General features: G+C 43.8%; 3 protein-coding genes and 1 pseudogene across 3 annotated transcripts; 2 read left to right on the top strand and 2 right to left on the bottom strand.

Annotated features, from left to right (window-relative positions):
• Nucleotides 1–23,651: 23,651 nt before the first annotated feature.
• On the top strand, nucleotides 23,652–26,185 carry LOC123142689 (heat shock cognate 70 kDa protein-like; annotated as a pseudogene).
• A 4,904-nt stretch (nucleotides 26,186–31,089) lies between these two features.
• LOC123142687 (heat shock cognate 70 kDa protein-like) lies at nucleotides 31,090–66,759 on the bottom strand. The gene is made up of 4 exons (XM_044561486.1): nucleotides 66,534–66,759; nucleotides 60,430–60,714; nucleotides 58,108–58,944; nucleotides 31,090–31,400 (listed from the first exon to the last, which is right to left on the bottom strand). Exons 1-4 carry the CDS (start codon nucleotides 66,757–66,759, stop codon nucleotides 31,090–31,092), a joined length of 1,659 nt encoding a protein of 552 aa, XP_044417421.1.
• A 7,313-nt stretch (nucleotides 66,760–74,072) lies between these two features.
• On the bottom strand, nucleotides 74,073–74,896 carry LOC123141942 (uncharacterized). The gene has a single exon (XM_044560996.1). It carries the CDS (start codon nucleotides 74,693–74,695, stop codon nucleotides 74,402–74,404), a length of 294 nt encoding a protein of 97 aa, XP_044416931.1. The 5' UTR covers nucleotides 74,696–74,896; the 3' UTR covers nucleotides 74,073–74,401.
• Nucleotides 74,897–80,636: 5,740 nt separating this feature from the next.
• LOC123142686 (uncharacterized) lies at nucleotides 80,637–96,916 on the top strand. The gene is made up of 4 exons (XM_044561485.1): nucleotides 80,637–80,851; nucleotides 94,911–95,602; nucleotides 96,105–96,255; nucleotides 96,464–96,916. Exons 1-3 carry the CDS (start codon nucleotides 80,637–80,639, stop codon nucleotides 96,227–96,229), a joined length of 1,032 nt encoding a protein of 343 aa, XP_044417420.1. The 3' UTR covers nucleotides 96,230–96,255; nucleotides 96,464–96,916.
• The last annotated feature ends 25,465 nt before the right edge of the window (nucleotides 96,917–122,381 follow it).

Below are 122,381 nucleotides of genomic sequence, written 5' to 3'. Positions count from 1 at the left end.
GCCACCATACCTCTCACTGCCCACACGACCAAGAGGGAAAGCCACCGTCGTCTCCATGATGCCTGCAGGAGAGCCAACCATGCGGACAGCTGTTCGGGGCCGCCGCCATGGAATCCCTGCCCCTTGAGATCACCACCCATCGACCTCACGGCACACTAACCCCAACAACAAGAGTAGAAGGCACTCTTTCCACTCCTAGCCCGGTATGAGTCCCTGGATCTGGAACCACACTACCTCGGTAGAATGCGTGCATGCATGCATCCCTAACCAGTATCGATGGATGGGGGAGGACAGAATCCCTAGATCATCAATGGCAGCTGCTGACCATGTCCCAGGCAATGCCCATTGACCTGGCCACGACGAGCCCGTATAACGCCAAGTCCATGTCCATCGGCCCTGATCTGTATGACGCCGAAGCTTTGTCGGGACCACTACCACTGCCACATCACCCGCGAAGACAACGCTCATGGGCAGACCCTGGGCCGAGCCCTACCTTACCTACCCGAGGACAACCCCGATCCGCCTTGGGCCTATATCTGGTCCACCCGAGCACAAACCCTAGATCAGAGTCGCCATTGCCGTGCGCGCAACCGTCACCCAGCCGCGCACGCTGCTGGCTTAGACCGAAGAGAAGGGACAACCATGTTTGTTTCGTGGGAATTAAAGATGGGGAATGGGAGTTGAAGGGTAAGGAGAATAAAAGTCCATTGATTGTTTTAGAGGAAATGGGAGTTTAAGTGGGAAGGAGAATGGGATTTGAGGGTGTCAATTCCCACCAATTTCTTCCCATAGGGGCCCCCTGTTAATTCATGGACACACATTCTGTTGGGAACATAGTATTTCAAAATTTTCCTACGATCACGCAAGATCTATCTAGGAGAAGCATAGCAACGAGCGGGGAGAGTGTGTATACGTATCCTCGTAGACCGAAAGCGGAAGCGTTTAGTAACGCGGTTGATGTAGTCGAACGTCTTCGCGATCCAACCGATCCAAGTACCGAACGTACGACACCTCCGCGATCTGCACACGTTCAGCTCGGGGGGCGCGCCAAAGAGGGGAGTCCTACTTGGACTCCCGGTCCAAGTAGGATTCGCCCCCCTTTCCTATTCCAACTAGGAGAAGGAAGGGAAGGAGGAAGAGGGGAGAAGGAAGGAGGGGGGCGCCGCCCCTCCTAGTCCAATTCGGACCAGCCCATGGGGGGGGCGCACGCGGCCACCCCTTGAGGCCCTTCTCTCCTTTCCCGTATGGCCCATTAAGGCCCACTACTTCCCCCCGGCGAATTCCCGTAACTCTCCAGTACTCTGAAAAATACCCGAATCACTCGGAACCTTTCCGATGTCCGAATATTGCCTTCCAATATATCGAACTTTACCTCTTGACCATTTCGAGACTCCTCATCATGTCTGTGATCTCATCCGGGACTCCGAACAAACTTCGGTCATCAAATCACATAACTCATAATACAAATCATCATCGAACGTTAAGCGTGCGGACCCTACGGGTTCGAGAACTATGTAGACATGACCGAGACACATCTTCGGTCAATAACCAATAGCGGAACCTGGATGCTCATATTGGCTCCTACATATTCTACGAAGATCTTTATCGGTCAAACCGCATAACATCATACGTTGTTCCCTTTGTCATCGATATGTTACTTGCCCGAGATTCGATCGTCGGTATCATCATACCTAGTTCAATCTCGTTACCGGCAAGTCTCTTTACTCGTTCCGTAATGCATCATCCCGCAAGTAACTCATTAGTCACATTGCTTGCAAGGCTTATAGTGATGAGCATTACTGAGAGGGCCCGGAGATACCTCTCCGATACACGGAGCGACAAATCCTAATCTTGATCTATGCCAACCCAAAAAACACCTTCGGAGACACCTGTAGAGCATCTTTATAATCACCCAGTTACGTTGTTACGTTTGATAGCACACTAAGTGTTCTTCCGGTATTCGGGAGTTGCATAATCTCATAGTCAGAGGAACATGTATAAGTCATGAAGAAATCAATAGCAATAAAACTTAACGATCATTATGCTAAGCTAACGGATGGGTCTTGTCCATCACATCATTCTCTAATGATGTGACCCCGTTCATCAAATGACAACACATGTCTATGGCTAGGAAACTTAGCCGTCTTTGATTAACGAGTTTGTCAAGTAGAGGCATACTAGGGACACTCTGTTTGTCTATGTATTCACACATGTATTAAGTTTTCGGTTAATACAATTCTAGCATGAATAACAAACATTTATCATGATATAAGGAAATATAAATAACAACTTTATTATTGCCTCTAGGGCATATTTCCTTCAGTCCCCCACTTGCACTAGAGTCAATAATCTAGTTCACATCGCCATGTGATTTAACACCAATACTTCACATCGCCATGTGACCAATATCCAAAGGGTTTACTAGAGTCAATAATCTAGTTCACATCGCCATGTGATTAACATCCAAAGAGTACTATGGTGTGATCATGATTTGCTTGTGAGAGAAGTTTAGTCAACGGGTCTGCCACATTCAGAGCCGTATGTATTTTGCAAATTTTCTATGTCTACAATGCTCTGCATGGAGCTACTCTAGCTAATTGCTCCCACTTTCAATATGTATCAAGATTGAGACTCAGAGTCATCCAAATCGGTGTCAAAGCTCGCATCGACGTAACTCTTTTCTGATGAACTCTTTATCACCTCTATAACCGAGAAATATTTCCTTAGTCCTCTAAGGATAATTTTGACCGATGTCCGGTTATCTACTCCTAGATCACTATTGTACTCCCTTGCCAAACTCAGGGCAGGGTATACAATAGGTCTGGTACACACCATGGCATACTTTATAAAGAACCTATAGCTGAGGCATAGGGAATGACTTTCATTCTCTCTCTATCTTCTGCCGTGGTCGGGATTTGAGTCTTACTCAACTTCACACCTTGCAACATAGGCAAGAACTCCTTCTTTGACTGTTCCATTTTGAACTACTTCAAAAACTTGTCAAGGTATGTACTCATTGAAAAAACTTATCAAGCGTCTTGATCTATCTTTATAGATCATAGATGCTCAATATGTAAGCAGCTTCACCGAGGTCTTTCTTTGAAAAAACTCCTTTCAAAAACTCCTTTATGCTTTCCAAAAAATTCTACATCATTTTCGATCAACAATATGTCATTCACATATACTTATCAGAAAGGCTGTAGTGCTCCCACTCACTTTCTTGTAAATACAGGCTTCACCGCAAGTCTGTATAAAACTATATGCTTTGATCAATTCATCAAAGCGTATATTTCAACTCTGAGATGCTTGCACCAGTCCATAGATGGATCGCTGGAGCTTGCACACTTTGTTAGCACCTTTAGGATTGACAGAACCTTCTGGTTGTATCATATACAACTCTTCTTTAATAAATCCATTAAGGAATGTAGTTTTGATATCCATTTGTCAGATTTCATAAAATGTGGCGATTGCTAACATGATTCAGACAGACTTTAAGCATCGATACGAGTGAGAAAATCTCATCGTAGTCAACATCTTGAATTTGTCAAACACCCTTTTCGACAAGTCGAGCTTTGTAGATAGTAACACTACTATCAGCGTCCGTCTTCCTCTTGAAGATCCATTTATTCTCAATGGCTTGCCGATCATCGGGCAAGTCCACCAAAGTCCACACTTTGTTCTCATACATGGATTCTATCTCAGATTTCATGGCCTCAAGCCATCTGTCGGAATCTGGGCTCATCATCGCTTCCTCATAGTTCGTAGGTTCATCATGGTCTAGCAACATGACTTCCAGAATAGGATTACCGTACCACTCTGGTGTGGATTGTACTCTGGTTGACCTACGAGGTTCGGTAGTAACTTGATCTCAAGTTTCATGATCATCATCATTAACTTCCTCACTAATTGGTGTAGGAATCACTGGAACTGATTTCTGTGATGACCTACTTTCCAATTCGGGAGAAGGTACAATTACCTCATCAAGTTCTACTTTTCCTCCCACTCAATTCTTTCGAGAGAAACTCCTTCTCTAGAAAGGATCCATTCTTAGCAACAAAGATCTTGCCTTCGGATCTGTGATAGAAGGTGTACCCTACAGTTTCTTTTGGGTATCCTATGAAGACACATTTCTCTGATTTGGGTTCGAGCTTATCAGGCTGAAGCTTTTTCACATAAGCATCACAACCCCAAACTTTGAGAAACGACAACTTAGGTTTCATGCCAAACCACATTCATACGGTGTCGTCTCAACGGATTTAGACGGTGCCCTATTTAACGTGAATGCAGCTGTCTCTAATGCATAACCCCAAAACAATAGTGGTAAATCGGTAAGAGACATCATAGATCGCACTATATCTAATAAAGTACGATTACAACGTTCGGACACACCATTATGCTGTGGTGTTCTGATACATCTCCAACGTATCTATAATTTTTGATTGTTCCATGCTATTATATATTCTGTTTTGGATGTTTAATGGGCTTATTTATACACTTTTATATTATTTTTGGGACTAACCTATTAACCGGAGGCCCAGCCCAAATTGCTGTTTGTTTGCCTATTTCAGTGTTTCGCGGAAAAGGAATATCAAACGGAGTCCAAACGGAATGAAACCTTCGGGAACGTGATTTTTGGAACAAACGTGATCCAGAGGACTTGGAGTGGACGTCAAGCAATCGAGGAGGCCACGAGGTAGGGGGGCATGCCTACCCCCCAGGGCGCACCCTCCACTCTCGTGGGCCCCTCGTGGCTCCACCGACCTACTTCTTCCTCCTATACGTATCTCTGTACCCCCAAACCATCAGTGGCATCCACGAAAACCTAATTCCACCGCCGCAACCTTTAGTACCCGTGAGATCCCATCTTGGGGCCTTTTCCGGCGTCCGGCCGGAGGGGGCATTGATCACGGAGGGCTTCTACATCAACACCATAGCCTCTCCGATGATGTGTGAGTAGTTTACCTCAGACCTTCGGGTCCATAGTTATTAGCTAGATGGCTTCTTCTCTCTCTTTGGATCTCAATACAAAGTTCTCCTCGATTTTCTTGGAGATCTATTCGATGTAATCTTCTTTTGCGGTGTGTTTGTCGAGACCGATGAATTGTGGGTTTATCAAGATTATCTATGAACTATATTTGAATCTTCTCTGAATTCTTTTATGTATGATTGGTTATCTTTGCAAGTCTCTTCGAATTATCAGTTTGGTTTGGCCTACTAGACTGATCTTTCTTGCAATGGGAGAAGTGCTTAGCTTTGGGTTCAATCTTGCGGTGTCCTTTCCTAGTGACAGCAGGGGCAGCAAGGCACGTATTATATTGTTGCCATCGAGGATAACAAGATGGGGTTTATATCATATTGCATGAGTTTATCCTTCTACATCATGTCATCTTGCTTAAAGCATTACTCTATTCTTTTGAACTTAATACTCTAGATGCATGCTGGATAACGGTCGATGTGTGGAGTAATAGTAGTAGATGCAGAATCGTTTCGGTCTACTTGTCGCGGATGTGATTCCTATATACATGATCATACCTAGATATTCTCATAACTATGCTCAATTCTATCAATTGCTCGACAGTAATCTGTTCACCCACCGTAATACTTATGCTATCTTGAGAGAAGCCACTAGTGAAACCTATGGCCCCCGGGTCTATTTTCCATCATATTAATCTTCCGTCAATAAGCTATTTCTATCTTTGTTTACTTTGCAATCTTTACTTTTAGTCTTTATCATAAAAATACCAAAAATATTATCTTATCATATCTATCAGATCTCACTCTCGTAAGTGACCGTGAAGGGATTGACAACCCGTTTATCGCGTTGGTTGTGAGGTTCTTATTTGTTTGTGTAGGTGCGTGGGACTCGAGCGTGGCCTCCTACTGGATTGATACCTTGGTTCTAAAAAACGGAGGGAAATACTTACGCTACTTTACTGCATCACCCTTTCCTCTTCAAGGGAAAACCAACGCAGTGCTCAAGAGGTAGCAAGAAGGATTTCTGGCGCCGTTGCCGGGGAGGCTTATGCCAAGTCAAGTCAAGATTTGATCTCCCAGCAACTAGCCATTTCTGGCGCCGTTGCCGGGGAGATGTACGCACAAGTCAACATACCAAGTACCCATCACAAACTCTTATCCCTCGCATTACATTATTTGCCATTTGCCTCTCGTTTTCCTCTCCCCCACTTCACCCCTGCCGTTTTATTCGCCCTTCCTCCGTTTAATCTTGTGTTACCATGTGCCTTCTTTTTGCTTGCATCTTCGCTTGCTAAGTGTTTATGGATCCTCATCCACTTGCTAATCTCTTTAAGAGATCCAATTATGATGAACCTATTGCTAGTGAGTTTAGTGCACTAGATTATCTTTATGAGGTTTTGCTTGAAATTCGTGAATCTAAAAATTGTGATGAAGTACTTTATGAAGCGATTCACGATAGATCTTTGAATAAAAAGTATGATTGCAATGATTTTATTATAAATTCTATTGATGTAAATTATGCTAATAATATGCAAAACCCTAAGCTTGGGGATGCTAGTGTTGCTAAGTCCTCTACTTGTTGCAATGATCATGATTGGGGTGATTCTTCTTACGATCTTGAAAATTTACTTACTCCCCATGATGAATATGAGATTGATAATAATGTTTGCAATAATATTGAAAGTGGGTTTGGAAGAGTGTCAACTTTAGATCCCACATATTTGGAAAATGTTCAATCTTATGAAATTTTTGATAAAAGTGGGTTTGGAGAGGTCATGACTTTAGTTAATGTTGATCCCACTATTTTGGAAGAGTGTCAACTTCGCATGCATGTGGATCGTGTTGAAAATATTTTATGTGATAGCTATTTTGTTAAATTTGCTTATGATCCCACATGTAATTATCATGAGAGAGGAAAATATGGTTGTAGAAATTTTCATGTTGCTAAATTACCTCTCGTTATGTTGAGATTGCTTTTGTTTCTTTCCTCTTCCTTGCATATGCTAGTTTTTGCTTGCTATGATAATTTGTTCGCCTATAAGATGCCTGTGCATAGGAATTATGTTAGACTTAGATGTGTTTTTCATATGCTTTATGATGCTCTCTTTGTGCTTCAATTCTTGTCTTTCATGTGAGCATCATCGAAATTATCAATGCCTAGCTAGGGGCGTTAAACGATAGCGCTTGTTGGGAGGCAACCCAGTTTTTTTTTTTTTTCCTTTCTGGTTCTGTTTAGGAATAAATCTTTGATCTAGCCTCTGGTTAGATTTGTTTTTGTGTTTTAATTAGTGTTTGTGCCAAGTTAAACCTATAGGATCTTCTTGGATGATAGTTATTTGATCATGCTGAAAATTCCAGAAACTTTCTGTTCACGAAAACAAATGTTAAAAATTACCAGAACGTGATATAATACTGATTCCAATTGCAGCAGATCAATAAACAAATTATTTAGGTCGTCCTATTTTGGCAGAATTTTTAGAGTTCCAGAAGATTGCGTTAGTTACAGATTACTACAGACTGTTCTATTTTTGACAGATTCTGTTTTTCGTGTGTTGTTTGCTTATTCTGATGAATCTATGGCTAGTAAAACAGTTTATAAACCATAGAGAAGTTGTAATACAGTAGGTTTAGCACCAATATAAATAAAGAATGAGTTCATTACAGTACCTTGAAGTGGTGTTTTGTTTTCTTTCGCTAACGGAGCTCACGAGATTTTCTGTTAAGTTTTGTGTTGTGAAGTTTTCAAGTTTTGGGTAAGGATTTGATAGATTATGGAACAAGGAGTGGCAAGAGCCTAAGCTTGGGGATGCCCATGGCACCCCAAGATAATCTAAGGACACTGATACATCCATTTTGCATCATGCTTTTATATCGATATCTATTGCATTATGGGCTGTTATTACACATTATGTCACAATACTTATGCCTATTCTCTCTTATTTTACAAGGTTTACATAAGGAGGGAGAATGCCGGTAGCTGGAATTCTGGGCTAGAAAAGGAGCAAATATTAGAGACCTATTCTGCACAACTCCAAAAGTCCTGAAATTCCACGAAAGTTATTTTTGGAAATAATCAAAAATATTGAGCAGAAGAAGTACGTCAGGGGGCCCCACCTGGCCACGAGGGTGGGGGCGCGCCCTACCTCCCTGGGCGCGCCCCCCTGCCTCGTGGGCCCCCTGTTGGCCCTCCGGTGGCCATCTTCTGCTATATGAAGTCTTTCGTCCAAAGAAAAATCATAAGCAAGCTTTCGGGACGAGACTCCGCCGCCACGAGGCGGAACCTTGGCGGAACCAATCTAGGGCTCCGGCAGAGCTGTTCTGCCGGGGACACTTCCCTCCGGGAGGGGGAAATCATCGCCATCGTCATCACCAACACTCCTCTCATCGGGAGAGGGCAATCTCCATCACCATCTTCACCAACACCATCTCCTCTCAAACCCTAGTTGATCTCTTGTATCCAATTCTTGTCTCTAAGTCCGGGATTGGTACTTGTAGGTTGCTTGTAGTGTTGATTACTCCTTGTAGTTGATGCTAGTTGGTTTATTTGGTGGAAGATCATATGTTCAGATCCTATATGCATATTAATACCCCTCTGATTATGAACATGAATATGCTTTGTGAGTAGTTACGTTTGTTCCTGAGGACATGGGAGAAGTCTTGCTATTAGTAGTCATGTGAATTTGGTATTCGTTCGATATTTTGATGAGATGTATGTTGTCTATCCTCTAGTGGTGTTATGTGAACGTCGACTACATAACACTTCACCATTATTTGGGCCTAGAGGAAGGCATTGGGAAGTAATAAGTAGATGATGGGGTGCTAGAGTGACAGAAGCTTAAACCCTAGTTTATGCGTTGCTTTGTAAGGGGCTTGTTTGGATCCATATGTTTCATGCTATGGTTAGGTTTACCTCAATACTTTTGTTGTAGTTGGGGATGCTTGCAATAGAGGTTAATCATAAGTGGGATGCTTGTTCAAGAAAGGACAACACCCAAGCACCGGTCCACCCACATATCAAATTATCAAAGTACCGAACGCGAATCATATGAACGTGATGAAAACTAGCTTGACAATAATTCCCATGTGTCCTCGGGAGCGCTTTTCTCTATATAAGAGTTTGTCCAGGCTTGTCCTTTGCTACAAAAAGGATTGGGCCACCTTGCTACACTTTATTTACTTTTGTTACTTGTTGCTCGTTACCAATTATCTTATCACAAAACTATCTGTTACCTATTATTTCAGTGCTTGCAGAGAATACCTTGTTGAAAACCGCTTATCATTTCCTTCTGCTCCTCGTTGGGTTCGACACTCTTACTTATCGAAAAGGACTATGATAGATCCCCTATACTTGTGGGTCATCAGAAACCAAAAAGCCAAAGCTTGGGGATGCCCCTGAAGGCATCCCCTCTTTCGTCCTCATCCACCGGTAACTTTACTTGGAGCTATATTTTTATTCACCACATGATATGTGTTTTGCTTGGAGCCTCTTGTATGATTTGAGTCTTTGTTTGTTAGTTTGCCACAATCATCCTTGCTGTACACACCCTTTTGAGAGAGACACACATGATTCGGAAATTATTAGAATACTCTATGTGCTTCACTTATATCTTTTGAGCTATATAGTTTTTGCTCTAGTGCTTCACTTTATCTTTTAGAGCACAGCGGTGGTTTTGTTTTATAGAAACTATTGTTCTCTCATGCTTCACTTATATTATTTTGAGAGTCCTACAAAACAGTATGGTAATTTGCTTAAATTGAGAAGGTAGTTCTAATATGATAGGCATCCAAGATTAGTAAAAACTTTCTTATAAGTGCGTTGAATACTAAGAAAAGTTTGATGCTTGATAATTGTTTTGAGATATGAAGATGATGATATTAGAGTCATGCTAGTTGAGTAGTTATGAATTTGAGAAATACTTGTGTTAAAGTTTGTGATTCCCGTAGCATGCACGTATGGTGAACCGTTATGTGATGAAGTCGGAGCATGATTTATTTATTGATTGTCTTCCTTATGAGTGGCGGTCGGGGACGAGCGATGGTCTTTTCCTACCAATCTATCCCCCTAGGAGCATGCGCGTAATACTTTGTTTTGATAACTAATAGATTTTTGCAACAAGTATATGAGTTCTTTATGACTAATGTTGAGTTCATGGATTATACGCACTCTCACCCTTTCACCATTGCTAGCCTCTCTAATACCGCGCACTTTTCGCCGATATCATACACCCACCATATACCTTCCTCAAAACAGCCACCATACCTACCTATTATGGCATTTCCATAGCCATTCCGAGATATATTGCCATGCAACTTACCACCGTTCCGTTTGCTATGACACGCTTCATCATTGTCATATTGCTTTGCATGATCATGTAGTTGACATCGTATTTGTGGTAAAGCCACCATTCATAATTTTTTATACATGTCACTCTTGATTCATTGCATATCCCGGTACTCCGCCGGAGGCATTCACATAGAGTCATATTGTTGTTCTTTGAGTTCTAATTCTTGAGTTGTAAGTAAATAAAAGTGTGATGATCATCATTATTAGAGCATTGTCCCAAGTGAGGAAAGGATGAGACTATGATTCCCCCATAAGTCGGGATGAGACTCCGGATGAAAAAGAAAAAAAAGAAAAAAAGAGGCCATAAAAAAAGAGAAAAGGCCCAAATGAAAAAAAAATGAGAGAAAAAGAGAGAAGGGACAATGTTACTATCCTTTTACCACACTTGTGCTTCGAAAGTAGCACCATGATCTTCATGATAGATAGTCTCCTATGTTGTCATTTTCATATACTAGCGGGAATTTTACATTATAGAACTTGGCTTGTATATTCCAATGATGGGCTTCCTCAAAATGCCCTAGGTCTTCGTGAACAAGCGAGTTGGATGCACATCCACTTAGTTTCTTTTGTTGAGCTTTCGTACACTTATAGCTCTAGTGCATCCGTTGCATGGCAATCCCTACTCACTCACATTGATATCTATTAATGGGCATCTCCATAGCCCATTGACACACCTAGTTGATGTGAGACTATCTTCTCCCTTTTTTGTATTCTCCACAACCACCATTCTATTCCACATATAGTGCTGTGTCCATGGCTCACGCTCATGTATTGCATGAAAATTGAAAAAGTTTGAGAACATCAAAAGTATGAAACAATTGCTTGGCTTTTCATCGGGGTTGTACATGATTAAATACTTTGTGTGATGAAGATAGAGCATAGCAAGACTATATGATTTTGTAGGGATAACTTTCTTTGGCCATGTTATTTTGAGAAGACATGATTGCTTAGTTAGTATGCTTGAAGTATTATTATTTTTATGTCAATATTAAACTCTTATCTTGAATCTTTCGGATCTGAATATTCATAACACAAATAAGAGGATTACATTGAAGATTATGTTAAGTAGCATTCCACATCAAAAATTCTGTTTTTATCATTTACCTACTCGAGGACGAGCAGGAATTAAGCTTGCGGATGCTTGATACGTCTCCAACGTATCTATAATTTTTGATTGTTCCATGCTATTATATATTCTATTTTGGATGTTTAATGGGCTTATTTATACACTTTTATATTATTTTTGGGACTAACCTATTAACCGGAGGCCCAACCCAAATTGCTGTTTTTTTGCCTATTTCAGTGTTTCACAGAAAAGGAATATCAAACGGAGTCCAAACGGAATGAAACCTTCGGGAACGTGATTTTTGGAACAAACGTGATCCAGAGGACTTGAGTGGACGTCAAGAAATCATCGAGGAGACCACGAGGTAGGGGGCGTGCCTACCCCCCCAAGGCGCGCCCTCCACCCTCATGGGCCCCTCATGGCTCCACCGACCTACTTCTTCCTCCTATATATATCTCCGTACCCCCAAACCATCAGTGGCATCCACGAAAACCTAATTCCACCGCCGCAACCTTCTGTACCCGTGAGATCCCATCTTGGGGCCTTTTTCGGCGTCCTGCTGGAGGGGGCATTGATCACGGAGGGCTGCTACATCAACACCATAGCCTCTCCGATGATGTGTGAGTAGTTTACCTCAGACCTTCGGGTCCATAGTAATTAGCTAGATGGCTTCTTCTCTCTCTTTGGATCTCAATACAAAGTTCTCCTCGATTTTCTTGGAGATCTATTCGATGTAATCTTCTTTTGCGGTGTGTTTGTCAAGACCGATGAATTGTGGGTCTATGATCAAGATTATCTATGAACTATACTTGAATCTTCTCTGAATTCTTTTATGTATGATTGGTTATCTTTGCAAGTCTCTTCGAATTACCAGTTTGGTTTGGCCTACTAGATTGATCTTTCTTGCAATGGGAGAAGTGCTTTGCTTTGGGTTCAATCTTGCGGTGTCCTTTCCCAGTGACAGCAGGGGCAGCAAGGCACGTATTGTATTGTTGCCATCGAGGATAACAAGATGGGGTTTATATCATATTGCATGAGTTTATCCCTCTACATCATGTCATCTTGCTTAAAGCATTACTTTGTTCTTTTGAACTTAATACTCTAGATGCATGCTGGATAGCGGTCGATGTGTGGAGTAATAGTAGTAGATGCAGAATCGTTTCGGTCTACTTGTCGCGGACGTGATGCCTATATACATGATCATACCTAGATATTCTCATAACTATGCTCAATTCTATCAATTTCTCGACAGTAATCTGTTCACCCACCGTAATACTTATGCTATCTTGAGAGAAGCCACCAGTGAAACCTATGGCCCCCGGGTCTATTTTCCATCATATTAATCTTCCGTCAATAAGCTATTTCTATCTTTGTTTACTTTGCAATCTTTACTTTTAGTCTTTATCATAAAAATACAAAAATATTATCTTATCATATCTATCAGATCTCACTCTCGTAAGTGACCGTGAAGGGATTGACAACCCCATTATCGCGTTGGTTGCGAGGTTCTTATTTGTTTGTGTAGGTGTGTGGGACTCGAGCGTGGCCTCCTACTGGATTGATACCTTGGTTCTCAAAAACTGAGGGAAATACTTACGCTACTTTACTGCATCACCCTTTGCTCTTCAAGGGAAAACCAACGCAGTGCTCAAGAGGTAGCATGTTCCAATTGGCATGAGTTTGTGAAACTATTCCACATTGTTTTAATTGAAGACCAAACTCTTAACTCAAATATTCGCCTCTGCGATCAGATCGTACAAACTTTATTTTCTTGTCACGATGATTCTCCACTTCACTCTGAAATTCTTTGAACTTTTCAAATGTTTCAGACTTATGTTTCATCAAGTAGATATTCTCATATCTGCTCAAATCATCTGTGAAGGTTAGAGAATAACGATACCCGCCGCGAGCCTCAACACTCATCGGACCGCATACATCGGTATGTATTATTTCCAAAAAATTCAGTGGCTCGCTCCATTGTTCCTAAGAACGGAGTCTTTGTCATCTTGCCCATGAGGCGTGGTTCGCAAGCATCAAATGATTCATAATCAAGTGATTCCAAAAGTCCATCCGCATGGAGTTTCTTCATGCGCTTTACACCAATATGACCTAAACGGCAGTGCCACAAATATGTTGCACTATCATTATCAACTTTGCATCTTTTGGCATCAATATTAATATGTGTATTACTACAATCGGGATTCAATAAACCATTTACATTGGGTGTATGACCATAAAATGTTTTATTCATGTAAACAGAACAACAATTATTCTCTGACTTAAATGAATAACCGTATCACAATAAACATGATCCAATCATATTCATGCTCAACGCAAACACCAAATAACATTTTAGGTCCAACACTAATCCCGAAGATAGAGGGAGTGTGCGATGGTGATCTTATCAACCTTGGAATCACTTCCAACAGACATCGTCACCTCGCCCTTAACTAGTCTCTGTTCATTTTGCAACTCCTGTTTCGAGTTACTAATCATAGCAACTGAACCGGTATCAAATACCCTGGGGTTACTATGAACACTAGTAAAGCACACACACTACAAAAAAAGACACATCCGTGACATTTTGGGCCGAACGATTTTTTTCTGTCATACTTATGACACTTCTATGACGATAATTGTGACAAAACACGGTATCATCATAGATGTGGTGGGGTCCTACTTCTATGACAAAAAATCATGACAGAAAATGGGCTTTTTGTCCTGGGCGGGCCGGAGACGCAGCTACATGACATTCTTTGGGCCGTCCATGACGGAAAAAACCATGGTAGAAGCGAGGGCGCGGAAAATATCGGGGAGTCCCCGGTTACGGTGGGTGGTCGGGGGCTGAGCGATGCGCGTTTCTCTCGTACGTACGCGCGTGCGCGAGGCGTTGGGCTCTAATTGAACCCGAGCGATTGCACTGCAGGCTACGCGTTACTGAACCCGAGCGATCGATCGATGGCTGTTAACTGAACCCGATCGAGCGATTCCTTCGCTACTGCTGCTAACTGAAGCCGATCGATGCTTCCTCTGGATGAACAGTGAGCGTTGCTAGGGGGGTTTGGATGAACAGTTCCCGGTGGGGGTGGATGAATAGGACCCCGTGGCGTTGCCTCTGGATGAACAGTGAGTGTTGCTGGGGGGTTTGGATGAACAGTTCCCGGTGGGGGTGGATGAACAGGACCCCGATCGTTCGAGCCGCTGGGGGCTGGATGAATAGGACCCCATGGAGGGCATGATGAACAGGACCACCCCGTGGAGGGCAGGATGAACAGTAGACGGTGGAGGGCTGGATGAACAGTAGCCCGTGGAGGGGTGGTTGAACAGGAGCCCCGTGGAGAGGGCTGGTTGAACAGTAGCCGGTGGAGTAGCGCGCGGTGGAGGCCGGATGAACAGGAGCCCGTGGATGAACAGTCGCAGGTGGAGGCTGGAGTAGGTCGACGGTGGATGAACAGTAGCCCGTGGAGGCTGGAGGGGGTCGACGGTGGAGATGAACAATATCCCGTGGAGTCCCTTTTTGCGGTACGCCACACCCCTCCCGATGAACAGGACCCCCGTTTCGACCGTAGCACTCCAACACAAGTCCGTTTCCTCCGTTTTGCGGTACGCCACACCCCTCCCGATCAACATGACCCCCGTTTCGACTGTAGGAGGTCCGTTTCCTCCGTTTTGCGGTACGCCAGACCCCTCCCGATGAACAAGATTCCGTTTCGAACGTGGCCGGTCAAACACAAGGCCGTTTCCTCCGTTCTGCGGTACGCCAGGCCTCGTTTCCATCGGCTGTTCCGTCCAAGCCCTCGCGATGAACACGACGATGCATTCTGTTCCGACCCAGCCGGTTGGCTCCCCATGAACACGACGACGACGCTGTTTCTCCGTTCCGACCCAGCCATGTACACGAGCCCTGGCCGTACGTATGCGCGAGTAGGCGTTCGAGAGCCTGCCCGTATGTACGTACGTGGCCATATTTTCTTTCTTGCACACTGGCCGCTGTACGTACGTGCACATGCTACGTGCGCGTCTCTACTACGACACGTGCGCGCCTCTACATCGACCAGTATGTACGTACACGTTCGCGACCAGAATGACAACGCTACGTACGCTTCGACCAGGTGGGTCCCGACTGTCAGGCACTTCCTTGCGTGCGAAGATGTAGCTGGTGGGTCCCAGCAGTCAGGGGGGCGAATCGTTTTTTTTTGCCCGGACGCACTTCCTTGCGTGCGAAGATGTAGCTGGTAGGTCCCAGCAGTCAGGGGGAAACGTTTTTTCGCGAAATATAGTTGCCTGTCCGGTGGGTCCCTGCTGTCAGGTGGAGGAATAATTATTTTGCGCGTAATAAGAAGGCACTTCCTTGCGGCCGTCGTGGACCCAGCTGTCAGCCTCTCCACGTACAGTACTCTTCCGATGGAAGTCCTTCCTTGACCACGTTGACCATGCCGCGCCGAGAGCACCAGGGCGGTGGACGACGGCGAGGCCTAGGAAGGGGACGACGCGGAGCCGGGGAAGACGCGGGAGTGGAAGCCCGTGCGGAGAGGAGTACGAGGGTTCACTGGTTCGGCTGCGGTGTGAGGCTGCCGTCACCGCAGGGCCTGGCCAGCGCTGGGAATAGTAGGGGGCGGTGAGGCCTCCGCGGCAGCATAGCCGGACACGGGAGGCAGGAGCATGCGACACGACCATCGCTGCTTTGGGCGGCTGGAGCAACAAGACCAGAGGTTGAAGAAGCACTACGGCCGTTGGATGGACATCGTACGGTCACTGGAGATAGAATCGTTCATATTGACTAAGTTGACAAAGCACTCCGTCCCCATCAACTTAGTAGGCCCACAGGTCAGCTTCCGAAACAGTGCGCCCCAGATGCCAGGGGGAGGAATCATTTTTGGGCGGGTGAAGCTAGAATATCCGAGATTGAAGAAGAAGCACGGCATCCGTTGGATGGGCATCCAACGGCCACTGCTGCTAGAACCGTGTGTTGACTATAAGTTGACAAAGCCTTGCATACGCGTCAACTCTTTTTTTTGAGGGGACGCGTCAACTTAGTAAGGCCACAAGTGTATGGCAGAGAACTTATAGCCCATTTGTGATTTGTAAGAATGTGCAGCCAATTTTTGAATTCTAATGGAATTTAGTACAACCCATTTACAGTTTGTTAAAAGTACAACCCATTTCAACCAACCGTTCAAAACATAATTCAATAAAATTTCCCACATTTTGATGGGATCCAAAATATTTTTATCCCGAAATTTCTAGTCAGATTAAATACAATTTCAATATAAATCTATATTACGTAAAAATCCAACTAAACATTGTGCACGCAAAAATTAATGAAATTAAAATTTTGAATATCCAAAAATAATATTTTATAAAGTAATTACGTGTTTGGTGCATTTTTTTAGTTACTGCCCAGTTTTTATAATTACATCCCATTTATTATTTCTTAAAGCCCATTTTCTTGTTAAGCCTAATGCATCCCTCCTAGGAAAGATTTGCAGCCCAGCGGGGCGGAGAATAACAACTTGACCTTGCCTGGGTATTCCTAAAAAAAGTATAGCTGGGCTAGCCATTTTCAGCTTGAAAAAAAATAATATCTGGGCTGGATATCTGGCCTGGGCTAGACGGGCCATAGCCCGCCCAGTTAATAGCTGCAGCGATGTTTTCGTTGTTGTTCAGAGGAGAAAAATTAATATCTGGGCTAAACATCGCTCAAGAAAAACTCTGCAGTGCTCACACCTCAAAAACACAAATACTGCTCGAGCTGCTTGGTCCCAGCTGTCGGCCGTTTCTTGTGCAATTCTCTCATTTATTGACTACATAGGTTCACAATGGTGTGGGACCGTGATGTCGGGAAACCAGGAGGAAGCAAAAAAAAATATAGTTTTATATATTAATAAGGAGGCACTTGCTGTCATCCTCTCCAAGTAAAGTCATCTCCTCATCCTCATGTCGGTTGACCATGTTGACAACGCGAGACGGTGGCGCCACGGCGAGCGCAACAACTCGAAGGACGATGGAGAGGGCCTCGCGGGCCCTACAGATGGTCAGATACAACGCCCGCTGCTCATTCGGGAAGCCAGGATCATAGGGCCACATGTCCGTGACGGCATTGTCGTTCGCTTGTTCACTGGTGCTCATTGAGGAGACGGAGGTTGCAGCACAGGTCCTCCTGCGCTGGTAGCTCTTCCGCCATTACGGCATTGTAGTGCGGCCGCACCTGCTCTATGGTGAACACAGCATGAACCGGCTTGGACAGTGGCGTCGGCTCCTGGTCGGAAGCTACGTCCATCGTCTGATTGTCATCGCTCAGCTCGGCGAGGTAGCTGGCGAGCCAGCATGTCCGGCTGCTGGACCGACCCGCTGCCAAGCACGAGTCTGACTGCCCTGGCCCACCCAGACCGCCTCCCTCGCCCGCGCGCGCTTTCCGCCTAAAACGGTCAGCGCCGCCCGCCCCGCTTCCCGGTGCATGCGATTGCTCCGCCTTCAAACGACACAAGTGCCGTCCGTCCGTCCTTCTGCCACCCACATTAATGATACACGGTTGCCGAGGCGGCTACTCCGGCGCCACACGTCCGTCCCTCCGCCGCCCACCATTGCTATATAAACTTCTGCGCCGGCCATAGCTGCAGTCATCCGCATCCGTTCCTATTCTCCTGTCCACACCATTACTGCCCACCATGGCTTCCTCGCGCTCCAGCGCTCTTCGGGACGGGCGGACGATGGACCACAAGGAGATGGCAGCCATTGCTGCCGACTGGCTGGCCGGTAGGTAGCCGGAGGATGATGACGTCCCAATCGAGAACATGGTAGTTGACGATCCGGCGCCAACCCCTCCTCCGCGCCATCCTCGCCGGTGCATTGCACCATGACCATCGGCGAGGCCCGTGCCCAATATATGGACATGTGAGGCAGAAGCGTGAGGAGCAGTTCCGGGAGGCGCAGGCCGATGTCGCCTACAACCACCATCTCCTCCAGGAGCACTGATAACCCACAAGTATAGGGGATCGCAACAGTTTTCGATAAGTAAGAGTGTCGAACCCAACGAGGAGCTAAAGGTAGAACAAATATTCCCTCAAGTTCTATCGACCACCGATACAACTCTGCGCACGCTTGACGTTCACTTTACCTAGAACAAGTATAAAACTAGAAGTACTTTGTAGGTGTTTTTGGATAGGTTTGCAAGATAATAAAGAGCACGTAAATAAAAGCTAAGGGCTGTTTAAGTAAAGACACAACTAAAGTAAATATAGCGAGTGTGGAAAGTGGTGGTAGGAGTTGCGAAATTGTCCCTAAGCAATTGACTACTTTACTAGACCGATAGCAAGTTTTATGTGAGAGAGGCCACTGCTAGCATGTCATCCCTTACTTGGAATTCTATGCACTTATGATTGGAACTATTAGCAAGCATCCGCAACTACTAACGTTCATGAAGGTAAAACCCAACCATAGCATTAAGATATATTGGTCCCCCTTCAATTCCGTATGCATCAATTTCTATGCTAGGCTGAAGCTTCTGTCACTCTTGCCCTCCAATACATAGCCCTATCAACATACAACTAACCCTATGGTGTGATCCACGCACGCGATCATATGATGAGCACCAAAGGACAGCAACATAACCACAAGCAAATTAAATCAATCATAGCAATTCATCAACCACCGATAGGACAACGAAAATCTACTCAGACATCATAGGATGGCAAAACATCATTGGATAATAATATGAAGCATAAAGCACCATGTTCAAGTAGAGGGTACAACGGGTTGCTGGAGAGTGGACCGCTTTAGATAGAGGGGGGAAGGTGATGGAGATGTTGGTGAAGATGGCGGAGGTGTTGGTGAAGATCGCGGTGATGATGATGGTGGCCACGACAGTGTTCCGGCGCCACCGGAGGAGAGGGGGAGAGGGGACACCTTCTTCCTCTTCTTCCTTGACCTCCTCCCTAGATGGGAGAAGGGTTTCCCCTCTGGTCCTTGGCCTCCATGGCATGGGAGGGGCGAGAGCCCCTCCGAGATTGGATCTGTCTCTCTGTCTCTCTCTGTTTCTGCGTTCTCGTCTGCTGCCCTTTCACCGTTTCGTGTATATATGGAGATCCGTAACTCCAATTGGATTGAAACCTTCGCCCAGATCTTTTTCCAAAAATTAGCTTTCTTGCGGCCGAAGAAGGGCATCAACCGCCTTACGGGTGGCCCACGAGGGTCAGGGGCGCGCCTGCCTGGAGTGGGCGTGGGCCCCACCCTCGTGGCCGCCTCGGGCACCGTCTCGCGTTGATTTTACTTCCCAAAAATCACAAATATTCCAAAATAATTCTTCGTCCATTTTTATCCCGTTTGGACTCTGTTTGATATGGGGTTTCTGCGAAACATAAAACATGCAACAAACACGAACTGACACTAGGCACTGGATCAATATGCTAGTCCCAAAAATAGTATAAAAAGTTGCCAAAAGTATATGAAAGTTGCAGAATATTGGCATGGAACAATCAAAAATTATAGATACGACGGAGAAGTATCAGCATCCCCAAGCTTAATTCCTGCTCGTCCTCGAGTAGGTAAATGATAAAAAAGATAATTTTTGATGTGGAATGCTACCTAGCATAATCTTGATCATATGTCTAATCATGGCATGAATATTAAGACACGAGTGATTCAAAGCAATAGTCTATCATTTGACATAAAAACAATAATATTTCAAGCCTACTAATAAAGCAATCATGTCTTTTCAAAATAACATGGCCAAAGAAAGTTATCCCTACAAAATCATATAGTCTGGCTATGCTCCATCTTCACCACACAAAATATTCACATCATGCACAACCCCGATGACAAGCCAAGCAATTGTTTCATACTTTTGACGTTCTCAAACCTTTTCAACTTTCATGCAATACATGAGCGTGAGCCATGGACATAGCACTATAGGTGGAATAGAATATGATGATGGGGGTTATGTGGAGAAGACAAAAAAGGAGAAAGTCTCACATCGACGCGGCTAATCAACGGGCTATGGAGATGCCCATCAATTGATGTCAATGTGAGGAGTAGGGATTGCCATGCAATGGATGCACTAGAGCTATAAGTATATGAAAGCTCAAACTGAAACTAAGTGGGTGTGCATCCAACCTGCTTGCTCATGAAGACCTAGGGCATTTGAGGAAGCCCATAGTTGGAATATACAAGCCAAGTTCTATAATGAAAATTCCCACTAGTATATGAAAGTGATAACTCAAGAGACTCTCTATATGAAGAACATGGTGCTACTTTGAAGCACAAGTGTGGTAAAAGGATAGTAACATTGCCCCTTCTCTCGTTTTCTCTTTTTTTTGTTTTTTTGTTTTTTTTCTTCTTCTTTTTTGGGCCTTCTCTTTTTTTTGCCTTTCTCTTTTTTTATTTATTTTTCGTCCGGAGTCTCATCCCGACTTGTGGGGGAATCATAGTCTCCATCATCCTTTCCTCACTAGGGCAATGCTCTAATAATGATGATCATCACACTTCTATTTACTTACAACTCAATATTACAACTCGATATCTAGAACAAAGATATGACTCTATATGAATGCCTCCGGCTGTGTACCGGGATGTGCAATGATCTAGCGTAGCAATGACATCAAAAAACGGACAAGCCATGAAAACATCATGCTAGCTATCTTACGATCATGCAATGCAATATGACAATAAATGCTCAAGTCATGTATATGATGATGACGGAAGTTGCATGGCAATATATCTCGGAATGGCTATGGAAATGCCATGATAGGTAGATATGGTGGCTGTTTTGTGAAAGATATAATGAGGCTTATGTGTGATAGAACGTATCGTATCACGGGGTTTGGATGCACCGGCGAAGTTTGCACCAACTCTTGAGGTGAGAAAGGGCAATGCGCGGTACCGAAGAGGCCAGCAATGATGGAAGGGTGAGATTGCGTATAATCCATGGACTCAACATTAGTCATAAAGAACTCATTAGAATTTTTTGAATTTTTCTAGTATTTGTTTTGATTTTTTTATGAGCATGGGTGCAAATGAGCTCGGGAGCCAAAACTCCGCATCCTAGAAACAACACCTAATCCCAATCGGTGTGCATGCTAGATCATTTGTTGTACTTCCTCTATAAAGATCTAAACGGTCTTATATTTCTGTACATAGGGAGTATTTTCTAGCATGGAGCTTTGGTAGACCTAAGGTTGCTTACGGGATGAGTGAGGCGACGTTTAGATCACTGCTCTAGTGATCACTAGACTAGACACTAGTGATCAAAACGCTCTTATATTTTTTTACAGAGGGAGTATGTTTTAGCATGGAGCTTTGGTAGTCCTGAGGGTGTTTACGGGATGAGTAAGGTTACGTAGGGATGTGGCGGTTGTTAAGTGGAGATTAGTGGAGGCGCAGGACGAAATTCAGAGGGGAATTAGTGGGGGGAGGAAGGTTATGTAGGAAGTTTTCATGTAGGTGTACCTAACCTGCCAACGACTAAGGAGAACGGTGTTTGACCAGTGACTGCAAAATTTCGTACCATTCAAAAAGAATGTATGTGGCATTAAAAAATGTTGGCACATTTAACCTGTATTTGAAAATGTTTAACACATATTCAATAAAATGTTGAAAACAAGTATTTCAAAAAATATTAACCATGTATTAGCAAATGTCAACTTTATATAAAAAATGTTTACATGTATACGAATATATACAATTTGTATAAAAAAGTGGACATCAAAACATATATTTTAAAAATATTAATAATTATTGAAAAAATCTAGACGTGTATAAAAATTATTATTATTGTATAAAAATAATGTACAATGTGTATGAAAAAATTAGACATGTGTTGAAAAAAGTAAAATAAAAAATAATAGAAGAATAAAAATAAACAAACGAAGAAACTGCAGAAAACAGGTGAAAACCGAAGAAATAAATAAATAAACATGAAGAAAAAGGTAAAAGAAAAACAGTAAAAAAGTATATTGAAATCGATGCAAAACAGATAAAAAAATTTAGGGAAAAAAGGCGTGTGCAGCTATAGTATTGCTCGGCCCAATAACAACTGAATGTAGGCGAGACATATTACATCTTGGTATGGGCCACATATAGCTCCCATCCTTAAAGGAAGCCTAGTCCTAGACGTGCAAGCTCGGTTCTGGCAAGCAAGCCCATCACCAAGCTCTAGCACAATAGAGCTCTTAGGACTCCAGCTCTAACCTAGTATTGCATTTAAATAGGATAAAGGTGGCAGGAACTGATGATAACCGGTTGTTCTTTATGACAAGTGTCCAGGAGGTATATGTGGTGTCCAACCTGTTGAATACGTATCGTTAGTGTAGGAATGAAGTATGTCTACTAAGGGGTGAATGAGAAATTTGAAATTTCTTTCGGGAACTTTGAATCTCTCAGAACCCAGCAGTGGAAAGATAATAAGGAGTGAACATAACACGAAAAACAACTACCGAATGAGAACTAAGGCAAGCATCGAGAGACAATGACATAACCGAAATATAACTCACGATAGATAATCAAAAGTAAATTGAGTATAGAAGTAACCGGTGATGCTCGACGGCGGTAGGATTTAGACCAGGATATAGAATTACGTCCGGCTATAACCGGCTATTTAAAACTTTGCAAGGAAGGGGCCGAAATAACATTTTGAACTTTGTATGGTTGGTGCCTTGGTGGTGGAGTATTAAATGCAAGTAGTACAAAGCGACGAAACTAGTTAACCTGACCCTTGAGTTACCTACCGTAACCTGGGAGGGGAACGTTTGGTTCCTGAATACATATGTACCCTATATGGGAAAAAGATTTAGCAATTCAATAAAAATTCAAAAAATTCTAATTTTTTTTAAAAAATAAACTTGATCTTTCATTGTACTAGTGAGAAATGTTCCACAACAAAAAATCCCTCTTTGATTTTTTTTCAAAAAAGACAAATTTTCGGTCAAAATAGCGTGAATAGTGACCTATAATAGTAAATAAAATTTGTCTTTTTTGCTGTGAAGTCAACATTGATTTTTTCTTTGTGAAAATTTATTTACTAGTGCGCAAGTAAGTCAATTTTAATCTAACAATACCTTTGAACTATTTTGACTTTTTATTTAATTATTTAAAAAATACCCCTTATAGGGTGTATATACATACGGGAGCCAAAGGGTATTTCTCCCGTAACGTAAACTGTATGCTTTCACACTGCAGGCAACGGCACGCCCGCTCGCCTTCCTATGCCTTATAGATGCCCTCCACCTCCTAGGCTTCCCAATCAGATCGCACCCCTCTTTCGCAGTGCTGCTTCTACACGCTTCATTCCACTGCCTCTTCCGCTCTACCCCGTGGAGATGGGTGCCACGGAGTGCGACGACGGGCCGGCGATCAGCATCGACCTCGGGACGACCTACTCCTGCGTGGCCGTGTGGCGGCAGTCGCACAACCGCGTGGAGGTCATCCCTCACGACCAGGGCAACTTCACCACGCCGTCCTGCGTTGCCTTCACCGACGCTTGGAGGCTCATCGGCGACGCGGCTGTGAATCAGGCCGCCATGAACCCCGTCAATACCATCTTCGGTGAGATCAGACATCTTACCCTACCTACTCGGCTACTCCTTGATTTATGCTAAAATCTTATTCTCTTCGGCTACCAAATGATTAGTCCAATGCCAGATCTCCTTCTATTTTTGTGAACCGCTGCCATCCACTTCCAGATCTCTGACTTTTAAGTTTAAGCGACGGTTAGCTAAAATCAGGGAGCAGTCACCAAGCTAGATGAACAGTTCGTACAGATTTTTTTGTGATGGGGGTTCCCATTTTCTGTGCGATTAATTTATTTCTTCTCCCAAGAATTGTCCTGATTCTGGTAGTACTAGTTTTTTAAGAAATACTCCCTCCGTCCCATAATGTAAGACAATTTTTTACATTAGTGTAGTGTCAAAAAACATCTTACATTATGGGACGGAGGGAGTACTTTTCTTCAATTTTGGGTAAGCAAGCCCTTTATTATCATTGATTCATATGCTGGTGTTTCGCAAAAAAAAAAAAAAAAGATTTCATATGCTGGTGCAAGCTAGCATTGCATGGAGGATGCACGGGTGGTATGTGTGTGTGTGTATGCGATTTGTAACTTAATCTGCATAGTGATTTACTCACAATCTAAAATAAAATAAATTCGCATGTATATTCCTTTTTTTTCCTTCGGAATGTTTGCATGTCTACCCTTGCTACAAAAAATACACATGGCTAATACACAACGAAACCATCTTCAATTCAGATGTGAAGCGACTTATCGGCCGGCATTTCAGCGATGCATCAGTGCAAGGAGACCTGAAGACGTGCACGTGGCCATTCAAAGTTGTCTCAGGTCCCAGTGACCGGCCGATGATCGTTGTGCAGTACATGGACGAGGAGAAGCAGTTTGAGGCCGAGGAGATCTCGGCAATGGTTCTTGGCAAGATGCGGGAGACCGCCGAGGCTTACCTTGGCACGGAAGTGAAGAATGCGGTCATTACTGTCCCGGTCTACTTCACTGACTCACAGCGCCAGGCCACCATTGATGCTGGCACCATCGCCGGCCTCAATGTCATGCGCATCATCAACGAGCCCTCTGCCGCAGCCCTTGCCTACGGTTTGGGCAAGATGTCGCCCAGTGATGATGTCAAGACTGTGCTCGTGTTCGAGCTCGGTGGCGGTACCTTGGATGTCTCCATTGTCAAAGTTGATCCGGGTGCCGACATTGACATGGGTGTCTTTGAAGTAATGGCCGCAGCTGGTGACACCCACCTTGGCGGGGAGGATTTCAACACCCTCATGGTGAAACACTTCGTGGGAGAGTTTCTTAAAAAGTACAAGAAGAATGACATCAGGAAAAAACAAAAGGCGCTTCGCCGGCTCAGGACGGCCTGTGAGAAGGCCAAGAGAATGCTCTCCTGTGCATCACTGGCAACCATTGAGATCGGCTCGCTTCATGATGGCATCGACTTCTATGGGGTCATCACCCGCACAAAGTTTGAGGAGCTCAATATGGAACTCTTCCGCAAGTGCATTGTGCATGTGGAGAAGTGCCTCAGCGACGCCAACATGGACAAGTCTATGATCGACGACGTCGTGCTCGTGGGAGGCTCCTCCCGGATCCCAAAAGTCCAAGAGCTGCTCCGAAATTTCTTTGACGGGAAGGAGCTCTTCACGAGTATCAACCCTGACGAGGCCGTCGCCTACGGTGCCGCCGTACAGGCCGCGCTCCTCAACGGCGAGGGCTGCAAGGATGTGCGGGATGTAGTCCTGCTCGAGGTCACACCGCTCTCGCTTGGGGTGGAGACGAAAGGTGGTTTCATGAGCGTGCTGATCCCGAGGACCACTACCATCCCGGTCAAGAAGGAGAGGGTTTATACGACTTGCTATGACAATCAGACCGAAGTGCTCATTCAGGTGTACCAGGGCGAGGGATCGGAAACCAAGTACAATATCCTCCTCGGGAAGTTCACTCTCAGTGGCATCCGCCGAGCACCCAGCGGCGAGCCGAAGATCAATGTCACGTTTGAAATAGATGCTGACAGCATTCTGCAGGTAACGGCGAAGGACATGGTATAGGCAAGAAGTGGAAGATCACTATCACCAGTGACAAGGGGCGGCTGAGCGCGGAGGAGATCAAACGGTTGGTGCGTGATGCCAAGAAGTACAATTCAGAGGACAAGGAGAAAATTAAGCAAACAGGATGCGTATGGCTGGCCCAGGCTCGAGGAGGCCGGGAGGTTGATCCTTCCTTTGCAGAAAAAGAATTCATGCAGGCCCTGTTTCGACGTTGCGCACTTGCGCAGCAGATGGCTTTCCTTGCCTAGTTTAAGTTTGTGATTTCCTGAACCATGGTTTAACCTATTATTGTGGCGCAGTGGTTGTGTTTTAGACCTGATCGACGGCTTGAGTTTTCTTTTGGATTCAACCTTTGGGCCGATCGTAACTTGTTGTTTATCATTTTCATGCCCCGGCAATGAAATTGGGAGCTCCTTAATTCGAAATTGTATCCTATTATTATGGTCATTGCGAATCTGAAAACAAAAAATGGTGCCAGTTAGATGTCTTCTCTCTGCTTGCAGCACTTTCACTCATTTGTACGATTAACTCTAGCTAGTTATTGAAAGCACGCACCTTACCTGAACGAGTCACTTTCGCTCATTATATATCTACAAACAACGTAAAACTCATCATGCAATCGGCACTAGAAATGGATCAAACATCTCATAGATCATCATGTAGTTACCAGGTACAAAACTAGAATTTGTTTAAACATTTCGTTCAATACTTACACAGCCGGTACGTACCACAAAATCAAAATGCCACACTCTAGATGTCCCCAACAAATTATGGTCTGACAATTTGGCATCCCACCCCTAAGCAGTATGTGCAATTTTTGGGTTAAATTTGTATAAACCTGAAGTTACACACAACTTACCTAATTGTTGTTTGATAAAAAAATATTTCATGCTGGGCAACCTGGAAATAGAGTTGCTTGCTCGACATAAGTCATCTCTAACCGATCTCTTGTAAGTATTTTAACTCTTGAAACAGACTCTTGTCCTTAAACATTTCCTAGCCGACCCCTGACCTTAACTCCTAAAAAACATTTTGCCAAATTTGTGTACTTTTGGGCCATCGAGTGAAACTACACTACTGATCAAATATTCATGTTGTCCAGAACCGCCACACCACGATAAATTTAATTGACAAACTTGAAGAAGCTAGGCCCCTTTCCGCTATTGAGCTCCATCTGAGGATCAGGGCAAAACTTTCCCTCCATCGACATAAGACTGACCAGAGTGGGAGTAGCCTCAAAAGAAACATCGGGTCCAATTTAGCAAAATTGCCTATGTCGCAATGAGTTAATGAGAAGAAAGATAAATTGAGTAACTTAGCTAGTTACTTATTCTATGAGAAACATCACACATACCAAGACAAAATGAGTATAACCTAATAAATAAAGTTTTGCGTGACACTACACATATGTTACTACCCACTATGAAGGTAGTAACATAGTCTAGGATAGCGTGTATGTTACTAGTGTAAGTTACTTTTCACTGTGACTAGTCTAAGGCTGGTCATAGTGGGAGTAACTTAGAGAGTAACATAGATGCCACATAAGCAAAAAAGATGACGTGGCAAGTAATTAATGAGGAGAGAGGCTAATAGAGTAACATAATATGTTACCATCACATAGCGCTTTCCAATGCAAAATGGATCTACAAAGCAATAAATGAGGACATCTATGTTATCACACCTATGACACCACCCACTATGAAGGTAGTAACATAGACTAGTACTCCAGGACGAGAATTCTGCTTACCTGCCAGCTTCTCTGGGCGGCGAGGTTAGGGTTTCTTGTCGTGCGTACGCAACGATGATATTTGGTGTCAGGTTCTTCAGATCGACTCACGGATTCAAGGACGACGACTGCGACTCCAGGACGCTCGTTCTTATGGCACGTGCACTAAGACTTTTCAGCTGTCATCGACAAGGTCAGGCCGGCTCCGGTATGGGAGCGGCGACAGCGGCGCGTCAACGGCTTGTTCTGGCAGCGACAATAGTCATTCAGTGGTCCATGGACCTCGATGTAATTTTTATTATGTTTGAGGTGCTTTGTACTTCCGGTGAATGTTTATAACAGATCTGATCCTTTTCACAAAAAAAAGAATATTTGAAAGTATAAAAAAGTAAAAAAAGAAAGAAAAAAAGAAAAACGGGAAAAAAAGACGAGGTTATGGCCTCCCGCGCGCTGGGACAGTCTAACGCTTGCTCAGGCACGGCGTCCTAAGTCTCGCATTAAACGAGCCATAGGTGCTCCCCTTGTTGAAAGCCCCGCCCTAGACGTGGATGCTCAGCCCGGGCATGCAAGCCCAACACCAAGCTCTAGGCCCCGTAGAGCTCTCCACCACGGGTGCTCCTATGTGACGCTCTCTACATCAGAGTTGATGTTTCACACAGGGCGCGACTCACTTGGGCCGGCCCATTTTGCAGAGGCACGTTCGTGAGGTGGAAAAATGCCAAAAATTAGCGCGCTAGAGCAAGGTTTTGAATCCAAGACTCTGTAGTGATGCGCATGTTGCGCTAGCCGGCCTAGGGGAGCTTCTCTGTGACGCTCTTTGCATCAGAGAGTCAACGTTTCACACAGGGCGCAGCTCGGCCGGCTCATTTTGCAGAGGCACGTTCGCTAGGTGGAAAAACGCCAAAAATTAGGGCTCGGGCCGGCTCATTTTGCAGAGGCACGTTCACAAGGTGGAAAAACGCCAAAAATTAGGGCGCTGGAGCAAGGTTTCGAACCAAGACTCTGTAGTGATGTGCGTGCGATACTAGCCGCTCCGACCAGCAAGCTCCTGTGCTAGGTATGCAATGTGGCTGTTAAAGAAACAAACAAAAGCGGCAAATTCTAAACGTTCAAGAAAATTCCCAAAAAAGAACCACTGTAAAATCGGGCATGACGACGGTTGACCGAAGACAAAAAGATGACATCCAGGCTGTAATTTGGGGGCAACTCACTCCAATCACTATGGCTGAGTGAACAAGGAAGGCGCAGCGAAGGTTCTTGACACGGTGGTGTGGCTCAACGTGGCCGGTGGTGGTGGCGGTGACCCTAGCACGGGTGTGTTGGGGCGAGCAATTCCCGCTGTGAGAGAGAAGGGAGAGGGGAAGCGAAGATAGGGGTCTAGGGCAAGCTATATGGCCCCGGGGTGGTGCTGTAGCACCTCGGTGACGAGCATCGGTTTCCATGTCGTCCACGTAGGAGAGAGGGAGAGAGGAGGAAGACGACGTTTACTCCCCAAACCTCCTAAATCAATAAAAACGGCTCAAGGGAAAGATTTAACGGGTTTAAGATATTTCAGGATCAAAATTGTACCAATATTAACTCCATGGGGCATTTGTCCATTGAGGCATATTTGGGGGTGGAAAATAAACATCTTTCACCTCTGCCCAGTGACAGAGCTGGACCCAGCCCATAGCATAATAGATATACTAAATAATTAAAAATAAATTTTACGAATATATGCATTATTGGCCCACCCTGTCCCAGTTGCCTTGTCCGCCACTGCCTCTACCTATATAAATGATCGCTCGCACACACACCCTATCCCTAAAAGAAACCACAACAGGCTGGGCCGGTATACCTTGAGGTCGATGAAGTCACCACATGCGCCACATAGTCAACCAAATGTCATCTCCCACTAAAAGAACATTGCCAGAAATACTTGAAGAAATCCAACGAAATGCGGGCATTTGTGCCAAGTTTAAGACTTGCATGAGGGTGGGTTGGTTCCACCATAAAAAACTTAAGCATACGAGCTAAGCTTAATTCGGCAGTATGGTAAGTGCAGTTGCAACCATCATATTGTAAAACTAGATCGTTGATGGCGCCTGTTGCGGCGCCTATCTATTTTTTGACAGAATGGTAGGATTTTTCATATATTTGTGCATAACTAAGTGTTGAAAGATGAATATAAATATTTTGTTAAAATTTAGATGGTGCAAATAGTTGAGAAGTATTGCACTACTCATACTAATAGAACCGGACAAACAACATTAGAAATCGGCGAGATCTAACACAATGTAGGCTTGCATAGCAGCCCAATGTAGCTATGATGGTTGCAACTGCACTTACCATACTGCCGAATAGCTATGGACATGAGAGAGCTCGGTGTAGGTGCAGTTTTACTGTCCTAAAATTCAGGCATGGCATCCAATATCCCACATAAACTCATTTAGATACATAATGTCTAGAACTATACTGAGTAATTAGGTGTCTTGGCACATGTTTCTAATTAAATTCTTTTCAAAATCTACCCGCAAACATAATTGTTATCAGATTCTACTCAGCATTCCTCTTGCGAGTATTTGTTTTTTCAGTTGTATCCCAAGCACCCTAATAAGAGCATCTTCACCACATGTTTATCCCATACTACCATGAATTGGGGAGGCAGCATACGAAATATCCAAATCTCTTCATCTTTCCTTAATTTATAGAAGAATAGCATAACCAGCATAAACAAAAAACCATTAGTGATGTACAAAAAAGTATTAGCGTGTGTGGACGGACGAGTTGAGGACTAATGAAAAGAATAACAAAAAAAGAAGGGAATTTGCTCACTGTTTGGTTGCTATATACTATCTCAGTTTAGTTTATGTGTACGATTGTGGCGTCACAGGGAAGGATCCTCTGCACATCAGTGCTCTGATTACAAGCTGACTTTCAGATTGCTAACGAACAGTGCTGTTTGTGATACGCACATATACACCAAACCATTTTATAAGCATTTCAGATACACATTTTGTTTGTCGAGTCAAGCAAATACTAGATGGCGGATCAACTTCGGAAATTACTCAATGTCACCAGATGAACTTGGTTTAGAAAACAAACGAAACACAAGCTGACTTTCAGATTGCTGACGAACAGTGCTGTTTGTGATACGCAGATATATACACCAAACCATTTTATAAGCATTTCAGATACACATTTTGTTTGTCGACTCAAGCAAATACTAGATGGCGGATCAACTTCGGAAATTACTCAATGTCACCAGATGAACATGGTTCAGAAAACAAACGAAATACAAGCAAGGCTACTAGGGCCATGCACATGCGCAGTGCCAGAAAGTGCAGAATAATACCGGTACTAAGCATCCATTATAAATTAAAGGCGGAGTTATTTTGTAGGATTGTAAAAAGAGCACGATGCACGCGTTCTTTGAGAGCCTCATGGCTATCCGCGTTCCTCCTTCACGTTCTTCATCTGCTTCTTCTCCTCAGACTTGCACTTGTTAGCATCACGCACCATACGATCTATCTCGTACTTGCTCAGCCCACCCTTGTCGCTGGCGATGGTGATGCTGTTCTTGTTTCCGGTCTCCCTGTCCTTTGCCACGACCTTCAGAACGCCGTTTTCCTCGATTTCGAACGTCACTTTGAAATTTGGCACGCCTCTTGGCGCTGGAGGGATGCCAGTGAGCGTGAACACGCCCAGAAGCCTGTTGTCCTTGGTCAAAGCCCCTTCACCCTCGTACGGGCGAATAGCTCCCATGCGACGTCGTTGGTGTGAATTGTCTCTCATGCGACGTCATTGGTTGTAATAGCTCTCATGCAACATCTGCGTTGAAAAAATAGCTCTCATGCGACACTGCTGCCTAATCCAAAGACACATGTTTAAAACTCGAATCAGGTGAGCGGGACCCACAGCGTGGGACCCACTAACTTATCCAACTCAGCATTGGTCAGGTGAGCAGGATCCATGGCGTGGGACCCACTAACTTATCCAGGTCAGCATTGGTACAAGAGGACACCGAGCCGTGCCCCGAGCCGTGCAGCACCCGAGCCCATCCTCCCCCCCTCCCCGACCGTTGTTCTTCTTCTTCTCCGGCGACGACGCGCAGCAACGCCGTTCCGGGCCGCGACCTAGCAATGTCGAGCTCCGCTTCAGCCTCCGGCCGCTCATGGCCGCGCTATGGCGCAGTGCCCATGACAAGGTGCCCTGCATGCCCACGTATCGCACCCCTGAAGCGGCTAGTCACAACGACCGACAAGAATGGCAACCTTGGGCGGGAATTCGTGAAATGCGAGAGCAAACCAGAGCAGGGAAAGGTGAGATTTTACTTCTCAATATGCCAATTTTGGTTTTTGTCTCCCAATTTCATATTTGCCCTTTTTCATCGGATTTGGAATTTAGGGTTCATCTTTCCGATTTCAGAAATTGAAGCAATGCACCCATTTTGAGTGGCTAGATGAGTACATAGAGCGGATTCAACTGGAGGGTGCATCAGGGGAGCTCGATTTACCGTTGGAGGCGGAGAAGTTGGGCAAGTTTGGATCGGGCGCGTGTGGATCTGGGGCCCCTGGATCTGGCAATTCCATTGGGGGCGCCCATTCCATTGGTGCTACTGTGGGGGATGCAGGAGTGACGGCAGAGCTGAAGAAGCTGAATAAGCAGATGAAGAAACTCATCAAATTGCAGAAGCAGGGCAATTTGATGGGGTTGATGGCCGGACTTTTTTATCTTTGTGTAATTGCTCTCGCATTTGTTTATGTGATGATAATTAGTCGTAAGTGAATAGATTGGGCATCATTTGTAATCGTAATGATATGGATTGAATAAAAGTGTTGCGCTGTACAAATTCGGCATGTCTTCTCCACTCTGTTTCGGCCCCGTTTTTTCAGTTCTTCAGTTCGTCATCAGTTTCAGGTTCAGTGGTAGAGTAAGAAAAGGAAAAAAAGGTTCGTCCACAGTTGCCCGAAAAGGCCAGGCCCATATAGAAGTTAGGCAGGGCCGAATAGAACATATCCAGGCCCATTGATAAAATAAGTGTAGCTAGTGCAAAAAAAAGTGCACACGGTTATTGACATCGATATATCTTTTCGGCTTTAGGTTATTTCACAAATTTTAAGTTTCCTGCAGTCACTTTTTTTAGATTACTTATCTGATAATTATTTGAGCTATTTTTATGCATAAGCTATCGTGTCCAGTGGTAGGGGCCCGTGTTGTTTCGGCTAAAACAAAAGGTTGGTTCTAGTTAGCAGTCTAACTTGCAGTCTTTGTGAACCAAAAAAGTTGCAATTGTTTGGTTCTAGTTTATTTCAACCAAGCATCATTTTTAAATTTTTTTGATTTGTGCTATGGTGTTTTCAAAGTTTTTACTCGTGTGTTTCAACCGAAAAAGGTTGTGCCCCTCTCAAAAAAAAGACATCTAGTGTGCCCCTAGTAGCATCTCCTTACAACATAGAGGGGCATCCCCTTACAACATATAGTGCATAAAACATAAAAGGAAGATAATTAACTAGACACGTGCTAACAACAACTTATATGATTGGATCATGTTTTAGTGCATTTTTTAGTTCACATGGCCACATAAATGAAATGCAATGGAGAAACTTTAGGCCCGAAAAAACATTAATAGATAGCACGATAGAGGGGCATCGGGTACCCTAGTAGCATAGATAGATAGAACATATAGAGGGGCATCCCCTTACAACATATAGTTCATAAAACATGAAAGGAAAATAATTAAAACTAGATAGATAGAAGACACGGGCACACACGCCCGAACCAACACAAACACAAGCTAGATAGATAGAAAGACTCGCACTCGAACAAATCCTTGGCCCCTCCTCCTTAGCCGGCACCCCTCACTCGTCGTTCTTCGGCATCTGGTAGGGGAGGGTGTGCATGCCGTTGGGGTGAGGGAAGATGTGGTGGAAGTTGGTGAAGATGTTGTAGGTCGTGAACGCGATAAACTCGCATCCACACCAGAACACCTCGCCGAGGAGGTGGTGAGCGTCGTAGGGGTTGGTGAAGGTGACGTAGAGGCCGATGAAGAAGCCGTTGGCGTTGCCATCGTACTGCTCGTGGAGGTGGAACATGGGCGGAGTGCCCGGAGGGAGGTGGCGGTAGCTGGCTTGGAGGAAGAAGCGAGCCAGCTCTCTAGGGCCCCTCCACCTTGAGATGGCCCACACCCTCAGGCTATTCTCGACGATGACTCCGGCCGGGTACTCCCTCTCCGGCACGGTGCGAGGGCGACGGTAGGTAGGGTCGTTGAACTGCATGGTGGCTCGAGTGGTGGATTTGGCTCGAAAAGAAGAAGCGGAGGAGGCTTGAGAGATGAGTGTGAGAGGGATGAGGAAATGGTGCCCTTTTATAGCCGCGTTGCAGCCGTGGTCAATGTGTACACGGTGCCTTCTCGATCGTTTTCTCTTCTCCGTTCGTACTGGCATAAGTAATTGCGGGCATTAATTCAAAAACGGCGGGCAGAGCATCCAAAGAGGCACGGGCGGCACAGGCGAGATGCATCATTTCGTGCACTTGCATCGGCGGTGACGCCGCTTGGGAAACAGGCCCGGTTATCCGCGCGTGACACTGAAAAAGGAGCTGCACCACCGACGCGTCCGTCCCGTGTCTCAGGTTCAAACATGCATTTGTTAAAATAGCTTAGATGCGACGTACCTATACGCTGCGCCCCCTGCCGCTGCTTTACTGCGTCGATGCGTGCATGCAAGCCCGCATGCAAATGGCTAGGCTGTGTCACAGCGTTCACGAGCACCGTTCACAAGCACAGAATAGCTAGGCTGCGACGTTGCATGGCATGCATGGGACAGGGATGGCCCACATGTCATTGACCCTCTCGCATGCAGCCCATCCCCCCCTCTCGACGGCCGTGCGCACGCACGCCAGGCTCTGCCGGGCCCGATCCGCTCGGCCCAACGGTCACTGAGATGCTCCCCCGCTCAACGTTATCTGTTCGTCAGAGAGAAAAAACGGTGGCCAATCAGATTGGAGAACCAGGGCTCCCACGGATCGCCCCCGCGGAATCCTTCTAGGAGGCCTATCCGACGGCCGCAGTTTGGCGTTAGGGTTAGATCGACGGTGGACGTTTGGCGCTAGGGTTACATGGGTTTTGGAGGCAGTCAACGGGGTTTTGAAAGGTTTGACCGAACATTCAAATGTTTATAACTAATTCAAAAAAATTCTAAAAAATGAAAAGCTGCGCATATAGTCTTGTTATGTTACATAGTTATGATATAAAATGATAAAATTGATCTAATGATCTTTGCATGAAAAAACTGTTGGAAATATGCCCTAGAGGCAATAATAAATGGTTATTATTATATTTCTTTGTTCATGATAATTTTCTATTGTTCATGCTATAATTGTGTTATCCGGAAATCATAATACATGTGTGAAATACATAGACCACAATGTATCCCTAGTAAGCCTCTAGTTGACTAGCTCGTTGATCAACAGATAGTCATGGTTTCCTGACTATGGACATTGGATGTCATTGATAACGGGATCACATCATTAGGAGAATGATGTGATGGACAAGACCCAAACCTAAGCATAGCACAAAAGATCGTGTAGTTCGTTTGCTAGAGCTTTTCCAATGTCAAGTATCATTTCCTTAGACCATGAGATCGTGCAACTCCCGGATGCCGTAGGAGTGCTTTGGGTGTGCCAAACGTCACAACGTAACTGGGTGACTATAAAGGTACACTACGGGTATCTCCGAAAGTGTCTGTTGGGCTGGCACGGATCGAGACTGGGATTTGTCACTCCGTGTGACGGAGAGGTATCTCTGGGCCCACTCGGTAATGCATCATCATAATGAGCTCAATGTGACTAAGGAGTTAGCCACGGGATCATGCATTACGGTACGAGTAAAGAGACTTGCCGGTAACGAGATTGAACATGGTATTGGGATACCGACGATCGAATCTCGGGCAAGTAACATACCGATTGACAAAGGGAATTGTATACGGGATTGATTGAATCCTCGACATCGTGGTTCATCTGATGAGATCATCGTGGAACATGTGGGAGCCAACATGGGTATCCAGATCCCGCTGTTGGTTATTGACCGGAGAGGCGTCTCGGTCATGTCTGCATGTCTCCCGAACCCGTAGGGTCTACACACTTAAGGTTCGGTGACGCTAGGGTTGTAGAGATATTAGTATGCGGAAACCCGAAAGTTGTTCGGATTCCCGGATGAGATCCCGGACGTCACGAGGAGTTCCGGAATGGTCCGGAGGTGAAGAATTATATATAGGAAGTCCAGTTTCGGCCACCGGGAAAGTTTCGGGGGTTATCGGTATTGTACCGGGACCACCGGAAGGGTCCCGGGGGTCCACCGGGTGGGGCCACCTATCCCGGAGGGCCCCATGGGCTGAAGTGGGAGGGGAACCAGCCCCTAGTGGGCTGGTGCGCCCCCCATGGGCCTCCCCCTGCGCCTAGGGTTGGAACCCTGGGGGTGGGGGGCGCCCCACCTGACTTGGGGGGGAAGTTTCCCCCCTTGGCCGCCGCCCCCCCTGTAGATGGGATCCTAGGGGCCGGTGCCCCCCCTAGGGGGCCTATATAAAGGGGGGAGAGGGAGGGATGCTGTACCCTAGCCCTTGGCGCCTCCCTCTCCCTCCCGTGACACATCTCTCTCCCGCTTGCGCTTGGCGAAGCCCTGCCGGGATCCCCGCTACTTCCACCACCACGCCGTCGTGCTGCTGGATCTCCATCAACCTCTCCTTCCCCCTTGCTGGATCAAGAAGGAGGAGACGTCGCTGCTCCGTACGTGTGTTGAACGCGGAGGTGCCGTCCGTTCGGCGCTCGGTCATCGGTGATTTGGATCACGACGAGTACGACTCCATCAACCCCGTTCACTAGAAAGCTTCCGCTCGCGATCTACAAGGGTATGTAGATGCACTCCTTCCCTCTCGTTGCTAGTAGACTCCATAGATGGATCTTGGTGATGCGTGGAAAATTTTAAAATTCTGCTATGATCCCCGACAGTGGCATCATGAGCCAGGTTTATGCGTAGTTACTATGCACGAGTAGAACACAAAGCAGTTGTGGGCGTAGATGTTGTCAATTCTTCTTGCCACTACTAGTCTTATCTTGTTTCGGCAGTATTGTGGGATGAAGCGGCCCGGACCGACCTTACACGTACGCTTACGTGAGACAGGTTCCACCGACTGACATGCACTAGTTGCATAAGGTGGCTAGCGGGTGTCTGTCTCTCCCACTTTAGTCGGAACGGATTCGATGAAAAGGGTCCTTATGAAGGGTAAATAGAAATTGGCATATCACGTTGTGGTTTTACGTAGGTAAGAAACGTTCTTGCTAGAAACCTATAGAAGCCACGTAAAAAAACTTGCAACAACAATTAGAGGACGTCTAACTTATTTTTGCAGCATGTGCCTTGTGATGTGATATGGCCAGAAGATGTGATGAATGATATATGTGATGTATGAGATTGATCATATTCTTGTAATAGGAATCACGACTTGCATGTCGATGAGTATGACAACCGGCAGGAGCCATAGGAGTTGTCTTTATTATTTTGTATGACCTGCGTGTCATTGAATAACGCCATGTAAATTACTTTACTTTACTGCTAAACGCGTTAGCCATAGAAGTAGAAGTAATCGTTGGCGTGACAACTTCATGAAGACACGATGATGGAGATCATGGTGTCATGCCGGTGACGAAGATGATCATGGCGCCCCGAAGATGGAGATCAAAGGAGCAAAATGATATTGGCCATATCATGTCACTATTTGATTGCATGTGATGTTTATCACGTTTTGCATCTTATTTGCTTAGAACGACAGTAGTAAGTAAGATGATCCCTTATAATAATTTCAAGAAAGTGTTCCCCCTAACTGTGCACCGTTGCGAAGGTTCGTTGTTTCGAAGCACCACGTGATGATCGGGTGTGATAGATTCTAACGTTCGCATACAATGGGTGTTGACGAGCCTAGCATGTACAGACATGGCCTCGGAACACACGCAATGCACTTAGGTTGACTTGACGAGCCTAGCATGTACAGACATGGCCTCGGAACACGGAAGACCGAAAGGTCGAGCATGAGTCGTATAGAAGATACGATCAACATGGAGATGTTCACTGATCTTGACTAGTCCGTCTCACGTGATGATCGGACACGGCCTAGTTAACTCGGATCATGTTTCACTTAGATGACTAGAGGGATGTCTATCTGAGTGGGAGTTCATTGAATAATTTGATTAGATGAACTTAATTATTATGAACTTAGTCTAAAATCTTTACAATATGTCTTGTAGATCAAATGGCCCACGTTGTCCTCAACTTCAACGCGTTCCTAGAGAAAACCAAGCTGAAAGATGATGGCAGCAACTATACGGACTGGGTCCGGAACCTGAGGATCATCCTCATAGCTGCCAAGAAAGATTATATCCTAGAAGCACCGCTAGGTGAAGCACCCATCCCAGAGAACCAAGACGTTATGAACGCTTGGCAATCACGTGCTGATGATTACTCCCTCGTTCAGTGCGGCATTCTTTACAGCTTAGAACCGGGGCTCCAAAAGCGTTTTGAGAAACATGGAGCATATGAGATGTTCGAAGAGCTGAAAATGGTTTTCCAAGCTCATGCCCGGGTCGAGAGATATGAAGTCTCCGACAAGTTCTTCAGCTGTAAAATGGAGGAAAATAGTTCTGTTAGTGAGCACATACTCAGAATGTCTGGGTTACACAACCGCTTGTCTCAGCTGGGAGTTAATCTCCCGGATGACGCGGTCATTGACAGAATCCTTCAGTCGCTTCCACCGAGCTACAAGAGCTTTGTGATGAACTTCAATATGCAAGGGATGGAAAATACCATTCCTGAGGTATATTCAATGCTGAAATCAGCAGAGGTGGAGATCAGAAAGGAACATCAAGTGTTGATGGTGAATAAAACCACTAAGTTCAAGAAGGGCAACGGTAAGAAGAACTTCAAGAAGGACGGCAAGGGAGTTGCCGCGCCCGGTAAGCCAGTTGCCGGGAAGAAGTCAAGGAATGGACCCAAGCCTGAGACTGAGTGCTTTTATTGCAAGGAAAGTGGTCACTGGAAGCGGAACTGCCCCAAATATTTAGCGGACAAGAAGGCCGGCAACACCAAAGGTATATGTGATATACAAGTAATTGATCTGTACCTTACCAGTACTCGTAGTAGCTCCTGGGTATTTTATACCGGTGCGGTTGCTCATATTTGTAACTCAAAACAGGAGCTGCGGAATAAGCGGAGAATGGCGAAGGACGAGGTGACGATGCGCGTCGGGAATGGTTCCAAGGTCGATGTGATCACCGTCGGCACGCTGCCTCTGCATTTAGCTACGGGATTAGTTTTAAACCTCAATAATTGTTATTTAGTGCCAGCTTTGAGCATGAACATTGTATCTGGATCTCGTTTAATGCGAGATGGCTACTCATTTAAATCCGAGAATAATGGTTGTTCTATTTATATGAGAGATATGTTTTATGGTCATGCCCCGCTGGTCAATGGTTTATTCTTGATGAATCTCGAACGTGATGTTACACATATTCATAGTGTGAATACCAAAAGATGTAAAGTTGATAACGATAGTCCCACATACTTGTGGCACTGCCGCCTTGGTCACATTGGTGTCAAGCGCATGAAGAAGCTCCATGCAGATGGACTTTTGGAGTCTCTTGATTACGAATCATTTGACACGTGCGAACCATGCCTCATGGGCAAGATGACCAAGACTCCGTTCTCCGGAACAATGGAGCGAGCAACCAATTTATTGAAAATCATACATACCGATGTGTGCGGTCCAATGAGTGTTGAGGCTCGCGGAGGATATCGTTATGTTCTCACTCTCACTGATGACTTAAGTAGATATGGGTATGTCTACCTAAGGAAACACAAGTCTGAAACCTTTGAAAAGTTCAAGGAATTTCAGAGTGAGGTTGAGAATCAACGTGACAGAAAAATAAAGTTCCTACGATCAGATCGTGGAAGATAATATTTAAGTCACGAATTTGGTACGCACTTAAAGAAATGTGGAATCGTTTCACAACTCACGCCGCCTGGAACACCTCAGCGAAATGGTGTGTCCGAACATTGTAATCGCACTCTATTGGATATGGTGCGATCTATGATGTCTCTTACCGATCTACCGCTCTCATTTTGGGGCTATGATTTAGAGACTGCCGCATTCACTTTAAATAGGGCTCCGTCGAAATCCGTTGAGACGACGCCATATGAATTATGGTTTGGGAAGAAACCTAAGCTGTCGTTTCTAAAAGTTTGGGGATGCGATGCTTATGTCAAGAAACTTCAACCTGAAAAGCTCGAACCCAAGTCGAGAAAATGCGTCTTCATAGGATACCCTAAGGAAACTATTGGGTATACCTTCTACCTCAGATCCAAAGGCAAGATCTTCGTTGCCAAGAACGGGTCCTTTCTGGAGAAAGAGTTTCTCTCGAAGGAAGTAAGTGGGAGGAAAGTGGAACTTGATGAGGTGATAGTCACCCCTTCCGAACCGGAAAGTAGCGCAGCGCGGGAAGATATTCCTGTGGTGCCTACACCGACTGGGGAGGAAGTTAATGAAGATGATCATGAAGCTTCGGATCAAGTTACTGCTGAACTTTGAAGGTCCACAAGGACACGTTCCACACCAGAGTGGTACGGCAACCCTGTCCTGGAAATCATGTTGTTAGACAACGGTGAACCTTCGAACTATGAAGAAGCGATGGAGGGCCCGGATTCCGACAAATGGCTAGAAGCCATGAAATCCGGGATAGGATCCATGTATGAAAACGAAGTATGGACTTTGACTGACTTGCCCGATGATCGGCGAGCCATAGAAAATAAATGGATCTTTTAGAAGAAGACAGACGCGGATGGTAATGTGACCATCTATAAGGCTCGACTTGTCGCTAAGGGTTATCGACAAGTTCAAGGGGTTGACTACGATGATGACTTTCTCACCCGTAGCGAAGCTGAAGTCCGTCCGAATCATGTTAGCAATTGCCGCATTCTATGATTATGAGATATGGCAAATGGACATCAAAACGGCATTCCTTAACGGCTTCCTTAAGGAAGAATTGTATATGATGCAGCCGGAAGGTTTTGTCGATCCTAAGAATGCTAACAAAGTATGCAAGCTCCAGCGCTCAATCTATGGGTTGTTGCAAGCATCTCGGAGTTGGAACATTCGCTTTGATGAGATGATCAAAGCGTTTGGGTTTACACAGACTTATGGAGAAGCCTGTGTTTACAAGAAAGTGAGTGGGAGCTCTGTAGCATTTCTCATATTATATGTGGATGAGATACTATTGATGGGAAATGATATAGAATTCTTGGAAAGTATAAAGGCCTATTTGAATAAGTGTTTTTCAATGAAGGACCTTGGAGAAGCTGCTTATATACTAGGCATCAAGATCTATAGAGATAGATCAAGACGCCTCATTGGTCTTTCACAGAGTACATACCTTGACAAGATATTGAAGAAGTTCAATATGGATCAGTCCAAGAAGGGGTTCTTGCCTGTATTGCAAGGTGTGCAATTGAGCACGGCTCAATGCCCGACCACGGCAGAAGATAGAGAAAAGATGAGTGTCATCCCCTATGCCTCGGCCATAGGGTCTATTATGTATGCCATGCTGTGTACCAGACCTGATGTAAACCTTCAAAGTCTGGATAAAGGAGTTCATTACCGACCTAGGGGTGATACCCAACGCGTCAGGCCCGATGACTCTCTTCTGTGACAACACTGGAGCTATTGCCCTTGCCAAGGAGCCCAGGTTTCACAGGAAGACCAGGCACATCAAGCGTCGCTTCAACTCCATTCGTGAAAGTGTTCAGAATGGAGACATAGATATTTGTAAAGTACATACGGACCTGAATGTAGCAGATCCGTTGACTAAACCTCTCCCTAGAGCAAAACATGATCAACACCAGGACGCTATGGGTGTTCGATTCATCACAATGTAACTAGATTATTGACTCTAGTGCAAGTGGGAGACTGTTGGAAATATGCCCTAGAGGCAATAATAAATGGTTATTATTATATTTCTTTGTTCATGATAATTGTCTATTGTTCATGCTATAATTGTGTTATCCGGAAATCGTAATACATGTGTGAATACATAGACCACAACGTGTCCCTAGTAAGCCTCTAGTTGACTAGCTCGTTGATCAACAGATAGTCATGGTTTCCTGACTATGGACATTGGATGTCATTGATAACGGGATCACATCATTAGGAGAATGATGTGATGGACAAGACCCAAACCTAAGCATAGCACAAAAGATCGTGTAGTTCGTTTGCTAGAGCTTTTCCAATGTCAAGTATCATTTCCTTAGACCATGAGATCGTGCAACTCCCGGATGCCGTAGGAGTGCTTTGGGTGTGCCAAACGTCACAACGTAACTGGGTGACTATAAAGGTACACTACGGGTATCTCTGAAAGTGTCTGTTGGGCTGGCACGGATCGAGACTGGGATTTGTCACTCCGTGTGACGGAGAGGTATCTCTGGGCCCACTCGGTAATGCATCATCATAATGAGCTCAATGTGACTAAGGATTTAGCCACGGGATCATGCATTACGGTACGAGTAAAGAGACTTGCCGGTAACGAGATTGAACAAGGTATTGGGATACCGACGATCGAATCTCGGGCAAGTAACGTACCGATTGACAAAGGGAATTGTATACGGGATTGATTGAATCCTCGACATCGTGGTTCATCCGATGAGATCATCATGGAACATGTGGGAGCCAACATGGGTATCCAGATCCCGCTGTTGGTTATTGACCGGAGAGGCGTCTCGGTCATGTCTGCATGTCTCCCGAACCCGTAGGGTCTACACACTTAAGGTTCGGTGACGCTAGGGTTGTAGAGATATTAGTATGCGGAAACCCGAAAGTTGTTCGGAGTCCCAGATGAGATCCCGGACGTCACGAGGAGTTCCGGATTGGTCTGGAGGTGAAGAATTATATATAGGAAGTCCAGTTCCGGCCACCGGGAAAGTTTCAGGGGTTATCGGTATTGTACCGGGACCACCGGAAGGGTCCCGGGGGTCCACCGGGTGGGGCCACCTATCCCGGAGGGCCCCATGGGCTGAAGTGGGAGGGGAACCAGCCCCTAGTGGGAGGGGAACCAGCCCCTAGTGGGCTGGTGCGCCCCCCATGGGCCTCCCCCTGTGCCTAGGGTTGGAACCCTGGGGGTGGGGGCGCCCCACCTGACTTGGGGGGGAAGTTTCCCCCCCTTGGCCGCCGCCCCCCTGTAGACGGGATCCCAGGGGCCGGCGCCCCCCCTAGGGGGCCTATATAAAGGGGGGGAGGGAGGGCTGCTGTACCCTAGCCCTTGGCGCCTCCCTCTCCCTCCCGTGACACACCTCTCTCCCGCTTGCGCTTGGCGAAGCCCTGCCGGGATCCCCGCTACTTCCACCACCACGCCGTCGTGCTGCTAGATCTCCATCAACCTCTCCTTCCCCCTTGCTGGATCAAGAAGGAGGAGATGTCACTGCTCCGTACGTGTGTTGAACGCGGAGGTGCCGCCGTTCGGCGCTCGGTCATCGGTGATTTGGATCACGACGAGTACGACTCCATCAACCCCGTTCACTAGAACGCTTCCGCTCGCGATCTACAAGGGTATGTAGATGCACTCCTTCCCTCTCGTTGCTAGTAGACTCCATAGATGGATCTTGGTGATGCGTCGAAAATTTTAAAATTCTGCTACGATCCCCTACAATAACCTTCACAAATTGGACTATCTCGACTGAGGTTGCATAGAGTTCAAAGGAGTGAGAAGAGGGTTTGAGGTTTTGAAAATGCAAAAAATCAAAAACCTCACCTTAGCTTCATTTTGGAGTGACTAAGGAGGATCTGAAGTTATTTTTGCATTTTAAATTTTTAAACTTGTTTTATTGCTGACTTTGTATTAAAGGGTGTTTTTTCAAAAATAAATTAATAATATGAATACTTATTCAAAAAAGGTGAGACTTCGTATTGATCCTATATAGGTATAATATAAGCTAAGAAAATCTTTTTTTGTGATTTTGAGAAGGTCGAAAAAAACTTGCTTAGAAATGGGGTCGTTTTCCCTTACTTTGGAGCCTGTTTGGACAACATTTTCAGTGACTATGAGTTGGACTTCACAAAAAGGGTTGGATTTATGAACTAAAGTGCATAGTAGTACATAAAACAATGCAACATCACAGAACAAACAAATGAACTCCAAAAATATTGGAGATAGGTTCAAATTTGAATGTCGGTTCAAATTTGAATTTTATTTCAAGTCAAATCAACATCATAGCACGTAAGTTTTCACATGAAAGTACATAAGTTTTCACATCAAATGACAACAAACATAAGTTTTCACATCAAATTTGAATGATTTCGACTTTATTTCTTTTGCTTCTTTCTACCACTCGATTTCTTCTCCTTTTTTCCACCGTTTGGTTCCACGGCGCATAGTTTGTTGATGCTGATGCTCTTGCTTTTTGGCCCCTTGGTTTTCTTGCCAACTCCACTAGGCCCCCTCAACTTTTGCCCCTCACCATGTCCCACTTCTTCAGTTTGCACTTCTGTAGCTTGAGTAGATGGCACACATTGTTCAACTACTTCAGTTTGCAACTCAACACTTGGCACCACAACCTCCAAACATGGCAACACAGCTGTCAAAGCAGATTCGCATGGCAGCACAACAGTTGCTTCATCTGCAACAGTTTCAGATTGCCCTAGCGCCTGCAAAACAGATTCAGTATGCATCACATCGTCCAAAACAGAAACACTTAGCTCATGTTCAGCAGTAACAGTTTCAGTTTGCTCCATATCTTTGTCACCAAACATTATCTACTTAGTGCTCTTCCTTCTAAAGCCACTGAGTCTTGCTTTTTTCACTGGCCAGCACTGTTCAACAACAAGAGGTGGGGCTTTTTCTGCACGCTTCCTCCTAAAAAATAAAGCATTTCACTTGGTTAGATACTAGAACAAGTAGCAAAATCAAAAACTTGCAAAAACAGTAACATAAACATACTTTGGCCTCTGAGGAGTGTAGATGCATTTGGATGAACCAACTCTGTGCCCAAGTACCTCACACAACTTGCACCTATTTTTGTTACCTTTTTGAGCCCTTTTGGGCTTATCATTCTTTTCCTTTTCCTTTTCCCCTTCTTACTACAACCACCTTTCTCAAACCAAGCTTTGAATCTGCTCTGTTTTGGCCTCCCAGCCTTTCTTCTAGTGATAGGGGGACACAAGGTAAATTCTATTTCCACCTCAGGCCACTGAGATTGGTCAGTCAGTGCAGGAATTGGACTTGCATATGCAGCTTTGAATTTTTGTACTGAATAATACTCATGCAAATATGGGTGCATATTTAACCTGGGTTTAGATGCCAAAAAAAGTATGGAATGCTCACATGGTTTTCCAGTGTGTTGCCACTCTTGGCAAGTGCACTCATGCAACTCAGTATTTACCACATGCCTCTTGCCACTCTTTGTATCTCTAACTTCAGCACCCCACAAGGAAGATTTCTCAACAGATAGATGTGAAAGATTTCTACTCCTGTTGACCACCTGTTGTACCACTGCTGGAAGCTTGTCCCCGTCCAAAATATTAGCAATTTTTCCTCTCAACTCCCATAAACGCATGATCATGATCCTTATTTGGTCCACCATGTCATGCACAGGCAAGTCTTTCAAATCCTTCACTTTGTTGTTAAAACTTTCTGCCAAGTTGTTATTGATATGATCACATTTTATGGCAGTATTAAAACCTGATTTATACCACAACAGAGAATGGTGTGTGTTCAACCATGAAGCAAATTCATTATCACTACATGATGCCAATATCTTACCAAGGTGATAGGAATGTGTCTGTCTGGTGTAGGATCTTGCTGCTGGCCACATGCGCCCAAATTCATCTCCTCTGAATTTTTTTATCAGATTCATCCACATATGTCCAAAGCACTCCCTCTGCTCAGCATGGGGGAAAACATTTTTTACTGCATTTTCCAACCCATTACATGCATCTGTGTGGATGGCCAAAGGAGGAACTGGCCCTATGCATCTTTTCAGTTGCATCATGAACCATATCCATGATGCCTCTGTCTCTGATTGAAACATTCCTATTGCAATTGGGAACATCCAGTTGTGTCCATCTAGAGCATTGCATGCAGCCAACTGACCATTCCACTTTCCAGTCAAAAAAGATGAGTCTATGCTCAAATATGGACGACAACCTGCTTTGAATCCATCTATGCAAGGCTTCAAACACATAAAAAACTTGCTGAATAAAACCTTGCCATCCTCTCTTACCTCTGTATCTATCTCCACCACACTTCCAGGTGACCTCTTCTCCACCTCTGCTTTAAAACTATACAACATCCTAAATGTATTTGCCCAGTCACCATACAATGATTTCATGGCCCTTTGTTTTGCTTTCCACACTGTGGTATATTGCAGCTGGATGGGGTACAGCTTCTCCAAGTCAACTTTAAGCCTCTTTGCTGTAGTGTTTGGAGTCTTGGCTAAAATAGGAGTATATCTTCTCTGTAACCCAAAGCTGTGATATCATCTTTGAAACTCTCTCTGAAGTGGTCATACATGTATGCTGGTGTGGTATTTGATTTACCACTACTGGAATCAGCTAATTTGCCATCTGCCAGCTCTTTGCCGTCTGCTAGCTGACGGCAAAGAAGCTCTTTGCCATCAGCTACCCAAAAGCAGACGGCAAAGAACGGCAAAGAAGCTCTTTGCCATCTGCGAGCTCTTTGCCCTCTGCCAGCAGACGGCAAAGAATCTTTGCCGTCCGCTGGCAGACGGCAAAGAGTGAGGTGGCCCCCACCCCCCGCCCGTTTGGGAAAAACTTAACGGCCCACCTCTTTGCCGTCTGCTAGCGGCAAAAAGGCGGACGGCAAAGAGAGGCGGACGGCAAAGTGGGCACTACCTAACGGCCCATACCCCCCCGCCCGTTACTCAATTTCTCTCCTCGCCGTTCTCTCCTCCCACCCCACCGCCGCCGCCGCCCCGTCGCCCCCGCCGCCCCGTCACCCCACCGCCCCGGGGCCCCGCCGCCCCACCGCCCCGTCGCCCCCCCCCCCGCCCCGGCCCCCGCCGCCCCGCCGCACCGCCCCGGGCCCGGCCCCCCGCCGCCCCAGGCCGCCTCCTCCACCGCCCCGCCCCCCTCCTCCACCGGCCTCCTCCACCGGCCCTGCCCCAGGTGAGCCCCCCTTTTTTTCTTTTTTTTCTCTTTTTTCTATTTTTTTCCTTTTTTAGTTTTTAGTTTTTAGTTGTAGTTTTAGGTTTAGTTTTAGTTTAGGTTTAGTTTTAGGTTTAGTTTAGTTTGAGGAAAGAAGAAGAAGAAGAGAAAAAGAGGAGAGGAGGAGAAGAAGAAGAGGAAAAAGGAAAGGAAGAAGAAGAAGAGGAGGAGAAGAAAAAAGAAGAAGAGGAAGAAGAAGAAGAAGAAAAAGAGGAGAGGAGGTGAAGAAGAAGAGGAAAAAGGAAAGGAAGAAGAAGAAGAGGAGGAGGAGAAGAAAAAAGAAGAAGAGGAAGAAGAAGAAGAAAAAAGAGGAGAGGAGGAGAAGAAGAAGAGGAAAAAGGAAAAGGAAGGAAGAAGAAGAGGAGGAGGAGGAGAAGAAAAAAGAAGAAGAGGAAGAAAAGGAAGAATAGGAAGAAGAAGAAAAGGAAAAAAGAGGAAAAACCCCGACCCGACACGGCACCCCGACCCCGACCCGGCACCCCGACACGACACCCGACCCGACCCGACACCCCGACCCCGACACCCCGACCCCGAGCCTGACCCGACAACCCGACCCCGACACCGACACGGCACCCCGACCCCGACCCGGCACCCCGACCCCAACCCCGACCCCGACACCCCGACCCCGAGCCTGACCCGACACCCCGACCCCGACACCGACACGGCACCCCGACCCCGACCCGGCACCCCGACCCGACACCTCGACCCCGAGACCCTGACCCCGACACCAACACGACACCCGACACCGACACCCTGACACCACACCCACCCTTACCCCGACACCGACACGGCACCCCGACCCCGACCCGGCACCCCGACCCAACACCCCGACCCCGAGACGGCACCCCGACCCGACACCCCGACCCGACACCCCGACCCCGAGACCCCGACCCCGAGCCTGACCCGACACCCTAACCCGACACCGACACGGCACCCCGACCCCGACCCGGCACCCCGACCCGACACCCCGACCCCGAGACCCCGACCCCGACCCCGACCCCGACCCCGACACCCCGACCCCGAGCCTGACCCGACACCCCGACCCCGACACCGACACGGCACCCCGACCCCGACCCGACACCCCGACCCGAGACCCCGACCCGAAAAGGTGTTCTTTGGCCTTCCAGAAGCCGACGGGGTCATATATTTGTGAATTATTAGTTAGGTCATATATCTTTCGATTTTGTTATGAAAAACATCATATATAATTGTGTTGATCGGGTAGTTTTAAATGTGCAGTTGTTTCATCGCTGCGAGGTTTGGTGTTCGACGACCTCGCCGTGCGTTTGACGAGCTCTGCCCCTTCGTTCGTGGGTGAGCACAAATGACATGTCCTCCTCCCCCATTAATTATTTGATCTATTCCGATGAAACTTGATAGCTAGCTATATATGTGTCTTGAATCATCAGTATGCGTAACCAATATGTGTCTCCCGTTCGAAAGCGTCATAGTTATAAATATGCATGCATTTGCATATTTATAACCTTGATTCTTTCGAATTGTCCAACGCTATCCATGGACAGCCCGAGTATGTTTAGATTGGGTTCGTTTTCCCATATGCTTTGCTCCGGATCCGACGCATAAATTTCGTCAGTGCCTCCCCTGTTGTTCTCCGGGTACACATCCTCTCTGTTTATTGCAGAGACGTGTATCAGGAGAACAGCGGGGAGGTGCTGCCGAAATTTTGCGTAGGATCCGGAGCATAGCATGGGAAAATGAACCCAATCTAAACATACTCGGGTGGGATTAGGACCTATCATTACCTATTAGAGTGTAGGTTGCATGGACGTAATAAAATTGACAAAGTAGATCAACTGATGAATATATACATGGTGAATTATATATATATTTGTTGTGTGTCTAGTAGCTCTGAAAGTCAAGATGAGTGATCGTGCATGGATGTACACCGGTCACACTGGTCAGAACAAATGGAGCACTGAATGGTTCACAAAAACCAAGGGGTTTGTGCGAGCCGCATTTGCAAATGGCCAGAGGAAAACCTGGTGCCCCTGTTTACGGTGCGGCAATTGGGAAAAGAGGACAGAGGCTGAAATGGGCAAACACCTGCAGAAGAGTGGTTTTACGCCCGATTATACGGTGTGGACATTTCATGGTGAGTCTGCCCAACGTGACCGAGCTGAGGTGGATCGTCGTCGCACCGACGAGCATGGTACCGGGATGGAAAACATGGTGCAAGACTTTGATGATGCTCGGGATTCGGACGAGGAGATGGAGGAATCTGCAAAGGCCTTCAATGAAATGTTGGAGTCTTCAAAACGTCCGCTCCATGAGCACACTGAGCTTTGTCAGTTGGATGCCATCTCACAAGTAATGGCTCTGAAGGCTCAGTTCAACTTGGGCAGAGAATGCTACGATGCAATGATGACAGTATTTGGACGCTTTCTACCCAAAGGCCATGTAATGCCTGCAAACCTGTACCAGTCGGACAAAATCCTCCGTGCACTGAAGATGCCCTATGATAAGATACATGCCTGTGAGAAAGGATGTGTCTTGTTTAGGCTTGACTATGCGGACTTGAACTATTGTCCCATTTGCAAGTCTTCCAGGTATGTTGTGGTAGACAACGGTATGGGTGAGAAGACACAGACCAAAATCCCCGTTAGTGTTCTTCGGTATATGCCAATCGTACCAAGACTTCAACGTCTTTTCATGGTCGAAGAGACGGCCAGACAGATGACATGGCACAAAACGGGCAAAAGAACCGAACTAGATGCAGATGGGAATCTGATGATTGTACACACATCGGATGGTGTTGCGTGGAAAAAGTTTGATGAATTACATGGTGACAAAGCGGCAGATCCGAGGCATCCTCGAGTCGGCATCAGCACGGATGGGTTCAGTGTGTTTGGTATGACGGCAGCCCAATACAGTTGTTGGCCCGTATTTGTCTTTCCACTCAATCTCCCCCCCGGACAGATTATGCAAAGAAAGAACATTTTCCTGACGTTGATAATTCCAGGGCCCAACTATCCGGGGAAAATATGAATGTGTACATGCAACCGCTTAAGGACGAATTGCAAGAAGCCTGGGATAATGGGTTCAAGACATACGATGCCTATAGCAAACGGAACTTCATAATGCGTGTCTGGTACATGTACTCGACGCATGACTTGCCGGCGTATGCGCTATTCGTTGGCTGGTGTGTGCATGGAAGGTTCCCGTGCCCCACATGCAAGGGAGCTCTTGAGTTTCGTTGGCTTCAGGCCGGTCGCAAGTTTTCTTGCTTCGACATGCATAGACAGTTCCTGAATCCTCGCCATAAGTTCAGGAAAGACAAGAAGAACTTCATCAGAGGTAGAGTTGTCAAAAACTCTGCACCACCTGCATTGACAGGCCAACAGACCCTGGATCAGTTAAACGCTCTCGAGCCAGATCCAGAGCGTCCAGGGTACTTCAAGGGGTATAATTCTAAGCACGCCTGGACTCACAAAACATGCTTATGGGATCTGCCTTACTTCAAAGACCTCCTTTGCCCACACAACATCGACGTGATGCACACTGAGAAGAATATCGCCGAGGCACTTTTTGGTACATTGTTCGGCATAGATGGGAAGTCAAAGGATAATACTAAGGCTAGAGTCGATCTGGAGGCGCTATGTGATAGGCCGTTACAAAACATGAAAGAACCGAAAGGAAAGCAGAACTGGACGAAGCCAAAGGCATGGTTCAATCTTGGAAGGCCAGCTATGAGGGAAATTATCTTGTGGGTGAAAATGCAGTTGATGTTCCCCGATGGGTATGCAGCGAATCTACAGAGGGGAGCCAGTCTTGATAAATTGAAGATATTTGGTCTCAAGAGTCATGATTGGCACATATGGATTGAGCGGGTAATGCCGGTGATGTTGCGTGGCTTCATCCCTGAGGATGAATGGCTAGTACTGGCAGAACTCAGCTATTTCTTCCGTGTTCTTTGTGCGAAAGAACTATCGCCTGGCGTGCTAGAAGAAATGGAAGAGTTGGCGCCGGAGTTGATCTGCAAGTTAGAGAAGATCTTTCCACCGGGCTTCTTTAATCCAATGCAACATTTGATTTTGCATCTCCCGACCGAGGCAAGATTGGGGGGGCCCGTGCAAAATCGTTGGTGCTACCCAACTGAGAGGATGCAGAAGACGCTTCGACAAAAATGTAAAAATAAACGTAGAATTGAAGCATCGATGGCTGAGGCATTCATCACTGAGGAGGCGGCAAACTTCGTGACAGCACACTACGAAGCCAAAAATCGTCATTTGCATAATCCGAAGCCTCGGTACAATGCTGACGACCCTAAAAAGGGTGGATCCAACCTCAGCCTATTCAAAGGGAATCTCGCACCAGCCAGTGTTTCAAATCCAGTATCTTTGGATAACGAACAATGGCGGACCATTTCGTTGTATATCTTCAACAACCTGATAGAAGTGCGGCCGTACATCGAGTAAGTTCTCGGTACATAGTTTCGCAACTTCTATTTCCTTTGAACTGCTCTTATTCCTGGATATTTCATACAGTCGATACGTCACCTTATTCTCGTATGGAGCGGTGATCCAAAAGGATTCTGTCGAAGAGTATGAGCTTCTCGCAAAGCAAGGAGGCGGCTATCCCGGTTTCATCTCTTGGTTCAAACAAACGGTAATTTCTATTAGACTTGTAGGCTAATTTGTAGGCGGCTATCCCGGTTTCATTCGCTAATTTGTGCGTAATGCAACAATCCTTTCATATTAAACTTGTAGGCTAATTCAGAGTCTATGGACGCCGAATTGAGACAAGTCGCTAATGGTTTTGACTATAAGGTCCGTTCATTTGACAAATACGACATCAACGGGTATCGCTTTCGTACCTATGGCAAAGAGCTATCTATGGCCGACCGAAAGTCTACAAATTGTTGTGTATCTGCTATCGGCGAAGGAGGTACCGAGTATTATGGGAGAGTTGAAGCAATTTATGAACTTCTATTCTATGGTGAAAACCCACCGAATGTCGTAGTCTTCAAATGTTATTGGTTTCAGCCGAAGGAGACCAGAAGGACTCATGAACATATAGGGCTAGTTGAAATCAACCAAAGCACCCATTTAGATGTTCCTGATGTCTATATTACGGCTCAACAGGGGACCCAAGTATTCTATCTACCGTGGGCCTGCCAAACTAATCCAAATCTGAAAGGTTGGGATGTCGTTTATGAAGTGCCGCCACGTGCTAGACTATCTCCCCCAAAGGAAGAGGATTATGAACCTCACATTAACCCAGACACATATGAATGAGAATTCTTCCAAGAGACACGTCTTTCCAAAAAGCGTTTCAAGAACCGCTATACTTCACCCCAAAACATTGAAGTAGACAGCGACAGTGAATCCGACATCACCCCAGAGGAGGAACAAGAAGAACCGGAACAAGAAGAGGTTACTGCTGCGGATGACCTGTCATTGCTTGACCGATTACGTCAAGGTGGCCTTCCACATGTTGATGCCACTGAACCCTATGAGCCCGTCATTGATTATAGTGATGATGATGATTATGCATTTATTGATGATACTGATCGAGATTATTAGTAGTGTCAGGTATTAAATTTTTTAATGTTGTACTTGATGATGATACACTTAAGTGATACACATATTATTATTCATGTCGGTCTTTTTTTATGTTGTACTAATTTCGTTTACTGTTTGTCATGGCAGGTGTTGAAAGATGGTGGGCGCTGGTCGGGAGCGCGCCAAGGCCCCTTCTTCGTCGGCGCGTGGTCTGAGGTCTTCGATTCCAGACGCACCTCTCCGCCGAGCGTTGCTGGACAGTATGTCCACACCGCCGGGCCCTTCTTCGTCGACCGCGGTGCCCAGCAGGGGACGAGGTAGGAAGAGAGGAGGTGGGGCACGTGGTCGTGGGAGAGGAGGTAGGGTGACTGCTACGGCGCCTTCCTCGCCGCCACCCCCAGCTGTTTCACCCGAGCACGTGACTGCTAGGGTGGACTCGTCCGAGGAGGAGGCTACGTAAGTGCATTTAATATTTTTGTACCTTCTGCATTCACGTTTCTTCAAATAACTAATGCGTTGGCCTTGTCATGCTGCAGGGGTTGGGACCACCATCATAGTGTCCGCCGGCCCAACTCCTTCCTTGGAGTTCTTTGCCGGCAAAACTTCCCGGGGTTTGTCACGTTGCCTGGTGAGGGTAGGCTTCCAGAGCTTGGATTGAGCTGGGAGCACTACGTGGCTGCCCCGGCCCCGCCGGATGAGATTGTCGACGGTGTCGTGTGCGACACGAGGGCAGACATGGTGATCAGAAAGTTCTGGGTAATTTCTCCTTTACACATTTCAAAATCTTCAACTAGCTAGTTATTAATTGTACTAATCAATATTGTCTCATTTGATTGCAGACATTCTACAGGTGTGAGGAGGGATACGAGGAGGACGCGGCACATGTTATCGAGAACGTCTGCAAGCGCCTACTTCAGAACTTACGGCACGAGGCTCGGGTGCAGGCTGTTCGAGACTACTACGCCTTGCGTGGTATCAAGAAGACCAAGCCGGCGTGCCGCGATAAGTTCCTGAGTAAGGAGCAGTACATGAAGGTAATTCTTAAGGCCTTCTACTTAAGTTCCTTCATTTAGTAATTCTTAGCCGTAGCGCTCAAGTTTCTATTTGCTAACTTAGGCGCCTCCAAGATGGTGTGCGGATCGGATGGATTGTTGGGAGGTGTTGGTCGATGAGTGGTGCTCAAAAGAATGGCTAGCCCTCCACAATGAGGCCAAGGACAAACGTGCCCAAATGGAAGGTGTGCCACACCATCAAGGGAGCTCCAACTTATATCAGTTCGGGCGCAACTGGGTATGTGGTTTGCTTCATGATTCATGCAATTCATTCATCATGCTAGCTTGAGCCCTTTAATTACTAATTTTCATTGTTTCTCTCTTTCAGGCACGCCACAATAAGGCGGATAAGGTGCCAGAGGTGTACGACCTGTATGCCATGGCCCACACTGCCTCTTTCAAGAAAGTCAAGGCTTTCTCTCAGTCTGACCTCGATGATGCAAACAACTTCACCAACATCTCCTCCCACAACAAGCTCGTGAGATATAGAGATGAGGGGAAGGTGAGGAAAGGGGAGGACTTTAACCCGAGCCAGGGTCCCATTGATCCAGAGCTGGTGATGATATCTGGTGGCGGGAGGTCCCATGGCTCCATAGCCATTGGAGATGGACTTATCCGTTGTCCTAGCACTCTCCCGGAGATCAAGGCGCGCCAGTCGAGCTCCGCTCCTGAGATAAGGCCTCGTGAACGGCCAGTGCAACTCGCCATCAAGGTTAGTGATACGTACTCAGTTATCTTTCTCCATTACATTGTGTGCACTTCCATCAATGATTACAAATGGTCATGTGAGTGGTGTTGCAGGCTGCTATACAGACTGAGAGAGATAGAATGGAGAAACTTCTGGCGGAGGCGGCGGAGAGGCAGCGGGAGATGGAGGAGAGGACGAGAAAGATGATGGAGGAGGAGAGGGCACGGAATGACATGCAGGCAAGGGCCATGTACGAGCTCCTTGTGGTAAGTTTCTTCTGCAGATTACTTGCTAGTCTTAACATTTGAGTCTCATTACTAACTAGTATGACTCTGTTGTGAAAACCAAATGTGCAGTCTGTGTGCGAGAAGTCCGGTCAGCCCGCTCCGCCGATGCCAGTGATTGCTCCTGGGAGCACGGTGAGTTTAATTTGAATGGACATTACTTGCTAGTCTTAACATTTGAGTGTCATAATGCTAACGAGACATTGGAAATGATCTTTGGTGCAGCTTAACTCCAGAAACGCATCGCACGATCCTTCTCCAGGTAGCGGCACTAGCCACCCCATTCCTACACCTCCCTGATCACGGTAAGTTTCTCTAGTGTTTTGCTTAACAAATGCATAAAGACCTAGACTTAGCTTTATTTCCTCAATTATGCTTACCATAATGACCTAGAGTTAGCTTCTTTTCCTCCAAAATGACCCATTTTACCTAGGTTAGCTTATAAATGATGCAGTTCATCCAAGTTAGCTCAAAAATGACCCATTTTACCTAGATTAGCTCCTAAATGATCCATTTTACCTACGTTAGCTTTAAAATGGCCCATTTCACCTAGGTTAACTCCAAAATGACCCATCTTACCTAGGTTATCTCATAAACGATCCATTTCAACTAATTTAGCTCATAAATGATCCATTTGACCTAAGTGAGCTAAAAAACGATCCATTTCACCTAAATTAGCTCTTAAATGATCCATTTCAACAAAGTTAGCTCAAAAAGATCCATTTCAACTAAATTAGCTCATAAATGATCCATTTCAACAAAGTTAGCTCAAAAACGATCCATTTCAACTAAGTTAGCTCATAAATGATCCATTTGACCTAAGTGAGCTAAAAAACGATCCATTTCACCTTAGTTACCTCAAAAACGATCCATTTGACCTTACTTAGCTCACAAACGACCCATTTCAACTTAGTTAGCTCATATATGATCCATTTCACGTAAGTTAGCCCATAAATGACATACTCTTCTTGTTCTAGTCTTCTTCTTGTTCTAGTCACCTATTTCTAACTTTCTTATTTTTCATTTTGCAGATTTCATTCACTTGACGAAAGCTTGCATAGATGGAGTGCTCCTTATCCCTTTCTCTGTTTCTTTTGTATCGTTGAACTATGCATGTATCTTGGTAGTTTGATGAACTATGCTATGTATGATGGAACTTGGTAGTTGGATGGAACATATGTGATGGAACTATGTATGATGGAACTCTGCATGTTGGATGGATATCTTATATATTTGCTGTGAAAATTGTTGTCATATATATCATATATATCTTATATGTTTGCTGTGAAATATATCTACATATGTCATATATATTTGTGATGAAAATTGTTGGATTTAATAAAAAACAGAAAAAATAGCCAATATGCAGGCTCTTTGCCGTCTGCCACCGACGGCAACGGGCTCTTTGCCGTCTGCAGCGGACGGCAAAGAGGCCACGTGGCATCCAGCTGTGCTTCCTGGGAGCTGACCCATTTGGTCAATTTGCCTACAGTGCCAGACGGCAAAGAGTAAAAGAGTTTGCCGTCAGCGGCGGACGGCAAAGGCCTGCCATGTAGTGACGTGTAGATGACATCATATGGCAGACGGCAAAGGCACTAGAAAGTTTGCCGTCCGCGGCGGACGGCAAAGGCCTGCCGTTAGCCACTTAACGGACTGAAGGCACAATTATTGTCGTCCGCCCTCTTTGCCGTCCGCGGCAGACGGCAAAGGGCCTTTGCCGTCAGCCGCCAGGAAGCAGACGGCAAAGTAGCTGTTTACCGTAGCCTACTTTGCCAGAGCCTTTTGCCGTCCGCGGCTGACGGCAAAGGCCTTTGCCGTCCGCCGTTCGTGCCTTTGCCGTCCGCCGTGGCAGACGGCAAAATAGCTGATTCCAGTAGTGTACCCTTACTGTACTTCCATCAGGTTGTAGTCTGGCAGACAAGTACCATTTGCAAGGATTGCCACCACCATCATAACCTTTGCACCGAGCATAAAATTTCTTTCGATCAGTCCACATGGTCTTGGCATCAAACTCTTTTTTCACTGCATAGGTCCTGAAAGACATCCAAAACTCCTTCATGCTTGGCCACAACTTTCCCACCTCAATAACTGGGTTCTCTTTGTCATACGAACAAACCAGCTCATTATCATCTGCATCATCCACATCATCTGCAGCCTCTCTCATCAGCTCTTCTTCATCCTCATTTGCATTTCTAGGGCATGTGTTACCATCAGCAGGCAAAGAACTGTCATCCTTCTCCTTATATTTGTCATCAACTTGAATGCCAAACATTTCGGCCATATCAATGTCAGATATTGGTGTAATGACCAAATCTGTTTTTTCATTCAACTCTACTACATTCCAGTCAACAACAATCTTCCTAGCACCATGGGTTCCCTCCTCTCCATCTGCATCAATCCCTGTATCTTCAGCTACTACAGTCGGTTCAGTCAACAATGCCAACATCTTCTTTTGTGAAACCCACTCATTATCTTCCACCTGTGCAGCCATCTTTGATGGCACATAACCAACTCTGGAATGAGTTTGCAGATCAATTAGCTCAGCATAAAATGTTACTTGTTTGCTTGCCCACCCTTCTTGCTGATCAATTTCAGCAACCATGGATTCTCCATCTTCAATTCTCACATATTCACCATTATAGTTATCGAAACGTTGCAGAGATACCTCTTGTTCTGGACCCCAAACAATACTCTCCCCAATTCTCTCCACCAAATTGCCCACGGCCTTCTCCTTCATGCTCTCCAATTCCTGGGGATCAACATCTGCAAATTCGACATCCAACCTCACGGTGGTATCACTATCAATGTCTTGGACACTGCCATCACTGAGCTTGGCTTTACAGGGAAAAAATTCCACTATAATTGCAAATGTGGTGGCAGAACCTGAACCTCCCCTGTTTTGTCAATGGCAGGCAGCGGCAGCAGTGTAAGCGACAGTCACTACCAAATCGAGTTCGATAACAGCTAAAATAGAAAAGAGGGCGGCATTACCGATTTGAAGCACTGTCTCCTCGCTCCATCTCATTCAGCCCCCGCGCTCCTATCCAATCGAGATTCTAAAACGCCAAGAAACAGGGGCAGCATGAGGCCACAGATTTATCCAAAATTCTGAGGAATGGGACTAGAGTTTGGAAAATACTCACTCGCAATAGCCGCTGCCGAGAAAGGCGCTCCACCACCGGACGGGCCGCGGAGAAGAAACAGCCCCCGGATCCAATCGAGATTCTAAATCGCCAAGAAACAGAGAGGCAGCATGAGGCCACAGATCCCCCAAAATTCTGGGAAGTGGGACTAGGGTTTCGGGCTCACTCGCAATAGCTCTGCCGCTACCGAGAAATGCGCTCCACCACCGCGGAGAAGAAACCGCTGCCGGAGAAGATGCTTACGGCGGCGCCGCTCGCCCAGTCCAGCACGGGCGAGTCGAGCACGGTCACACAGTCACCGGTCGAGTCGTGGTCGGTTGACTCTTGACTACGTGGCCCTAGGTGGACCCCACCAGTAAGAGCACATAACCCCCGGTGTCCTAACCAAACCTCAGCCTAACTAACAGCCAACTAGCCGCGTAAACGGGTTGTCTTGCTTGAGCTATTTCTGCGCTGGGAGACGTCGCATGAGAGCCATTACAACCAATGATGTCGCATGAGAGACAATTCTACACCGGGATGCGTGCCCCAGTCTGGTTGTCAACGATGGTCGTGTAACCCCCGTCCATCTTACCGGGGATGGTAGTGTTCCTGGGTATCACCACGGACATGTCACCGTCGTCTATCTCTATCCCGAGCGAGAGTGGCGTGACGTCAAGCAGGAGAAAGTCCTGCTCCTCCTGGTTGTACTCGCCGTTGAGGATGGCGGCCTGAACAGCAGCGCCGTAGGCGACGCCCTCGTCCGGATTAATTTTCTTGCAGAGCTTCTTCCCGTCAAAGAAATCCTGCAGCATCTGCTGCACCTTGGGGATCTTGGTGGAGCCACCCACGAGCACGACGTCGTGGACCTGTGACTTGTCCATCTCAGCATCGCCAAGGCACTTCGCCACATGCATAATGCACTTGCTGAAGAGGTCCAAGTTGAGCTCCTCGAAACGCGCCCGGGTGATGGTCCCACAGAAGTCAATGCCGTTGTGGAGTGAGTCGATCTCAAACTTGGCCTGCGCCGTGGAAGACAGCATCCTCTTGGCCCTCTCGCAGGCCATCCTAAGCCGCATAAGTGCCTTCGGGCTGCTTCTGAGGTCACTCTTGTGTTTCTTGAAGAAATCCTGAACGAAGTGCTCCGCCATCCGGTTGTTGATATCCTCCCCTCCAAGGTGGGTGTCACCAGAGGTGGCCTTAACTGTAAATGTGCCTTCGTCGATGTTGACGACAGAGATATCCAAGGTACCACCACCAAAATCAAATGTGAGCACCGTCTTTGCTCCGCCATAAGCAGAAGTATTGCCAAGACCATAGGCGATGGCAGCAGCGGAGGGCTCGTTGATGATGCGTGTGACGTTGAGGCCAGCGATGGCGCCAGCATCGAGGGTGGACTGGCCACTACTAGGAAAAGGCCTACTAGTGGCGCACCAGTTTTGCCTACTAATGGCGCACTACTGGTGCGCCATTAGTACCACGCCACTAGTATTAAATATTAATGGCGCATCACTGATGCGCCATTAGTATAGGCCACGGTGCGCCATTAGTATAGGCCACTGGTGCGCCATTAGTACTTTTGAATTTTGAAGGCGGGAAAATAGTAGTGGCGCACCGTCTAACCCCCACTGTGCGCCATTGCTATTTTTGAATTTTGAATTTGGATCTGGATCGCGATTTTTTGCCCATTTTTTGCTCGTTTTTTGCTTGTTTTTTTGCTTGTTTTTTTCACGAATTTTTTTCAAATTTTGTTCTGGTTTTTGGATCTTGTACGTTTTTTTGCCGTGTTTTTTTTCCGGAGAGGAGTTCGCCGGAGAGGAGGGCCGAGGTCACCGGAGAGGAGGAGGAGGAGGTCACCGGAGAGGCGCTCGCCTACATCGCCGGAGAGGAGGAGGAGGTTGCCGGAGAGGAGTTCACCAGAGCACCGGAGAGGAGGAAGGAGAAACCGTGAGGGGAGGGGAGGAGAGGAGGGAGGAGGAGCTCACCGGAGAGGAGGGAGGAGATCACCAGAGAGGAGGGAGGAGAAACGATGAGGGGAGGGGAGGAGAGGAGGGAGGAGGTCGCCGAAGAGGAGGAGGAGGAGGTCGCCGGAGAGGAGGAGGGTAGTATGGTGGAGGAGAGAAGGGGAGATGGAGTGGAGGAGGAGGAGATGGAGTGGAGGAGAAGAATGAAGAGGTAAGGAGGAGAGGACCACGCCCAGCCATATATACGGCATAGTAATGGCGCATCGTGGGCAGGTGCGCCATTACTAACTTCTTTTTTGATTTATTTTGAATTTTGAAGGCGGGAAGATAGTAATGGCGCACCATGGGCAGGTGCGCCATTGGTAAGTTTGAATTTTTTTGACTCTTCGGATCTTAAAAGCCCCGTATCTTTTTTTCGGATGTAACTTTTCGAGTAGATGATTTTTCATATAAAAAACTTTTTCATCCGAGTTCGGATGCAAAAGTTATGCCCATTTTACAAATTCTCGAGGGATTTTGCAAAAAAGTCAAAAATTCATGTTTGTAAATTTTGCTAACAACTAGACCACATATCACATGGGAATCTTATTTTCTTTTATTTTTTTGACATTTCTATCATTTTATTTTATTTTTTTAAAACTGAAAAGGCGGTCAGGGGGAGGGGGGCTGCATTCGGGGGAATGTTTGGGCCAAACTACTAATGGCGCATCGTGGGAGTGGTGCGCCATTACTAGTTAAACTAGTAATGGCGCAGCTTTGAAAAAAAAATTACTAATGGCACACCGTGAATATGGTGCGCCATTAGTATTTGCACACTAATAGCACACCAACACATAGTGCGCCATTACTATTTAGTAATGGCGCACCACATGTATAGTGCGTCATTATTGTCCATATTGGCTATAGCTGTTTTTGTAGTAGTGGGCGCTGCGAGTCGTTGAAGTAGACTGGGACGGTGATGACAGCATCCTTCACCGTGGTGCCAAGGTAGGCCTCGGCTGTCTCCCTCATCTTAACAAGCTCCATGGACGAGATTTCTTCAGCCGCAAACTGCTTCTCCTCACCCCTGTACTTCACCACGATCATCGGGCGACCACTGCGGCCTGAAATGACTTTGAATGGCCACAACTTCATATCTCCTTGCACGGACTCTTCACTGAATCGTCGACCGATCAGACGCTTCGCATCTAGAAAAAAATGATGTTGTTAGTTCCAATAGTATATTTCGCAAAAGTAGAGGTATATATCAATAAGAAGTATCTCATTTCATTCTAAAGTTAAGAACTAACGTAACAAAGAATGCATATTCAAAGATCATTTGACCTGGCTACAACAAACCACTTATATAACAAAAATACCAGGTTCACAAAATAGGCCCACGTCAAAATGCAAAATTAATGTTTCTTGTTTTTTATATGGCTGAGTCACTAAGTAACATACAATGATGTGATTTTTTTTTCTTGATTATATCTTTTACAATAGGTTGTGCACTAATCTGTAATTTCCGAAACTTTCATTTTGGTGATATAGTTGAATTAATAAGCCATCACTGTTACCTAAAGAAAAATAAATGACTCATCATTTTGGTGATATAGTAGAATGCATTTCTCAGTTTTAGGTATGCTAAATAATTATAGTTAATTATTTGTGGGATAGATGTTCCTATGCATCTAGAGCTTGCAAGAGCTTTTTCTAGCCGTCAACTAACAAAAAATATAGTCATGATTGGATACAAACTATGGAAATTAATTTCAGACAAAACTAAGCCAAAATTCAAGGGCATGATTAAATTTAGGCAATAGGGAAAATTATGAGCTTTGGTAAAATGATTATTTTGAATAATCTCTACCCGCACATATTATTAAGGTAAAACTGCAAATTCACTGAAGCTTATCTATATATTTTTTGAAATCCAACAACATACATATTTGTATTTTTATGTCTCGGCCAAGAATTGATCCCTTAAGGTTTTGATAATATTTTCCTGATATTCAACTGTGGGAACTGCAACATATCTCACAACTGAAGAATATAAGAGATGGCAGGGATGTCCATCTTGTCAATACTACTGACACAAGTACAAAACGCCGTGACACAAACCCATGAACCTGAGAAGCTTGATTAACTGATAGAAGGAGGGCAGCATATCTCGTGAATCCGAGCTTATTGTGTATCCATGTATCCCTGTGATCTCAGCCATTAACACTAAATCATGCGCCTCCCGTGCAGCAACAGGAACATTTACAATTAGCCGCCCGCTTTTGGACCTAACAACCATTTATTTTGCAGCAAACCCCCCAAAAGTCTGTCCTCCACGATCCTCAACCGAGGTCCCCAAGTCGTTTCGTGCTGCCCCAAATCCTCTGATCCTCTGCTGCCAAATCCTGCACGCCATCGCTCCAAAACCTAAATCCCAACCCAAGCCCTCGTGCGATAGCAACCTTGGGCTGGACGGCTCCCATGAAGTCCGTTTGTGACGGCAACCAAGAAGGGACGACAACGGCGACCAGCGACAACAACGAAGATCCGGCGGCCGTCTCAACGACGAAGCCATGGCGAATTGATGGTTCCGTGACGGTGACGACTCGTCTCAAATGCGGCGCCAACACCCCCTGGATAGCCTCCTACAACCACGACAGTCCCGATGTTGTAGCATGACGTCTGTAGGAAGCTGTTTCTTGACGGTAGCAGATGTATTAGTGCGATGCTTAATGGCATGTCATGCTTAATTGCTTTGCTTATAGCCTGTAGCCTGTAGAGATGTAGGCATGCCGAAGATGTACTAGTGCAGTGCTTGTATCCTATATGAAGTCAGTATGCTTATATCCTGAAGCTGTAGGCTGGAGTAACAGATTGTACTAGTGCAATTCTTGCTCACATAGTCATATTAGTGAAATTCCTGTCAGTTTGCTTGGCATTTGATGATTTGAAGAAAAAAGCCTTCGCTGCTACTGTGAAAAAATTCGGTGACTAGTTCAGTTATGCATTGAAAAAAATAGGTGACTTCATGTGGTCAAAACATGTAGTGATCAGCAACCTTTTTTGACTTAAAGGAAGTGGTCTGCAACATCATTGTCCGGTTTTGAGATCAATGCCATAAGCAAAAAGTCAGTTTGAAAGGTTCCCATGAAGTGACTAGATCCATTATGTGTTGAAACTTTCTGAGTTATCGTGGTTGAAGCAAATACTGTTCAGTAAAGCTTCTGAACTACAAGAAGTGGCTTGTGATGTGTTTGTTCAGTTTTGAGATCAAACATATAAGCGACGCGACACTATGAAAAGTTTATTGAACATTTGCCCTAGGTCTTGGTTGATCAAATATATTGACAAAATTGCATTGTTTGTCCTTGTACGATGCTAGTCTGAGGAAAAATATTGGTGCAACAGCAAGCATGGTCAACATTTGAAATCCTGAACTTCAGCTTCATATTTAACCATCTAACAGATATGAAGGGGCAATAAAATTGCATGTACTGCCACTATACAGCCTCTCAAGTTACATAGAAACCAGAAATGTCATCATGCTTCCATACTTGGTAGAAAAAGATTAAGTGGATACATATGTTCAATATTCTGTAACAATTTGACAAGCATCATAACTTGTCAGAAATCAACTAAACTTTAATTGGATATAACACAAATTCTGATCCATTATATGACTTCAGTATATCAAATTGCAAATAATATAACATAGATTAAATCATTATTTTCTTGGACAATTTTTCATATCAGGAAGCACCATTTGGTTGCACATCTTCCGCAATCAAGCTCCTTTTCCCTTGAATAGTTTTGCTTGGACAATTGCGACTATCATGAAACACCATTTGCTTGCATGTCTTGCACAAGCGTGCAACCTTTAACTTCGCTTCTTTGTCCTTCCTTTTTCCTATCACCCTCCTTGATCTCCTTTCCACTCTTTATTCTTTTGCATCTCCCCACGATACGAACATCAGTTGGTGGATGTATATGAACTTCTGTAGGAATATTACAACCAATAAAAGCCTCATATTCCTCTTGCCTAGTGTTCTGTGTGGCTGCAGGGACCATTTGGTCTAAAGGCGCCTCAATGCTCAACACACTTGATGTTAAGAAGTCCATGCCTTCATTTGAGTGCTTTGCCTTTTGAATCAGCTCTTCCATCTTATCACGTACAGTCGAAATCTTCTTTCTCGTGGCTACATCTAGTGAATCTGTGGGCTTTTCTTCTAGTAGGTTCCCCTGTTCATCATAAACATTCTCCCTGAATAGGAAAAAAGATATTGTTAGTCCTATGATTTTGAAATTACAATAAGAAATTGATTGACGTGCATTTTTTACCTCTTGCACCGTTTCTGCCATCTTTTCATAATGTAGTAGTTGGGAAGCTCGTTTTGGTTCTCAATCCTCAACACTTGGATAATATGTCGACATGGAATACCGATTGACTCAAATAACTTGCACGGACAATTTGCTATCATGGTTGTAGTGTCATAGGAGACCTCCCTAACCTTATCAGATCGACCTCTCAGGGTCACCATTTTTAACCCCACACCTTGTGCAATACGCTGAACACAACAATGATCTCTAGCAGCAATAACTTGTAGCTGAAATTTCTCGAATACCTCATATGTGAATACCTCACTACCTTGTTTCTCCATTGTCCATGGCGTAAATAGTTGTGGGGTGGTATGCATGCTTCTATTGTCTGCCATTAATTCTTCCTCACATTGGCATTCTAAAGCTGTGTCGAACCTAAGCCAGAACTCAACAAAAGCAAGCCTACGATGAATGAAACGGTTGAAAAAAGAATTTGCACTTTCTGACCTTGAAGTGGTTCGGAGCAAGCCCGCAAGAGATATATCCATAAAGTAGGCTGGTATCCATGTATCTCTAATGGTAAACCTCTTTGCTAACCACTCGTTATTCTCCAACCCAAAATCTGTAATGATGGAAGTCCATTGTGATTCAAACTCACTTGCAGTTTCTGAACCCCAAACACATGAGTTCAACCTCGGCCAAAATTCAGAATCTTCTCTAATCAAAGGTCCAATTTTTTCAGGCACCTTTTCCATTATATGCCACATGCATAACCTATGCATAGTGGCTGGAAGAACTTTGTCAATACCATTCTTGATGCTAGCAGCTTCATCAGTTATGATGAGTCTAGGTGCTACCCCTCCCATTGCTTTTAGGAAGGTCTGAAATAACCAAATGTATGACTCATCCTTCTCATTTGATAAGAATCCAGCACCAAAAAGGACACTTTGTAAGTGATGATTAACCCCTGTAAATGGTGTAAATATCATGTTGTACTGATTAGTGGTGTATGTAGAATCGAAGGATATCACATCACCAAAGTGACTATAGTTCTTCCTACTTGTGGCATCCGCCCAGAACACACGCACCAGGTTCCCCTCATCATTCACCTCAAAATCATAGAAAAATGCTGAATTCACTTCCTGCTTTCTAGCTAATTGGGCCACAAACATTTGAGCATCTGCGTCTCTGATTTTATACCTGAGTCCGCGATAGTAATTTTGCAAGTCCCTCTTTGTGCACCCAGCATTCGGAATTCCACCCTCGCTAACTTGCAGGAGCCTGTATGCCTGGGAGGTTCCAATGCTTGCCTTATGACATGTGTATAAAGTATTCTTTGCCCTCTCACTAACTCTACGATTGGATCTGATCAAATGACGCTTATCAGGTGATACAAGACCATGAACATGATGCTCAATCCATGAGTCTATCTTGTAGGTGTTCTCCCCACAAAGTCTAACAAATATATGGGCATCACAACCGCATCGCGTGTCTGTCTGCTTACGTCTTTTCCTCAAGGGGTCATTAATCTCCTTAATATCTTTTGACTTGAATCCTTCTCTATTACACATGAAACGCTTAGTCCGGACCACCTTATTCTCAATCTTTTTCTGCTGTCCAATACGAACGCCAAAACCTGATTGATGTGCATATGCCTTGTAGAACTTCTCCACGGCCTCGAGTCCTTCAAATGTCATACCCACTTTAGGCTTCAAATGCTCATCACATTCAGGTGTAAAAGAAGAAGACTGCAATGTCAAGAATAAACGGAAATAAGTAACTTCATGCGTTCAGTATTTTTTGGCAAATGCATGCATAGTTTCAGTTGTTAGTGCAAACTGAACTTACAAAGAGAGGTATGGCTGTGTTCTTTTTGGGCGTACTAAATCCCCCCGAGCTTATATGCATTTGAATGTTATTGATTGGATCCATACTTCTGCACATGTAACTACACAATTAGCCTTTCAAAATACACTATGTATACACAAGGACTGAATTTGTCGGTTGTTTTACCTCAAAGTTTTGATGCCCGCGTGTCTCTGATTGCAAGGGGTACTTGCTACTTGTCCGTCTCTAGTCGCCGCTGCAGCAGAATATTTCAGTTATACATGAGATGGATCAGATCGGGGAAGTACAAGCATGGGGCACTTGTTGGTGCTTGTCTGGTTCATGTTAAGTGTTAACATGGGAGTAGAGGAGCACGTAAAGGATTGGGATGCTACCTGCATGGGGGCGGCCGGGTGGGTGCCGGCGCACGTCAGGATCAAGTCGATCGAGATCAGAGGTACGTGCAGTTCGGCGGCGGCGGCGGCGCACGACGCATACAGAAGTTGGGGTGTTGTTGCAAAATTAAGTTGCTGCTTTTAGTCGGAGGGCGGGCGTGTAAGTGTAAAATTACCACAAACTCTGATAATTCGTACGATTAAGATCGTGGGGATGAAAAGAAAAGGGATACGCGGACACACAAATAGCTCGGATTCACGAGATATGTTGCCTAGAAGGAGTGCCCCTACCATGCCAAAAAAATGACTGCCCCCAAAAAATAATGGAAGAGAACATGCAGGAATCTGAATAGCTGAGTGAGCATTTGGCAACTGAAGAATATGTGATATATCCAACACAAATCCATGAACCTGAGAAACTTAATAAACGAACAGAACGACTGCCGCTTAGCAAAAACAGAAGGTGGCGGTTAGTTGGTAGTTCTCACCGAAGACGGTGTTGACGGGATTCATGGCAGCCTGGTTCATGGCCGCGTCGCCGATGAGTCGCCAGGTCTCGGTGAAGGCGACGCAGGAAGGCGTGGTGAGGTTGCCCTGGTCGTTGGCGATGACCTCCACGCGCTGGTGCACCGGCCGCCACACGGCCACGCAGGAGTAGGTCGTCCCGAGGTCGATGCCGATCGCTGGCCCGTCGTCCTTCGTGCCTGCTGCCATCTTCACGCGACAGAGGCCGGGCAGAGGAAAGCGAAGAGTGCACAAGTACAGGAGCGATCGAGCGTGAGGATTGGAAACTGCAGGGCCGTATTTATTTGAACGTGCATAGGAAGGCGAGAGGCCACCGGCCAGTGGGAAACGTTTATAGCAGTACGAGGCAGCTAGTAATTACTATACTGCGGAAGCCGAAGAATTTTACACAAGCGAGATACTCCGTTAAATGAAGGTTGTTGGCGATATAAAAAAATTAAAGGTCGTTGGCGAATTTTAAATCGGTAGAGATTTTCTTAATTCGTTAGAGAATTTTAGTCACACCATTGGAGACGAAGGGATTGAGCAATAATTTTGGAGAAACAAATGAGAGCCTATATTCGCAAGTTGTCTGATTTGCTTTTTGAGTTAAATACACCGGAGGTGGCTCAAGTTTAGTGCATAAAGTTGCAAAATACGTAAAACTGGTGCTCGAACTTGTCCGTCCGTGCAAATACGATGTCCCATTCATACCCGGATATACGTCCAGCCCGCGTGGCGTACAAACGTGACGGTGGCCCACCTGACAGTGGCTAAGAGGCGCTCGGTGGCCCACGTGTGAGGATGTTTTTACAAAAAAATATCATATTTTATTTAATCAATAGAAAAGCCATCAAATACACTCTGATAGCGAGAAATAACATGAAAATAAAACTCCATGGAGAGGTATCAAACCTGGCACATCATGTTTAACAACGGCACGATACGGTCAGCCGGCCGGACCATGCTTCGAATTGAACTCCTACTTAGAAAGCTATGCATTTTTTTTCAAGTTTATGTTTAGTTTCATAACACATAAATTTTCCCATATGAAAAATACAATTATCAATATGCTATTATTTTATATTTTAAATATTTTTTCCATTTTCATTACTGTGTACTTCAAAGAGTTAGACATGAGCTTTATTTATGTGGATTTAAATATTTCAACCTATATTAGAAATTATTTTGTAAATTTAAGAATAAAATATGTCAACCGTGTTTGTATAAATGTAAGGATAATTTACACAATAACTTTTTCACACACGTTGAACTCTTTTAAAAATACGTGTTGTAAACTTTTTAACGCACGGCAAACATTTTTAAAAAATGCGTTATAATTTTTTAAAACATGTGAAACATTTTCCAAAAACATGTTGAACATTTTTCAAATGCACTAACACTTTCTTGAAGTTTATGAGAGTTGTATTTTGTTCTTACATTTCTTTTTTCAAATGGTAAAAATAATATGAAAAATAAAAATAAAGAACTTGAAAATTAATTTTGCAGACCCATAGGAGCGCCATATATATAGCAACTGGGCACCTTTGAGAGGTACATAGCAACCAAAGCGGAATTTTGGAGCACGGTGGCCACTGAGCACGTTTGTTCTTGAAAGTTTAAAAACTGGCACTTAAAAGTTTCATTCAAATTTTAGAAATTTCGCACAAAAATGTATGCATGTGGTCTAAGTGACTTTCAAGTTTTGTTTGAATTTTGTTATATTTTACCCTGCAAAAAAGAAAAGAAAATCAGGCCAGAAAAAAACTGATTTTTGCATGTATTTTACTTTTTTTATCTCTCACAAACAAATATAGATTTGATTAAAAAAAGCACACGGATATATTGCACTTCTATGTGTGAATGTACACAAAAGGTCAGAAGTTTGTTAGTTGTAAAACTCCGTTTATTTGACTTTTGAAAAAAGGGCATAATGTGCCGGTGCTTCAAAATTACATTTTTGCATAGCAACGCAATATAAAGTTTGACATAGTCTATATCTACTAACCACAGTGTGGCCTGGTGGACAGCATGTGCGTGCAACACAATCTGTAAATTTGTGGGGCTTTCATATGTGATTAAATAAAATATGAGGAGGTTTGGGCCACCGGCACGGTGGCACGCTGCGCGGGCTGGACGTATGTCCGGATAAGGATGGAGGCACCGTATTTGCATAGTCGGACAAGTTCAAGCACCAGTTTCATGTATTTTACAACTTTAGACACTAAACTGGCCGCGCAAGACAAGTTGAGGCACCTCCAACATATTTAACTCTTTTTTTCGAGATAATCAGTCACTTTTTTCTTATCACTAAGCAAAAGCATAAAAAAAGTCTAAGGCAATATGAATTAGAGGCTTTGGTATTATACCAAAAGAAGAACGAAGAAAGAAGATTTAAAGCAAATGATGGCAATCCATATATCAATCAGGGAAATTATCCCCACGTGTGTAGCCCTGTTACTCCTCGTCTCTCCCATGTGGTTGCCGCGCCCATCACCGCTCTCACATAGTTGCATTGTTCCTCCTCGTACCGTCCTTGTCCATCGTCACAACATCAGAGATCATAGAATCTTGATCGCCGCCATATGGATATGACAATGGTGGAGCTTTGAATCCAAGGTTCCCCACCATGCCGATCCCACAGGAAGATGGTCTACTGAAGGGGAGTTCGGGCTCGTCGGATCCGGCTCCGACGGGGCTTCAGTGAGCCGGATTCGACGCCAGCGAGCCTAGGTGACGAGGTCGGTGTTCCCAACAGAAGGTTAGGGATTTTGCAGATTTTTCATACTACATATGTTTGCTCGGTTCTATTGCAAGCACATGCCAACGTAAAATGCTAATTTTGTGGTGTATTTTGCAAATTGTTAGTTCATGTTGTAAGTGTTATTTGCACCATTGCAAACATTATTTCCATGATGCATATGCCCTACGCGTCTTTCCCGGCGATTCTCCTGCGATCAATGGAGATTTCTTGCATACATACATATTTTTGCTGCAAGGGTTATTTTGAAATGTGATGACGTTTTTTGTGTGGTCTTTAATCATCGGGAGAAGGAATACTGCAAAGATGTTGCATATGTGTAGAAAAGCTGTTAGCGTGCTAGGCTTTGAAGCTGAAATGATCAGATGGCCCGATTGCCAGTTTGAAATTACATATGACAATTGGATTCCCATAAATAAGATAACAATGTGTATTTGATTGTCCAATAATTTGTGGATTATGTTACACTATGTTTCTTACATATTTCAACTCACATTTGTCTTATATTGCAAAAACTAATATGGTGTAAGGAAGGACACTCAACTCACATTTGTCTTATATTGCAAAACTAATGCTTGAACTCAGACAATCAAATTTGTCTTATATTGCAAAGAAAAAATGTATTCATATCACAACGTGCATTAGTTCTTAAATGTGTTCAGTAATAGAGTGTGCATTTGAGATTCCAAATTCAAGATTTGACAAGCATTTAGTCCAATAACATGAGAGTTATATGACTTGAAAATATGGCAGGCAATGTAGTGACCTAGAACAATGCAGATTAAAAAAATCTGCATGCAAACATAGAGGGGTGGTTGCCAACGGGATTATGGATGATAGAGGATAAGTCTAGAATTGTAAGCACTACTATGGTGCCAGAAAGGTCACTATAAATACTAGTATTCAACTACTAGGGCGTAGGCATCATCAATAGTAAACTAACCCTAAGTTAGCTCCACATCTCTGATTAGCAGGGTGAAGTTGGATTGGCGAGTAATCGGTGAAGTAGCAAATGTACATTTTTTTTGCTAATGATTAGTTGCTTTTTAAAATTTTGATTACCCAAAATTACTCATTACTAAGCCTAGATTGCTCCCTCTGAAGGCGTGAAACTTTATGATAACTTATTGCATTTTTTAAGTTTGTACATTACATATGGAGTGACATGGAAATGAAGATGGCTTAGTTTTGATTCAATGTTCAAAATATGGGAAATTAGGAATAGACAACCCCTTCTAGTTATAACATACAAAAACATGTTCATGAGTGTTCCATTTATTTCTAATTCACACAGCTTCTTCTTTCATTAATATACATGTATGTACTAATATTTCTTTTGTATTTCTTTCTTAGAATGACTGGAGTACCAACATAAGATCGTAAAGTTGTGTACGTAATTAAATTAGTTCTTTGAAGCAATGAATGTGAGCTCTACTTCTTCATTAAGTGGAAATACAACGACCAATTATGGCCGAAAGCTGATTCAGAAATTCTACACACAGGGGCAACATGTCGAAACATAGCACAAAGAATCTTGTTGCACTATAGTCATCTTAATGCAGAAAAGGTGCAGCTTATATTCTGGCATGGAGGAGCAACAAAAGTATATGTTATCATCAACTTAATTCATTTTATGCAGTAGTGTATCTTATTTACAAAGAAATAATTGTGTACTCGGCGCTTGAGCCTTCTCCTTCTGAGCATAATGACCACTTGAATGGAGTTGAAATAATGGCCTAAGGGCATTTACAATGCAGGGCACTAAGGCAGGCTCCAGGGTCAGGATCCTAGTCGTTTTGCTCAGTTCCCGTCCAATTCTGGGAATTTGGCTGGCATCGATGCCATACGAGTCGCCAGGCGCTAGGCCAGTTTCCGTTCTAATTTTCTAAGTATAGCGCTCGTACACAGCTCTCAGCATTGCAAGCAGCGACTCTTAGCCAGGTGCTAGGACCAGAATACTATTTTATTTCCATTGGAGATGCCCTAATCACACATAAGTACTTGTCGAGTCAAAATATTGTCCAGTTCATCTGAACTACAAAGGGCTCCTTCATGTACCTGAAAGTTCCATAATATGTGGATTATTTACTTCAATGTGTAATGAACTGTGGAGACTTGTGTTTTTTCGTTTCACTGTTGCTAACATAGTGAAATCATGTTGCTTTTCAATACGAAACAATTAAATAAATTGACCAATTCATGACCAAGATTCTTTGTTATTTAGATTTTTATCTCCGACTCTAGAAAATCAAAGTACTAGTGTTTGGATTATCATCGTAATGTGGCACATTTTGGTATAATAGAAAATATGGCAATATGTATAAATGGATGCGCTTAACTTGTGTTGATGCATAAAAGGTACAATGTATGCTTTTTAAGAAACACATATTAATTAATTAAAACATTCTTAGTATCACCCATTATAGTAGCCACCATGCAGGGTGGAACACTACTCAGTAACAAACCGTCCAACCGACTATCAAAGCTAAACTTCTCAATCTGGTGCAACAATTTTTCTTGCCATTTAATCTTCACCGTCTTGAAGCTTTGGAGAGGCTTAAAAATCCTGAACGCTTATCTATTCAAATCGATAAGAGGGGACTTATCCAAGTGCTCATTTGCAAGAATGGAATACACAAAATAGTAGTTAGTTTCCAAAATAATGGGCAGGTCCGGAGTAATATCGATGTAGAGGCCCGCTAGACAGCACGAAGTTCAGCTTCTTCCACACTGGAGCACATATGAAAAAATCCACGAAGAGAGACGATCTCACCTAGGGAATTCCTAGCAACAACACCCATACTAGTAGAGCCCAAGCAGCAACAAAACTAGCATCCACATTAATCTTCATACAATCGATCAAGTAGAGGGAGCAGCCACACTGCATTGCGAACCACAGAAAGGCGGGAGCCCCTTGCAGATCTATCATTGTTTCCCCTTTCCTTTGGTATCCACCGCCAAGACACCATGACTATCCGAAAGAGAAGCCCGGTAGCTTTCCAGAAAATTAACATAACTGACGACATGTTCCTTTCCCCCACCAAAAATCAAATAATTCCTTAAGTGGCACGCTTTTCAAAAAACAAATAGCAATTGTGAATCTTATCAAGCAAAATTAACAAACAGTAGACGCCATAACTGACAAAATGTTCTTCCCGGGGAATGTCCCAAATATCCCTCATAGCCATACACAGCGCACAAACCTTTGTGCGTGTCAAAAAAACATAAAAAGTGTTTTCATTATCAATACCGCAAATGGAACACATACATGAGATGGTTGGTGGTGGAAAACTCTATTCAGCTGAAACACAAGGCTACTAACGCTGCTCGCCACGCGAAAAATCTTATTTTCTGAGGCACATTAGCATTCCGAATGACATTCCATAATCTTCTATCACCATTTTCCCACTAATGCATTGCCGAATATCCTGCTTTGCCTACTTGTTGCTTAATACAAGATTGTACACACACTTCATAGAAAAAATACCACTCTTTTCATAGTGCCAAGCCATGACATCATTCTCACCGGAGACAGGAATGTGCAACTTCAAAATCTACTCATCATGGGGATAAAACAAATGTCTTGTCAGATTTTTGTCCCAACTTCTCATCCCGGACATAGATAAATCAAAAACTCATTTAAGCCCCGATCTTTACTTTTTAGCAGAAACTTTGAGCCCAAAATTTCTAGGGAGTCAGTTATCTCTCCAAGTATTGATACTCGTCGTATACACCATCCGGATAATTCCATTTTTCAGCAGATCAAGACCATGCATGATACCTTGCCAGGCCGAGGAGGCAATCTTCGGGAAATAAAATATCAAGAAGATGATCATGAGAATAGTACTTGGCCATCAACATTTAGCACAAAGGGACTCGGGATTTTTCAATAAATGCCAACCCTGCTTGTCTAGAAGGGCCTTGCTAAACAACCTTAGATCTCGAAAAGCCATCGCACCACCTCCCTATGATCTTGTTAATTTATCCGAGTCAAGCCAATGAGTCATCCTCCGCTCCTTGTCATCAGCCCATGAGAAAATCCTAATTAACTAGATAATTTCTCACACAACACAACCGGAAATTTGAAAAAACCCCTTGCGCAAATAGGTAAAGCCTGAATGACTGAATTAATTATAATTTCTTTTGTACCACTAGAAGAAAATTTCTCAATCCAGTCCGAAAGCCTCTTAAAATTTTATCTTTTGGAGAGAGTGAATCTTAGCTGCCTTAATTCTTTCTTGTGAAACCGGTAACCCAAGGTACTTATCCTCAAAACCATCAGCAGGAAATGACCATGATGGAAGCTTGGGTTTCCAAACTACAGTTCTTCCAAACAAAATGGAACACTTAGATGGACTCGAAAATTGACCTGTCCCTTCTTCATAGAGGGCCAAAATCATTTGAATAATCAAAATTTGTTCAAATTTTTCCTTAAAGAACAACACACTATCATTTGCAAACAGCAAATCCGACCTGTGTGCACAAACGAAAATCTTGGATGCCACCTCTACTAGAGACATCATTTAACAACAGCAAAAGCACATCAGCCACTAAAGGAAATAAACACGGAGACAAAAGATAGCCTTGTGTGAGACCACGGAGGAGCAAAAGTCTGCAAAAGACGACCATTCAACCACACAAAGTATTTTACGAAAGTGATGCAAATCATAATCTAATTAATCCAAACTGGCCAGAAACCCTCCATTTACTTATACAAGGTCACTATGGAATATACATTTACTTAAATCAGTGTGCGCTAATGCTGACGCTGCATCCTACTTTAGAGTTTGAGAGAGAAAACATATACATTGCATAATTTACTTTGTTGAGACTATTCATGTATCTTTGACCAATCATATTGCCAAATCAAACCAAAAACTTGAGACTAGGAATGGCGTACCGCAGATTAATCGAGTAAGGATCAGACTTTACCAAATGCCCAAATCCTTTTACAATCTTTGGAAAACACACGTTCGCGGTCCAAGCACACTATCTACTTAACGCACCAAAAAACGAGCTACAAATAAACAAGAAATGTAATGCTACGCGCCAGGCGCACGTGATCGATCGTGTCGCAATCGATTGATCGTATCAGTGGCCGAGGACGACGAGGTCATCGCCGTCGGACTGGTCGGGGTCCTTGGGCTGGTCGGGATCGCTGTAGTCGTCGTCGGCCGCGCTGCTCGGCACCTTCACGTTGAGCAGGCCCTCCTCCTCCTGGTTCTCCGGGTCGCGCAACGCGCCCACGCGGCACGTCGTGGCGGCGCCCGGAGCGCACTTGGGCTTCTGGGACTCGTCCGCCTGTGCGTCCGCCGAGCGCAGCGCCAGTGTTAGCGCGCACGCCAGCGCTGCCACCACCAGGCATGTGCGCGCGGACGCCGCCATGGGTGCGCCTCGACGACGATGATGAGAATTATATTGCGCTTCTTTTAGAGGAAGACGCGAGAATTGTAGCCGTGCGTGCGATCGATCAAGAGGAAGGTTAAATCGATGTGGATTTGCTTGCAGCTCTGCGTGTTCTGCGGATTGCGTGGTGGAGCTCGAGGTAGCCGGGGCCTAGTTTTGAGCAGACACCGCTGGTCCGCAAAACACGAGTCCCTTCCTTTCCATTTCTTCTGGTGGTCACCCATGTTCTTCTCAAGGAAAAATAAACGAGCGGTCCTCGGATCATGGCCTCCCCCTCCATTGCATGCATTGATATTCAGTCATGGCTCGCCGGCTCCTCCTAGTCTCCAACCTTTGAATCTCCTTAGCAATTAGCTTCTAGTTTCTAAGCACACGCTGCAATCCAGCATCTATTTTTGTCTCATGCTAGGTAATTACCCGTGCGTTGCAACGGGATATAGTTATCCAATTAGTGTAACAACGATCATGTCAAACATATATCTTCAGGACCGCACTAGAAATCTGATGTCAGATTTTTAAACATGGCTAATCAAATGTTTTTATTGCAAATTACATGCCGCGAGCCTAGCAATTTCCTTCAGCAAGCATAACAAATTCTGACTATGCCCGTGACACGTAATTTGCGATGAAAACAACATTCAAATTGCTATGCTTAAAATCTGACGTCAGATTTTTAGCATTTACGTATCTTTATGATCAGCAATATTGACTTTTTTACGTTCAACCACTCCTCTTCTTCCACCTCGTTATCTTGCCTCCTCAATCCTAGGCTGACATTGTCGCCAATGGCACATCCGGCTCACAGTCCCTTCACCATTTCACTCATACTTCGAATTTCAAAAACTTAATCATGCGGTTGTGGTAATATAAGACATATTCTAAGGTGAGGTATGGGCATCCCAAGTCGGCATGATCCACAACCTCCAAGTCATCTTATAGACGCACCTCTCACATACGAGAAACCATAATAAATATCAGACAAGGAGGATGTAGTGTATTACCTCACCATGAGGGCCTGAACCTGAGTCAATGGTTCCACGCGTGTGCACCCAATCTGTTCCTCTATGTGTGCCACACCATGATTAAAATATGCCTATATGTTGTTGGGAAACGTAGTAGATAACAAAAAAAATCGTCCTACGATTACGATCCCAAGAACACTATGAAGATGCATAAGAGATTTAGATCGGATCATTACCAACTTTGAGTTACAGTGAAATAAGAGTTGGTGTAGATCATTGTGAAGTCCCTCGTACCATTCATGAACGATACCTTGAACCGAAGACCGAAAGCACGGTCTCACTACAGATTGCAAGCGTACATGCTTCACGATCCGACAGCGCTTCGCCATCCAGAGCTAATCGTCGCCGGAGAATTAGAGGGAGAAGAAGAGAACCGCACATGGCGCTTCTCTATTATGAGGAACTAGAGACTAGAACTAGATCAAGTCTAGAACAAGATTAGAACTAGCAAGGGAGAGAGGGGGCGCCCGAGACAACGGGAGAAACTTGTGTCTCTAGGGGGTGCCCCTCCTCATGTATATATAGGTGTAAGGGAGAGGAGGCAGACAACTTGGAGGGGGGGTATCCTCCCCTTGGTGCGCCCCCAAGGGAGAAGGAGTCACTCTCCCAATCCAATTCGCCACCCCACCCCCAAACCTTGTCCAACAAGCTAGGGGGGGGGGGGTAACATACTCTCCCATATTAGGCCTTATTGATATTTTATTTAGCCCATTGATATTAAAATTATTCTAAAACTCCCCTAATCAATATTAGAACCTTTTATCATTTATATAACATCTTTGAAAACATTTTCCACCTATATATCAATTCCCGGTATCAATCGGTTAACCCCAAAACTCTTCTGGTAACCCCAAAACGCTTTCAGTTTCTCTTGAAACTATTTCCTATTTTCCCGAAACTATTCCGAGAATACTTTCTCATAACTCTCACTCCACTAACACTCAACAGATTGTGATCCCTTTACACTTGTGACGCTATAGGTCCGGTAAACCATAGACATGAACAAAACTCCCTATGAATACATGAATGATATTCCTGTGAACCTTTGGTTATCATGTGCTATTCCCTTTGCTTCGAAATACTTTACAAACCCGAGGTGAGATATATCGGTATCCTCTTGAGTAATTCTCATGCTCACTATACTGGTCTCCTCTCGTTACCGGTTTTGTTCTTCTTTCTCGTTGACATGTTTTGGCATCCATGTTACCTAGTGAGCTTTGTCTAGCCGGACGATGATGGATACCTTCACACCGAGAGGGTCCTGCGGATATTTCTCCATCCTAGGAGGAGAAAATCTCACTCTTGAGCTCCCTAGCCCCTTGTCATATTTTTCGATGAACTTGAAAGTTGTCATTATGATCACTGTATTATAGAAGACGTTTGAGCCACCCCAAAGTCCATCATATGGTAAGAAGTGACTAAGATACCCTCATGGTCTAAGGAACTAAAACATACATTAACTCCCCGTGTTATACCGATTGACTTGTGACAATTGCATCTCAAAGTATAACAAACAAGTTGGGTCAATTCAAAATGATTGTTCTTCTAACATCATACTCCCAATGTTGTTTTGGATTTTTTTTGGGACTATAGTTACACTTAATGATATCCCAAGATCCGGAAACATGATCAACATACAACACTTGAGCTAGTCCTAGAGGCGAGACTAGGAATCAAGTTTTATCGTTTATCATTTCACACACGCTAATGATTTTTCTGTTGAATCGCATTTGCCAGAATCATAGCAGTTATAGCATAGAATATTATTGCCTCTAGGGCATATTTCCAACATATGCAACTCGGCGGATGCCAAAATTTACACCAACAATCATACCTCACAAATTTAGCGCATTCATAAGGTTGGGAGCGTCAGAGTTCATTCGGTAATTGAGGTTGTATACAAATGATATGGTTTTTGATGATGAAAATCATCTCCGCTACATGTTTTCTAGCAGTGTATGTAGTGTTTCTGTTCGTGGTCTACTCTTTAGCGACAGGGATAACAATATTTGTTGATGGCGGCGTATACATGATTGGAGCAGGTGGCCAAGGATTGTTTACCCCACGTGGCTGGCGGCATATTCTACATATAACCCCCACCCACCCACCCACCCCCTGCGCGCGCGAATAATTTTGGTCTTGTATGCCTTGCATTTTTGCCAGTGGAATACTTTCTTTGTGTACGTTGATATTGGTTGTGTGCATTCTAATTATACAAAGGCCATGTGTGTGCTCATTATGATTGTATCCCCTTCATGCTACATTTCTTAGTAAATCAATAACATGTTTTATCGAACAAAATCAAGGACCTAGAACCACCAATATTGTTCCACTGGCCCTATATCATTGTTGCTAGATCGTAACCCTTGATATGCTAACACTACACACAACACTTCACATTCTCTCACTTACTTCACTGTCTGGATCTAGGATGTGCGATCAATGCGCCGCATCAATTTGTTCCAGAGAAGGAGATGACCTTCGGTGGTGCCGAGGAGAAGATGTCTACCAATGCCCACCTTGGGCTCTTGAAAGCAAGAGGCAACCTCACACGTCCAGGTATTCTGGGCCTCCAATGCAGCATCATGTCGTTCTACTCTCAAGTATGCTAGTCTAGTGGCCAACACACATGCGACGAAGATTCCATCTCTAGTTGACCAACATGGTGATCCTGCTTCATGTACATCCCTGAGAAGATGCAGTCTTAAATCCTGTTGCTTCCAAGTCCTAAGATGTGTATGGTTTTCGACGATATTGCAAAAGCGGTGTAAAACTTGTATACATTATGTATGCCAACAAGCACCACTGAGCTCTACTCATTCAGATCACATGCGATGCATGGCTTCTTTGTGAATAATGATCATGTTCCATGTCTCTTATCGCATTAAATAGTGGTAGATTTTTTTCTCATCCTTAAATAGGAGTACTACATTAACATTAACTTTGATGTGATGTGATGCAACAACCATTCCACTTCTATGCATTTTAATCCTGCGGTAAGGGGCACATGGGCATCTACTGTTCTAAGATTTCCCTGATAATTGTTTCAAGTTTATTTAGATTAACCTTGCCTTTAATTTCTCTAGATGATCACAATATCACATCTAAGATAGCTATTATATTTATCATTAGTTCCGAGACCAAATGGAATCCATCCAGGACAGAGGTAGAAAAAACAGAAAGGGGCATATATATTGATCAGGTTTAAGGGCAATAAATAGTTATGTTAAGCAGAGTAGAAATAGAAGGGGAAAACAACATTGTTTATAAAAGCTGATAATCTGAACTTCTATACAAGTGATCCCTTTTTTTCCCTCACAACAAAGTGATATTTTTGTCGGTACTGGTACAGAGTAATACTAGTTCTGTATGGGATCACCCATTTCATAATTGATTGTTGTTTGATCTAGAAAACGTAGGATATTGTACACTTGTTACTCTAATTTGGATTTTGTTGAACAACACAGACCAATATCGAAATGCAACTATCATGAAATACGCTATTGCACATTTTCCTTTTCAGTAACATTATGTGGCATTTCAAGTACAAATCCTGATAGGGTGTTTGCTCTTGAAGATGCTGGAACACAATGCACAAGGTAATATACTACACATGGTCCAAGCACGGCCACTGATTCGGTCGACCCTCTGATCAGGTTTTTCGCCCGCTGCGCCCCACACCGCGGGTGACGTGAGGGGCTCAGCTCTTGTATAATAAATAGTTAGGATAATCAGTAAATATCCCGGGTATTTTTCCATGTCTATCAATTTGGATATTTACTGATTTATGATGTGTGTTGCCCCTCTCTCATTTATGATAGTTCGATCACTAACACCCACTTTACCATGACTCTATCTTTAGCTTGCCATCATAGTGATGTTATGTCGTGTACAAACCCATCGATACTATAATAAATCATGATGCTTCCAATTCCTAGGATGTCGATGACATTACAAAAGTGGTTCCAACTATGTTTAGAACATGTATACATTGCCTATGGTAGCAACCACTGAACTCTACTCCTTGCTCGACTTAGGCATGGAGAATGACCCTTTTGTGAATAATGACCATGCTTCATCTAGTCACATTTAAATAGGAGAACTGTTCTCTCGGCCATAAAAAGGAGTACTATCACATTTACTTGGATGTGATGTGATGTAATAACCAAGCTACTTCTGTGCATTTTAAATCTGCCGTAAGAAGCACATGGACATACATACTGCCTTGGGAGTGCCTTGATAATCATTTTAAATTTCTTAGGTCATTACATTGAAGATGTCCTTATTGTTTTTAATTTCTTCAGACCATCACACTTAAGATAGTCTTTGCATTCGACTTTGGTTGCCTGGCGGTAGTGGCGAAGCCACACATGAGCCATGTAGTCCTACACGGCTTTTTGCAAAAGCATCATACAACAAGAAAAAGGAATGCAAGAAATCTTATGAATGTATACACATGACTATAAAATGTTCATTTGACCACACATGATTGGATTCCTAACACCACCACTGCCTGGCGGAATGGTGGAACTCATAGAGGACTAAGGCAGAAGGAGACACATAGATGATGGATTGTGCCATTTGGACAGTTTTTCACTAAGATCACATGGTGTTTCGTGTCTGAATCCTAATAAGGCAAACATTGTTGGAGAAACTCGAGCGAAATGCATGGTTGTAATATACTCGGCACGAACACGGTCCAGGAACGCATGCTTCCATTCACTTGTTTGATTCAGCGGGAAGATACAGGTAGATATGAAGTCAATAACACTTTGTGATCCATAATTCCCTTTCAAAGATGCATTCACATTCACAACAGACAACCATGAACACAACATGCGACCATAAAAGAACACCCAAAGCTACAAGACTCACCACACTGATCTACCACTACACTGATGACGCCGATAGCAAATGTTTTTCCTAGCAACAATCGTGTGGCTGAAGGCTTACTCGATGGCCACCTGTACAAATTTGGTTTTCTTTTCCATCAGAGGCAGCTTCTTGACGGCGACGATGAGCACGCCCTTCAAGCAGTGCAGCCCGCGGCGCGGCACCCCGGCAGCCGAAACTTGCGCACTAACGACCACAGGGACGCGCGGTGCTGCAGCCAGTAGCGGCAGTCCCTCTCCTCGTCCTCACCATTCCGCTTCCCGGCGGCGCCAGCGTTGGCGCTCTTCATCATCAGCACATCGTCATTGTACGGAGTCACATATTAACAGAACACATGCAAACAATGTTAGTTTATCGCGCCACCGTGGACTTGAGTTCCGTCCAAGAAATGCGAGAAAAGGAGCTGAATAGCGTATATCATACTTGGAGAAGCCGGGGACGGTCGAGCAGGAGACCAGTCACCGTGGGTCTCCAACTCTCCATGATGGTCCCGTAGATGAATCCATACCGTGATGGATGGTTGATGGCAGAGCCATGGAGACCGTCAGATTTGATCTTTCAAATTTGTATTACTATTTTGAGGGGATTTGATATTTCAATTGAATACACATTGTTTTCTCCGTAGACCCACACAAGCCAGTTAGGTGATATTGCATTTTTTATATCACAAATAACTGTGTTCATTTGAGTGGGAATTATTGCAATACACTAAGTAAACATAGCAATTTTGATTTTTGAGAAATTTTACGGTTGTTGAGTACATGGGTGCTTGAACATTGTTGGTGCAGCTGCAGGAAACGAACGTGGCCGGCATATTACATTGCCTCGTAGGATACTTAAATCTCAAAACATATGTTGATATTTTCTTCAAATGCGTACAGTTACACGGTTAATTAATGCCAAGGTGGCAAACTGATCGTAGCTTAGATGGTCAGATTCCTTGCGGTGGAATCCCCTGACCAAGGTTCAAGTACCAGGCATGAAACTGATGCAGCATTTTTCTATATTTATTTCAGAAATTCTGACGATGTTTGTTTAGTGGGAAGATACGTTTCCCGTCGACTATGAGGCGTTTGTTGTGACTTCGTTAATCTCAAGATGTTGTGTCATCTCGGTATCTCGGAGGTGCTAATTTGTAAAACAAAAATGCTAGGGTTAATTATCGTTTTGCCCTCAGTGGTGTCCATGTGCTCAGTTTTGCCCTCAGATGAGAATTGTGCTCAGTTTTGCCCTCAGATGAGAATTGTGCTCAGTTTTGCCCCTAGTCCATGCACAGCTACTATACGAGGCCAAACGGCCATATTTGAGTCCATTCCGTTCGCCGACGTTAGTGGTTGTGGGTCCGGAGCTTACACGTGGGACCGCGTGGACGTGGGTCCGGAGCTGACATGTAGGCCCGTGCAACTAAATCCCCAAATCATTCGTAGGATTCTAGCTCACTATGCCCATCCGCCGGCCGGCTGTCCTGCGTCGCGGCCAGCACCTGCCCCGCCACCAGCTGCACGGACTGCTCCGCCGCTACCGTCCTGCGCCTACGCTCCACGGCTACCTGCGACGCCCGCCACCTTCCCGCGACGCCACGGGTGGGGCGCCCGCCACCTGCTCGACCCGCGGCGCGGCCTCGTTCCATGCGCCCGGCCGGAGCTCTCAAAGGTGGGGGGCTACTGGAGCTGCTTGAACTAGGAGGAAGAACCCTCGGGCGAAATGGCGAGCAGCGGCGACCCCGGAGTATTTGGCGAGGCAGGCATCGGGCCGGAGATCCGCCGCGTCCATGACTGGGTTCCCGAGGGGTAAGTCTCGCCTCCTGTTTAGATTGAGCTTAGTCGTGCATTTGAACACTCGATTCGAGTAGGTTTGCCCAATTAGTGTGCTGATTGCGTCTCTGTTTTTCGCTGGTTAGGATGGAGTTGCGGTTTGCTTTCTTGGTGTACATTAAAAGGGACCGGTACATGTTCGATGCAAAGGATAAGAAGAAATACCAAGGAGGTTTCGATTATCGGTTGCCAATGGCTAGTAATTGGAGTTTCAGACAATTTGGGGAGGTAATTTGTAGCCAATATCCTTGGGGTTTGCTTGATGAAGTGGTATACAAATACTATGATGGGGAAAAGAAATGGGTGACAGTTAGTAATGATGAAGAGCTAGCTACCATGTTTGTTAGGCATAAAGAGAAAGATAATTTTCATGTGAGGCTGCAAGTTGATGTGCTTGAGCAGGCATTTGGACCTAGGATGACGGGTGCAACATCTCGGGGAGAACCAAGTCGTTGTAATGGCATCTCTAGCCAGAACAGTTCAATTGGTGCACGGCGACGTGGTGGCTTGACAAGTGTGGGCAACAGCAGTAGGGTCCCCCTTGAAGTGGAGCCTGATGACTACAATTTTGGGGTTGATGAAGAGAAGCTATATTCTGATGTTATTCGGAATTTATGACGGGCACCTCGGGCTGAAAACCAAGATGAGGCTCACAATGCAGTTCGTGTGGATGATGACACGGTGGGTGAGGACAAAGACCTTGCAACTGTTGAATGGGACCCTTTGAGCCCTCATATGGAAGAAGGTACAGTTTTTGCATCCATGAATGAGTATAGAAATGCACTTGTGACATACTGCATCAAGGTAGAACGTACTTTCAAAGTTGACAAGAGCGATCAAGTACGTTACAAGGTGCACTGTCCAACTGGGGTTGTCCATGGAGGCTGCTCACATCTAAAATGCGAAATAGCACTAATGTTCAGGTCAAAGTGAACCCATTTAAGCACACATGCCAGGAATCAACCCTTAGGAAGGATACAATCAGTAGAGCCAAGTCAAGATGGGTGGCAGAAGAAGTAAAGAAGTGGGTGAAAGAAAACCAGCAAGTGGGTCCAAAGGAATTGCAGAAGAACATCAAAGATAAGTTCAAGATAGATTTACCATACATGAGGTTGTTCAATGGTAAACAACATGCTATGGATTCTATTTATGGTAACTGGCAGGAAAGTTTTCAATTGTTGTATTCATTCAAAGGTGAAGTGGAGAGGACAAGCCCAGGTAGTATTGTAGATATTGATCACCACACTATGGAGTACACATTCAGGGGAGTGACAAAGACCAAGGAATGCTTTAGGAGGGTGTTTGTCTGCTTTGAGGCTTGTAGCCAGGGTTTTTTGGCAGGCTGCAGGCCTTATTTGGCTATTGATGCCACTTTTCTCACAGGGAGGTTTAAAGGATAGTTAGTAGCAGCTTATGCAGTTAATGCACACAGTTTTGTATTTCCAGTTGCCTACGGTGTGCTGGAGACAGAGTTTGAGGAGATCTGGACTTGATTTTGGCATAATCTGCGCCGGGCTATTGCACATCCCAATGGGTTGGTCATTCATACAGATGCCTGCAAAGGTTTAGAAGTGACCGTGGACAATGTGTTCCCTGGAGTAGAGCATAGGGAATGCATGCGTCACCTTGCTGCAAATTTCATGAAGAAATTCAAAGGAAAGGTGTATACCGACAATTTATGGCCAGCATCTTTGACTTGCAGTGTGAAGAAGCACAACTACCACTTGAGACAGTTATACATGAATCCCAAAGTGAAAGAATACTTGGAAACACACCACTCCAAGTTATGGGCCAGAAGCCAATTCAGTGAAGTGAGCAAAGTTGACTATGTGCACAATAATCTAGCAGAGTCTTTCAACTCAACGATCCGGAAACTAAAGGGTCATTATGTGGTGGATTTGCTTGAGCGGATAAGGATAGAATACATGCAGAAATTTCATTATCGTGCAGGAATAGCCGAGGCAAAATTGATGGGCAACATTATCCGAAGGAAATATGCCCTAGAGGCAATAATAAAGTTATTATTTATTTCCTTATATCATGATAAATATTTATTATTCATGCTAGAATTGTATTAACCGGAAACATAATACATGTGTGAATACATAGACAAACAGAGTGTCACTAGTATGCCTCTACTTGACTAGCTCGTTAATTAAAGATGGTTATGTTTCCTAACCATAGACATGAGTATTTGATTAACGGGATCACATCATTAGGAGAATGATGTGATTGACTTGACCCATTCCGTTAGCTTAGCACTTAATCATTTAGTATGTTGCTATTGCTTTCTTCATGACTTATACATGTTCCTATGACTATGAGATTATGCAACTCCCGTTTACCGGAGGAACACTTTGTGTGCTACCAAACGTCACAACGTAACTGGGTGATTATAAAGGTGCTCTACAGGTGTCTCCGAAGATACTTGTTGGGTTGGCGTATTCGAGATTAGGATTTGTCACTCCGATTGTCGAAGAGGTATCTCTGGGCCCACTCAGTAATGCACATCACTATAAGCCTTGCAAGCATTCTAACTAATGAGTTAGTTGCGGGATGATGTATTATGGAACGAGTAACGAGACTTGCCGGTAACGAGATTGAACTAGGTATTGAGATACCGACGATCGAATCTCAGGAAAGTAACATACCGATGACAAAGGGAACAACGTATGTTGTTATGCGGTTTGACCGATAAAGATCTTCGTAGAATATGTGGGAGCCAATGAGCATCCAGGTTCCGCTATTGGTTATTGACCGGAGACGTGTCTCAGTCATGTCTACATTATTCTCGAACCCGTAGGGTCAGCACGCTTAAAGTTCGATGACGGTTATATTATGAGTTTATGTGTTTTGATGTACCGAAGGTAGTTCGGAGTCCCGGATGAGATCGGGGACATGACGAGGAGTCTCGAAATGGTCGAGACGTAAAGATCGATATATTGGACGACTATATTCGGACATCGGAAAGGTTCCGAGTGATTCGGGTATTTTTTGGAGTACCGGAGAGTTACGGGAATTCGCCGGGGAGTATATGGGCCTTATTGGGCTTTAGGGGAAAGAGAGAGGAAAGGCTGGGCGCCCCCCCAAGGCCTAGTCCGAATTGGACTAGGGGGAGGGGCTGCGCCCCCTCCTTCCTTCTCTTCTCTCTCCCCTTTCCTTGATTCCTACTCCTACTACTTGGAAGGGGGGGAATCCTACTCCCGGTGGGAGTAGGACTCCTCCTAGGGCGCGCCATAGAGAGGGTCGGCCCTCCCCCTCCTCCACTCCTTTATATACGGGGAGGGGGGCACCCCTTGGAGACACAACAATTGATCGTTTGATCTTTTAGCTGTGTGCGGTGCCCCCCTCCACCATAGTCCACCTCGATAAAACTGTAGCGGTGCTTAGGTGAAGCCCTGCGTCGGTAGAACATCATCATCGTCACCACGCCGTCGTGCTGACGAAACTCTCCCTCAACACTCGGCTGGATCGGAGTTCGAGGGACGTCATCAGGCTGAACTGTGCTGAACTCGGAGGTGCCATGCGTTCGGTACTTGATCGGTCGGATCGTGAAGACGTATGACTACATCAACCGCGTTGTGCTAACGCTTCCGCTTTCGGTCTACGAGGGTACGTGGACAACACTCTCCCCTCTGTTGCTATGCATCACCATGATCTTTCGTGTGCGTAGGAATTTTTTTGAAATTACTACGTTCCCCAACAGTGGCATCCCAGCCAGGTTTTATGCGTTGATGTTATATGCACGAGTAGAACACAAGTGACTTGTGGGCGATACAAGTCATACTGCTTACCAGCATGTCATACTTTGGTTTGGCGGTATTGTTGGATGAAGCGGCCCGGACCGACATTACGTGTACGCTTACACGAGACTGGTTTTACCGCCATGCTTTGCACACAGGTGATTAGCGGGTGTCAGTTTCTCCAACGTTAGTTGAACCGAGTGTGGCTACGCCCGGTCCTTGTGAAGGTTAAAACAACACTAACTTGACGAACTATCGTTGTGGTTTTGATGCGTAGGTAAGAACGGTTCTTGCTCAGCCCGTAGCAGCCACGTAAGCACTTGCAACAACAAAGTAGAGGACGTCTAACTTGTTTTTGCAGGGCATGTTGTGATGTGATATGGTCAAGATGTGATGAGATATAAGTTGTTGTATAAGATGATCATGTTTTGTTGAAGTTATCGGCAACTAGCAGAAGCCTTATGGTTGTCTCTTTATTGCATAAGATGCAAGCGCCAAATAATTGCTTTACTTTATCGCTATGCGATAGCAATAGTTGCAAGAGCAATAGTTGGCGAGGCGACCATGTGACGACACATTGATATAGATCAAGATGATGGAGATCATGGTGTCATGCCGGTGATGATGGAAATCATGACGATGCTTTGAAGATGGAGATCAAAGGCACAAGATGATGATGGCCATATCATGTCACATATTTTGATTGCATGTGATGTTTATCTTTTATACATCTTATTTTGCTTAGTTCGACGGTAGCTTTATAAGATGATCTCTCACTAATTATCAAGGTACAAGTGTTCTCCCTGAGTATGCACCGTTGCGAAAGTTCTTCGTGCTGAGACACCACGTGATGATCGGGTGTGATAGGCTCTACGTTCAAATACAACTTGTGTAAAACAGTTGCACACGCGGAATACTCAGGTTAAACTTGACGAGCCTAGCATAGAACAGATATGGCCTCGGAACACTGAGACCGAAAGGTCGAGCGTGAATCATATAGTAGATATAATCAACATAGTGATGTTCACCATTGAAACTACTCCATCTCACGTGATGATCGGACATGGTTGAGTTGATATGGATCACGTGATCACTTAAAGGATTAGAGGGATGTCTATCTAAGTGGGAGTTCTTAAGTAATATGATTAATTGAACTTAAATTTATCATGAACTTAGTCCTGGTAGTATTAGCATATCTATGTTGTAGATCAATAGCTCGCGTTTAGCTCCCCTGTTTTATTTTTGATATGTTCCTAGAGAAAACTAAGTTGAAAGATGTTAGTAGCAATGATGCAGATTGGATCCGTGATCTGAGGTTTATCCTCATTGCTGCACAGAAGTATTATGTCCTTGATGCACCGCTAGGTGACAAACCTATTGCAGGAGTAGATACAGATGTTATGAACGTTTGGCTAGCTCAATATGATGACTACTTGATAGTTTAGTGCACCATGCTTAAACGGCTTAGAATCGGGACTTCAAAGACGTTTTGAACGTCATGGACCATATGAGATGTTCCAGGAGTTGAAGTTAATATTTCAAGCAAATACCCGAGTTGAGAGATATGAAGTCTCCAACAAGTTCTATAGCTAAAAGATGGAGGAGAATAGCTCAAGCAGTGAGCATGTGCTTAGATTGTCTGGGTACTACAATCGCTTGAATCAAGTGGGAGTTAATCTTCGAGATAAAATAGTGATTGACAGAATTCTCTAGTCACCATCACCAAGTTAGTAGAACTTCGTGATGAACTATAATATGCAAGGGATAACGGAAACGATTCCCAAGCTCTTCGTGATGCTGAAATCGACGAAGGTAGAAATCAAGAAAATCATCAAGTGTTGATGGTAAACAAAAACCACTAGTTTCATGTAAAGGGACAAAGAGAGGGGAACTTCAAGAAGAACGGCAAGCAAGTTGCTGCTCAAGTGAAAAAGCCCAAGTATAGACCTAAGCCTGAAACTGAGTGTTTCTACTGCAAAGGGACTGGTCACTGGAAGCGGAACTACCCCAAGTAATTGGCGGATAAGAAGGATGGCAAAGTGAACATAGGTATATTTGATATACATGTTATTGATGTGTACTTTACTAGTGTTTATAGCAACCACTCAGTATTTGATACTAGTTCAGCTGCTAAGGATAGTAACTCAAAACGGGAGTTGCAAAATGAACAGAGACTAGTTAAGGGTGAAGTGACGATGTGTATTGGAAATGGTTCCAAGATTGATATGATCATCATCGCACACTCCCTATACTTTCGGGATTAGTGTTGAACCTAAAATAAATGTTATTTAGTGTTTGTGTTGAGCATGAATATGATTGGATCATGTTTATTGCAATACGGTTATTCATGTAAGTTAGAGAATAATTGTTGTTCTGTTTACATGAATAAAACCTTCTATGGTCATACACCCAATGAAAATGGTTCATTGGATCTCGATCGTAGTGATACACATATTCATAATATTGAAGCCCAAAGATGCAAAGTTAATAATGATAGTGCAACTTATTTGTGGCACTACCGTTTAGGTCATATTGGTGTAAAGCGCATGAAGAAACTCCATGCTGATGGGCTTTTGGAATCACTTGATTATGAATCATTTGATGCTTGCGAACCATGCCTTATGGGCAAGATGACTAAGACTCCGTTCTCCGGAACAATGGAGCGAGTAACTGACTTATTGGAAATAATACATACTGATGTATGCGATCCGATGAGTGTTGAGGCTCGCGGCGGGTATCGTTATTTTCTGACCTTCACAGATGATTTGAGCAGATATGGGTATATCTACTTGATGAAACATAAGTCTGAAACATTTGAAAAGTTCAGAGAATTTCAGAGTGAAGTGGAAAATCATCGTGACAAGAAAATAAGGTTTCTACGATCTGATCGCGGAGACAAATATTTGAGTTATGAGTTTGGTCTTCAATTAAAACAATGCGGAATAGTTTCACAAATTCGTGCCACCTGGAACACCACAACATAATGGTGTGTCCGAACGTCATAACCGTACTTTATTGGATATAGTGCAATCTATGATGTTTCTTACCGATTTACCACTATAGTTTTGGGGTTATGCATTAGAGACAGCTGCATTCACGTAAAAAAAGGGCACCATCTAAATCCGTTTGAGACGACACCGTATGAACTGTGGTTTGGCAAGTAACCAAAGTTGTCGTTTCTTAAAGTTTGGGGTTGCGATGCTTATAAGAAAAAGTTTCATCCTGATAAGCTCAAACCCAAATCGGAGAAATGTGTCTTCATAGGATACCCAAAGGAGACAATTGGGTACACCTTCTATCACAGATCCGAAGGCAAGATATTCATTGTTGAGAATGGATCCTTTCTAGAGAAGGAATTTCTGTTGAAAGAAGTGAGTGGGAGGAAAGTAGAACTTGATCAGGTAACTGTACCTGCTCCTTTATTGGAAAGTAGTTCATCACAGAAATTTGTTCCTGTGACTCCTACACCAATTAGTGAGGAAGCTAATGATGATGATCATGTAACTTCAGATCAAGTTACTGCCGAACCTCGTAGGTAAACCAGAGTGAGATCCACACCAGAGTGGTACGGTAATCCTGTTCTGGAGGTCATGTTACTTGACCATGACGAACCTACGAACTATGAGGAAGCGACGATGAGCCCAGATTCCGCAAAATGGCTTGAGGCCATGAAATCTGAGATGAGATCCATGTATGAGAACAAAGTATGGACTTTGATTGACTTGCCCAATGATCGGCAAGCCATTGAGATTAAATGGATCTTCAAGAGGAAGACGGACGCTGATAGTAGTGTTACTATCTACAAAGCTAGAATTGTCGAAAAAGGTTTTCGACAAGTTCAAGGTGTTGACTACGATGAGAGTTTCTCACTCGTATCTATGCTTAAGTCTGTCCGAATCATGTTAGCAATTGCCACATTTTATGAAATCTGGCAAATGGATAAACAAAACTGCATTCCTTAATGGATTTATTAAAGAAGAGTTGTATATGATGCAACCAGAAGGTTTTGTCAATCCTAATGGTGCTAACAAAATATGCAAGCTGCAGCGATCCATCTATGGACTGGTGCAAGCATCTCAGAGTTGGAATATACGCTTTGATAAGTTGATCAAAGGATATAGTTTTATATAGACTTGCGGTGAAGCCAGTATTTGCAAGAAAGTGAGTGGGAGCACTACAGCATTTCTGATAAGTATATGTGAATGACATATTGTTGATCGGAAATAATGTAGAATTATTTTGCAAAGCATAAAGGAGTGTTTGAAAGGAGTTTTTCAAAGAAAGGCCTCGGTGAAGCTGCTTACATATTGAGCATCAAGATCTATAGAGATAGATCAAGACGCTTGATAAGTTTTTCAATGAGTACATACCTTGACAAGATTTTGAAGTAGTTCACAATGGAACAGTCAAAGAAAGAGTTCTTTCCTGTGTTACAAGGTGTGAAATTGAGTAAGACTCAAAGCTCGACCACGGCAGAAGATAGAAAGAGAATGAAAGTCATTCCCTATGCCTCAGCCATAGGTTCTATAAAGTATGCCATGCTGTGTACCAGATCTATTGTATACCCTACACTGATTTTGGCAAGGGAGTACAATAGTGATCTAGGAGTAGATCACTGGACAGCGGTCAAAATTATCCTTAGTGGAATAAGGATATGTTTCTCGATTATGGAGGTGACAAAAAGGTTCGTCGTAAAGGGTTACGTCGATGCAAATTTTGAAACTGATCCGGATGACTCTAAGTCTCAATCTGGATACATATTGAAAGTGGGAGCAATGAGCTAGAGTAGCTCCATGAAGAGCATTGTTGACATAGAAATTTGCAAAATACATACAGATCTGAATGTGGCAGACCCGTTGACTAAACTTCTCTCAAAAGCAAAACATGATCACACCTTAGTACTCTTTGGGTGTTAATCACATAGCGATGTGAACTAGATTATTGACTCTAGTAAACCCTTTGGGTGTTGGTCACATGACGATGTGAACTATGGGTGTTAATCACATGGTGATGTGAACTATTGGTATTAAATCACATGGTGATGTGAACTAGATTATTGACTCTAGTGCAAGTGGGAGACTGAAGGAAATATGCCCTAGAGGCAATAATAAAGTTATTATTTATTTCCTTATATCATGATAAATGTTTATTATTCATGCTAGAATTGTATTAATTGGAAACATAATACATGTGTGAATACATAGACAAACAGAGTGTCACTAGTATGCCTCTACTTGACTAGCTCGTTAATTAAAGATGGTTATGTTACCTAACCATAGACATGAGTTTTCATTTGATTAACGGGATCACATCATTAGGAGAATGATGTGATTGGCTCACTACAAGAAATATGTCAACTAGTGACCTTCTCTCAGTGACCCCGGCTGAATTGGTCGTAAATCCACGGCCATTTCGCTTGGAAGGGCTCAAACCCTGAAATTGCCTTACACCAAATGGTCATAAAGCAGACAAGAGTGGTCAACGACCTTATTTCTACCTGATTACGACCAATATAAATGGTCATGAGGTTGTGAACGTGGATGCGTGGGTACTTAAGGTGTCGCTCAAGGTGGGCTTGGGCCTCGGTGGAACGAGGCCACCTTCTTTTAAAACACAATTGTGTGCCATGTAGGCCTCGGCCCATCCAGGAAGAAATGTGGGGTGCCCTCATATTACTCAAAAAGAACATATATTCGGCGCAACGAAAATGGGAAAATAACAAGTTTTTCATTAGAATGGGAAAATAATGAACTCCTTCGTGATCTTGCTATATGGTTTAGCAATTACAAAACAAAACATGTAATTCAAAAAAATGTTAATGTTAATACGTATTTCAAAAAATGTAATCACGTTTTTAAAAAATTATATGTGTGCATTTGAAAATTTTCATGCATATAAAAAATGGTAATCATAAATAATATTAGATATGTATAAAAAAGTTTCATGTGTATGCAAAAATAATCATCAGTATGTATAAATTTTTTACAATGTATATATGGAAAAGTAGATAACAAAACAAGATTTTCTAAAAATGTTAATCATGTATTTAAATTTTTCTAACCAATATCAACAATGTTTTATATGTATAAAAAAATGTACAATGTGTAAAAACAAATATAGACATCACAACCTATGTATGAAAAGATATTTTTTTATTGGGAATACATGAAAATATATTAATCATGTATTTAAAAAAATTAAACATATATAAACAATATGTACAATGTGTCTTAAAAATGTAGACATGTGTTCAAAATATTAGACATCAAAATATTTATTAAAAATGTTAATAATGTAACTAAAAACCGTTTAATATCTATAAAAAATGTTTCTAGTGTACACAAATTTGTTCATAAACTGTGGTATAATATTCTTGAAAAATGGAGAAATTTTTTTACAACAAATATTTGTTAGGTTCTTCACAAAAAAACTCATTTTGGGAACTCAAAAAATGGAAAATGAATATGCGGAAATTTATCTTTTTCACGAGAGGTGGATCATAAACTTTTTACACGCAACATTTTGGTCAATTGCGCATTAAATATGGCCTAGTATTTTAGAAATTTGATTTGGTCCAATTTTGTAACAATTATTTGATAGGTTCTTCACAAAAAAACACATTTTGGACGCTCGAAAAATGAAAAATGATTTTTTCGTCCAAAGAAAATGAAAACTTTCTTAGGCAACATTGTTTGCCATTCCAATATGCACCTTTGTGCACAATATGAGATCATCTGAACAAACTATTCCATGAATTTGGCGATAAGATTGATCATTTGCCTGGAAAGCCGTTGATCTCCACACCTGCTAGCTCGTTTCTGAGAACACTTTTTTTTAATATTTGCCGTATTACAAGTTTATTATTTTCCTGTTAACTTGGCCACATATAATGACACAGTGCGAAGGTTTTCCAATTTTTTGATTTTTTTGAATTTTTCATGCCTGTTTCAAAATGCGGTCAAAACGGCGGGCATGACCGTTGCTAGCTAGTGGGTGAATCTTGGAAAGATTTTGGTGTTTCTCTGATTAAATAGATACTTTTGTACCTAAAAATGATTTTTGGTAAAAATAAATAGCAAACTATAAGGCAGCTACAGTTCAAATTTGACCCATTTCCTGCTAAATCGGCGAAAATTTGTCTTTTTCACGAGAGGTAGATAAAAACTTTTGACACCTAACCATTTTGTCAATTGTGCATTAAATATGGCCTAATATTTTAGAAAATTGATTTGGTCCAATTTTGCAACAAATATATGGTAGATCCTTCACAAAAAAACTCATTTTGGGCATTCAAAAAATGGAAAATGAATTTTTCGTCCAAAGAAAATGAAAACTCCCTTAGCAACATTGTTTTCCATTCCAAGATGCACCCTTGTGCACAATATGAGATCATTTGAACAAACTATGCCATGAATGTGGCCATAAGATTGATCATTTGGCTTGAAAGCCATGAATCTTCACACATGATAGCTCATTTTTTAGAACATTTTTTTAAAAGGTTTGCCTATTACAAGTTTATTATTTTTTATGGTAACTTGGTCACATATAATGACACAATGCGGAGGTTTCCCAATTTTTGATTTTTTTGAATTTTTATGCCCGTTTCAAAATGCGGTCAAAACGGCGGGAATAACCGTTCCTAGCTAGTGGTTGAATCTTGAAATTTTTTTGGTGTTTCTCTGATTAAATAGGTACTTTTGTACCTACAAATGATTTTTTTGAAAAAATAAATAGCAAATTATGAGGCAGCCGTAGTTCAAATTTGACCCGCTTCCTGCTGAAACGGCAGAAATTTGTCTTTTTCACGAGAGATTGATCAAAACTTTTGACACCCAACCATTTGGTTAATTGTGCATTAAACATGGCCTAGTATTTTAGAAAATTGATTTGGTACAATTTTACAACAACTATTTGGTAGGTCCTTCACAAAAAAACCTTTTTCCGGGCACTTGAAAAATGGAAAATGAATTTTCCGTGCAAAGAAAATGAAAACTCCCTTAGGCAACATTGTTTGGAATTCCAAGATGCACCCTTATGCACAATATGAGATCATTTGAGCAAACTATGCCATGAATGTGGCCATAAGATTGATCATTTGGCTTGAAAGCCATGAATCTTCACGCATGATAGCTCATTTCTGAGAACACTTTTTTAAAATAATTGTCGTATTACCAGTTTATTATTTTTCCTGAAAACTTGGTCACATATGATGACACAATGCGAAGGTTTTCCAATTTTTTTCATTTTTTTATTTTTATGCCCGTTTTAAAATGCGGTCGAAATGGCGGGCTTGTACCTTTCATAGCTAGTTGTTGATTCTTGGAAACCTTTTCATGTTTCTATGATTAAATAAATAATTTTGTACCTAAAAATGATTTTTGGGAAAAATAAATAGCAAACTATGAGGCAACTGCAGATTAAATTTGACCCGCTTCCTATTGAATCGGCGGATATTTGTTTAAATGAACAAAAATAGCTAGAAGGATTGGGATGCATACAAATTGGTGATCATCCATAAAATTTGGTCTAAACTAAGTGAAAATTTTAGTGATGCAATTTGCAAAATAATTTTGCTAGTTGCTTCACAAAACCCCCTGTTTTTAGCACTAAGAGATAATTTAAATAAATACCTCATGTTTTGAACCAATCAGGAAGCAGCCCACGGATCACCCCCTGTAGTCGATCTGAGCCGTCCACACTCTCCCTCAGTCCCTCGATCCAGCGTCTCTCGCTCACCTCTCACCTCTCGTCCCTCTCCCACCAACCCTCCCTCTCTCCCTCCCCGATCCAGATCGCCGCCGCCTCCCCCTCTCTCTCTCCCCGATCCAGATCGGCCGCCTCTCCTCCCTTCCTTCTGCCGCTTCCCTATCTCTCTTCCCGTCGCCGGCGGCGGCGCCCTCCTTCCCTCACGCTGCACCCAAACCTCCCTCCCGCTCCCAGCTTTTCTTCCTCCTCCGCCGCCTCTAGGGTTTCTCTCCCCGATCCCCAATCCCCTAGCGCTCCACTCCTTCCTTGCCGCCGCCACCTCCGGTGCCCGATCCTGGCGACCTCAGGCGGGAATCGAAGACCCCTGTCCGGCGAGATCCGGCGCGCGCCCGAGCCCGAGCGATGAGGTGGTCCAGATCGTGCACGGGGACGCAGCGGGGGACCCGACGGTGGTCACCGTCAGCTGCCCGGACAAGACCGGCCTGGGCTGCGACCTCTGCCGCCTCGTCGTCCTCTTCGGCCTCAACGTCCACAAGGGCGACATGAGCACCGACGGCCGCTGGTGCTACATCGTGCTCGGGGTCGCCGCCTCGCGCCGGGGCCGGGCCGTGGACTGGGACGTCCTCAAGGAGCGGCTGGTGGAGCTTCGTCCGCACCGCGCTGGAGCAGACCCGCCTCCGCACCGCCCTCACGCCCCACCCCTCGCAGGTTGGTTCATGTCCTACTACTTCCCTTTGCTCGCCTTGCCGAGCTCCCTGCTCCTGTTTCCTTGCCACCTTGCAATGTCCTAGCTCGGTACACGCTGCGCTGGCGAGCATGCTCTGTCTGCTCGAGGTGACTAGCAAAGCCGTAACTGCATACTGGTGTCCATGCTAGCCCAGCCCGTTAGGCAGGTGTCCACGAATTCAGATGCGCCTGCTAACTGAAAATTTAGTCTAAAACAGAGGAGCAAAACCAGTACTGTTGTGATGTCGCACTAGTGCCAGCTGAATTTCGGTGCAATATTCAGGTCTTTGTCTGAAGCACGAGCCTCATTTCATTTCTTCAGATATATAATCAATTGTTGACTACTTAAGGCTTTGAGTGAGGGTCAGTCTCCGAGTCTGGTATAGTGGTATAGGCATTTTTTATGCAATTGTCCATCTAGAACATCATAAAGTGTAGGTCTCCTGTGATATCAGCTGACGCCAGTCACATTTGTCATTCACAGAAGATGATTTTGTCCTGTGTCATGCTTCCAGGAAAAGTTCAGGCTCATACGAGCCAACGACGATGCGACTGTTTTGGATGCTCTCTCCTTCAGCGCTCGTAAAATTAGACTGCTTCGCAGCTTGACGGTTGAGAAGAAAAACTATGTTCAGGTACTTCATCTCCAAGTCCAAAGTTTCCTTGACCAAAACCCACCAACAATTATCCCAAAAGGCTATGAACTGAAATATAGGTTTACATGTGAAGCTGCTTATATCTGAATATTACAGCTGCATTACAGCTGCAGTTTGTTCTGTAAAAATAGTTGCTAGCTCTTTCTGTGACCCATCTTTATTTCTTTGTTCTGTTTGGATGGAGCAGGAGCCCTCTTTGGTCGACATGCATGAGGAGGAGGAAATTGTCTCCCCACACAAGGTTGATCCCTCTCGACTTTACTGTGAGGTTTTTTCTATCACTGCTATGTTGTAGCCTAGTTTCTGTTGTGGCCCTTAAACCAAGCTCATATCATATTTGCACCTGTATGATGTGTGTGTGCTTGATGCTCACGTACTAAGTAAGGTTGGTGGTTGTTTTGCGACTGAATCGTGTTTCAGTTTGATACCACTATGCTTTCTCTTGTCCAATTCGTCCCTGACTAGTATAGTTAGTACTATTGCAGCAGGTTGATTGATTGAGGGAAAACTCTTGCCTCTGCTTAACATATCTAAAATCTAGTCAAATTCCTCAACAACATATTTGTTTTTTACAACAACAATGCATTCAAAAATCTGACCTATCTATATACACACTTTGTGGAAGAAATAGGATATATATGTGCTTCTGTTGCTTCTATATTATTTATATACATGTACGTTTAGTTATTCGACATGCTTCAACATTTTTCTGTTTGATTAGGTGCAGGATGATGCCTGAGCTGACCAGGAGGACACCCTCGTCCACCCCGGCCACCACACAAGGTCGTCCTTCTATTTCTTTCGTTGTTTGTTCATGTGCTACTTGTGTTTCAGTTCCATTGGCTCCTATTACAAACAAGTCTATACATTAGCTAGCCCAAGTGTTGTAATTGCTGGGTGTCCTAGATACAGAAATATACCAAGTGCAAGTGGGTACTCATGTTGTGCATAGTAGCAGATCTGTTTATTGGAGCTATACAATGGCCTATGTCTTCCTAATGATATGAACACTATCTCATGATCGACCAGGTCCCTGCTCTGTTTCTTCTTCTTTTGCATCCTGTATGTATGTATGTGTCTGACGACAAAGTGGTTTCTTCAGAATTGATCGAGTCTGACAAAGTTGTTCTGAACATTTCTTGAAACAGGGCGAGGCCGGTGATGTCCCTGGGGTGGCGCCACTGTGCCCGGCACTTGCCCTGGTCGCTGCGGTGGTGCTTCGGCGGCTTCCAGACCCTCTCCTCGATGTGGTGATGGTCACACCATAGCCGTGGTGTGGCTGAGCCTCTGCTACGGTTGCAACCTTCCTCTGGTGAGCTCCTGCATGGCCTTGGCCATGATTTGGGTTGGATGTGGGGCTCTGCTAGTTGTTGCTAGATGCTGTAACCAAGCATCAACTCCTACTGGAGCTCTCTGGTGATAAATTCATGCGGTTCTAGGGTCTGTCAGTAGCTGCCCATGTGTACTTGCTTTATATATGTGCTCCTGTGATGCTCTGGTGGTATGGGGTTGCTCTGGATTTGCTAAGTTGGTTAGGAGCAGTGCTTAATCTGTTGTTTGCTCCTATGTGGCCTGTTTGCTCCTATGTGGCTCTGTTGGACTCATGCTCTGCTCCTACACCAGCAGCTTGATTGGTTCTATATACACTAGCAGCAGTAGCTCATGTACATGTAATTGGACTCCCAGGGTGCTGTTCTTGTAAATTCTTCCATGTCTTTCTCTTTTTGCTGGTGCTACTACACATGTTAGATTGTTAGCTGTACTTGTTTCCATCTCAAATTACTTATCTTCTTGAACATATGCCTGATGCTTGGTGCATGTAGGATGTGCTCCGTGTGGATATCTATGCATTTGTTAAGATTTTTGTAGCACATGCTATGGCCTCAAAGATTGTTTATTTTATTTTCGTTCATACATGAGCACAGTTTTTTATTCTCGTCAAGGGGTGAATTGATTTGATCGTTAACATGTGGTTGGATGTGATGTTTTACAGGTTGAAGGCGCTAAGCTGTTGGAGACGTGCGTGTACTTGTTGAGCGTTTTATCTGTAGAGTGCTATACTGTGATTGGTGTAATATTATATGGTTATATTGTGATTGGTGGAATGTAATAAACTTGATTGGTACATCGGTGATTTGGCTGTTATTTGAATACATTTAAAATGTGTTCTCTGATTGGTATATCATTGAGTTACAAGTTGTGAAAAATTAAAACCTGATGTTTTGGACCTAGTGCCTAGAAGAATCTGACAATGTGCATCCAGTTGACTACAATAATCTGAAAATTGAAGGTAACAAAAAAAACCCGAAAATAAAAAATATATAGAATGTGAAAAGGCTGCACCTCAGAAAGCAAAAAAAGGCCGAACCAATGGCCCAAGCCCATGTAGCTAGTAAAAAACAACAGGAAAAAATACATTAAAAAGGCCGAATTATTGGGCTCGTCCCATGTAAAACGCCGAATCGGACCGGGCTGATTCTTGTGCCACATCAGCTTGCCACGCTGGATGCCTACATGGCCTGAGGAGGTTGCTAGTGACCAAAAATTTTGTCGAAGAACCAACGACCTTTTACATATCACAGAGAAGGTCACTAATTTCAGTTTACAACCGCCAACTTTTGACCTTCTGTTTTTGGTCACAAAAAGGTCGCAAATGAAAAACTATGACCTTTCAGCGGCCAATAGTGAGGGTCACAAGTTGACATATTTCTTGTAGTGACTTGACCCATTCCGTTAGATTAGCACTTAATCGTTTAGTATGTTGCTATTGCTTTCTTCATGACTTATACATGTTCCTATGACTATGAGATTATGCAACTCCCGTTTACCGAAGGAACACTTTGTGTGCTACCAAACGTCACAACGTAACTGGGTGATTATAAAGGTGCTCTACAGGTGTCTCTGAAGGTACTTGTTGGGTTGGCGTATTTCGAGATTAGGATTTGTCACTCCGATTGTCGGAGAGGTATCTCTGGGCCCACTTAGTAATGCACATCACTATAAGCCTTGCAAGCATTGTAACTAATGAGTTAGTTGCGGGATGATGTATTACGGGACGAGTAAAGAGACTTGCCGGTAACGAGATTGAACTAGGTATTGAGATACCGACGATCGAATGTCGGGCAAGTAACATACCGATGACAAAGGGAACAACGCATGTTGTTATGTGCTTTGACCGATAAGGATCTTCGTAGAATATGTGGGAGCCAATATGAGCATCCATGTTCCGCTATTGGTTATTGAAGCCACCTGCTCGACCCGCGGCGCGGCCTCGTTCCGTGCGCCCGACCAGAGCTCTCAAAGGTGGGGGGCTGCTGGAGCTGCTTGAACTAGGAGGAAGAACCCTAGGGCGAAATGGCGAGCAGCGGCGACCCCGGAGTATTTGGCGAGGCAGGCATCGGGCCGGAGATCCGCCGCGTCCATGACTGGGTTCCCGAGGGGTATGTCTCGCCTCCTGTTTATATTGAGCTTAGTCGTGCATTTGAACACTCGATTCGAGTAGGTTTGCCCAATTAGTGTGCTGATTGCGTCTCTGTTTTTTGCCGGTTAGGATGGAGTTGCGGTTTGCTTTCTTGGTGTACATTAAAAGGGACCGGTACATGTTCGATGCAAAGGATAAGAAGAAATACCAAGGAGGTTTCGATTATCGGTTGCCAATGGCTAGTAATTGGAGTTTCAGACAATTTGGGGATGTAATTTGTAGCCAATATCCTTGGGGTTTGCTTGATGAAGTGGTATACAAATACTATGATGGGGAAAAGAAATGGGTGACAGTTAGTAATGATGAAGAGCTAGCTACCATGTTTGTTAGGCATAAAGAGAAAGATAATTTTCATGTGAGGCTGCAAGTTGATGTGCTTGAGCAGGCATTTGGACCTAGGATGACGGGTGCAACATCTCGGGGAGAACCAAGTCGTTTAATGGCATCTCTAGCCAGAACAGTTCAGTTCGTGCACGTCGACGTGGTGGCTCGACAAGTGTGGGCAACAGCAGTAGGGTCCCCCTTGAAGTGGAGCCTGATGACTACAATTCTGGGGTTGATGAAGAGAAGCTATATTCTGATGTTATTCGGAATTTATGACGGGCACCTCGGGCTGAAAACCAAGATGAGGCTCACAATGCAGTTCGTGTGGATGATGACACGGTGGGTGAGGACGAAGACCTTGCAACTGTTGAATGGGACCCTTTGAACCCTCATATGGAAGAAGGTACAGTTTTTGCATCCATGAATGAGTGTAGAAATGCACTTGTGACATACTACATCAAGGTAGAACGTACTTTCAAAGTTGACAAGAGCAATCAAGTACGTTATAGAGTGCACTGTCCGACTGAGGGTTGTACATGGAGGCTGCTCGCATCTAAAATGCGAAATAGCACTAATGTTCAGGTCAAAGTGAACCCTTTTAAGCACACATGCCAGGAATCAACCCTTAGGAAGGATACAATCAGTAGAGCCAAGTCAAGATGGGTGGCAGAAGAAGTAAAGAAGTGGGTGAAAGAAAACCAGCAAGTGGGTCCAAAGGAATTGCAGAAGAACATCAAAGATAAGTTCAAGATAGATTTACCATACATGAGGTTGTTCAATGGTAAATAACATGCTATGGATTCTATTTATGGTAACTGGCAGGAAAGTTTTCAATTGTTGTATTCATTCAAAGGTGAAGTGGAGAGGACAAGCCCAGGTAGTATTGTAGATATTGATCACCACACTGTGGAGTACACATTCAGGGGAGTGACAAAGACCAAGGAATGCTTTAGGAGGGTGTTTGTCTGCTTTGAGGCTTGTAGCCAGGGTTTTTTGGCAGGCTGCAGGCCTTATTTGGCTATTGATGCCACTTTTCTCACAGGGAGTATTAAAGGATAGTTAGTAGCAGCTTATGCAGTTGATGCACACAGTTTTGTATTTCCAGTTGCCTACGGTGTGCTGGAGACAGAGTTTGAGGAGATCTGGACTTGATTTTTGCATAATCTGCGCCGGGCTATTGCACATCCCAATGGGTTGGTCATTCATACAGATGCCTGCAAAGGTTTAGAAGTGACCGTGGACAATGTGTTCCCTGGAGTAGAGCATAGGGAATGCATGCGTCACCTTGCTGCAAATTTCATGAAGAAATTCAAAGGAAAGGTGTCTACCGACAATTTATGGCCAGCATCTTTGACTTGCAGTGTGAAGAAGCACAACTACCACTTGAGACAGTTATACATGAATCCCAAAGTGAAAGAATACTTGGAAACACACCACTCCAAGTTATGGGCCAGAAGCCAATTCAGTGAAGTGAGCAAAGTTGACTATGTGCACAATAATCTAGCAGAGTCTTTCAACTCAACGATCTGGAAACTAAAGGGTCATTATGTGGTGGATTTTCTTGAGAGGATAAGGATAGAATACATGCAGAAATTTCATTATCGTGCAGGAATAGCCGAGGCAAAATTCATGGGCAACATTATCCGAAGGAAATATGCCCTAGAGGCAATAATAAAGTTATTATTTATTTCCTTATATCATGATAAATATTTATTATGCATGCTAGAATTGTATTAACCGGAAATAATACATGTGTGAATACATAGACAAACAGAGTGTCACTAGTATGCCTCTACTTGACTAGCTCGTTAATTAAAGATGGTTATGTTTCCTAACCATAGACATGAGTTGTCATTTGATTAACGGGATCACATCATTAGGAGAATGATGTGATTGACTTGGCCCATTCCGTTAGCTTAGAACTTAATCGTTTAGTATGTTGCTATTGCTTTCTTCATGACTTATACATGTTCCTATGACTATGAGATTATGCAACTCCCGTTTACCGGAGGAACACTTTGTGTGCTACCAAACGTCACAACGTAACTGGGTGATTATAAAGGTGCTCTACAGGTGTCTCCGAAGATACTTGTTGGGTTGGCGTATTTCGAGATTAGGATTTGTCACTCCGATTGTCGAAGAGGCATCCCTGGGCCCACTCAGTAATGCGCATCACTATAAGCCTTGCAAGCATTGTAACTAATGAGTTAGTTGCGGGATGATGTATTATGGAACGAGTAAAGATACTTGCCGGTAACGAGATTGAAGTAGGTATTGAGATACCGACGATCGAATCTCAGGCAAGTAACATACCGATGACAAAGGGAACAACGTATGTTGTTATGCGGTTTGACCGATAAAGATCTTTGTAGAATATGTGGGAGCCAATATGAGCATCCAGGTTCCGCTATTGGTTATTGACCGGAGACGTGTCTCGGTCATGTCTACATTATTCTCGAACCTGTAGGGTCAGCACGCTTAAAGTTGGATGACGGTTATATTATGAGTTTATGTGTTTTGATGTACCGAAGGTAGTTCGGAGTCCCGGATGAGATCGGGGACATGACGAGGAGTCTCGAAATGGTCGAGATGTAAAGATCGATATATTGGACGACTATATTGAGACATCGGAAAGGTTCCGAGTGATTCGGGTATTTTTTGGAGTACCGGAGAGTTACGGGAATTCGCCGGGGAGTATATGGGCCTTATTGGGCTTTAGGGGAAAGAGAGAGGAAAGGCTGGGCGCCCCCCAAGGCCTAGTCCGAATTGGACTAGGGGGAGGGGCTGCGCCCCCTCCTTCCTTCTCGTCTCTCTCCCCTTCCCTTGACTCCTACTCCTACTACTTGGAAGGGGGGAATCCTACTCCCGGTGGGAGTAGGACTCCTCCTAGGGCGCGCCATAGAGAGGGCCGGCCCTCCCCCTCCTCCACTCCTTTATATACGGGGAGGGGGCACCCCTTGAAGACACAACAATTGATCGTTTGATGTTCTAGCTGTGTGCGGTGCCCCCCTCCACCATAGTCCACCTCGATAATACTGTAGTGGTGCTTAGGCGAAGCCCAGCGTCGGTAGAACATCATCATCGTCACCACGCCGTCATGCTGACGGAACTCTCCCTCAACACTCGGTTGGATCGGAGTTCGAGGGACGTCATCGGGCTGAACGTGTGCTGAACTCGAAGGTGCCGTGCGTTTGGTACTTGATCGGTCGGATCGTGAAGACGTACGACTACATCAACCGCGTTGTGCTAACGCTTCCGCTTTCGGTCTACGAGGGTACGTGCACAACACTCTCCCCTGTCGTTGCTATGCATCACCATGATCTTGCGTGTGTGTAGGAATTTTTTTGAAATTACTACGTTCCCCAACATTATCATCCCTGTCGTGATGAATGAATTGAAGTAGAAAACAACAGGCTTGGAAATGAACATGACTCTTTGCTCGGGTACCACAGCGGAGATATCATATTTGGATAAAGAGAAGAGGGAATGGAGATATCCAATGGATTTAGAAGCTAGAACTTGCAGTTGTAGGCAATGGCAGATAACTGGGTTTCCATGCATTCATGCCTTGTTTTTCATCACTTCTCTCCCAGGTCCAGCAGGGAACATACAGCAGTATGTGCATGATTACTACTCTGTTGCAAGGTTCAAAGCCACATATGCTTATGCCTTGCCTTCTATGGAGGGAAAACAACAATGGGACATGGTGGACCCTAGATTCAAGCTTTGCGCTCCAGTTCTGAAGAGAGCAGCAGGTAGACCAAGGAAGAGTTGAATCAGACCTCGCAGCGAAGGAGCTAGACTTGGAGCGAGGAAGCGTAAGTGCACAAGGTGTGGTGGGTCTGGTCATTTCGGTAAGTATTGTGATAACATAGTAGATCCAGCGTTCGGAGAGAGTTTCGATGAAGGCTTCGATGAAAATGTTGGTCAGCATCTGGTTGCCTCAACAGATGATGAAAATGATGGTCAACAGTCGGTTGCATCAGATGAGGATTTTGACGAGGTTCCAAATGATGATGGTCAACAGCCGCATGATTTTGACGATGATCCAAAATATCCTCCAAATAATGATTCAAGTGAGGCTGCAAATGGTGATCCAAGTGAGTCTCCAAATAGTGATCATGGTGATCTAAGTGAGGCTCCAAATGGTGATCCTGGTGATCCAAGTGAGGCTCCAAATGATGATCCAAGTGAGGCTCCAAATGGTGACCAACCTTCTGTTGTTGCGAGTTCTGCTAGGTATTTAAATCTTGCAAGGGTCAAATACTACTGTACATTTATCACTTGACATGATCTCATTACCCTTTATGTTTTGCACAGCTCTATGATAGGTTTGAAGAAGACGCGCAAGGTACCGACAACCAAGAGGAGAAGAGAAGAAGCAATGAGCACAAGGTGCACGAGGAGCAAAGTGATGGCAAGAAGCTCAAGGAACAGACAGAAGCCCCAACGCTATATAGGTAATGAATAATTATGAAACATTATCGAATAATGTTGTATTTCTGTTGGATGATGTTGGACCTATGTTAGAACTATGTTTGACATGATGTTTAAATATGTTGGATGATGTTTGAATGAGCACATGGTTTTTCCTTTTTTGATTTTTTTGAATTTTGTTTTGCTCATTTGAATTCTGGTCAAACCTAACTTTGACCAAGATTTAAACAAGTCTAAAACATCAAAATGAAAAACTAAGCCTGGATCCTTCTTAGTCAATCCAAAATGAAGTTGTGGTGAGGTTTTTGAAATTTTCATGAAAAATGTGCTAAAAAGAGGGGTCCAAAGGTAGGGTAAACGGCCTCATTTCTAAGCAAGGTTTTTTTGACCTTGTCTAAATCAGCCAAATAACTTTCCTACACATATATTCTATATATACAGACTATGTGCGCTGGTTTTTCCATTTTTGATTTTTTTAATTTGTTTTGCTCATTTGAATTCTGGTCAAACTTAACTTTGACCAAGATTTAAACAAGTGTAAAACATCAAAATGAAAAACTAAGCCTGGATCCTTCTTAGTCACTCCAAAATGAAGCTGTGGTGAGTTTTTTGAAATTTTCTTGTTCATTTCCCCAAAACACTTCTCTTCACTTCATACAAGAGAGTTTGAGATACTCGAGATATCACACAATACACATGAACTTATCGTTTAAATGTATGTAAACCTTGTTTATCAACTTAAATCGTTAGTATATGACATAAGAAGACTATGTGCGCAGGTTTTTTATTTTTCTGATTTTTATTTAATTTATTATGCTCATTTGAAATCTAGCCAAACATAGCTTTGACTGCTCCAAACCCCTCCCAAACCCCGCTAACCTTAGCACTAAACAAGGACCGTCCATCTAACCCTAGCGGCGATCAAGGGCCGTTGATCTAACCCTTCTAGAAGGAATCTGCGGGGAGGAGGGGGGCGATCCGCGAGATGCAATCTGATTGGCTGGGAGGTTGTTTTTTTAAACAAATACCGGGTGCGTTGGATGGACCGTTGGGCCGTCTCGTTGTCTGGGCCTGAGACCGCGGTAAATAGCCCATCTCAGCCTTTCCAGACCTTGCATGCATGGGAGGCAGCGACGTGGGTTTGCATGCGCGGGAGGCAGACGTGCATGCATGCGAGCGAGGCGCGCTAGGCGAGCTAGGCTAGCGAGGCGAGCTAGGTGGTTCAGGGCAGTGGTTCGAGGTAGCGAGCCACATGCACCGCCAGGTCAAAGAGCTATGCAGTGATTCAGATGCACGCACGTGCCCCATGTATCGTTTTCGTGAAAAATTAAAGAGTGCAAAACGTTACGGATACACACACGCGTCCGGATTCACACACGCACCGTTCTCATCCTTTCTCTCTTCCTCTCCCACCCACAGGCCTATAAATGGGGTGCCTCTCTTCCTCTCCCACCCACAAGCCAGATCCGATCCATTCTCTCCAACTTCAAACACCCAAGCGATCGAGCCCTCCCCAAGCGAGACCAAGTGAAGATGCAGTTCAACAGGCCGACCTTCAACCGTCCGCCTGTCACGCTAGAGCTGCGCTACCCACCGGGCATGCTCGTGGAGAGGGAGCTCCGTGTGTGGGCTATTTCAAGGTGGAGGGGTTCCGTTGAACTCACCCGTGCCTTCCTCAGAGCCGGCTAAGCCCACCTCGCACGGGGCTCGCCTAGGATGTTCACCCTCAACGAGGTTCATGACCGCGGCGGCATCCTCCTACTGCTCACGGTCACCTTCGCCAACCCGTTTGACGCGCGCGAGCTCCTCGGCCAAGTCTTTTGGTGCGGCTGCGAGGCCATCTTCTTCACCGTGTACAACATCTACACCAACTACGAGACTATCTTCCCCACTCCAGGCCAGATGCACTCCCTTCCCTACGACGAGGAGGAGGAGTTGTGAAGATGAAGATGGTGTTGAAGGGGCGCGCGACCAAGGTGGAAGAAGGAGGTCAAGATGAAGATGTTCAAGCCCAGAGTCAAGCTCGTCATGTTTTGTTTTTATTTTGTTGCTTTTCTATGTCGTGTCGTATTGTGTCATGTTTCGTGATGTGTCCGTGAACTTATTATTGTAAGGGTATGGTGTGTTGCATCTTATCTAAGTTATTAGGGTTTATTATGTGTGTTAAAAAATGTCCGTGCCCAAACATATCATTTCTTCCCTAAACCAAGTCATGAAGTTCGAGAACTTGTGGTTTTCATTAATGAAAATCGGAGGGGGTGAGAAGACCTCTGTTTCATTCAAAAAAATAAGTCATGAACTAACATGCAAATTTATTCCCTTCAAATCCTAAACCAAGTACCACTCTATCCAAAATCATGTGGCAGTGCAAACATACGTTTTCAACCTTCCAACCCTTCAAAATTTCAGTGCAAAACAAAAGAAAACCACTCTCACGCATGTGCAAACATTCATGGTCTCACTATTTTTTTGACAAATTTCACGGTCTCACTATGTATAACTTCCTTGCCTACCCATGTATAATCTTGCCATCTGTCCTAGCGGTTACAAGCGCAGCCCTAAACACCACAAACCCACGCGGTCCTGGGTTCGAGTCCCCAGCCACACCAATTTTTTGTGCATTTTCCACCCTTCATTTTTTAGACAATTTTTTTTCTCAATGTAATGCCCTTAAAAATGTTCATTTATTTTGGCACCAGGTGTAAACCTCTACCAGAGCTGAGGCACATTTTCCATGACATTTTGGTCTTTGATTAAAATCATGGTGTATTTGAATTGGATTAATTAAATTGCTATTAAATATTTAACAGCTCCAAAAAATTTCTAACCTTAATTGTTTGGCTCTGGAATAATTCAATTAGCTTCCACAAAAAGTTTCAGCATTATGATTTACTGCCTAAATTAAATCAGAACAGAAAACAGAAAAACACGCAAGAGAACCCCCGAATGGGCCTAATTGGATGCAGTTAGCTCATTAGTCTAGCCTGCACTTGGCTCTACGCTCTGAATTTGGCCCAAGAGCAACCTTTTTTTTGACAGAAAGGCAGAGCAGAGAGCTGCATTTCGTTGATCAAAAGTTTCTGAATTCCTCATTTCTTCTCCCTTTTTTCAACATATTTAAATGTTGGTCACTTCTTCTCTTTTTTTTCAACATTTAAACAACTTTGACCTACATTTAAACTAGGTGAATGATGTCTACTACGCAACCTTCTTCTTGTAGACGTTGTTGGGCCTCCAAGTGCAGGGGTTTGTAGGACAGTAGCAAATTTCCCTCAAGTGGATGACCTAAGGTTTATCAATCCGTGGGAGGTGTAGGATGAAGATGGTCTCTCTCAAACAACCCTGCAACCAAATAACAAACAGTCTCTTATGTCCCCAACACACCCAATACAATGGTAAATTGTATAGGTGTACTAGTTCGGCGAAGAGATGGTGATACAAGTGCAATATGGATGGTAGATATAGGTTTTTGTAATCTGAAAATATAAAAACAGCAAGGTAACAAGTAATAAAAGTGAGCGTAAACGGTATTGCAATGCTAGGAAACAAGGCTTAGGGTTCATACTTTCACTAGTGCAAGTTCTCTCAACAATAATAACACAATCGGATCATATAACTATCCCTCAACATGCAACAAAGAGTCACTCCAAACTCACTAATAGCGGAGAAGAAACGAAGAGATTATGGTAGGGTATGAAACCACCTCAAAGTTATCCTTTCTGATCTATCCAGTCAAGAGTCCATAGTAAAATAACACGAAGCTATTCTTTCCTTTCGATCTATCATAGAGTTCGTACTAGAATAACACCTTAAGACACAAATCAACCAAAACCCTAATGTCACCTAGATACTCCAATGTCACCTCAAGTATCCATTGGTATGATTATACGATATGCATCACACAATCTCAGATTCATCTATTCAACCAACACAAAGAACTTCAAAGAGTGCCCCAAAGTTTCTACCGGAGATTCAAGACGAAAACGTGTGCCACCCCTATGCATAAGTTCACAAGGTCACTGAACCCGCAAGTTGATCACCAAAACATACATCAAGTAGATCACGTGATATCCCATTGTCAACACACATAAGCACATGCAAGACATACATCAAGTGTTCTCAAATCCTTAAAGACTCAATCTGATAAGATAACTTCAAAGGGAAAACTCAATCCATTACAAGAGAGTAGAGGGGGAGAAACATCATAAGATCCAACTATAATAGCAAAGCTCGCGATACATCAAGATCGTACCTCCTCAAGAACACGAGAGAGAGAGATCAAACACATAGCTACTGGTACATACCCTCAGCCCCGAGGGTGAACTACTCCCTCCTCGTCATGGAGAGCGCCGGGATGATGAAGATGGCCACCGGTGAGGGATCCCCCCTCCGGCAGGGTGCCGGAACAGGGTCCCGATTGGTTTTTGGTGGCTACAGAGGCTTACGGTGGCGGAACTCAATATCTATTCTGTTCCCCGAAGGTTTTAGGGTATATTGGTATATATAGGAGGAAGAAATACGTCAGGGGAGCCATGAGGGGCCCACGAGGGTGGAGGGCATAACCAGGGGGGTGGGCGCGCCCCCTGCCTCGTGCTCTCCTCGTTGATCCCCTAACGTGCACTCCAAGTCTCCCGTATTGCTTTCTTTCCAAAAATAACTTTTCCGAAGGTTTCATTCCGTATGGACTCCATTTGATATTCCTTTTCTGCGAAACACTGAAACAAGGGAAAAAACAGAAACTGGCACTGGGCTCTGGGTCAATAGGGTAGTCCCAAAAGTAATATAAAAGTGCATAGTAAAGCCCATAAAACATCCAAGATGGATAATATAATAGCATGAATACTTCAAAAATTATAGATACGTTGGAGACGTATCAGCATCCCCAAGCTTAATTCCTGCTCGTCCTCGAGTAGGTAAATGATAAAGGAAATAATTTATGAAGTGTGAATGCTAGCAGGTGCATAAGTTTGATCAATGATAATTTCAATCACCTTTTCTAGCATCATTATTTGTCATAGCAGTAGTTCAACTCATAGAAATTTTCATGGTCAAGTAACAAGCTATTCACATGTTAAAGTATAGATCATAAACTTTCTTGAAAACTAACAAACCGTGTTATTAGTCATCAAACAATTACAATTCATCTTATTTTCAGGAAGAGTCTATGTCAGAGCTTTGATTCAGCAAACTTCACATACTCAACTATCTTTTAGTCTTCCATGATTGCTACCACTCAAAGCATATTTTTAGAACAAATAGCATCCATCGAACACAGAGAAAGATAGGGGCTTAATGTTTCGCCTCCCAACTTATTTATCATATAGATAATTGTCAACAATAATAATTCATGATCAAATATATTTGAATGGCCATATATGCTTAGATCTTTCTCCACCACATGATGCTTGCCAACTAAAGAGTAGGTTGGAATGAGAAGGAATACTACTGACTCTAGCATAAAAGTAAAAGATAGGCCCTTCGCAGAGGGAAGCAGGGATTTGCAGAGGTGCCAGAGCTCGAAGCAAAAACAGAGATGAAAATAATTTTGAGAGGTATGCTTTCATTGTCAACATAACGACCAAGAGTTACCAATATCTTCCATACTACATACATTATATGCGGTTCCCAAACAGAAAGGTAAAGATTTTTACTCCCCCTCCACCAACAATCATCAATCCATGGCTTGCCCGAAACAACGGGTGCCCCCAACTACAAAATCCCAAAACAAAAGGTGTTGAGTTGGAATCCCATTCTAAGGATTCTTGTGGTTCCGGGGAATCCAGTTACAGGAGAACCAGGAACGGGGAGCTCTCCCCTTTTGAAACAGTCTGGAGCTACAAAGATAGTTATTAAATCGTTAGCACCACATAAAAACATTCCCCCTAGAGTAGACGAAAAGGTTGTTTAGATTTACGAAAAGGTTGCTTGAATTTATCCTGGGGGAGTTTTGTTTGCAATTATTTTTGATTTGATTTCGATCTTTTGATTATGGGACTGGGCATCCCAGTTACCAGCATTTTCTCGTGAATGATGAGCGGAGTCCACTCATCATGAGAATAACCCACCTAGCATGGAAGATACTGCTAGCCCCTAGTCGCTACATGAGCGATTCGGGCATACAAAACAGATTATTATTTGAAGGTTTAGAGTTTGGCACATGCAAATTTACTTGGAACGGCAGGTAAATAATGCATATAGGTAGATATGGTGGACACTCATGGAAGAAACTTGGTTCAAGGATTTTGGATGCACAAGCAGTATTCCCGCTTAGTACAGATATTTTGGCTAGCAAAGGATTCTAAATAGCAAGCACCACATGTTAGAGGATCCATAACAATATAACTTCTATACAAATATACCCAAGCATAACTCATTATGTTGTCTTCCTTGTTCAACTTCAACTAATTTGCTCAGGTTTGAAAATAATTAATGGGGCTCACAATCATAGAAGATGTCCAAGATAATATATTTATATGTGAAATCTCTCTTCCTTCAATATTCTTTCATGAATTGTTCAAGTGACCAATACAATGTTTGCTAACCTTCAATAAATTTACCACCTGTACTTAATATATGTGAAGGTATTACTCCCCATGGGAAAGGCATATGAAACATATATAATTTCAGATTTATGACATGCAAATCATTCAACCATTTACTCATAGGATATAAGTGAAGCACACGAGTAAATGACAAACTAATCCAAAAAGATATAAGTGAAGATCAATGAGTAGTTAAATAATTTATTCAAACAGCAAGCAAGGCTAAAGAAAATAAAATGACGCTCCAAGCAAAACACATATCATGTGGTGAATAAAAATATAGCTCCAAGTAAAGTTACCGATGAACGAAGACGAAAGAGGGGATGCCATCCGGGGCATCCCCAAGCTTAGGCTCTTGGTTGTCCTTGAATATTACCTTGGGGTGCCTTGGGAATCCCCAAGCTTAGGCTCTTGCCACTCCTTATTCCGTAGTCCATCGAATCTTTACCCAAAACTTGAAAACTTCACAACACAAAACTTAACAGAAAACTCGTAAGCTCCGTTAGCGAAAGAAAACAAAACACCACTTCAAGGTACTGTAATGAACTCATTCTTTATTTATATTGGTGTTAAACCTACTGTATTCCAACTTCTCTATGGTTTATAAACTATTTTACTAGCCATAGATTCATCAAAATAAGCAAACAACACATAGAAAACAGAATCTGTCAAAAACAGAACAGTCTGTAGTAATCTGTAACTAACGCAAACTTCTGGAACTGAACAAATTCTACCAAAATAGGACGTCCTAGATAATTTGTTTATTGATATACTGCAATTGGAATCAGTATTTTATAACGTTCTGGTGATTTTTAACAATTGTTTTCGTGAGCAGAAAGTTTCTGTCTTTTTCAGCAAGATCAAATAATTATCATCCAAGAAGATCATATAGGTCTTACTTTTCACAAACACTAATTAAAACATGAAACCACATGTAACCAGAGGCTAGATCAAATATTTATTACTAAATAGAGCCAAAAAGAAAGAACAAAAATAAAAATTGGGTTGCCTCCCAACAAGCGCTAACGTTTAACGCCCCTAGCTAGGCATGATGATTTCAACGATTCTCACATAAAAGATATGAATTGAAACATAAAGAGAGCATCATGAAGAATATGACTAGCACATTTAAGTCTAACCCATTTCCTATGCATAGGGATTTTGTGAGCAAACAACTTATGAGAACAATAATTAACTAGCATAGGAAGGCAAAACAAGCATAACTTCAAAACTTTAAGCACATAGAGAGGAAACTTGATATTATTGCAATTCTTACAAGCATATGTTCCTCCCTCATAATAATTCTCATTAGCATCATGAATGAATTCAAAAATATAACCAGCACCTAAAGCATTCTTTTCATGATCTACTTGCATAGAAATTTTCCTACTCTCCACGTAAGAAAATTTATTCTCATCAATAGTAGTGGGAGCAAACTCAACAAAATAACTATCATGTGATTGAAAATTAAGATCAAGATGACAAGTTTCATGGTTATCATTATTCTTTATAGCATACATGTCATCACAATAATCATCATAAATAGGAACTTTTTTCTCATCATAATCGATTGAAACCTCTTCCAAGATAGTGGACTCATCACTAAATAAAGTCATGACCTCTCCAAATCCACTTTCATAAATATTATAAGATTCAACATCCTCCAAAATAGTGGGATCATTACTTCCTAAGGTTGACACTCTTCCAAACCCACTTTCATCAATATAATCATCATAAGTAGGAGGCATGCTATCATCATTATAAATTTGCATATCAAAACTTGGGAGGCTAAAAATATCATCTTCATTAAACGTAGCATCCCCAAGCTTGGGACAAACATTTATTTCAGCAAATATATTCTCAAAAACATCATCTTCATCAAACATAGCATCCCCAAGCTTGGGCATTTTCATATCATAAGCATAATCACTCTCATCATTAATAGTATGGATAGCACCAATAGTATAGCCATTATCATATTCTTCCAAGCAAGTGCCAAAAAGATTTTCAAGATCATAAGAAGTATCATTATCTTCCCAATCATAATCATCACAACAAGCAATAGGCATAACGAGATTATCATCAAGTGCATCATCTTCCACAATTATTTTTGATTCATTTTCATTAGGCACAACAATAATAGGAGCAACATTATTTGAGAGAGATATCTTACCTCTCTTCCTTTTTCTTTTCTCCTTCTTCACCACATCATGTGTGGGTTCAATCCTCTTTTTGGAGCTCCTTATTAATGAGATTGGTTGAATAGAAGGCTCCTCCTCGTTACCTGATTCATCATAAGAAATAATAGGAGGATATTGGGAAGTCTCTTCCCTTTCATTAGTACTCTCTTCATCTTCTATTTGTTTTCTTTTCTTTATGTAATTGGCAATATAAGGATTTTCGATGCAATTCACCGCACAATACATATAAATTTCTTCTAGATCAAAATCAAGAAGTTTATAATGGGCAAATTCTGGAAGATGCTTAGTTATACGTTTCATTTCTTCGTAACCCATAAGCAAACTAAGTTCATTATAATGTGCAAGGGAAATCAAATCATCACAAATTTTGGACACGATTACATGATGAAACAATTTGCATCGGATAGTTAAATGACCCCGTTCATTGCAAAGTTCAAAAGTATGGCCAAGAAAATTTAAATTTTCAGCACAAACATCTAGCCTTTCTTGCAACAATTTAGTTTCTAAATACTTATGCCTCTTGCAATATCTATCTTCCCTATTTGGTGTGTACTTGCAAACCCAATGCACTCCACAAAAAATGACATGTTTATAGGAGACATTTTCATCATGACTAGTGCAATCATCATTAGTACTATGGATATTCAATGAGTTCATACTAAAAACATTGCAATCATGCTCATCATTCACATATTTTATACCAAGCATTCTATGTAATTCTTCTTCTAGTACTTTGGCACAATTTTCCTTTCCATCATACTCACGAAATATATTAAAAAGATGAAGTATATGAGGCACCCTTAATTCCAATTTTTTTTGTAGTTTTCTTTTATAATATAAACTAGTGATAAAACAAGAAACTAAAAGATTCGATTGCAAGATCTAAAGATATACCTTTAAGCACTCACCTCCCCGGCAACGGCGCCAGAAAAGAGCTTGATGTCTACTATGCAACCTACTTCTTGTAGACCTTGTTGGGCCTCCAAGTGCAGAGGTTTGTAGGACAGTAGCAAATTTTCCTCAAGTGGATGACCTAAGGTTTATCAGTCCGTGGGAGGTGTAGGATGAAGATGGTCTCTCTCAAACAACCCTGCAACCAAATAACAAAGAGTATCTTGTGTCCCCAACACACCCAATACAATGGTAAATTGTATAGGTGCACTAGTTCGCCAAAGAGATTGTGATACAAGTGCAATATGGATGGTAGATATAGGTTTTTGTAATCTGAAAATATAAAAACAGCATGGTAACAAGTAATAAAAGTGAGCGTAAACGGTATTGCAATGCTAGGAAACAAGGCCTAGGGTTCATACTTTCACTAGTGCAAGTTCTCTCAACAATAATAACATAATCGGATCATATAACTATCCCTCAACATGCAACAAAGAGTCACTCCGAACTCACTAATAGCGGAGAACAAACGAAGAGATTATGGTAGGGTACGAAACCACCTCAAAGTTATCCTTTCTGATCTATCCATTCAAGAGTCCGTAGAAAAATAACACGAAGCTATTCTTTCCGTTCGATCTATCATAGAGTTCGTACTAGAATAACACCTTAAGACACAAATCAACCAAAACCCTAATGTCACCTAGATACTCCAATGTCACCTCAAGTATCCGTGAGTATGATTATACGATATGCATCACACAATCTCAGATTCATCTATTCAACCAACACAGAGAACTTCAAAGAGTGCCCCAAAGTTTCTACCTGAGAGTCAAGACGAAAACGTGTGCCAACTCCTATGCATAAGTTCAAAAGGTCACTGAACCCGCAAGTTGATCACCAAAACATACATCAAGTAGATCACGTGATATCCCATTGTCACCACAGATAAGCACATGCAAGACATACATCAAGTGTTCTCAAATCCTTAAAGACTCAATCCGATAAGATAACTTCAAAGGGAAAACTCAATCCATTACAAGAGAGTAGAGGGGGAGAAACATCATAAGATCCAACTATAATTGCAAATCTCGTGATACATCAAGATCGTACCACCTCAAGAACACGAGAGAGAGAGATCAAACACATAGCTACTGGTACATACCCTCAACCCCGAGGGTGAACTACTCCCTCCTCATCATGGAGAGCGCCGGGATGATGAAGATGGCCACCGGTGAGGGATCCCCCCTCCGGTAGGGTGCCGGAACAGGGTCCCGATTGGTTTTTGGTGGCTACAGAGGCTTACGGCGGCGGAACTCCAGATCTATTCTGTTCCCCGAAGGTTTTAGGGTATATTGGTATATATAGGAGGAAGAAATACGCTAGGGGAGCCACGAGGGGCCCACGAGGGTGGAGGGCGCGCCCAGGGGGGTGGGCGCGCCCCCTGCCTCGTGCTCTCCTCGTTGATCCCCTGACGTGCACTCCAAGTCTCCCGTATTGCTTTCTTCCCAAAAATAACTTTTCCGAAGGTTTCATTCCGTTTGGACTCCGTTTGATATTCCTTTTCTGCGAAATACTGAAACAAGGGAAAAAACAGAAACTGGCACTGGGCTTTGGGTCAATAGATTAGTCCCAAAAGTAATATAAAAGTGCATAGTAAAGCCCATAAAACATCCAAGATGGATAATATAATAGCATGGATACTTCAAAAATTATAGATTCGTTGGAGACGTATCAGTGAATTTCTCATACAATTTCAAGATTACAAATTCCTCCATAATTCATGCCTTTCCATACATTTTCAATATTACAACCAGTGTGATTACCATACCTACAAATGCCCAAAAGTATTTGCAAATGGGTATTGGTAGTGCTTGATCTTCAAGCTTCCTAACCTTCGTCTTCAACATCCTAAGCTCAACAGCTAGCTCTCTGTCAGTGCGTGCTTCGCCCTCCATCTCTTCTTCCGGAGCTCGTGCTGCGGCCACTGCCGTTCGTGGCAGCATGTGCAACCATTCTTCATGCTCTTCTTGCAGTTCATTCATCAGAGTCTTGGCCAGAGCATCGACCCAAAGAAATAAGCATGTCACCTGCATGAACACCAAACAGATCAACCCATTTCTCAAAGATCCCGACCACGAAAATGGTGCAATTGCCCCGATTCTTACCCCATTCTCACTGCACACGTAGAACGGACGATTCTGGTTCCTTGGTGTGTGAGAAACCCTCCGATCAACGCCCGCCCGGCACCGCGGACAGACGAAGACATGCATGTCCACACGCGCCCGGCTCTGCATCCGCGAGGTGGCGCGGGAGCTTGAGGAAGACATGGAGCTCGGAGCTGAAGGGGATCTCAACGCCGCCGCGCCCTCCAGAGCTAGCTTCCCACCGCCACGCCTTCCACATCTAGCTTCCCACCGCCGTGCTCTCTCTCTCACCGTGGTCACCGCCGTGCTCTCTGTCGCCATGGTCACCGCCGTTGCCGCCCGCTTATATAGCACACCTGCAACGGCTCTCTGCTCAATGGCTCTCTGCTGGGTCCCACAAGCCACGTGTGCAACGGTCTGAATAAAATTGGCCGTCCCTGCCGCCTGGTCCCACCTGTAAGGGCCGAGTCAAAAGGATGACCTGATGGAGACGGCAGAGTTCACGGAACGAGTCGGTGCGCTCGGACTAGGGGCAAAACTGAGCACAATTCGCATCTGAGGGCAAAACTGAGCACATGGACACCACTGAGGGCAAAATGATAATTAACCCAAAATGCTACACGTATGTAGAAAATCTACGTACTCTTACGTAACTTGCCTAACTAATCTCTCCACCACCATGATTTCAATTGGGTGGGGCCCCCCTCCCCTGATTTCTCTCCAACCGAAAAAGGCCACCTAAGCTAATACATTAGTTTATGTTTGATGGTTACGTAGGTGTAGCATTGCCGTTTGTAAAAAGCCGGACAATGTTTTTCAAAAATGCCCACAAATATCCTCATGGAACATGACCACACATGAGGACACCGACCAACCCGACTACCCGCACAATATCCACACACGCCACTGAGAAGAAACGTCGTCGATGTTGTCATCACTTCTTCTTGAGCCTTCCACTCTGGCTTTGCCAATGAAGATAAGTCTACATTGATCATGCCCCTACAATCGATCATCCATCTTATGTCATCGTTACCTCCAACACTCCTCATCGTTAGCTCTGAGTCCACAAAGATTTGGTGTGGTACGAGGGGCCCTCGAACTCGTCGGAAGAAAGCTACCAAAATCTAGTCGGGACTGAACATCGCTCGTCGTCACCATCATCTCCGAACAAGAGGGTCCACCCACTAATCCAGGGCCACCACCCCCAACATCCCCACAACAAGGAGAGACAAATCTCATAAATCCTGATGCTTCCAACTCCTATAGGATGTCTATGGATTTCGAAAGCATTGCAAAAGCAATGGCAACTAAGTGTAAACTGCATTACGTATGCTAGCAACCACTGGTCTCTAGTCTCTACTCCTTGCTTGGCTAAGGTGCGAATAATGGATTGTTTGTGAATAATGATCATGTTCCTTCTTTTGTCTCCAATTTAAATAGGATTACTATTTTCTCACCCTCGGATAGGAGTACCACTACACTAACTTTGTTGTGATGTGATGCAACGACCATTCCGCTTACATGCCTTTTATTCGTACCTTCAGGAGCACATGGACATCCATATACAGTTTTTAGATGATGATGGTTAAGATGGCATTGCTTTGTATTTCTCTAGATGACCACATTTAATATAGCCTTTGCATTTGTCAATAGTTGTCTGACCAAAGGATGGAATTCAGAAAAGACACTGAGAGGAGTTCGTCGGACGCAGGAAAAGACACAAAGATGAGTTGATAGTCTTGCAGTTGGGGGCAGAGAGAGAGAGAGAGATAGAGATAGATAGATAGATAGAGAGAGAGAGTGCTAGCTGTTGATTGGGTGAATAGTTCTACATATGCACCTTATCTCCATGCTATAGGGGCGATATAGTGTTTGTAGGGATTTCATGATAATCTATTTAATGCGCTATAGCGTCAATTTAGTGTGCTAACTCTTCTTTGGCTAGTTGCCATGACCCACTACTTAAACTAAAGTTAGAGTTCAAATGCTAAAAATAGTTAGGTTAGTCAATACATAATATCTTAACAGATGTGAGAAAATAGACATTGTTTAGAAAGGTTTGCTATTCTAACTTCTACAAGTGTGAACGTGTAATTCTAATCCCGATCTTACATTAATGCTCCTTCTAAAATTTTGCTTTGTTTTCTACCAACATGCAAATTTTCTTTATGGAATGACAGAGAGGTCTAGGGAAAAAAATAGTGCTCGGTAATGTAAAGATAGTGTTTTTGGAGCACCATTTTTTCTGTCCAGAGCATTACGAATCTTTTTTCTTAATGAAACATTGCACGCGGGTAAAACATTCACCAAGTCACAAAAATAATTCAGATCTTTTATGAATTTTATTGCTATTTTCTTTGAATTTATTTTTCATCTAGGTGCATGTGCACGTGGGACAGTGGGAGCCAAAACTTCCTCCTACAAGTGGTCTTTTGTGGTGACCTTTCTTTCACTACTAACAGAGTAATACTACTACTTGTTCCATATAGGATCGCCCATCTCATAATCGTTGGGAACTGAACAAAAAGAACCGATACTGAAACGCAATTGTCATCGAATACGCTATTGCACATTTTGTTTTGCACCAAGATTACTTTCACGGGATAAGGATTATGTTGTTTAAGTTGCTGGAGCACAATGCACTGCAATCTATCATACTGGGCATAATCCAGGCATGTCTGCTTCCATTCGCCTGTTTGGTTAAGTTTTCCACCCACACAGCATAAACCAACCAAAATATAACGAGGTAAAGACCGATACTGTAACAGACTAGGATACAAGCACCACTTACAGACCAGAGTCTAAGCACCAATTACTTGAATATGGTGGATCGGAGAAGGAAGGATGATACACATAAGGAGGAAGAGGAACAGTTCGCCATTGCCAGGTAATCCCCGTTCTGTTCTGTTACCTGACCCAGCCAGATGCATCAGCAGGGCTTGGCCCAACCTTCGCTGGTGAACACATGACGTCTGCATCTTGGAGATGCATGCAGTTACTTTATTAATTATTCACAAAGACCTTACAAAGTAATACATCGATACGTCTGAAGTCATCATCTTGGCAACATCTGTCGCTATTCATATCAATTGATTAAGGGGTGTGGAAACTGTGAATCGGATGGCTGGTGGGTCTCATGGTAACCTGTACGTCTTCTTCATCCTTTCGCGACTGCTTCCTCTGTAAAACTCTGCTCCGCCTAAACCTTCTCTGCTGCTACATGAGCTTTGTGTTTCTCCCACTTCTTCTGTGTGCGGCGTGTTACAAATACGATCAATAGTTCCATTCCACAACTAGCACACACCTACTCTCCGGCTGCATCAGAAGCAGAACATGCGACCATAAACAAGCACCCAAAGCTACCACAGGTTCGGCACAGTATACAATGACGAAGCCGATGCGGCACCAAGTATTCCCTAGCAAGCATCCATGGCTAAAGGCTTGATGATCGGCAATGAAGACCTTTTTTCGGCTCAAGGAAAAAAAACCTTCAGCTTGGATGGGCTTGGCCTTCTACTCTGACGGTGGTTGCTTCTTGACGGTGACTGTGAGCAGGCCGTTCTCACAACCCATTGTGAAGGCCGCCTGTGTCGGCCTCCGGCAGCTGGAACTTGCCGTGCACGAACAAGCGCGGTGACACGTGCCCGAAGCTAGCGGTAGTGTCTCTCCTCCGCATCTGATTTCCGCTTCCTGTTAGGCCTCCTTTGGTTTGTAGGAATTTCATAGGATTTCTATAGGATAGAATTTTCAAAGGAAAATTTCCTTTGAAGCACTTTGGTTTGTAAGAATTTCATAGGATTTATATAGGATAGGATTTGCAAAGGAAAATTGCCTTTGAGGCACTTTGGTTTGTAGGAATGGATTCCTATTTCTATGTAGGATAGGAATCAATCCTTCACATTTTGAAGGAGAAAAAAATTAGCTAAGACTCAATGGAAAAATTCTTATCCTATGCATCAAATGACATCTCTTTCTCTATAGGAATTGAGATGCATGTCATCTCACTTCCTATGATTTTTCTATTCCTGTAACATTCCTATCCTATGAATGCCTCCTTTGGTTCATAGGGTAGGAAAATCGTAAGAATAGAAAAGTCATAGGAAGTGAGATGACATGTATCTCAAATCCTATGAGTAGGAATAGGGAATGAGATGCCCTTTGATTCACATCATAGGATTTTTTCCATTGAGTCTAGGCTATTGTTTATCTTCCTATGAAATGTGGAGGATAAGAAGAATTCCTTCCTAGAAATAAGATTCCATTCCTACAAACCAAAGATCTCTAAAAGAATTTTTTTCTATAGAAATCCTATCTTATGAAATTCCTACGAGATTCCTCTAAACCAAAGGAGGCCGAAGTATGAACCAAAGGAAGCCTTAGTAGGTGCGGACTCCAGGATTATGTTCCCATCTCTCCTCTCATGTTTAAATAGAAGTACTATTATCACACACGCTTATAGGAGTTCTATCACATTATCTGTGATTTGATGCGATGTAACAATGTGTACCGCGTCCAAGCATATACTACCAGCATATGTGCATCCATACACTGTTCTAAGAGCTCCGTGGTAATCGTTTTGAGTTTCTTTAGGTTATCATATTTAAGATAAATCGTAACCAAAGTTTTGCAGTGTTATTTTTTTTATCTAGTTCTCATTCTAGAGTCGCCTCATCATGCTCTCCATTTATTGGACTCTGATAAGTGTCACACATGTGGCACGAACACATGACAAATCCGTTTTTTATGACAAGTTTAATGACGCGAGGATGGCAACTTTAGTTTTCAAGCATGACAACTCTCTTTTTGGATGATAAGTTTCCGTTATTTTGGCTTTGTTTATTTTTTCTTTTTAGATGACAACTTTAGTTCTAAAAAATGTCAAGTCTAGATTGCTTCATGTCACACATGTAACACTTATCATTTGGGTTCATTTATCATTATTGTTGGATTGTTACCTAACCACGTTCACACTATACATGCATGCAACACGTCATTCTTGAGAAAGAGATGTCTTCATTACTGTCAGTTGGAGGAAAAAAATCCTAAACGACCGGGTCATACAACCAGGATCGCTAGACCACCTCCCTTGCTGACACACGACACATCGAATCTCAAAGCAATAAAGTCATTTATCCTCTAATTCAGCATTACCAAATTTTGTCTCCATCTCTGTCGTTGCTGTAAGATGTGGGAATCACGTCTTGTATTCGTCAGGTGCAAACGCACGTATATATCATGTACAAGGGGTGGACCACGACCTCAACTATACAAGAAACTAGGAGGTGGGTGACACGTCTCCGTCGTATCTATAATTTTTGATTGTTCCATGCCAATATTCTACAACTCTTGGGGGGAGTTGATACGTCTCCGACGTATCTACTTTTCCAAACACTTTTGCCCTTGTTTTGGACTCTAACTTGCATGATTTGAATGGAACTAACCCGGACTGACGCTGTTTTCACCAGAATTGCCATGGTGTTATTTATGTGCAGAAACAAAAGTTCTCGGAATGACCTGAAACTTCACGGAGATTATTTTTGGAAAATATATAAAATACTGGCGAAAGAATCAAGACCAAGGGGCCCACACCCTTTCCACGAGGGTGGGAGGTGCGCCTGCCCCCTGGGCGCGCCCCCTACCTCGTGGCCCCCCTGAAGCTCCACCGACCTCAACTCCAACTCCATATATTCACGTTCGTGGAGAAAAAAATTAGAGAGAAGGATTTATCGCGTTTTACGATACGGAGCCGCCACCAAGCCCTAAACTCTCTCGGGAGGGCTGATCTGGAGTCCGTTCGGGGCTCCGGAGAGGGGAATCCGTCGCCATCGTCATCATCAACCATCCTCCATCACCAATTTCATGATGCTCACCTCCGTGCGTGAGTAATTCCATTGTAGGCTTGTTGGAAGGTGATGGGTTGGATGAGATTTATCATGTAATCGAGTTAGTTTTGTTAGGGTTTGATCCCTAGTATCCACTATGTTCAGAGATTGATGTTGCTATGACTTTGCTATGCTTAATGCTTGTCACTAGGGCCCGAGAGCCATGATTTCAGATCTAAACCTATTATGTTTTCATCAATATA

Source organism: Triticum aestivum, chromosome 6D, assembly GCF_018294505.1.
Source record: "Triticum aestivum cultivar Chinese Spring chromosome 6D, IWGSC CS RefSeq v2.1, whole genome shotgun sequence".
Taxonomy (NCBI): Eukaryota; Viridiplantae; Streptophyta; class Magnoliopsida; order Poales; family Poaceae; genus Triticum; species Triticum aestivum.
This window is presented reverse-complemented; position numbering and strand designations above follow the sequence as displayed.

What these genes read in the sequence shown, in the direction of transcription:
- LOC123142687 (XM_044561486.1), bottom strand. Translation starts at nt 66,759, where the DNA reads ATGGCAGCAGGCACGAAGGACGACGGGCCAGCGATCGGCATCGACCTC. An exon ending in TCCCGTCAACACCGTCTTCG is followed by an intron (nt 60,715 to 66,533) that starts GTGAGAACTACC and finishes ATTTTTTTCTAG; the next exon opens with ATGCGAAGCGTCTGATCGGT. An exon ending in ACTACTACAAAAACAGCTAT is followed by an intron (nt 58,945 to 60,429) that starts AGCCAATATGGA and finishes CCCTCGATGCTG; the next exon opens with GCGCCATCGCTGGCCTCAAC.
- LOC123141942 (XM_044560996.1), bottom strand. Translation starts at nt 74,695, where the DNA reads ATGGCGGCGTCCGCGCGCACATGCCTGGTGGTGGCAGCGCTGGCGTGC.
- LOC123142686 (XM_044561485.1), top strand. Translation starts at nt 80,637, where the DNA reads ATGACGCCGATAGCAAATGTTTTTCCTAGCAACAATCGTGTGGCTGAA. An exon ending in GACGCGCGGTGCTGCAGCCA is followed by an intron (nt 80,852 to 94,910) that starts GTAGCGGCAGTC and finishes CCCTCGATCCAG; the next exon opens with CGTCTCTCGCTCACCTCTCA. An exon ending in TCACGCCCCACCCCTCGCAG is followed by an intron (nt 95,603 to 96,104) that starts GTTGGTTCATGT and finishes TGTCATTCACAG; the next exon opens with AAGATGATTTTGTCCTGTGT.